The sequence below is a fragment of the Cibotium barometz genome, chromosome 41, assembly GCF_041138505.1.
Source record: "Cibotium barometz isolate CiBa-2024 chromosome 41, ASM4113850v1, whole genome shotgun sequence".
Lineage (NCBI taxonomy): Eukaryota > Viridiplantae > Streptophyta > Polypodiopsida > Cyatheales > Cibotiaceae > Cibotium > Cibotium barometz.
This window is the reverse complement of record NC_141086.1, coordinates 1,112,731-1,256,909: the sequence shown is the minus strand read 5'-3', so window position 1 is coordinate 1,256,909 and position 144,179 is coordinate 1,112,731. Positions and strand designations below refer to the sequence as shown.

Genomic DNA, 144,179 nt, shown 5'->3' with positions numbered 1-144,179 from the left:
ATGTGAAAAATGCATTTCTAAATGGTGATCTACAAGAAGAAGTTTATATGGCACAGCCAGAAGGATATATACACCCAAGATATCCCACTCATGTATGCAGATTAAAGAAAGCATTATATGGTTTGAAGTAAGCACCTCGTGCTTGGAGTGATAAGATGAGCCGATATCTTATCTCCCTTGGATTTCAGGTTTCTTCTTCACTCTTTGTGAAGAAAACAGATCATGGGATTGTCTTACTTGTCATCTATGTGGATGACTTGATTGTCACAGGAGATCATGCTACAAACATTATGCATGTGAAGAAGGCATTGAGTGGGCAGTTCGACATGAAAGACTTGGGTGGTTAGTGCAACGCCAATATGCATTGGATATGTTGGCAAAATATGGGATGACAGAGTGTAAGCCAATGAGTACACCTTTGGAGCAGAATGTAAAGCGCGGGCTGATTTTGGTGAAGAGTTGGATGATCCATCTATGTATAGAAAGATGGTTGGAAGCCTTATTTACATGACTATCACATGCCCGGATCTCAGTTATGCTGTGGGGCTAGTAAGCCAATTTATGCAAAGCCCCAGAAAACCTCATTTGGATGCAGTGAAACACATTATGCGATATGTAAAGACCACTGCACATTATGGTCTTCTTTATGAGCATGGTGAAGGCTTGGATATACATGGCTACACAGACGTAGATTGGGCAGGTAGCTCGTATGACAGGAGGTCTACTAGTGGTTATGCCTTTACACTTGGAAGTGCCGTGGTAGTGAGTTGGAGTAGCAAGAAGCAACCTACTGTTGCTTTATCTAGTACAACAGAGGCTGAATACAGGGGTGCAGCCATTGCTATATGTGAAGGAGTATGGTTAAAAAATCTCTTGGCTGATTTGGGTGAGCCTATTGATGGCAACGTTGTCATTCATTGTGACAACATGAGTAGCATACAGTTGGCCAAGAATCCAGTTTTTCATTTGCGGACCAAACATATAGAGGTCCACTATCACTTTGTCAGAGAGAAAGTGTTGGATGGTATAGTGGATCTGCAAAATGTGAAGACTGAAGAGCGGGTGGTTGACATCTTTACAAGGCCACTTAGCAGGGAGAAGTTTGAGTACTTCCGTACTATGTTGGGAGTATGTGGGATGAGATTGAGGGAGAGTGTTGAGAGCTTTGATAGCCCAAGCTCATCTACATCTTCATCTATGTGTCAGTACATCATGAGCTTGAGAGGGGCTGTTGAGATTGAAGCTGGATGTCAGCATGTGCCAGCTGTGCTATGTGCTGGCATGTTAGGTAGCAGCATGTGTGAGACATAAATGACCGCGTCCAGCTGGTCATATTGTGTGAGAAGGGAGATGACTTCCCTCTATGGTTAGGGTTTGCAATATACATTAGGATTTGCTCCTATGTGTGTGTCTCCTCTCCCTCTACCTGTTTTTCATCATCATCCATATCCACATCTATACATCTATACGTTCACATACACCTTCACATCTATTCTTTTACAAACACATCCACATTTATACATCCACATACACATCTACATCCATACATCCATTCACATCCGCGTACTTCCCATCTCACCCTTGCACATATCCTCTTATCTCTTTCTCATCTCATTATTCACATTTACATCTATTTCCATTACATCACATCTTATCCTATTTTCATCTTATCACATACATTCATTCACATCCTATCGCATCCCATACACACATCCCATTCTTTTACAAACACATCTACATCCATACATCCATTCACATCCGCGTACTTCCCATCTCACCCTTGCACATATCCTCTTATCTCTTTCTCATCTCATTATTCACATTTACATCTATTTCCATTACATCACATCTTATCCTATTTTCATCTTATCACATTCATTCACATCCTATCGCATCCCATACACACATCCAATCTCATCCTATTACATCCCATACACATCTTATCACATCCCATCACATCTCATACTCACCTTATCGCATCCGACATACATCTTATCACATCTTATTTTCTTCTTCTCACATCCATTCACATGCTATTACCATTTAATAGCTTTTTTCTAGATTGATACCGACAATAGGACTTTTTCTAAATTTCTGTCACATTTCATCTTGTAAACCCATTTGCAACCATGTTTTGTGGTAAGGCATCGAAATCCCATGTTTCATTATGAACCAATGCGTCCATCTCAACATCCATTGCCTTCTCCCATACATGCTTCTTTCCAATAGCTTCTGTATAGCATGTAGGTTCCACATGCTTTACCAAAGAGGTTATATATGCGTAATGCATAGCAAAATCACGATATGTCAACTTGTCAACTGGATATCTGACCCTTTGGGATCTCCGCAATGCATGCGGATCACTCTGAACACCTGTCACTCTAGCATGTGGAGGCACATATCTATCCTGCCTTGCACCAGGTGTGCGTAAAACGGGTATTCCAAGTTCCTCATCCAAACTCTCTGAACTTGACGACTCATAACCTGTAATGCCAATTCCTTTGACTTTCTTTTTCCCTTTATCCACATCACTACTCCCAGTGCTCACACTTTCATGCCCCAAGCGTCCTGACCATGGATGTATAGTGCTACTCTCAGACTCTGTTGGCCCAGACATAGAGATAGAACTTGCTTGTGGCAAGTTCACATGCACATCAGCATCAAGAGAATCAATGACACCCTCATCCTTTGCTTTGTACCAACTAGCAAGTTCATCAAACACCACATCTCGTGAGATAACCACTTGCCTAGTTTGTGGATTGTAACATTTATATGCCTTGCGATCCTGTGCATATCCAACAAACACACACTTTTCTGCCTTAGGATCCAACTTCCTCCTTCTCTCGTCAGGCACATGTACATAAGCTATGCAACCAAACACTTTGAGGTGTCCAATGTCTGGCCTAAAACCTGTAAGCTGCATCTGTGGCATACTTCCATGTATGGCTATTGTGGGTGTCTTATTAAGTATATACAGTGTGGTAGCACATGCTTCTGCCCCATAATAATCTGGCATGCTCTTTTCATTGAGCATTGCCCTGGCCACTTCACAAATGACTCTATTCTTCCTCTCAGCAGTAACACCATTTTGTTGAGGTGTATACCTGCAAGTTAATTGCCTTCTTATGCCATGCTTTCTCAAGAAATGCTCAAAAGCATGTGAGGTGTATTCACCACCTCCATCTGTCCTCAAACATTTTATCTAACAGCCATATTGCTTCTCTGCAAAAGCTTTGAAATCCAGAAACTTTCCCAACACTTCACTTTTCTCTCTGAGAAAGTAAATCCAAGTCATTCTCCTGAAATCATCAATGAATGTCACATAATATAAGCTGCCTTTAATGGATGGGTTTTGTGCAGGACCCCATACATCGCTATGAACTATTTCAAGCGGCTTGCTACTCATGTTGCCTTCTCTAGGAAATGGCAACCTTGCCTACTTTCCAAACTGACAGGCATCACAAACATGCATATTACCATCATACTTGAATCTAGGCAGCCCACTAACAATGCCTCTCGCTTGCATGTTCTTTAACCTTTGTATATTTACATGTCCAATCCTCTTATGCCACATGTCAATGTCCTGTACCACATTTCGGCTTTTAGAGAACATGGTTGATTTCAACTCAAGAATCCCAGCATCCAGCTTAAACAACCTGCCTTCTTTCATTGCCTTTGGCAATGACTCTATATCCATTTTTGAAATCCTCAACAAAGCAACCATGCTCGTTGAAATGAACCTGTAATCCCTGTTCCACCATTTGACCAACTGAGGCCAAACTTTTTGTAATAGAAGGCACATACAATATATCGGCCATATACTTTGTTTCACCATTATGCATAACCAATGGTACACTTCCAACATGTGCAATGGCATGTTGGGTATCATCTCCTGTCTCCACATAGCCTTTCACATCCATAGGCTTCATATGTTCAAACCATTCACCCATGACAAGTCATATGGTTTGATGCTCCAGAGTCATCACTTTCAGCATTTGTCATCATAGATCCCACAACACGTTTCATGGCAAACAAGTGATTTGCACTGCCATCATTGCTGCTTGATGCATAAATTGGACACCATGTTGTGCATAATGTCCACCATGTTGTGCTCTACCCCCTCTCAAATCATTTTGTTTGCGGAAACAATCACGTGCCATATGACCAAGTTTCCCACAGTAATGGCATTCCACATTTTGCATAGATGTTTGTTGGCCTTGCCAACGTCGTCTACCACGAGGATTACCTCTTCCTCTCTCTGAGGCGTATATCCACGACCACCTCTAGCACCATATGTAGGCTGAAAATTCTATTGTAGTGACCTGTCCTGCCATCCACGACCATTACCACGGCCACGTGATGCAAATCTCCCCCTGCCTCTAGATCCCCTTTGTGAATAGAAAGCCTGATTTCTGCCATTATCATCATGGCTAGTAGATGCATCATGAAAAGAATCACTGAGTTTGATTTCCTCAACCAGCAAGAGTGAAACCAACTCATCATCAAAGTCTGGTAAACCTGTACTCCAAACCGAGATGGATGTATCAAAAGACTTATACTCCTTGCCAAGACCACGCAAGGTAATGTCTACCAAATCATCATCAGGCATGGGGGCATTGATTGTTGCGAATGCATCTGCATACTTCTTTATCTCTTGTACATAATCATGGATGCTCCTTCCTTTCTGTTTCACATTATGAATCTGTTGTCGCAACAATTGAGACTTCCGAGCACTAGTGTCTGTATCAAACAACTTTACCAATGTATCCCATGAATCCTTGGGATTCTCAGCATCATGTATATGTATGAGTATAGCATCCAAGATACATATAGACAGGTAATGCAAAACTTTGTATGCTCTTTCTGACCATTGCACCTGTAATAAGATTCCAAAAACCTTTTCCCTTCAGAAAGCTTTTGATCCTGTACTTCCATGCCTGTAAGTTCTTCCTATCCAACTTTTCATCCACGATTTGTACTGGGTTGTTTGACATATTTGCTCAATGCAAATGCACCTTCCACACACGTCCAAATCTATAAACGAGCCTTCCTCAGCTCAACCACACTCTAATGAGTGTCCCAGATACTCCAAAGTACTCAACAAACTTCACTTTTGATGTAGAAAATCAAACTGATTGCATCCAAAATGAACTGGCATACGCAGTCCAAGGTAGCCCGTTCTGGCGTGCTTTCCAAGGCTTCAAATTGCAATGCAGTGGTTCAATCAAGTGTGGATAACTTGCATTGACACCTAAACAAGCTCAATGTTGCATATCAACACCAACCAAGGTGCGTACATACCAATTTTGTCAAACCCCCTTCTCTGTTTTGAGAAAAACCAGTAAAACTAGTAAAACCAATAAAACGAGTAGTAGAATTGCTCTAATTTCTTCAATGCTTGTCCAAATTGAGAGACCAGGCATTCATTAGCTTAGCAATGATGTCCACTAACTCCTTGTAAAAGGAATTAGACCAATTGTTTAAGATGAGAGAGTAATTAGTCGATTAATCACACTCTGTTTCACTAATGACAGTAGATAGCCTATTTAATCAGCTCATTTCCAGCTCCATAAGGCATAATTGCTCCAACCAATCATGTAGCTTCCTTCTAAAGTGTATGTACCACACAATTGCTAAGATAATTTTGGAATTTATCAAACACAACAGTTGATTTGAGTCCTCCACTTAGCAAAAATATGAGAAAATGCTCTGTTTCTGCTGTATGATCTGCGCCGCCTGCTCCTGAGGGGATTTGGGCTGATTGTATTGTCAATTGAGAGTATATATGATTGCCTAACACAGCAAGGCATGTGTACAACCCATCAATTGAGTAATTTTTACCAAAAACTTGCTCTAATTTCATCCACCAAGTGACTCTTTTTCTCTGTTTTGTGAGAGCTTCAAAAATAATAATTCTTAATCATTCAAATGCATCATACTTGCTCCAAATTCATTGTAGGGCTTGCACATGAGTTGCCAATACATTAATCCTTATCACATACATGTTTCTTTGCCAGATTTACATCTATTTTCATAATACATCACTGCTTCCAAGCTCCAAAAACTAGAATGTTCTTTTGCTTTGGGCAACCCTAATTTGCCTTCTTTGTGCTTGAATCACCTGCAATCCGCTCAAGGGTGTTTATAGTAGTCCTTACCCGGTAGGCCAAGCTCTCAGATCTGATAGAAATCGGTGTGCTCCAAGCTTCACATCATCAATGGCAAGCTTCACAGCTTTTCTTCATAGCTTCTTCTCCCTCTTCTCTCACTCACTCATAAACCCTAATAGAGAGCACCAGGCTTTGATACCATGATGAAAAACAAGTAGAGGGAGAGGAGATACACACACAGGAGCAAACCCTAATGTATATTGCAAACCCTAACCATAGAGGGAAGCCATCTCCCTTCTCACACAATATGACCAGCTGGATGTGGTCATTTATGTCTCACACATGCTGCTACCTAACATGCCAGCACATAGCACAGTTGGCACACGCTGACATCGAGCGTGAATCTCAATAGATGAATGGATGTAAATGTGGATGTGGATGTGGATGTGGATGTGGATGTATGAATGTGGATATGGATATGGATGTATGGATGTAGATATGGAATGTGGATGTGGATATGGATGTATGAATGTGGATGTGGAAATGGATGTATGAATGTGGATGTGGATGTGGATGTGGATGTATGGATGTGGATGTGGATGTATGACTATGGATATGGATGTGGATGTATGGATGTGGATATGGATGTGGATGTATGGATGTAGATGTGGATGTGGAAATGGATGTATGAATGTGGATGTGTGGATGTGGATGTATGAATGTGGATGTGAAAATGGATGTATGGATGTGGATGTATGAATGTGAATGTGGATGTGGATGTATGAATGTGGATGTGGAAATGGATGTATGAATGTGGATGTGGAAATGGATGTGTGGATGTGGATGTATGAATGTAGATATGGAATGTGGATGTGGATATGGATGTATGGATGTAGATGTGGATGTGGATGTATGAATGTGGATGTGGAAATGCATGTATGAATGTGGTGGATGTGGATGTGGATGTATGAATGTGGATGTGGATGTGGATATGGATGTATGGATGTAGATGTGGATGTGGATGTATGAATGTGGATATGGAAATGGATGTATGGATGTGGTAGTGGATGTGGATGTGGATGTATGAATGTGGATGTGGATGTGGATGTATGGATGTGGATATGGATGTGGATGTATGGATGTGGATGTACGAATGCGGATGTGGATATGGATGTGGATATGTATGGATGTGGATATGGATGTGGATGTACGAATGTGGATGTGGATGTGGATGTACGGATGTGGATATAGATGTGGATGTACGAATGTGTATGTGGAATAATGAATGCGAATGTGTATGTGAAAGGATGTGACGTCAATATGAGTGAATGGATGAGATGTGGTGATGACATGCAAATCATGATGTGAATGAATGAAATGGGATGTGAATGAATGATATGTGATGTGAATGAATTTGATGTGATGAGATGGAAAATGATGTGATTGGATGAGAATGGGTGAACATATGAATTAAATGTGGATGAATTTGATGTGATTGGATGAGAATGGGTGAACATATGAATTAAATGTGGAATAAATAATGTGGACTGATGAGGGATAATGTGGAAAGACGAGAGTTCATTATAGAAACTGTAATTGTTGTGACCTATTTGTAAATGACTATTTTATGTCAAGAATGCTAGGGAAGCATTTTGACTGTCTTGTGAATAAGGTCGTGGAGACCTAACTGATAAAGTTGCAACAGTTGACGAAGAGTCAACGGAGGACGTCTCGTGTAGCAAGGTCGGCCAAGGTCTTGACCAGCCTGGGTTCGATTTAAATGGTGAGCTTCCGGTAGTACGGTGGATGAGGGACCAAGGAAGCAGCCTATGAGTGAAGCGCTAGGTGACCTGTAAAGGATCCTAGAGGGTGCTGACCATACCGTACTTGGGCTCTGGGGTCGCCGAAGATACCCACAGGTGCGTCGTTGGAAGTATTGGAAAAAGGAGTAAGAGTTGTTTTCTGAAACCGGGCATGGATCTCGTTGATTGACCTTGCTGGTCCTCAACAACGGATGAGTCCATGGCTCTTTTATATGGATCTGTTGGTTGATCTTGCTGATCTTTAATGGAGATTCCATCTTGAATTTTTTTGTAAGTGAATATATTGCCGGGTACTATGAGCAAGGAACTATCGAAAAGGCCCCTGAAGTGGACATGTGGTGAGCGTTCTGGTTGCCAATGATGCCATAGATACTCCGATGAAGGAATGATTGGAAATTAAGATTCAACCGGATATTTTGGAGGATTGTGATCAGTGATACTATGGCTTCATTAAATGATTGTTTTAAAGATAGCTGGATCTATGAAGAAAGCAATTTTATATTGGGTGTGTAAGTGGTGTGACTAACTTTAAAAGTTTGCATGAACATCCGGCTAGGGGGCTTGGGAACTCTTTTCCCTGGTACCCAGGACAAAACCCAACCAAATTCTTAATTGGATTCTATCACTACAGTGGTTGGGCGGTTGGCTAACCCATGGGACTGGATGGGGTTAGGCTGGACTGATGGATCTTTAAAATGAGACTCAATTTCTGTTGTAGTACGCTAGATGAAGTAAATCCCAAATAGTAATTGTTCTATGGAAAAAGGAATAACGGCTGTGTCTCTTGATAGGGAAAAAAGCGTTGATCTCTATGATCCAAGTGCAAGTATATTCCTTGATCTGACCAAGTGACCTTAAGTTCAGTCGGATCAGTTTGGTCAGTAATGACCTTGACTACGTTAGAGTAAAATTATCCTCGAGAAATCGCCTGTGCTTTTCGGGTAAGGGAAGTTTTTTCGGGTTCGGTTTTGGAAGAACCAAGGGATTAGTCTCCTGTCCGGATATCCATGGGCAAGGCCCCGAGTGAGAGGACCGTGCACCACGCAAGGAGTGCTACTTCTGCTGCTAGAACCCCGAATCCGTTGCGCGGAGGGGTCAGGGATCTTTCAGTTGGTATCAGAGCGAATTGGCTAATGAGGATCAACTGAGAGGCCAAAAATGACAAAAATTTATGAAGTAATAGTAAAAGGTTAGAATTGTGTGATGAAATTCATACAAATTGGTATTCTGACTGAAAATCATAAGTTGGTAATTGGGTCTTCAGATGGAAGTACCGCAATTGTATGGAATCCCTGACTTGCTTGAGGCCTAGACATGATGGTATTTACCTTATAATTCCAAGGACCGTGACTACCCGTATATATCGAGGGTATAACTGCAGCTCTTTACTAGCAGTATATACGAGTAAATCTAAGACCTTGAAATTATAAACAAAAATGCTATCCAGATGATAAATTCGAATGTGGTTGATATGATTTTTAAACGCTGGTTGAGAATTGATGAGTTGATTTGGATTCTGATTGGAAAAAGATGATTCCTGAATTTTGGTTAAAAAGCGTTAATCTGAGCAAAAACCACAATGAGGATAAATAGGACAAATCCCTGTGATAATGTTTGTAACTGGAATGATGATAATGACTTCAGCAAATCACTATGAGATTAGTGGATTGTGCTGTCAGATTGCTACTGTTAACACTTGACCCCGTGGAACAAGTGAAGGGATGACAAATTGAGAACTTACTTGACTGAAATTCCCGTGGTGGAGGAATGTTCAGAAAGAAAATTTTTGGTCTAATGGACCATTATTGTGTTAAAGATATGAATGATATGATCTGAATGAATTGTTATTTAATGATGAGCTCTATAAAAGGGATATTTATCCCAGGATTCTGTTGGGTTGACCAAAATATAAGGAATCCCAGAATAAGTTGGATCTTAAGGGAAAGAGTTGTCCTCTACTTTGCGAGATGAGGACATCTCGCATTTTTTAAGTGGGGTAGGATGTAAGATTCCTCCCCTCAGCTTTTGAGGTATATCGGAGCAAGAACCTCCCTTTCTGATCTTATAATTATTCCCCTCTGAAATAAAAGAAAGATTTTATTTTACCCTGTTTTGACCTATAATTATTCCCCTCTGAAATAAAAGAAAGATTCTATTTTACCCTGTTTTGACCTATAATTATTCCCCTCTGAAATAAAAGAAAGATTCTATTTTACCCTGTTTTGACCTAGAGAGAGAAAATAACTAGAGAGAGATAGTCCAAAATTGAGATATTTTTGGATATAAAAATCCTCCTAGTGTTTAAAATGGGTTCCCCTGAAATAAAAATTCAAAAAGAACTTTCCAATGTGCAATTGGAATTAATTGGAAATAGGTATAAAGGACCTTAGCCTAAGGGTCTAGATTTTCAGAAATTTTTGGATTATGGTGCATTTAAGGTTCCTATGGGCCAATCAGATCAATCCATGTGTGGGAAGGAGATAAATCAAATTTGTAAAAAAAAGATACCCAAAAATGAGTAAATGCCCACATTAGATGAAGAGTTGACTATGTACAAGGTTTATTAGTAAAAAACTATGAGTATTACTAAAAAAATTGAGATATTTTGGGTATAATGATTCATTTTTGACACATGTGTAAGGAAAAGGGGTCCCTTCAAGGAGGCTCCTATTTCACATGTGTGGTGAAGTTTTAAACTCAAAAATATTGTGATATTTTTATCTCTCCTCTCTCTTGGATCAAACCAAATCAAAAGGGAACCAAACTAGGTCCAAATCTTGTCCAAATTCAACCAAACTGAACCTGGAAAATTCTAGAAATTAGTTGGACTTGGTTAGAGGCCTCCCTCACCTATAAATAGATCCTTAGCCTTTGTAAAAAAATATGAAAAATATACTATAACAGTATTATGTTAAAATAATAATACTATAACAGTATTATGTTGAAATAATGATAATTTTTACTATCCTCTCCAAATTGAAGAAATTGGAGCTTCCCTCTCTTCAATCTTCCTTGGTGACTCTATCAACATACCAAACCAATTGATTGGTTGGGGGCCTCTACCGTGATCAAAGAGTCAAGCAATTTGGAAGGTAAAGAGTGGATTATGATCTTTTTTTCATAATTTCTAAATGTTTCTCTCTTCTCAACCCCTCTCAAGCTTGAGAAGCTTAATTTGAATGGCTTTTGAATACTATTGAAGTTCTTTGATGTATTGTAATAAAGAAACTCATAAATTTTTATTTATGCTTAATTTTAATGGTTTTTAAGCATTTCTCTCTCTCTCTCTCCCCCAGAGAAAGGTCATTCCTATGACCTATTCTTAATCCAAATGAAGCTTCTCATGAAGCATTTCTCTAATCCAAAAGTAATTTTTATGCTTGTTTAATTGGAGGCCAAAATAATGGCTTTTTAATACTTTTATGATATTTATTTCATAGAGAAATTATGAATCAATCCATAATTGGATAATGATCTAATTAGTGGTCATTCTAATCATACTAATAATATTAAACTTCATTTCTTCAATTAAATTGAGAATTATCAGTAATAGCAGCGGAGCTATGGTAAAATTTTTGTAAAATAAACACATAAAATATTTTCATTCATAATATGAAAAGAGGACTTCCTACCATATTCCAGGAATTATCACCCTAGATTAATTGAATGATTCTCACTGAAATCATGGAGAAATTGATTTTTATGTTTATGCTTAATTAATAAATTAGAAAAAAGAGAATTCTAGTAATTTATTTTTATGTTAAAAGAGTTATCCCCATGATAATGGAAATCCATGTATTCCAAAGAATTAAGAGAAAAAATTGGAATACTAATATAATGTATATTTTATGTAAAAATTAAAGAAAGGTTTTGGTCAAATTTATCTTTTTGTATAGATAAATTTTTATGATGAAAGAGGAATTTCCACCATATTGAAATTCAAATATTTAAATAAGGAAAGTATAATTCCTAGTGCAAGGAAATTAATGAAGATTTTTATTTAATTTTTAAGAGAAAATTTAGTTAAATCTATCTTTTTGCATAGATATGTTTAAATGATAAAAGAGGAATTCCTATTACATTTGGAATTCCATCAATTGGATGGGAAAAGAGAAATTCCTAGTATATTGGAATTATTGGATAATTCATTTAAATTTGAAGATGAATTTCTTTTAGATAAATTTATTTATCTATGAAAATTATTTGAATGTCAAAAGAGAAATTCTTATGACAATTGAAATTCCATCATTTAGACGGACAAAGAGAAATTTCTAGCATATCGAAGTAATGGATGTTTTAATTTAGATAAATTTATTTTATGAGAAAAAATTGATGGAAAAAGAGGAATTCCCATGGAATTGGAATGAAAATAATTAAATGCAAAAAGAGGAATTCCCATGGTAATTGGGATCCAAGAAATTTAAATGAGAAGAAGAGAAATTTCTAGTCTAAATCAATTTATGATTATTTACTAAAAGTAGAAATATGGGTAGAATTGATTTCTACAAATCCCATGAATTATTTTATTCAAAAGAAGAGTATTGAATATAATTCAAATTGAGGAATTGAGAAGGAATACGAAAATAGTTGGAAAATTCTAGAAATTAGTTGGACTTGGTTAGAGGCCTCCCTCACCTATAAATAGATCCTTAGCCTTTGTAAAAAAATATGAGAAATATACTATGCTAGTATTATGTTGAAATAATGATAATTTTTACTATCCTCTAAAAATCCTCTCCAAATTGAAGAAATTGGAGCTTCCCTCTCTCTTCAATCTTCCTTGGTGACTTCATCAACATACCAAACCAATTGATTGGTTGGAGGCCTCTACCGTGATTGGTTGGAGGCCTCTACCGTGATCAAAGAATCAAGTAATTTGGAAGGTAAAGAGTGGATTATGATTTTTTGTCCATAAATTCTAAATGTTTCTCTCTTCTCAACCCCTCTCTCAAGCTTGAGAAGCTTAATTTGAATGGCTTTTGAATACTATTGAAGTTCTTTGATGTATTGAATAAATAAACTCATAAAGTTTCATTTATGCTTAATTTTAATGGTTTTTAAGCATTTCTCTCTCTCTCCCCAAAGAAAGGTCATTCCTATGACCTATTCTCAATCCAAATGAAGCTTCTCATGAAGCATTTCTCTAATCCAAAAGTAATTTCTATGCTTGTTTAATTGAAGGCCAAAATAATGGCTTTTTAATGCTTTTATGATATTTATTTCATAGAGAAATTATGAATCAATTAATACTTGGATAATGATCCAATTAGTGGTCATTCTAATCATACTAATAATATTAAACTTCATTCTTTCAATTAACTTGAGAATTATCAGTAATAGCCAGCAGAGCTATGGTAAAATTTTTGTAAAATAAACACATAAAATATTTTCATTCATAATATAAAAAGAGGACTTTCTACCATATTCTAGGAATTATCATCCTAGATTAATTGAATGATTCTCACTGAAATCATGGAGAAATTTTTTTTTATGTTTATGCTTTTTTAATCAATTAAGAAAAAGAGAATTCTAGTAATTTATTTTTATGTTAAAAGAGTAATCTCCATGATAATGGAAATCCATGTATTCCAAAGAATTAAGAGAAAAAATTGGAATACTAATATAATGTATATTTTATGTAAAAATTAAAGAAAGATTTTGGTTAAATTTATCTTTTTGTATAGATAAATTTTTATGATGAAAGAGGAATTCTCACCATATTGAAATTTAAATATTTAAATAAGAAAAGTATAATTCCTAGTGCAAGGAAATTAATGAAGATTTTTATTTAAATTTTAAGAGAAAATTTAGTTAAATTTATCTTTTTACATAGATAAGTTTAAATGATAAAAGAGGAATTCCTATTACATTTGGAATTCCATCAATTGGAAGGGAAAAGAGAAATTCCTAGTATATTAGAATTATTGGATAATTCATTTAAATTTAAAGATGAATTTCTTTTAGATAAATTTGTTTATCTATGAAAATATTTAAATGTCAAAAGAGAAATTCTTATGACAATTGGAATTCCATCATTTAGATGGGCAAAGAGAAATTTATAGCATATCGAAGTAATGGATATTTTAATTTAGATAAATTTATTTTATGAGAAATAATTGATGGAAAAAGAATTCCCATGGCATTGGAATGAAAATAATTAAATGCAAAAAGAGGAATTACCATGGTAATTGGGATCCAAGAAATTTAAATGAGAAGAAGAGGAATTTCTAGTATAAATCGATTTATGATTATTTACTAAAAGTAGAAATATGGGTAGAATTGATTTCTACAAATCCCATGAATTCTTTTATTCAAAAGAAGAATATTGAATATAATTCAATTGAGGAATTGAGAAGGAGTACAAAAATAGTTGTCAGAAAAAGAATCTTTAATTAGGCCAAGTAATTGTCAGAAATTTAGAAAAAGTCATATTCTCGGTATCAATCTAGAAAAAAGCTATTAAATGGTAATAGTATGTGAATGGATGTGAGAAGAAGAAAATAAGATGTGATAAGATGTATGTCGGATGCGATAAGGTGAGTATGAGATGTGATGGGATGTGATAAGATGTGTATGGGGCTGTGAGATAGGATAAGAATGGATGTGTGTATGGGATGCGATAGGATGTGAATGAATGTGATAAGATGAAAATAGGATAAGATGTGATGTAATGGTGGATGAGGGACCAAGGAAGTGGCCTATGAGTGAAGAGCTAGGTGACCTTCAAAGGATCCTAGAGGGTGCTGACCATACGGTGCTTGGGCTCTGGGTCGCGGAAGATACCCACAGGTGCCTCGTGGAAGATATTGGAACAAGGAGTAAGAGTTGTTTTCTGAAACCGGGCATGGATCTGGTTGATTGACCTTGCTGGTCCTCACAACGGATGAGTCCATGGCTCTTTTATATGGATCTGTTGGTTGATCTTGCTGATCTTCAACAGAGATTCCATCTTGAATTTTTTTATAAGTGAATATATTGCCAGGTACTATCACTACAAGACAATGCTGCCATACACGCGATAAATTACGAACGCGTGTATGGTTGCGCTTGTATTTGAATAGAATCGGGCGCGTGTATTTTAGCATTTAAGTTCGCGTGTATATTTTCATTTATCAACGCGTGTATAAACGCGTTTATATACACGCAGTAATACACGCATCTATACACGATAATATTCACGGGGTAATACTCGCTATTATACACGGATAAATACACGCTGCTATACATGGATTAATACACGCATGGCAGAGAAAAACTGAATTCCTTTACAAAATTAAAAACTATTTTCCTTAAACCATCTCATAGTACATTACAGTATATATCATTACACAATCCCACTACATGCATTTACAACAATGAAATATATTCAAAAATAAATCATGCATATGAGATGATAGAAATGTCATCAATTTAGAACATACAGTGACGGATTGGTTAGGGTTCGATCTCATCTTCAATAAGATCCATCCTTGCCAAACGATCAACATCAATATCCATTTGATCAATTGGTAAGGCTACGATTAAATTTATTCCACTATCGATATTCTGTACTCCATTGATAATGGTATCGATGTCCTGATCATCCTCATCAACATCACCATCATCCTCAATGGTAGGGTCATTCTCATGATCATGAGAAATGGCATGCTCATCCTCATTATCATGATCATCTCTTATTTCTTGATCATCGATCACAACATCTTCAATGGCATGTTCGACGTCATCTTCATTGCGGCTTGTTACATCCTCCATATGCTCCATATCAGTGAATGTATTATACATCACTTTGGAACGTGGTGCAATAGGGATGACGTACCACCATTTGATGTCATGCACCATTGGTAGATAGATAACCTACTCAAATACACACAGTACAGTAATTAATTAGCATATCAAAAGTCAAGGGGTACGCGAGCTTAGATATATATGTACATGAAACACATTAGTAAAAAAATGCATACCTGCTCACATTGTTGTGGCAATACGAGCCTATCTTTCTTTGTTTGCCAGAACTTTGTAGAGTCAATAGTTACATATCCACTTGCATGGCGTTTTATCGTTGCATCAGGCCCTTTTTCCACCACGTTCACTTGCCATTTGACATCCAAAACATACACAAAGAAGCGACGAAAGTCAAGCCTAAATATGTCTTGGATTATGCCACAATAATCATCCATTTTTCCATTAGCTCCCTCAAAGCTACTAATGACACCGCAATCTTGTGTATTTCTCTTTTCATCAATTCTTTGTGTTCGAAAATGCTTGCCTTCACACCATATAGCATTGAACATAGTGCACTGGACCAAAATAGAAGCAATATTTGTGTAAGCAATGTGAATAAATATTAAAAGCAAATCACTTACAACTAATGCAAAACATTAGTTCTATGTACCTTTGACATGCATCCTCGTGCATACTCCCATTCTTCCGCCGTGATATGCAGCCCCTCGTCGCTCTCTGCTCTCTCCATTTCCTCATGCAACCAATCAACATGGATATCATTCGGAAGTGTTGCTAGATGCTTAGGGTACGCCTTCCGAGAGCCATGTTGCCTCCGAAAGAGAGCTCTTTCTGCTTGCCTTTTTGTCTTTGCATCCTCATATCTTGTAACCCATCTGCTCATCACATCACTATTAAGGATACAAGTGAAATTGAGATCATCAATCAATGTTCTGTCAATTACTTTACTCTGTCCTTTTCCTTGAGGCACAATAGAGGTCATCCTCACGTCCTCTTCATTGCTCCATAGTCGTGGCAAAGAGCTGTCCACCTGACCAAGAAATTCTGAAATATATACAAGAGACTCTTGTATCAACCAACCCTCGGCCATGCTTCCTTCAGGCCTTGCACTTTGCCTCACAAAGTCTTTTAAGGTCTTCATGAAGCGCTCTAGGAAGAACATCCAACGTGCATGCACAGTACCACATAAAGCAATTTCGTTCACTAAATGCACAATGAGATGTAGTTGACTTGTGAGAATGGTTCGCGGAAAAGTCTCCTCTACCAAACAAACCACCTCCACTACCATAACACGCGCATCATCCAACGTGGCTGGATCAATTGCTTTGGAACTAACATATCTGAAAAATAAATAAATAGTACGTTATACCTCATGCACGTTCATTTTGCAAGGTATAATGAAGGGTGATCTGAGCATGGGTTTTACATACCTCACAAGCTCGCCCATCTTATAAATACATTTTTTCAAACTCTTATTTGCACAATGGTCGTCGATGCTAGTAGGTAGTATGAACTACGCACATAAGAGCACATTTATGGTTTATGGCATTACAAAATTTAATTTCAACGTACGTACAAGACTTGGAAAACACTTACTTGAAGCATCTTGTGCCAATCGTGGGACTTCAATCCATATAGTTGCTCAACGCCTCTTTTCTTAGTGGTTGTAAAGGCTCCCTTCAATGATCTCATGCATCCAGTGGGAGTACGCAAAGTGGTGATGGCCTGCTTTACCTGCTTCTCCTCTTTCTTTGATATAATCCATGGTGCAGGCGGAAGACGAACGTGCCCACCCACCTCTCGTGGCCAAGCTTGACGCATACGTCCTGCAACCCGCAAGTCCTCACGTACGCTAACATTGTCTTGTTTACCAATAATATGTTCCCAAATACTAGATCCCACATTCTTGAAGATGTGCATGGGATCAAGAAGATGGTTGATCTTAAGATGGGTCCAATATGGCAGCCGAAAAAAAATGGAGTACTTGCACAAGGGATTGCTCTATGTGACCTTTAATCCAATTAGAGACTACACAAAACAAGATTGAAAAAACATCACTATACCTGTTCATGCCATCTGGAGGAAGAATAGTTGTAGACTCCCAAATACGCTTCCAATCTTTTGCACGAAGTGTTTGTGGAGGAATGTTACTCTTACTAGCAACATATTTAGGATGATCTGAGGGGAGAAATCGATGATGATTATCGAATATAGTCTTACACAAACCATCAGCATACTCATGTACTAACGAAGGGCCACAAACAGGACATGCATGTTTACCCGATGTTTTCAAACCTGTTAAAATATAAATAAAAGTTAGAATAATAAAGTCAAACCATCTAATTAATATATATAGCCAATAGTAATAGAGTAGGGAGGTAATTAGAATTCTTACCAGAACAATCGCTGTATCCTGGAAAGTCATGCATTGTCCACATCAACACTGCTTTTAAGTCGAAGTGTCAAGAGGAGGGATGCCTACTAATGTCCACCACCGCAACACCTCTCCATAGTTCCTCCAACTCATCAATCAGTGGTTCAAGATAAACATCCATATGCTTGACTTTATGTTTCCCTGGAATTAGAAGGGATAACATAAGATGTCCCTTCTTGATCGCCATTGATGGTGGAAGGTTGTAATTCACCAACACAACTGGCCACACGCTGTATGCGGTGCTTTTGAAACCAAATGGATTCACTCCATCCATACCCAGGCCAAGTCTCAAGTTTCTGGGCTCTGTTTTAAAGCTGGGCCACTCATCTTCAATATGCTTCCAAGCAGGAGTGTCTGTGGGAATTCTCCACATGCCATCATCCGATCGATGTGAGGAATGCCATGACATTTGCACTTGAACATGTGTTTGATGCGAGGAATTATAGGAAAGTGTCGCAAGACTTTACGAGGTACATCAAAACTCTTCATATCTGTTCTGTACCTTGCTTCACCACAAGTGGGACAATGTAGAGCCTCCTTATGCGTCCCACGAAAGAGAATGCAATCATTGACGCATGCATGTATTTTATCATAATCCAGTCCTCCAAGAGATGTCACATAGCGCCTCGCTATGTCTCTTGAGGTGGGTAGTCTATTTTCCTTTGGAAGCATGTTTGATAATAGCCTGCATCCAATATCATCAATTATAATTAGTCTTAAATCCTAAACCTTAAACCACTAATTCAAATTTGTAAGTTAGAATGCTTACTTCAACAATGCGTCAAGACTTGCATTGCTCCATCCATAAACTGTTTGTATATTAAGTAGTTCAAGTGAAGCATGTAAAACTGAGAATGTGCACCCTTCAAACACCGGTGTCGATGAAGCCTTATAAAGATGCTCTTGTTCCATATCATCATCGTCCATACCTTTGGGATCATCCTTAAAAAGATTCCGCACCATATCATCAAGCACCTCCTCTTCCACAACTTCGTGGGGTGCAGGGCTATTGTCGTCCCTTTCCCACTCATCTCTGACAATAGATCCCGAAGCTCCAGCATCATCTTGTCGACGCTTTACGTGCTCTCGTCGCGCGTAGGGTACCATGTTAGGGTGTGGTACTGCATCCTGCTTCAATTTATCAAATTATATGTTACAACTCTATTAATTTAATTTGGATACCATGAGTCATTTGAATACCATCAATTTACATCTACTCACCTCTAAACCTGTTTGATTCCATTCTCCATACATGGAGATGTGATTCAAGGTAATTCGACGTGCTCGTACAATGCATCCTTGACATCGATTACACATACATTTGATCCGTTGTCCCAACCACACATCGCGATTACGATGACGCATTGTCTCATCTTCCCCAGAACTGCTTGAAGAGGTTGATGACATCCTGTGTACAAATCAGAAAACACAAAATCATTATATGTTTTTAATGAAAGCACAAAAATCGCGTGTATTAACGCGGCTATTTCCTAAAAATTACGTGTATTAACGCGGCTACCTCCTAAAAATTGCGTGTATTAACGCGGCTAATTTCTGCAAAACGCGTGTATACACGCAGCTAAAATAACATACACGCGAAAATACACGCATTTATAAACGGGAATATAAATGCGGCGGTATGTTTAAACTAAAAATAGCCCGCCTTCCCCAAATATAGATTTTGAACTAAGAAATCGACTGTGCATGCGTTTTTGCCTGTTTTCGCCTCTTCCAACAGCAAGGAGGGAGCAGAGAAAGGAGTACACACACGGGAGAAGGAGGAAGCAGAGAAGGAGCAGAGAAGACTCACTTTTTCAGAGGTGAGTCACTTTGTCCTGTGCCTTGTCTCTTTTGTCAGATTTGTTTACTTTGCTCTTTGCTCTTTGGGTTTGTCCTTTTGCACACGATTGGGTTACTGCATCCTGACAGGGGCGACAATGGCTGGTCCTTTTATAAGGACATTCTGTCTTTGTCGGGGGGTCGGTCTTTTCGAGAAAATTTTTTCGCAGGTCGCGTGTACGAACGCGTGTAGAAGCGCGTGTAACCTATCTGCATAGTATTCTCACGCGGATATACACGCATTTCTGGACGGGTGAATACACACGTTTTTTGACGGGTCTATACACGCGTTTCTGCAGACAGAAAACTGCGGCGTTTCAGATTTCATGATTTGCAGGCAACTGACTTGAATGATGATATTTGTGTGAGTCAAGAGACAGCCCATGATGTACATGAAGATGTTTGTTGCAGGTTCTTTATGGATATTCCAGGCTCTTCATCCGATCCATTTGCGTACAGCAATTGGCTGATGGAGATGCTGAATCACTTTGGGTGCCATCCTGGTCCGGTTGAGCTTACAGAGTATATGTATGCCCATCCCCCTCCTTCCGTGCCTGGTGTCTATACCCCTACCGCGAGTATCCAGGGCACTCCAATGCCGTCTATTCCTCCGAGTCCGACGAGACGGCATACAGCTTCTCCTCTTCCACGTCCACCGAGGAGACATACCTCGTCCCAGACACACTCACGTACACCCTCACAGCCACCATCACGTGCTCAGAGCCACCGTCACGTCAAGGCTCACAGCCACCGTCACGTAGACAATCCCCCAGTCGTGACTCCACCCGCTGATGGCACGGAAGCGGTAAAGCTGTCTACGCCCTTATAGCATGCCACACTTCCACACACGCATGCAAACACACCAGAACACCAGACCAAAGAGCATGAACAAGACTTATATTTCAGATCTGGCTGTCACAACTCGTACCCAAATGAACAAAGAAACAAAAAGAACTCTCTTGTATCACCTAACACCAGCCACAGCTAATCAAAGCAAATTTACAACTCTGGCCTGAGTCTCGAGAAGAGGTAGAGTTCCAGAAAAAACCACACACATACCCTCTCATTCTTTCTGCTCAGCCAACTCTGCACAGCTAGCAAAAGAAGCACACCACTCTGCCCAGAGGCGAAAACCTCGACAAGAAGCCTTCTCTGCTCTCTCAGATACCAGCTGGAGCAAACCCATTACCATCATCAGCACTCTCTTTGGAGGAGAGCAAAAGTTTTACAGCCCATCGACTCAACACAACCAGGATCATCCACTACTGGTGTGACCTTGTATCTGAGCTGCGATGGTCATGACCATCACCATAATAGAGCCGCCCAGTCACTGTTTTAGTTGCACTTCAACAAGGTAGCCATCTCTGCACTACCAGCCTTTACGCCATAAGCAAACAAAGCAACACCTAAAACTTCCGCTATCAAAGGCGGCCAACTCAAAAAGGAGCTCCCTCTCTCCGTCGTTACCAACCACTGCAGCAGTCCGCTTCTCTATCTCTTTGTTGCCTTTCACTGTGAGCTGGCGACTCCGCCAAACAAAAGGACCCACCTCTGCAGAGCGTGCTATCGCCAGCACCTCCTTGGCTCCCATTCTCTGTCAGCTGCACCAGTTGTCACCAGCCTGTCACCAAGTTGAACGGCAGCTTTCAGGCTTCCCTTCACTCGCCACGCCTTCACCTACACGAGCCCGTGCTGCAGCCAGTCATCAATCACCCTCTGCTCTGTTAACGCATGCTTCACAACCTGTTCGCCAACTGGGATCGCCGCCAGTAGCAATGAATCCCCCAAAACATTGATGTTTCCTTTTTTTATTCTCCAGCTGCGCCGCCTCCCCTCTCTGCTTATTGCACCCCCAGTCATTTAATCCGAGCTCCCCTCTCTGCTTATTGCACCCCCAGTCATTTAATCCGAGCTCCCCCTCAACACGGTCGCCTTTTTTCTTTCCTCTAGCTGCGCCCACCCTTCTCGATCCGTCAGCTTCTGGAACTGTGCGTTGGCGGCTACTCTTCCCTCCACGTAGTTTTTCAATAATTAGCTATATTGATTATTTTATTATTATTTTTTTGTAAGGCCTAATGGTGGATGGCCACCCCCCATACCTTCTATTTCACACCCAATGCCCACAATACTACCTTGGCCATTTCATCTTTATTTGCCCATGCTTTCTTCATACCTTCAAACAGCTTCGAATGCCCACTTTTTCCTTTGGGACACCCACACACTTCAAGACGACCGAGCAGCTTAAATCATCCCAGCAAACCGCTCACCGAACAGGCCTGCAACCAACCCAAAACCAAATCCATCCACACTAAACACCTGGCAACGCTCTCCTGAGCAAAATTTCACACATGCCATGTACACGTATGTACATATTATCAGCCTCTATTTTTGTCCACACATATTTAGCAACCCCCTACTTTTGCTGAGACATTCATGTCCAGCAGCTGTACAAACAGGGATGAAATATTCAGATTTTCCTCTGTACCTTCCACATCTTCCTGACATGCATCATAAGCCTCCTGATCTTCTTCTTTCACGACTAACATCAATCGAGCAAAATATTTCTTCAGTCGTAAACCATTCACTCTCCTTTTATGCTTCTTTCCATCCAAATCAGCAAGCTGATAACTCCCATTATCAAATTTTCTCTCAACTTTATACGGACCTTCCCACTTTGTCTGGAATGCAGTATGAAAAGTACTATCCAGCTTGCTATTATACCTGAGAACCAGATCACCCTCTTCAATTTCTTTCTGCTCCACCTTCTCATTCTCTCTTTCTTGTCTTTTCAATTGCATGGCTGCATAGTGAGCAAATGCTAGCTCTCTGTCCAGCTGAACTATTTGCAAAGCCAGTAATCTTTCTCTGTAACAATCAATAGGCTCATGCCCTTCTTCAATCAAAAACTTTAAAGCTGGAATTTCCACATCAATAGGCATGAGTGCTTCTTTCCCATAAACTAAATGAAAGGGTGAGAATTGTGTACCAGATTTTACAGCAACCCTGTATGCCCATAATACACGATTCATCTCTATATCCCAATTCTTGATATGGCCTTCTGTCATTTTGGTTATCATCAGCTTAAATTCACCATTGAACCTTTCATTCAAGCCATTGCATTGAGGGTGATAAGGAGTGGAGTACTTGTGGTTGATACTCAATCTTCTGCATAAATGGTCAACTACCTCTCCTCTAAATTCAGGTCCATTATCTGATAGTATCTCCAGAGGAATTCCAAACCTGCAGCATATATGTTCATACACAAAATCAGCCACCTCTTTACTATCCACTCTCTTTACTGCCTTCACTTCTGCCCATTTTGATAGGTAATCCACCGCAGTAAGCACATAACACTTTCCTCTGGCTGTCCTGGGAAATGGTCCAACTGCATCCACTCCCCATCTTTCAAAAATGTCATATACCAGCATGATATTTCTCGGCTCCATTTTTAAGATCCTCTTCCCCATTCTCTGGCACTTATGGCAAGACCTGCACCAGTGTTGAATATCCTTCTGGATGGAAGGCCATACATAACCCTCCAGTAAGATCTTCTGCAAGGTGATCTTGAATGCATAATGACCCCCACATGCTCCCTCATGATTTGAAGACAGAATATAATAAATCTCTTCCCTCCAGGGAATTCTCCTCAATACCTGATCAGCTCCCTGCATATATAATTCATCCCCAATCATGACATAATGCTTACTTTTCCTGATAAAATGATACTTTTGGCCTTTTTTGAGCTCCTCAGGCAAGCGACCTGAGAGTAGATAATCCACCACTCTGGACAGGTATTCCCTCCCTCTGTATAATGGCTCTTCGATTTTTGCAATTACTGGATCCTGATTAATTGCCTCCTGAGCCAACTCATGTGCCATATGATTTTCCTCCCGCCGCACATGTTGAATACTCCATGCTGTAAATTGATGTAGCAGCCTTCTAACATTAGCCAGACATTCTTTTAATCTCGGATTCTTTGCTCGCCAGCTACCCAAGACCTGCTTTACCACTAATAGAGAATCTCCCTTTATGATTAACTTTTGAATTTTCTGCTTTAAAGCAGCCTGCAACCCTTGAAACAATGCTGTGTACTCAGCCTCATTGTTACTTTCAGCTTCCAAATGTATTCCATTCTTTAGAATCAGCACACCTTCTGAATCCTAGATTATATATCCCCCGGTGGCCTGATGTATACTCCTTTTATACGAACCATCAAAGAATAAAACATGAGCTCCAGGAATGATAATCTGTTCTTCTTTTTCTACCTTTGAATCCACTTCCTTCACCAGTATCGGGCCATCTTTGTATGTTAGAAGATCTGCCAGAGTTGCCTTACAAGTATCCTCAATCAAAAATGAGAAATCATATTCTTGAAGCTCCACTAACCATCGCATCATACCTTTTGAGAGTGAAGTACCATTCACCAGCTGAGGGAGTAAAGTATAATTTGTCAGCACCACAAATGGTTTCATCAAGAGATATGACCTGAATTTCCTGCAAGCATACACCAGACTTGACAAAACCAATTCAGCCTCAGTATATCTCCTCTCTGCTTCTGTCTTCACTCTACTTGCAAAATACACAGGCTTCATATATCTAGATTCATCTCCTCTCTGCATTAAGATTGCTCCAACTACATCCGGACCAAAAGATGGATTCACATAAAAGACCTGAGAAAAATCCGGAGCTTTCACACTGGAAATACCTCCCAATACCTCCTTCACTTTCTCAAACACTTCCTCGCATTCTTCATTCCATTGCAATGGTTCCTTCTTCATAGCCTGCTGAAGAGGATAAAGCAGTTGAGACATTAAAGGAACAAATCTTGCCATATATTTTACCTTTTGGACAAAAGTCTGCACAGCTGCCTAGATGTTGATGGTGCAGATAATAAGACAAGAGCTTTTATCTTCTCTGGATCAGGTTCAATTCCATTCTGAGATATCATATGCCCCAACAGCTTCACCTTTGAATGTCCTAAATGACACTTCTTTGGATTCAGTTGTCCACCTGCATCATCCATTTTAGAAAATACTTGCTCCAATTTATTACCATGTTCTTTTTGAGAACTATATACACATATATCATCCAAAAAAGCTCTCACAAAATGATCTGTAAGAGGTGCAAGTACTCTATTGATACCACGAGGGTGCATTTTTCAAACCAAATGGTACTACTCGGTAACAGAAGCAACCCCACGGTGTAATGATGGTGGTTTTAGCCTGATCTTCCTCAGCAATTGAGATCTGAAAATATCCAGAGAAGCCATCGCATACACTATACCTCTCATATCCAGCTACCCTGTCCAAAATATCATCAATGAACGGCAGAGGATAGTGGTTGCTTTTTGTTGCAGCATTCAGAGGTTTGTAATCAATACAGACCCTCCACCCACCTGTATGCTTTGGAGTAAAGACCACTGGATTTGCCCAATCTGAGTGATCTACTGGATAAATTAACCCTGCTTTTAACAACTTATTCAGCTCCTCTCTTAATACAGGCAATAGCTCTCTATTTATTCTCCTCAGTTTCTGAAACACTGGCCTCACACCCTCTTTCAATACTATAGGCATTGACTCACATTTGAATCCTCGGATTTCTTCATATGAAGTAATAAACAAATGAGGGAATTTATGTATTACCTTCATATACTCTTCTTTCTCCACTGGCTGCAATTTAGGATTCAGCATGCCCTGTAACAGCTTCTCTTTCTCTGCACTGGGTGATGGAGGCTGCATCAGACTATCCATATCTTCAAGTCTGCCCTCTTCTTCCTTCTTTAACTCCTCTTCAGCTTGCATCACATGCTCATTTTCTTCCTTCATTATAAATGATACCTGGCTCTCATCATCAGAAGTAGAACTCTCTTCTTCAGTTTCACTATCTGTATACTCATCAGCACTGGTTTCTTCCAGCTCACTCTTCATTTCCCGCTTACTACTCATGTTGAATTTCCTGGCTCTCCCTCTCCTATTATGTACTGTTATGGTTCCCCTTTTCCAGTTTTGGATGGCACCCACCTGTCTGAGCCAAGGTCTACCCAAAATCAGTGGATAAGCTCCCAAACCAGCCGGCATAATATGGCAATTTATATTGCAAACCACACCAAAAGCAGTCACTGGCACTTTTGTGCATATACCCAGACACTTTACTTTTGCATGATTTGCCAGACGGAGTCTAAAGTCTGAACTAGCATTCAGCTTCAACCCCAATCTCTCCATACAGGACTGAGTCATCACACTGATTTGTGCACCGCCATCAACATATGCTTCTCCAACACTCACACTTCCACACCAGGCATCAACTGATGGACAAATATCAGGAAGGTCTTCCACAGACATCAGCTCCATTTCGCCTTGTGTGGGCTCCTGCTCATTTATTTTCCTTGGATTTGCTAACTTTTTCCACTCTCTCTTAAGCTTCGGCAAGTAATTGGGCAAATGTTATATTGGCTACCCTTCCCTTTAAATCTCCCATCAATGTATACTCCTCTTGGCCTTGACCAATATGCAAATCTGAAGTTTTATAATGTCTCCTTGGTTTCCTCTTCTTCTTCTTTGGTTGAGGGCTTATATCAAATTGGACATGTTTACCTTTTTTAGAAGATGGTTCAGGTTCTGCCATTGTACTCCTCGTCCTCTTTGCCACAGGCATAATCTCTGGAATGGTCTCCACTCCTATCAAGCTGAGAGCCGGTCCTTTCCCTTTATCTTCCCATTTGACTCCACTGGTAGAGGGTTGATTTGGATCTTTTACTTCAACACTATGGTCCCCCGATCTATCATTAGTCCTCTGCATCACAGGATATATTCCACCACCTGCTCTGGGCGGCTTATCACATTGAGGGCTGATATGTCCCCGCTCCCCACAGTTCCAGCATTGGACATTACTCAAATAGTAGCCCCTTCCTCTCCCTGTTCCTCCCATGTTCCCTTCACCTGTTGAGATACTGTCCCTTCTATTATTTGGTGCACCTCGGCTTCTTCCCTTTCCACCTGCTTCCATCCCCAATTCAAACTTAGAGACTTCATGAGCTCCACTGCATCATGTATGTCCCTCTTCAAAGTGTCTTCCTGTTCTGGAACAACAACAGCTTCCCTTTCAGGATGTATACTCTCAATCTCTGGCATCTTCACAAACTTCTTTGGCTCTTCCTGTATTCCCATCTGCCTCAGACGCTTCACCTTCCACTCCTTCTCTCGAGCTACTCTGACAGCCTCCTCAAAGCTATCCAGGTTCTTCAGCTCCACCTTCAGACGGAGGGTTGGCTCCAGACCAGCCACAAACCGGTCTCTCTTTATCATCTGCGGGGGTACTTCAGGAATTAGAGCCTCACACCATAGACTCCACAGTCTTCCAAACTCTATCAGGTACTGATCCACATCCTGACCATCCTTCTGCTGAATGTTACACAACTCCTTCCACACCTCATTTGGACTCCTCACTTGGGCAAACTGTGCCAAGAATGCAGCTTTGACTACACGGTACTCGGGATCCTGTTGATGAATGTTCCTGTGTGTAGTCACAAACATCTGTAACCATGTTTTTGCATCACCCTGCAAGCAATAAGCCAAAATCTGAGAAAGGATCTCCGGGGTTGCCCTATCTTTCATCAAGGCTGTAAATTCCATCTTCTCCAGAAACCTGACTGCACTTTCCTGCGGCAATCCCCAATACTCTGGAAAATCTTGAGCCATTTTTCCAAATCTTGCTTCTCACAGCCCCTATCTTCTTTCACAATCCAGAGGAAATCTATTCCTCTGTGGAGGCACCAAAAAGTGATGGCACGGAAGCGGTAAAGCTGTCTACGCCCTTATAGCATGCCACACTTCCACACACGCATGCAAACACACCAGAACACCAGACCAAAGAGCATGAACAAGACTTATATTTCAGATCTGGCTGTCACAACTCGTACCCAAATGAACAAAGAAACAAAAAGAACTCTCTTGTATCACCTAACACCAGCCACAGCTAATCAAAGCAAATTTACAACTCTGGCCTGAGTCTCCAGAAGAGGTAGAGTTCCACAAAAAACCACACACATACCCTCTCATTCTTTCTGCTCAGCCAACTCTGCACAGCTAGCAAAAGAAGCACACCACTCTGCCCAGAGGCGAAAACCTCGACAAGAAGCCTTCTCTGCTCTCTCAGATACCAGCTGGAGCAAACCCATTACCATCATCAGCACTCTCTTTGGAGGAGAGCAAAAGTTTTACAGCCCATCGACTCAACACAACCAGGATCATCCACTACTGGTGTGACCTTGTATCTGAGCTGCGATGGTCATGACCATCACCATAACAGAGCCGCCCAGTCACTGTTTTAGTTGCACTTCAACAAGGTAGCCATCTCTGCACTACCAGCCTTTATGCCATAAGCAAACAAAGCAACACCTAAAACTTCTGCTATCAAAGGCGGCCAACTCAAAAAGGAACTCCCTCTCTCCGTCGTTACCAACCACTGCAGCAGTCCGCTTCTCTATCTCTTTGTTGCCTTTCACTGTGAGCTGGCGACTCCGCCAAACAAAAGGACCCACCTCTGCAGAGCGTGCTATCGCCAGCACCTCCTTGGCTCCCGTTCTCTGTCAGCTGCACCAGTTGTCACCAGCCTGTCACCAAGTTGAACGGCAGCTTTCAGGCTTCCCTTCACTCGCCACGCCTTCACCTACACGAGCCCGTGCTGCAGTCAGTCACTCATCAATCACCCTCTGCTCTGTTAACGCATGCTTCACAACCTGTTCGCCAACTGGGATCGCCGCCAGCAGCAATGAATCCCCCAAAACATTGATGTTTCCTTTTTTTATTCTCCAGCTGCGCCGCCTCCCCTCTCTGCTTATTGCACCCCCAGTCATTTAATCCGAGCTCCCCCTCAACACGGTTGCCTTTTTTCTTTCCTCTAGCTGCGCCCACCCTTCTCGATCCGCCAGCTTCTGGAACTGTGCGTTGGCGGCTACTCTTCCCTCCACGTAGTTTTTCAATAATTAGCTATATTGATTATTTTATTATTATTTTTTTGTAAGGCCTAATGGTGGATGGCCACCCCCCATACCTTCTATTTCACACCCAATGCCCACAATACTACCTTGGCCATTTCATCTTTATTTTCCCATGCTTTCTTCATACCTTCAAACAGCTTCGAATGCCCACTTTTTCCTTTGGGACACCCACACACTTCAAGACGACCGAGCAGCTTAAATCATCCCAGCAAACCGCTCACCGACGAACAGGCCTGCAACCAACCCAAAACCAAATCCATCCACACTAAACACCTGGCAACGCTCTCCTGAGCAAAATTTCACACATGCCATGTACACGTATGTACATATTATCAGCCTCTATTTTTGTCCACACACCGCAGCAGTAGGAAGAGTGGGAGTGGAGGATGCGGCGGGTGCTTTGGTGGGGGAGGTGGGGGAAGTGGGGGAGGTAGTAGGGCACGCGGTGAGACAGGAGATAGAGAGAGAAGAGTTAGAGGAGACAGTTCGGAAGAGGAGGAGATGAGAGAGATAGAGAGAGTAGTCTGCTATGATGTGACGGATAGGGGCGGGATAGTGATGGATGCGAGGGGGAGGGAGGTAATGGAGTACATGCGTGGGGTAGTATCAAACTCATATAGAAATTGTTTTATTAAATTTAAAGATCAAAATAGCCGATTAGTTGGGGAGGTGATAGAGGCTGTACATAGTTGGTACCCCAATCCCCCACATGCTACATTCTCGGATGTATGGGGAAGGACGCGAATAAGGGAGATCTTAAGTAATAAAAGATCTCACCTTAAAAAACTCGCGTACGATGACCGGCTAAATGTAGTTGCGGGTGGCTATCCTGCCGAGAAACCTGCCACTGCGCACAAACGCAAGTGGAAGGAGGCAAAGAAACGAGCAGAGGGTGGCGTGAAGAGCAGGCAGCATGTGGAGGCACGACGGATCCAGATGGAGACCATTGGATCTTCGCATTTCGGATCTGGCGGCGTCGAGTCATGGGAGGCAGAGTTCGTAAGTATCCTGCCACTTTATTTCATTGTTTACTTAATTCATTGATTCTATGATTGTTTTAATCTTACAAATTGTGTTGATTATGATATAGCGACGGGTTACGGGGAGGAAGCCCACAACCCACGATACTGCGTATGCTCGCCGGCATAACAGACGTGACACGTGGGCCATCTTCAGAGCCGAGGGACGTATTACGGACGCGCAGTTTGAGATGGCCATGAGACCATACGGTCGACAGGTACTTGAAAATTCGTAACGAATGGTTTTGGTTTATTGAATTGCATATATATATACTTATATACTATATATTACTTGAACAGGCACAAGCTGCTGATGATCCACCGGCCGCCGCTCTGCAGAGGGTGGACGTGAGCACTACTCCTCGGACATTCCGACCGATGTGAGCTCATCTGAGCATGGAGGGAGCACCGAGTCATCATCTGGGTCTGAGTAGTACTCAGACTTATAGTATCACATTCCATATTGAGGATGTGATTGTATATATTTTTTTGTAAACTCAAGCCATGGGCTACTTTGAGATATGGACTCCCTTGTATACATGTATGAAATTTTGATAGTAATATTGAATTGATTGATCGATAGTATTACATTCATGTCTGTCTTGAATCGTGTAATGACAATGTATGCATTCATGTCGTTCTTGTCTTAATCTCCCTCGTGCATATGTTCTTCGTGGATGGTCTAATGGGATGGTCTAATGCACAAAAAAAAAAAACCAGAGAGTGCTATTGGGTGCTGGAATGCTGGAACAGTATTCAGGCACCAAATAGCACTCTCTGGATTTTTTTTTTGCTCTCTGTTCGCGTGTATAAACGCGTCAGAACTGCTAAAACTCGCGTGTATCTACGCGGATACCCTGGAAAATACGCGTGTATTAATGCGTATAAACTGGCAATTACGTGTGTATAAGCGCATCTAAATTAAAGAAACGCGTGTATAGACGCAGGTATAAACGCATCTGGGACATTGGAACTGAACAGGATGCGGCTATACACCCGTGTATAAGAGCGTCTAATATAAGAAAAAGCGTGTATAGCCGCGTGTATCAACGCGTCTGTGAAAAGAACGCGGCTACGCACCCGTGTATACGCGCGTCTGAATGGTACTATACACGCGGTTTTACACGCATGTCTCTGGCCGCGATGATACACGCGCTGATACACGGGCCCGCTACTTTTTTTCACAAGTCATTTTTAGCGGCTAAGAGCGCGGGTATGAGCCCGATCCCTTGTAGTGTATGAGCTAGGAACTATTGAAAAGGCCCCTGAGTGGACATGTGGTGAGTGTTTTGGTTGCCAATGATGCCATAGATACTTCGATGAAGAAATGATTGGAAATTAAGATTCAACTGGGTATTTTGGAGGATTATTATCAGTGATACTATGGCTTCTTTAAATGATTGTTTTAAAGATAGCTGAATCTGTGAAGAAAGCAATTTCATATTGGGTGTGTAAGTGGTGTGACTAACTTTAAGTTTGAATGAACATCCGGCTAGGGGGCCTGGGTAATTGAATAATGATCCAATTAGTGGTCGTTCTAATCATACTAATAATATTAAACTTCATTCTTTCAATTAAATTGAGAATTATCAGTAATAGCAGCGGAGCTATAGTAAAATTTTTGTGAAATAAACACATAAAACATTTTCATTCATAATATGAAAAGAGGACTTCCTACCATATTCTAGGAATTATCATCCTAGATTAATTGAATGATTCTCACTGAAATCATGGAGAAATTAATTTTTATATTTATGCTTTATTAATAAATTAAGAAAAAGAGAATTCTAGTAATTTATTTTTATGTTAAAAGAGTAATCCCCATGATAATGGAAATCCATGTATTCCAAAGAATTAAGAGAAAAAATTAGAATACTAATATAATGTATATTTTATGTAAAAATTAAAGAAAGATTTTGGTTAAATTTATATTTTTGTATAGATAAATTTTTATGATGAAAGAGGAATTCCCACATATTGAAATTCAAATATTTAAATAAGGAAAGTGTAATTCCTAGTGCAAGGAAAGTGTAATTCCTAGTGCAAGGAAATAAATGAAGATTTTTATTTAATTTTCAAGAGAAAATTTAGTTAAATTTATCTTTTTGCATAGATAAGTTTAAACGATAAAAGAGGAATTCCTATTACATTTGGAATTCCATCAATTGGATGGGAAAAGAGAAATTCCTAGTATATTGGAATTAATAGATAATTCATTTAAATTTAAAGATGAATTTCTTTTAGATAAATTTATTTATCTATGAAAAATATTTAAATGTCAAAAGAGGAATTCTTATAATAATTGGAATTCCATCATTTAGATGGGCAAAGAGAAATTTCTAGCATATCGAAGTAATGGATATTTTAATTTAGATAAATTTATTTTTATGAGAAATAATTGATGGAAAAAGAGGAATTCCCATGGCATTGGAATGAAAATAATTAAATGCAAAAAGAGGAATTCCCATGGTAATTGGGATCCAAGAAATTTAAATGAGAAGAAGAGGAATTTCTCGAATAAATCTATTTATGATTATTTACTAAAAGTAGAAATATGGATAGAATTGATTTCTACAAATCCCATGAATTGAATATAATTCAATTAAGGAATTGAGAAGGAATACATAAATAGTTGTCAGAAAAAGAATCTTTAATTAGGCCAAGTAATTGGTAGAAATTTAGAAAAAGTCCTATTGTCGGTATCAATCTAGAAAAAAGCTATTAAATGGTAATAGCATGTGAATGGATGTGAGAAGAAGAAAATAAGATGTGATAAGATGTATGTCGGATGCGATAAGGTGAGTAGAGATGTGTTGGGATGTGATATGATTGTATGGGCTGTTGATAGGATAAGAATGGATGTGTGTATGGGATGTGATAGGATGTGAATGAATGTGATAAGATGAAAATAGGATAAGATGTGATGTAATGGAAATAGATGTAAATGTGAATAATGAGATGAGAAAGAGATGAGAGGATATGTGCAACGGTGAGATGGGATGTACGCGGATGTGAATGGATGTATGGATGTGGATGTGTCTGTGGATATATAAATATGGATGTGTTTGTAAAAGAATAGATGTGAAGGTGTATGTGAACGTATAGATGTGGATATGGATGAATGGATGTAAATGTGGATGTGGATGTATGAATGTGGATGTGAATGTGGATGTATGAATGTGGATGTGGATGTATGAATGTGGATGTGGATGTGGATGTGGATGTGGATGTGGATGTGGATGTATGAATGTGGATGTGGATATGGATGTATGGATGTAGATATGAAATGTGGATGTGGATATGGATGTTTGAATGTGGATGTGGAAATGTATGTATGAATGTGGATGTGGATGTGGATGTGGATGTGGATGTGGATGTATGAATATGAATGTGGATGTGGATGTGGATGTATGGATGTGGATATATGAATGTGTATGTGGAAATGGATGTGGATGTATGAATGTGTATGTGGAAATGGATGTATGAATGTGGATGTGAAAATGAATGTGTGGATGTGGATGTATGAATGTGGATGTGGATGTGGATGTGGATGTATGAATGTGGATGTGAAAATGGATGTATGAATGTGAATGTGGATGTGGAAATGGATAAATGAATGTGGATGTGAAAATGGATGTGTGGATGTGGATGTATGAGTGTAGATATGAAATGTGGATGTGGATATGGATGTAGATGTGGATGTGGATGTATGAATGTGGATGTGAAAATGGATGTATGGATGTGGATGTGGATGTGGATATGGATGTATGGATGTAGATGTGGATGTGGATGTGGAAATGGATGTATGGATGTGGATGTATGAATGTGGATGTGGATGTGGATGTATGAATGCGGATGTGGATGTGGATGTATGGATGTGGAATAATGAATGCGAATGTGTATGAGTAAGGATATGATGTCGATATGAGTGAATGGATGAGATGTGATGACATGCGAATCATGACGTGAATGAATGAAATGGGATGTGAATGAATGATATGTGATGTGAATGAATTTGATGTGATGAGATGGAGAATGATGTGATTAGATGAGAATGGGTACACATATGAATTGAATGTGGAATAAGTAATGTGGACTGATGAGGGATAATGTGGAAAGACGAGAGTTCATTATAGAAACTGTAATTGTGACCTGTTTGTAAATGACAATTTTTTATTGTCTTGTGAATAAGGTCATGGAGACGTAACTGATAAAGTTGCAACAGCTTGACGGAGAGTGGTTGACTTGTCTCACGTAGTAGCAAGGTCGGCCGAGGTCTTGACCAGCCTTGGTTTGATTTAAATGGTGAGCTTCTGGTATGGTGGATGAGGGACCAAAGGAAGCGGCCTATGAGTGAAGCTCTAGGTCACCTGGGAAGGATCCTAGAGGGTGCTGACCATACGGTGCTCGGGCTCTGGGTCACCGAAGATACCTACACGTGCGTCTTGGAAGATATTGGAACAAGGAGTAAGAGTTGTTTTTTGAAACTGGGCATGGATCTGGTTGATTGACCTTGCTGGTCCTCAACGGCGGATGAGTCCATGGCTCTTTTATATGGATTTGTTGGTTGATCTTGCTGATCTTCAACGGAGATTCCATCTTGAATTTTTTTATAAGTGAATATATTGCCGGGTACTATGAGCTAGGAACTATCAAAAAGGCCCCTGAGTGGACAGGTGGTGAGTGTTCTGGTTGCCAATGATGACATAGATACTCCGATGAAGGAATGATTGGAAATTAAGATTCAACCGGATTGGAGGATTGTGATCAGTGATACTATGGCTTCATTAAATGATTGTTTTAAAGATAGCTGAATCTGTGAAGAAAGCAATTTCATATTGGGTGTGTAAGTGGTGTGACTAACTTTAAGTTTGCATGAACATCTGGCTAGGGGGCCTAGGAACTCTTTTCCCTGGTACCAGAGACAAAATATAACCAAATTCTTAATTGGATCCCATCACTACAGTGGCTGGGTCGTTGTCTAACCCATGGGATTGGATGAGGTTAGGCTAGACTGATGGATCCGTAAAATGAGACTCAATTTCAGTTGTAGTACGCTAGATGAAGTAAATCCCAGATAGTAATTGTTCTATGGAAAAAGGAATCAACGGATGTGCCTCTCGATGGGGAAAAAAGCGTTGATCTCTATGATGCACATGCAAGTATCTTCCTTGATCTGACCAAGTGACTTTAAGTTCGGTCGGATCAGTTTGGTCAGTAATGTCCTTGACTACATTCGAGTAAAATTATCCTGGAGGAATCGCCCATGCTTTCCGAGCAAGGGAAGTTTTTCCAGGTTCGGTTTTGGAGGAACCAAGAGATTAGTCTCCTATCCGGATATCCGTGGTGGGCAAGGCCCCGAGTGAGAGGACCTTGCACCGTGCAAGGAGTGCTACCTCCACTACTAGCAACCCCGAATCCATTGCGCGGAGGGGGCAAGGATCTTTCAAAGGTAGAGTTTGCGTACTAGTAGCTATTGGTGATTTTCGGGCCTAAATTCTTATAGAAAGTCACGATAGCCCGAGAGTTGGTCATCTTAGGATACAGAAGATCTATTCACTAGTCAAAAGACAATTTTATTAGCCTAGTTTGTTTAAGGATGTCTAGGACTTTGTGGGAGAAATGCAAGAAGTGTCAGGTCATTAAGCATGAGCACCTCAAGATTGGAGGTTTGCTTCATCCAACCATTGGATATTCCCAAACAAAAGAGAAATGGTAAGTATTTCCATGGATTTCATCACTAGTTTACCTAGAATGAATTGAGGTGATGATTCAGTTTGGGTAGTAGTTGACCAATTGACCAAGATAGTCAAGTATGTACCTACTAAAAAACGGTGAAAACTCCTGATTTAGCTAGTTGTTCATGAAACATCTCTACAAGCTATATGGCCTGCCTATAGATATAGTCTCTGGTATACATAGGAAGTTCGATAGTCACTTTTAAAGGAAAGTTTTCAAAAATACAATATGAGTACGGTTGATCATCCAAACAGGGTTGATGATAGTCAACCAAGTCTTAGAGAACATTCTTTGAGCGTATGTCAGTAAAAAGTAATCCAATTGGGAGGAGTACCTACCGCATTTGGAGTTTTCTTATAATAGTTTAAAACACTCCTTGACTAGATTTAGTCCATTTATGTTGATGTATGGCTTCCAGTCGAGATCTCCTATAGTCATAGGGCTACTAAAGGAGAGGTTACAGTCGGTTAAGGAGTTCCTTGAAGACATGCAAGATATTCTATATAGGTAGCAAAAGATAGCATATGTAACACACAAGATCGTGTGAAGACGTATGCAAACAAGGGTCATAGAGAAGTAGCCTTTGAAGATGGTGACTTTATATATTTAAAAGTCCCTGCAAAGTTAGATACTTTAAAGATGGGAAAGTGTGAAAAACTTCCACACCTAGATATTGCGGGTCCTTTAAGATCCTTGAGAAGGTTGGTGGATTAGCGTAAAAACTTTAGTTGCCGGAGAGATCTCGAGTTCTCATCCTATTTTTCATGTCAGTAGATTGCGAAAAACCATTGACCATAAGGAGAACATAGTTTCTCCAACGGTATTGGTGGAGTTAATAGAACCACCATCTATTCCACATGAGCTTGAGAGGATTCTCGGATTAAAAGATTGGAACATAAGGCACACTATGTACTGAGAGGTAAAGATAATGTGGGGGAGAGGGAGAGCTTCAAACCCTAGCAAAAGAATACACACACATAAGAGAGAGAAAGACACAAGAGAGAGATGGATAGCTGAATTTTCTTCTATCTTCTTCTTCTCTACTTAACCAACATAACATATAAATAAGAGTACACACTATATGGGTTAGTACTCAACTACTATAACATACAAGGGTCGGTCCATAATGTGAACCTGACCAAATGAGCTGGTGCTATAACTATGCTAGTCTCTAGTAATCCAAAATGGCTGTCACACAACTTGTCATCCCATTAGTCGCATATCACCCATAATCTCACCAACCATGCTAGTGGTGTAGATGCAGAAGCTATCGCCCAGGTGAGTCATCAATGTCTGCCCATAGAACTAGTTGATCTTGATATCTCAACACTCCCCCTCGAGCTCAACTCCACACAATGCACTCCAAGTAAGCTCCTAAACCTGTGGAGCTTCTCTGTGCCCAATGGCTTCATGAAGATGTCAGCTACTTGATCCTCTGTGTGCTGACATATACCAGATCTACATCTCCTGCTAGAACCTTCTCCCTCACAAAGTGATAATGCACCTCAATGTGCTTCGTTCTAGCATGATATACTGGGTTACTGTGGCCAACTGTAGGTTGCTCATGTTGTTACAATATATGACAACTGCCCTATCCATGGGCTCTCCCATGTCACCAAAGTAGCTTTTGAAACTAAGCTACCTCACAAGCTCCATAGCAGCACCCCTATACTATGCCTCTGTACTCGACAAGGTAATTGTTGGCTGCTTCTTACTGCTCCAACTCATAGCAACACTCCCAAATGAGAACATAAAACCACTGATATATCTCCTATCTGCAATACTGCCAGCCTAATTAGCATCATCTGTGTACCCATACAACTGTATCTCTATACTAGCCTCATAGAAAAGTCCATAATCAACTATGGATTTTATGTACCTGAGGATCCATCTAGCCGCATCCAAGTGTGGCTTCCTAGGGGCCTACATAAACTGACTCACAAGTCCAACAACATAGCTCAAGTCTGGCCTCGTAATGGTCATGTAGATCAAACTACCCAACTATGCACCTGTATGTAGTGGGGTCCTCCAACAACTCACCTGTATCTGCATATAAAGCTTTGTGTTCTGCTCCAATGGCATTGAAATAGGCTTACAGCCTATGATACCATACTTGGATAACATGTCCAAGCCATATTGCCTCTGCAATAGCAAAATTCCATGAGGTGGTCTCACCACCTCTATGCCCAAGAAATAGGACAACTCACCCAAATCCTTCATCTCAAATGTCTACTTCAAAAGAATCTTGACATCATGTATGTTTGCATCACTATCACCAGTGATAATCAAGTCATCCACATAGATGACTAATAGCATGATCCCTCTATCTACCTTTTTCACATATAGTGAAAAATCTGCATTGGATATCTGAAATCCAATGGTAATAAGATACTCCCTGATCTTGTTTGACCATGCTCTAGGTGCCTACTTCAAGCCATACAAGGCTTTGCATAACTTGCACACAAAATCTGGATGTGCATCACTCTCATAACCTAGTGGGGCTACATCATGTACACTTCTTCTTGCAAATCACCATGCAAGAAAGCATTCTTTACATCCATTTGATGTAAAGACCAACCCTTCGCTGTGCAGCCACATAGGAATGATAGCTCTCACGGTTGCCGTTCTTGCAACTAGGCTCAATGTCTCCTCATAGTCTATGCCATAAGTTTGCGCATAGCCCTTTTGGCAACCAATCTTGCCTTGTACATGCTCATTGAACCGTCAACATTGTGCTTGACTTTATACACCCACTTACATCCAATTACCTTCTTTTCCTTAGGCAAAGGCACTAAATCCCATGTTGCATTTGCATCTAATGCTACCATCTACTCATCCATGGCATCTTCCCATTTCTTATTTCCAAGTGCCTGATCAAAGCAAGTGGGCTCAACCTCATGTATTGCTTTTACCATGTAAGCATAATGATGGGTTGTATATCCATCCTATCTCAACCTATCAACAGGGTATCTAACCCTCGTAGACCTGCGTACACCTAGATCACTGCCAAGTGTCCTCAAAACAGCCCTAGTTCTCCTTACACCAGGAGTAACCACATACGGAATGCCAAGCTCCTCATCAAGGCTCTGATCAGAGCCACTAGAGTCACCAACCACATATGAGTGACCTGCTATACAGATCAGGCACAAAAGGTTGATCTACCTTTTTCTTCCCTTTCTGTGATGCATGTGTACCTGCATCATTCCTCAACCTGCCCGACCATGGGCTAACATTGGATCCACTACTCGAGGACTCCCCATGTCCACTGAGCACACCTGTGATTACTGCTCTACATGTGGTGCAACATCAGCACTTCTTACATCTGCATCTTCTATTGCCTTCACTACTGGAGCATACCAGCTACGCATCTCATCGAAGACATCTATGCTTACTCGCATCTCACGAGTGGTAGGGTTATAGCATCTATAACCTTTTTGCTCCATAGCATAACCAATGAAGATGCATTTCTCTAACTTTGGATCCAACTTTATTCTCACTTCATCATCAGGAACATGTACATATGCAATACACCCAAACACTTTTAAGGGAGACACATCCGGTCTTATGCCTATAAACTTCTGTTCAGGAGTCATAGCATGAACAACTGTAGTGGGTGTCTTGTTCATAATGTACATAGTAGCTCTACTGCTTCTACCCAAAAGTAGTGTGGTATATTATTTTCAGCCATCAAGGCACATGCCACTTCTACAATGTGCCTGTTTTTCCTTTCCGCAACACCATTCTATTGCGGAGTGGACCTACATGTAAAGTGCCACTTGATTCCTTACTTTCTTAGGAAATCACTGAACTCGCTGAACTCATTGGAGAAATATTCTCCCCCACCATCTGATCTTAGGCATTTTATTTGCATGCATTTTTCCTTCTTGACCACGGCTTTAGATATCTGAAAGTGAGCAAACACCTCACTTTTCTCCTTCATGAAATAAACCCACACTTTCCTAGTGTGGTCCATCAATGAATGTAACATAGTACTTGCAACCTGCAACCTGCAATTGTTGCAATCTTGGTCGGTCCCCATACATTTGAATGGAAATCCAATGGCCTTGCACCTGACATGCTTTTCATGTGGGAAAGTATGTTTGCCTTGCCTTGCTTACGAAGCTGGTATGCTTCACATACTTTATGCATACCATCAACCTTAAACTTTGGCAAACCTGCAACAATATTTTGGGCTTGCATAGACTTCAGTCCTTGTTCATTCACATGACCAATGCGCTTGTGCCATATGTCAATATCTGCAATGACACCTGTTACATGCGCAAACATGGATGCCTTTATCTCATACATGTTCACATCCAAAGTAAACATCCTGCCATTTCTGTTATTGTTTACAACAACAAGTGACACTTATTTTTGAAGTCTTCCACAAAAAATCCTTGAAGATTAAACCTCACTTACAAACCCTACTCAACCTTCTGTCCAACAGAAACCACGTTCTTTGTAATATTCAGAACATGAAGTACATCAACCAAGTACTTCATTTTGCCATCCTGCATAGACAATGGCACTTTACCAACATGCACAATGGGATGCGCATTATCATCACCTATTTCTACGTAACCTAGTTTTTCCATTTTTTGCATATCTCTAAACCACTCAGCATGATTGGTCATGTGGTTAGAGGTGCCGGAATCTACATACCATATATCTTGAGATCCCGACACATCCCCTGTATCACCTCCATGTTTGCTTGATGATGCATAGTTGCCTTGTTGCAACTTCCCACTTTTAATGTCATTCTGGTTTTGGAGCAGTCCTTTGCCATGTGTCCTGGTTTGCCACCACAGTAATAGCACTATGCTATTTGCATTCTGATTTCGTTGCCAACCACCTCGGCCTCTTTGTCTCCTCCTACCTCTAGACTGGCATCTTCCACCTGTGTATGATTGTTGATGTGAATCATTGGAATGTTGTTGTCCAGAATTTGATTTCCTTGTCGGCCACCACCTTGGCCTCAACCACGGCCTCTACATTTGTCTCTACCTGAATTAGAGTAGAAGGCCTATTCGGATGTGTTCTTGCTTTGTGAAGAAGAATCCTCACCTAAAGACTTTCCTTCTATGATCAGCATAGATATCAAGTCTCAAAAGTTGGGAATATTCTCCCTAATTGCAATGGAGGTCTTGAATGTCTTGTACTCTTTGCCAAGCCCATTCAGACAAACACTCACCAAATCATCATCCTCAATTGATACATTGATAGACCCAAGGGATTCAACAATGCCCTGATCTTTAAGGCATATCCATTGATGGAAAGGCTTTTCTTTTGCATAGTATGCAACTCTTGCTTTAACTGCAACGTCCTTGTCTTTTTGTTAATCGTCTGGAACATTTGAACTAGATTCTGCCATGCAACTATTGGAGTGTTTGCAACCTGTATGTGTCCTATCATAGTGTCTATGACACTAATTGAAAGCTAGTACATGACTTTTCTTGCACCTTGATTCCAATCCTTGAAATGAGCTGCCTTTAATACCTTATTAGCCTCTAAGAGAGACAACTAAAATACTTTTGTTTCACTTGAAGCATCACAGAGTGGCATTCTCCTCAGATAACTCTGGAGGCTCTTCATTGTCTCCTTCTACATAATCCCAAAATCCTTTATCCACCATTAGGAAATTGGTCATTCTAAACTTCCAGGTATGGAAGTTATTCTTATCCAGATTCTCACTAACAATCTGATTAATTTCGTCAGACATGTTTTCTTGCAACAATCAAATAACCTACAAACAAACAACTTCTGTATGCAACCTATAATACTGCAGTATCTCCTGTAACTGCAGTAGTAGAAAGTAGTGATACTTCAGCACATCCTATGTGTTACCAAATGTGACCAAAGTACATGTACATACACCTAGTATCAACAATACATGTGTAAACCCTATCTGCACTTCCAAAATGCACTATTGCAGGTGCAATAACCAGATTTTGACGAGAAACAGTTCTCTACCAGAACTTCCCCAAAAAACTACCGAAAATACACTAGAGTGACAAAACGAGGCCCGTAACATGCCCGAAACATGAATCTAGCTGAAAATTTTGGTCTGATAAGATAGTATACCTGTCTTATAGCTCTGCTCCCGTGAAGACAGCTGCTCATCAGAGATGTGTAGCTCCCAGAGCTACTGAGGGGGTGTTGTACCTAAACTAAGAAGAAGGGGAAAGAGATGATGGTGCTATTTCCCGTGTAGTACCACTTCCTTCCTTGCTTATTCTTTCCTCTTGCTTGACTCCTTAGCTCTCACACAAACCAGGCTATGATACCATAAAGAGAATCTGGGGAAGAGGGACAGTTTTAAACCCTAGCATCAAGCAAACACACACACAAGAGAGAGAAAGACACAAGATGGATAACTGAATTTTCTTCTATCTTCTTCTTCTCTACTCAACCGCCGACATAACATAAAGATAAGAGTACACATTATATGGGTTAGTACTCAACTACTACAACATACAAGGGTCGGTCCATAATGTGAACCCGACTAAATGAGCTGGCAATCCAAAATGGCTGTCACATAGCTTGTCATCCCACTGGCCGCATATCACCCATAATCTCACCAACCATGCCAGTGGTGTAGATGTAGAAGCTATCACCTAGGCGGGTCATCAATGTCCGCCGTAGCACTAGTTGAGCTCGATATCTCAATAAGAGGCACTTGTTAAGTGGAAAGAATGCGAGAATGAGGTGCTTGAGTATGCTAACCAAGAACTTTCTAGATTTTTTTTTTTGGATAAAAAATCTTCTTAAAGGGGGAGCAATGTTATGTAGCTTGTAGTAGCTAAAGGGGAGCTCGACCGGCCTCTGAGACCATCCACCGAAGTGTGGGTGAATATGCACTTCTTTGCCTTTGCCCGTCCAATTTTCTTCTCTTCTCATCCGACACATGTACATAAACAATACAATGTCCCCCAAAAACCTTGAGATGTCCAATGTTTGGTCTAAAACCTATCATCCTCATCTCAGAAATACTATCATGTATGACAGTTGTAGGTGTCTTATTCAAGATGTACACCACTGTAGCACATGCTTCTGCCCAATAATATAAAGGCATACTCTTCTCATTTATTAATGCTCTTACCAATTCACCTATCACTCGATTCTTTCTCTTAGCAACCTCATTTTGCTAACGAGTATACCTGCATGTAAACTGCTATCTAATACCATGGTCTCTCAAGAATACATCAAATGTATGTGAGGTGTACTTCACCACCACCACCATCTGTCCTCAAACATTTAATCCAATGACCATATTGATTTTCCACAAGTGCTTTTAATTCTTTGAACTTGCCTAATGCTTCACTCTTCTCTTTTAGAAAATAAATCCATGTCATTATGCTGAAATCATCAATATAATGTAATACTTGCTTCACTCTTCTCTTTTAGAAAATAAATCCATGTCATTATGCTAAAATCATCAAATAAATGTAATGTAATACCTGCTCCCATGTATTGATTGGGTTTTAGTGGAATCCCAAATGTCACTATGTACAACCTGAAGTGGTCTTCTACTTATTTGACTATCACTGAGAAATGGCTACCTTGGTTGCTTGTAATCCTTGTTCCACCATTTGTCCAATAGATGGCACATACAATGCCTCAGACATAGTTTTCACTCTACCAGCATGCATCCTCAATGGCACACTACCAATTCATGTAATAGGATACTAAGTATCATCACCACCTATAGCAACATAATCCTAATTTTGTGTAGGCATCATGTTATGAAACCACTCTCCATGGCATGTCATGTGGTTTGGTGCACCTAAATCCATATACCATTTTTCATCACTCTCTTTGCAAAAAAAAAGTTAGGGAAAACTAGCGAGTCTACATAGGACTCCCCAGTCTACTCCAGCTCTTTTTTTCCTAATGTAGACATAGTAAAACTAACACAACTTCACATCACTCACGAACAAGTGTAATGTAAAACTTGACAAATATTAAAAAAAAGACAATCGCAATTTGTGGTTTTAGGAATGTCAAAATTCAATTAAAATACTTAGTGGAATTACATAAGTGTATGATTCCAAAAAACTCATATACAAGATAAACCGTAATGAAAATCTATGGAGCTAGGGGCTATCTAGATCTCATGCTGTGTGGTTATTATTGTTCCTTGCAGCTCCACCCCCTTCACTTCTCACATTTCCATTGCTATCAGAGCATGGACATTTGCACCATCGTTTCTAGTTACATGATCCTAAAACACAATAAAACTTACACAAGTGAATCAGTTTTGTAAAAATAAAGAGGTTTAGGGTTAGGAATGTACTTACTTGCTATGCTTGCCAAGCATGTCCTCTAGTAATAACAATATATCCTTCGTCTTGCACCCTATCGACAAATAGTACTTGCAAAGCAGCCCATTGTAATGCAAAATTATATTCATCTTGCATAGGGGGCGGTCCGTTGCTTCAAGCTATAAACATACAATCAAATAAATATTTTATAAATTTGTTATTTAAGATAACCTTCTTTAATTAAAAGATAAGATACAATTTGAGTCTAATATATACTTACAAATATTGTTGGGATATCCACTCCTCGTTCACGTGTAACATTGCGCCTTAAGTTATTTGCCATCTATCCAAGAAAAAACATAAATACTTAAAAATCCTATGCATATGGTCTTATGCATATAGCCTTATGCATATGGCATAATGCACAAAGCTACCAGCATGTGTAGGTAGCTATTGGCATGCATAGGTAGCTACCGATATGCACTGGAAGGTACCGACATCATGTATTGGAAGGTATCGGCATGCATAGGTTGCTATTGGCATGTGTAGGAAGCTACCAGCATGCGTTGGAAGCTATCGGCATGCATTGGAAGCTATCGGCATGCATTGGAAACTATTGGCATGCGTAGGTTGCTACCGGCATGCATTGGAAGCTACCGGCATGTATACCGACATGTGTAGGAAGGTACTGTCATGCATATGTAGGTACTAGCATGCATGGAGCATGGAGCACGGGAAAATAAACAAACCCTATAACATGTAAAAGCATAACAGAAGAAACATACAAGAAAGAGTTCTCTTACCTTGTGAGGCTTGTATGTGTTGAAAACCTTAAAAATCAAACCAAAATAAGAAAAAAATGTATCAATAAAACAAACCCTAATCGTAAAAGCCCTAAAACTTACAAACCCTATAAACATGTAAAAGCATGAAAGAAGAAACATACAAGAAAGAGATCTCTTGTGAGGCTTGTATATGTTGAAAACCTACAAAATTAAACCAAGTTTAAAAAAAGTATTAAGATAAATCAAGATCTCTTACCATATGAAGCTTTAATGGAGATGTTTTAATTAGGGAAAAAGAAGAAGGAAAAAATAAGAAAAAAAAACTTAAAAGAGAGGAAAGAGAAAGGAAATACTCAAAAGATAGCTTTCATGGAAAGCTTGTTTGCATAGGAGATAAATGAAAATAGTATCTACATACCTTGCTTGAGCTTGAGGAGGATAGGGTAGGAGAGGTAAAAGTGAAAGATAAACAAACTCAGAGTAGAAGTTTATTGTATTCAAAAGATAAACCTACGTGAACAACAAAAGAAGCAGCAAAAAAACAAGATATTTTTTTAGTATATTAGCGTTTTTTCGGTGCTATGCAATGTTATTTCACTACTGGGCAGTGAAAAATCGCTACTGAGTAGTGATATTTTTCTCCTAAAAGCGCTCCTTTGTAGTGAAAAAGCGCTGCGGAGCAGCGATAGATCATTGCTGATGAGCATCGTAAAAACCCCCAATATTTTCCTTTCGAAAACGCTGTTGTGCTCCCAATGTGTTGTAGTGTAAGTTTGGGAAAGGAAGAGGTAATAAGAAATTTACTTTCTCTTTTTATTTAAATTTTGCTAATCTTTAAATGGTAAGTTTTGATTTTTTGCTTTATTGGTAATCTTGATAATGTAATAAATTGAAATATGTCTCTTTTCTCTTTGCAGGTTTTGATGACCCTTGTTCTGTGGAAGGGGATCAACGGATGTGCCTCGTTTAAAGGAGGAAAAAAGCGGTGATTCCATGGACCAAGTGCAAATCTCTTGTTGATCTGACCATCTCACTTCAGGTTTGGTCAGATCACTTTAACTAGTTAAGATTTTGACTCGTGGTTGGCTAACCCATGGGCACGTTGGATCGAAGGATTCCTGCGAAACAATTAAGATACGATTAGTTACATTAGTTAGATTAAGTCCTAAGAAGACCCTTGTTTTGTGGGAGGGGATCAGCAGATGTGCCTCGTTTAAAGGAGGAAAAAAGCGATGATTCCATGGACCAAGTGCAAATCTCTTCTTGATTTTACCATCTGACTTCAGGTTTGGTCAGATCACTTTAACTAGTTAAGATTTTGACTCGTTAGATTAATTCCCCCGCCGTTAGAAGATTTTCCCATGATGGAATTGCCTGTGCCTTTCGGGCGAGGGAAGTTTTCCTGGGCTCCGATTTCGGAGGAACCGCCGAGCTAGTCTCTCGTCCGGACATCCGCGGGCGAGGCCCTGAGTGTGGATCCCTGCCCCACGCAGGAGGCCGATGCTGCTCCTGCCAGCCAGTGCCCCGGAGAGGGGGGTTTCACAACTTTATCTAGAGACATAATCTTGGCATGGATTGTATGGCCACCGATTTCTAGCAATATGGCTGAGCCCAAGAGAGATCTCTCATTGGTTGAGGGAGTCAACTTGATGGGCTTGAAAGAGGTATATGAGCCATGATAATCAAATGAATGTAAATGACATGAAAAATGGAGGGCCACAGTGGTGTGTGTAAAGGCTAAGATAGTGGAGATAGGTGCAAAGTAGTAACAGCTTAGCAAGGAACACAAGTGAGTGTAAACATGAGCAAAGGTGCCCTTGTTCATTAGTGAAAGAATGTATGTTCATGGGGAAATGAACGTGAATTCCTATGCCAATTGACCATACCAACATGTGCCTATTTTATAAAATATTTTTTCCTAAAACTAGTCGACATAAAAAATGCATGAGTTCAGCCAAATGTGAGCTATGATCCATGAACCGTGACACATGAACATGAACTGTGAGATGTGAGACGTGAGCCACAAGGCATGAGTCCATGTGAGAATGAGGCCTACATGAGCCTTGCCAATCTAGCTCACAAAATCTGCATGATCCATTTCTAGAAAACTTCATGAGCTTAGCTAGCCACCATGACTCATCAGACTCACGTCCACATAATGCTTTAAAACCTAGTCCACCTAAAAAATCCATGAGTCCAACTAGACGTGAGCTAGAAGTTGTGAACTGTGAGACCAAAACCATGAAACATGAGTCCACAAGGCATGAGTCCACAAGACTTGAGAACATGAGATGTGAGCCCTAAGTCTAGGTCACTAGACTTACATGAGCCATTTCTTCATGATCCTTGCTAGCCGTGAGCCAGTTGGTTACATGAAACGTAAGATGTAAGACATGATATGTGAGATGTGAACCATGACCAAACGTAAGATGTGAAGAGATATGAGATGTGAGACATAAGTCATTTCTACCGCAAACCATGACACAACTCAAATAGCTATGATGTGAACCTAGAACTTTACATAAGCCAAGTTGCTTCAAATTTACTTGAGCCCACCAGATGTGAGACATGATTCAATTAGCTACATGTGAGATTTAGTCGATCCACCAAAAAAAAAACTTTCTTTTTTAATAATTGATGTAGTGTGTTGTCTCATTTTGTTGATACCTACTTGAGTGAAAAGCTGTAACATCTCCTTAACATATTTTTCCAAATAATGTTGTTACCAAACTCCTTATTCTAGCTAGCTAACCATCTAGTGCCACTCATTGATGAGAATTAAATATTGATTCACCTCAGAAAAACCCTTTGTGGCATGGCACCTATCCTTCCTATTTGAGGCCTAGATCTCTCCACCTTCATGAGATTAGTTTTTAATACCCTTTGAATGCATGCTATATGTAGGTCTTCCTAAAAGTACACCCCATGAGCAACCTCCCCCCACTGCTGCCTCATGCTAATTCCAAGGAAGAGTCTTGCATAGACTTCTTTGGGTTGTGCAAGGAATGGATTCAACCTCCCCACCAACACCTCACATTGATTCTCCTAGGAAGACTCTTATGTAGACTAATTAGAGAGTACCCTCATGGATGCTTCCCTTCCTCTTCACCCTAACTACCCCAAAATTAGTCCAAGATGAGAGCATAGATTTATCTAGTTTTTCTTTATGGGCCAAGTCTACACCATGGATGATGGCATCGACTATGACCACACGAACTTGCATGGCTATGCTATAGTTGTCCCATGTATACAAGAATCACTACGAGTTTAGTATATAGCTTCTACTAGCATGTAACCATCTAGTGCCACTCACTAATGAGAATTAAAGATTGATTCACCTCAGAAAAACCCTTTGTGGCATGGCACCTGTCCTTCCTATTTGAGGCCCAGATCTCTCCACCTTTATGAGATTATTTTTTAATACCCTTTGAACACATGTTATATGTGGATCTTCCTAAAAGTGCACCCCATGAGCAACCTCCCCCCATTGCTGCCTCATTCTAATTCTAAGGAAGAGCCTTGTGTAGACTTCTTTGGGTTGTGCAAGGAATGGATCCAACCTCCCCACAAACACCTCACATTGATTCTCCTAGGAAAAGTCTTATGTAGACTTATTAGAGAGTACCCTCATGGGTTGTGCAAGGAATGGATCCAACCTCCCCAAAAACACCTCACATTGATTCTCCTAGGAAAAGTCTTATGTAGACTTATTAGAGAGTACCCTCATGGATTCTCTCCTTGCTCTGCATCCTAACTACCCCAAAATTAGTCCAAGATGAGCTCAGATGGCCATGGAAGGTGGGACAACTGCATAAAATTATCTAGTTTTTCTTTATGGCCGAATCCACACCATGGACGATGGCATTGACTATGACCACGAACCTGCATGGTTATGCTATGGTGGTTGTCCCATGTATAAAAAAGGAACCCCTTCACATAATACATCACTCTACGAGTTTACTCTATAGCTTGTACTAGCATGTAATCTCCATCTTTATTAGTTCCAAAAAATTAGCCATCGTAGGAGTACATAAGTTTGGGGCTTTACCATCTATTGTACCACTTTAGTAATATAATAACTAATATAATTTGAAGTTTAATATCTATTATTTATTCTCACAATACAAATATGCTTGTTACTTCATGTCAACAAAGTAAATAATATGCTAGGTTTAAATTCTTTAAAGTGTGGTTAAGTTTTTACTGGATATTTGAGGGCACTGAGATTATAATCATGGAGAACAATAAAATTTATATAATGCATCCATACATATTAAAGTTTTTAATGCTTGAACGTTTGAAATGCATATCTACCTCCAAATATGTTTCTTCATAAATAATAGCATGAAAGACCATATATCAAAGATAAGTCAAAATTATTTTAGTGAATCTACTTGATTCAAAGTGGCCTACTTTTAGAAAGAAGAAAGAGATAATATGAAGAAAGGGAAAAGGAAGAAAGAGATAAGATGCAGCAAGGGAAAAAGAATAAAGGGGAGTCATTGATGTAAAGGAGATGGAGATGGGAAAAGGAATAAGGAGAGTTTGTCTAGGCACATTGTTGTAAAGGAGATGCCCATGAACCTATATACATTTTTAATTTTTGTTTGCATTTTTAGACTATGAGTTAGTTCACACACCTAAGTTTACATTGAGGAGGGTTGTTGAAATGTGCAATGTAAAATTGCAATGGATTTTGATGTGTAAATTTATGTTTGTGTGGGAACACACCTTATAGGTGAGATGAGATGTTATGTGGGATGTGGTTTATGAGAGTCACACAAGAAGATGTGGGATAGATATTGCCACATGGCATGATGATGTGTAAAGGAGATTGGGTAAATGGCTATTTATATTAATAGCCTTTTATTTGTATGGTTCATACATCACATGCAATAGAGTATTTCGTTGAGTGTGTTACTCTCTCTCTCTCTCTCTCTCTCTCTCTCTCTAACCATGGAGTTCACAAGAAGATGTGGGATAGATATTGCCACATGGCATGATGATGTGTAAAGGAGATTGGGTAAATGGTTATTTATATTAATAGCCTTTCATTTGTATGGTTCATACATCACATGCAATAGAGTATTATTGAGTGTGCTACTCTCTCTCTCTCTAACCATGGAGTTCTTAGTGTGGTATAACCCACCATAGTTTATGCATAATCTATGTTGCATAACACCATGATTAATCCCATATTAGGATTTTCAACATGGTATTAGAGCTAGGATGGGCTCTTGATTATGGTGGATATCTATGTATAGTACTTTTTGAGAGTTCATTTGATTAAGCATATATTATACATTATCATTATATTGAGAGAGTATGAGGTTTGCCAATGGAGTTGTAAGAAGAGAATCTAGCATTTGGTGATTTGAAGCTATATGAAAGCTGGAAATGAAGATTTTCAGCAATACAAAGACTTTGGAGGATGGTGGCATCATTAAAGAAGCTGTCAAAAATCACCAAGTAAGTAATTTTATAATTGTGCCTCAGATTTGGTGTTTGAGCAAGGAAGAGTGCCCAATGGTTTGAGAAGGGTTGCTATGTGGATCGGGATTTGTAGATCCCAAGGTTCGTTGCTTGCATGCAAAGAGCAATAAGGTGCATGCTTGTTAATATTGTGGCAAGAGAGTTTATGGGATATGGTTCTTCGCAAAAGAAAGGAAGAGTGCTCAATGGTTTGAGAAGGGTTGCTATGTGGATTGGGATTTGTAGATACCTAGGTTCTTTGCTTGCATGTAAAGAGCGATAAGGTGCGTGCTTGTCAATCTTGTGGCAAGATAGTTTATGGGATATGGCTCTTTGCAAAAGGGCAAAGAGCATTAGAAGGTGTAGCTTGTCTAAATGGGGAAAAGCAAATTTGGGCTAATGATAAAGCCCATAGTTCGACACATCAAAAGTGGTGTTACTTGTGATTTTGCTGAAGGAAGATGAGAAAATTTTTATGGAAGCTTTTATGGCATTTTGCACCTATGATTTCTTATGAGAGACCAATGAAGAGCACCCTTATGGCTTTCAACATGCAAAGAGGAGCTACAAGCAAGCATCTGACAAAGGCAAAAGTAGAATCTATGGTACCTTGTAAAGTTGTGGAGCTACAAGAAGCTCAAATCTTGCATTATAGGGCAAGCATTTGTCATAGCAGAGGAGCTCAAGGTTGAGCAGTATCCAATTGTAACAAAGGCTTGAGATGGCAAGAGGTCGTCTCGTTGATGTATTCATGAGAGATGATTATGTAGAGTCGAGAAGGTTAGCAAATTGAAGGAGAGGAGCTACTGCATAGATAGTAGCCCATGTCCTCAAGAGTCAACACAGAAACAACGCAGCATGAAGCTCCAATAATGAAAGCTCAGAGAAGGAGTCGTGCATGGTAGTAAGCAAAAGTGAAGAGCACTTTCAGAGAAACTAGTAGAAAATGGGCAAAGAGAGAGCACACTCCATGATGAGTAGAGTAGCATCATGCAATAGAGATAAGGGAGACACAAGCGACGTTCGCTTCAGATCTGTGTGCACACCAAGTGTCCACCCCAGGTTACACTACAAAAAGGGCAATATGGAAGGGCCTGAGACAGAGAAACTGCATGGGGCTAGTGCAAGAGAGATGCACCGGCCAAAATAGGTTTTAGAAAATGAAAAGATTCGGCATTAGTCTACAACAACAAAAAGAAGAGTGGGTAGCTCTCTCCTGTAGTAGTAGGCGATTTGTCTTAGTAAGCTACAAAAAAAAAAAGATAGGTCAACACTGTGGACTGCAAGAAAGATGAAGAAACGGCCACCATCGCCAAAAACAGCTGGCTCACGTTATTTTCCTACAAAATTGAAGATAGGGTTTGAAACCCTAAAACCTTATCAAGTTAAATCTTATTCACATACATCCAGTATATAGCCCTTGTTCACATGGTAGAAGGGAACTTGAAAACCATTGTAAATTCATCTCATATTTTTTGACATTGTCAAATGGAAATATTACACACACACAGGGTTCACTTGCCCAATGGTGACGGCCAAAATGAGTTGTAATTTTTTTCTCTCCCCAACTCCTTGAAATGTCAAGCAAATATGGGATTTGGAAAAAAAACCGTGGATGGTTCTTTATAACCACTCTTTTTTACAGGTACCCTACCCTTGCCTTGATGCATAAAAAGGATTGTATTTTTTCTCACCCAAATTATAAAGGTCCTTTTCCTGAGCCTACGGGTGCTCAAAATGGATGTAATGTGGTGTGCATTGAGTTGTGCACACATGGGCATCGCAATTTATGGGTTGGTTTCCTTTTTCTGGGCACATGGGTATCCAAAAAGTACTTGGGTGGTTCCGTCAAAGCAAAACGGTGCTCGAAACAGACTTGAGGTGTCTAGGTTGGCTAGGCACGCACATGCACACACACTTGTTGAACACTCCAATTTGCATTGAGGGGGAGTATGGAGATTGGCAATGCCAAATTGTTCAGGGGGTGAGAGGTGAGTTGGTTAAATTGGTTGGAGAGATGATTAGTTCACACACCTAACTTTACATTGAGGAGGCGTGTTGAAATGTGCAATGTAAATTGCAACGGGTTTGGATGTGTGAGTGTATCTTTGTGTGGGAACACATCTTATGGGTGAGATGAGATATTATGTAAGATGTGGTTTATGAGAGTCACACAAGAAGATGTGGGATAGAGATTGCCACATGGCATGATGATTTGTAAAGGAGATTGGGTCAATGGCTATTTATATTACTATTAGAAGCCTTTCATTTGTATGGAGTTCTAGATGTGGTATAACCCACCATAGTTTATGCTTAATTTATGTTGAACAACACCATGATCAATCCCATATTACCATGATCAATCCCATATTACCATTTTCAACACTAGATTCTCATATTTGTGACATTATTATTGTTTTACAATGATTCTTTTAATGCTACAATGGATTTTATGCACCCCACATGGGCAGGGCTTTTCCCCTTTATATTAGCATGGCCTACTCCTATCCCCTCCACACAATAAATCCTGCTCACGTCCACAATGTCATCTCCTTGACATGTGTTACAATGCTCGGGGGACGACATGGTGAATTTTTCTTTTAAGGACATGGTTTCAATGCTTTTGGAGAAGAAAAAAAAGAGCAAAGGAATAAAGGGGAATATAGCACGATAGGGTGGTGGTGTGGCGTGGAAGGATTTTGTGTCATTATATTCTTTGTTTGTTCTTAAAGTTGTACGAGGAATAAAATCAATTATGATAAGAAGGTGAATTTGCAAGGGGGAGAGATGAAGATGAAAGTGTAGTAATAAAGACCTTCTGGTCTCTAAACTTTGCAAAGCGTAGTGAGATAAAGACCTCATTTCTTTTTTTTTCAAAGTTAGGCGTTAGGAAGCAGGCTTAGTACCCATGGGACCCCCTTATCCCACAAAGCAGGGACAAGCTTCAATCGGTACACAAGGGTAAGGCATCAATCGGGGTAGCCAGCAGGGTTCGAACCCATGACCTGGGTTTTGACAACGAAACACCTTAACAACTTAGCTACAGCCCGATGATAAAAGACCTCATTTCTGTAAATTAACCTTGCAAGCGCAGTCAAGACCTTCACATTGATCAGGTCCGCGCACCATGGGCGGCTGGTTTTCCAAAAAGCCTAAGAAACCTGTGGACCTGAGGCCAGCCGTGGAGATTGTCAAAGTAAAAACGCCCGAGGAGCTTATAGCAGAAGCAAGGACGAAATTGGGCATGGACGTCACCAAAGACATCAACTTTGTAGTGGTCGGACAAAGCGGAGTTGGGAAGTCTAGTCTCATCAATGCATTCCGAGGGCTGAGAGACAAACATCCAGGTTAGTAGTGATCAATCCGAAGTCTACCTGCTTGGAAGGGGGGCACAATCCCTCTTGCTCTCGGAGGGGCTGTGGTCTTCCCTTCCCAAGGCGTTGTGGCCTTGTTCTGGGTTCTTCGTGATGATGGTGATCACAACCATTCTGTTTTTCCTTGTTGCGCAAGCTCAACTAGACAGCTTTCGTGCATGCATGCATGTTTCTCTTCTGCAGCTGATGCTGCAAGCTCATTTTGATTCTTTGTTGCGCAAGCTCAACTAGACAGCTTTCGTGCGTGCATGTATGTTTCTCTTCTGCAGATGCTGCACCCGTGGGGGAGACTGAGACAACAAGGCAAATCACGAAGTACGCCCATTCTGATTACCCTCACATCATACTATGGGACATCCCTGGCGCAGGAACATTGGGACAGCCAGAGTCCACCTACTTCGAGAACAACATGCTCTATGCTTTGGACTGCATCCTGGTGCTCTCCTCCGATCGTTTCATGAAAATCGACTACGAAATTGCAGGCAAGGCCATGCGCTTTTGTACGCACAAAAGCAGATCAGTCGCTAAAATCGATAGCACAAAGGAAGGCGGTGAGCATGAGAGATGCAAGCAAAGATTTGAGGCTCATCGTAGATCAGAGCTTTCAAAAGGGTTTGAGGGATGCTGGGTTTTCGGCAGAAAAGAATTTCCAGTTATTTATCGTGAGCGGGTGGTCGCTCACCAGGAAGACTGCATACTTCCTTTATGATGATGAGACAGGCGAGCTTGACAGAAGCTTGGACAAGATGGACGAGGATCAACTCGTTGTATTTATCACCCACTCCATAAAATCTCGTCTAGGGGACCGATGAAGGGCAACAAAAGCTTACATGATGATGATATTATTAAAGCTTTGCACATAATTGTAAAATTGAAGGTTAGTGAAACTTGAAGATGATATATTAAGATTGTTCTATAAAATTTATCACATATAATACCAAAGTGTTTACATGATACAAGTTGAGGGGGGGACATATAACAAGCTAGAAGATCTGTAGGCCTAAACACTCAAGTCATCGACTCCTATTAATAAAACAAGCTCGAGAATATCTATAGGCCTAAACACTCAAGTCACCGACTCAAGCTAGAAGATCTATAGGCCTAAACACTCAAGTCACCGACTCAAGTTCTCTAAGTAGACGTACTTGATCATTTTCCTCTTAACAAAATCTATAACCAATTACACATGCCATATGTCTATTTCGTCTCAACTAATGGTTGAAACAAAAGCATAATAATTGAACAAAGTAGTGGTTGAACGGTGAGAAGCAAACAATAGCTAAACCCGAGTAAAAGAAAAAGCCTCAACTCACCAATTTTGATAGAGCCTCAACTCACACCCAGTCTGAAAGAAGAAAGAGAAATAAAGCATTGGTTGAAGTTGAAAGGGACACCAAGAGGATCATGGGTCAAAAAGAAGAAGAAGATTATGATGAGTTACATCTAAGACCGTTTCCTAACCATTTCAAGTCATGCATGACAATTGTAGCTCGTCTTACAGCACACATCACAACACTCTAAAGAGGGGGAAAAGAATGCGTATCTTATGATGGGCCTATTGAAGTTAAGAGAATAACATTGTAGAACCTAGAGACTTGATAGCGGATGAAGAAAAGGAATTGGTTGAACTCCTAAAGGAATTCAAGGATTACTTTGCTTGGAAATACATGGATATATAAAGGAAATTCCACATGAAGTGGTGCAACACACCCGATCATAGAGGGTTCCTACTTGGAAAAGGCCTTATGTAAGATCCCTGTTCCCACCGAGCAATGGATTCGGGGTACTGACAGCGGAAGTAGCGCTTCTCGCGCGGGACAGGGGTCCCACACTCGGGGCCTCGCCCACGGATATCCGGATAAGAGACTAATCCGTCGGTTGTTCCAAAACCAAACCCGAAAAAAACTTCCTTAACCGGAAAGCACGGGCGATTCCACCAGGATAACTTTTTACTCTAACGTAGTCAAGATCATTTCTGATCGAGATGATCCAATTACATCTATAAGATACTTAGTCAGTTCAAGGAAGAAACTTGCACTTGGATCATTGGGATCAACGCTTTTTTCCCCATTCAAGAGGCACAGCCGTTGATTCCTATCCATAGAACAGTTACTGTCCGAGATTTATTTATTTTTTCTATCGTAAAAACAAAAGTTTGAGTCTCGATTTACGGATCCATCAGTCCAGCCTAACCCCATCCGATCCCATGGGTTAGCCAACCGCCCAACCACTGTAGTGATGGGATCCAATTAAAAATTTGGTTAGGTTTTGTCCCGGGTACCAAGGAAAAGAGTTCCAAGGCCCCCTAGCCGGATGTTCATGCAAAATAAAACTAGTCACACCACTCACACACCCAATATGAAATTGCCTTTTTCAACCAGATTCAACCAGTTTAAAACAATCCTTTAATAAAACCCTAGTATCATTGATCACCATCTTCCAATTTATCCAATTGATTCTTAATTTCCCATCATTCCTTCATCAGAGTATCTATGGCATCATTGGCAACTAGAACGCTCAGGAGCCGTTTCGATAGTTCCTAGCCCATAATACTTGGCAATATAATCACTTAACAAGATGGACTCTCGTTGAAGATCAGCAAGATCAACCAACAGATCCATATAAGGAGCCATGGACTCATCCATTGAAGACCAGCAAGGTCAATCAACCAGATCCATGCTCGATTTCAGAAAACAACTCCAACTCTGTTCCAATATCTTCCTCGACGCACGCGTGGGTATCCTAGGCGACCCAGAGCCCGAGCACCGTATGGTCAGCACCCTCTAGGATCCTTCGCAGGTGACCTAGCGCTTCACGCATAGGCCGCTTCCTTGGCCCCTCATCCACCGTACCGGAAGCTCACCATTTTAATCGCACCGAGGCTGGTCAAGACCTCGGCCGACCTTGCTACGCGAGACGTCCTTCATTGACTCCCCGTCAGCAGTTGCAACTTTACCATCACGACTTTAATCACAAGACGGTCAAAATGCTCTCCCCAGCATTCTTGACATAAAACAATCATTTACAAACAGCATTTACAACCAGCATTTACAAACAGTTTACAATACAATTTCTATTTTAACTTTCATTTTTCCACATTATCCCTCATCAATCTACATTACTTATTCCATATTCCATTTATATGTATACTCATCCCATCACATCATTTCTATCTCATCACTTCAGATTCCCTCACATCACATATCGTATATTCACATCTACATGCATATATCTACATCTCTATGCATACATCTACATCCACATTCACATTCACCTCCATACATCTACATCTATATGCATACATCTACCTCCACATTCACATCCACATCTATACATCTACATCTACATGCATACATCCACCTCTACATCCACATCTACATCTATACACCTACATCTACATGCATACATCCACATCTCCATTCGTATCTACATCTACATCTATACATCTACATCTACATGCATCCATCCACCTCCACATCCACATTGACATCTATATATCTACATCTATATGCATACATCCATATCTCCATTCCCATCTACATCTATACATCTACATCTACATGCATCCATCCACCTCCACATCCACATCTACATCTATACATCTACATCTACATGTATACATCCACATCTCCATTCACATCTACATCTATACATCTACATCTACATGCATCCATCCACATCTCCATTTACATCCTCATCTACACATCTATTTCTACATGCATACATCCACATCCCATGCATACATCCACCTCCACATTCACACTCACATCCATACATCTACATCTACATGCAGCATCCACATCTCCATGCATAATAAAATTCTTTTAATTAATCTAGGATGATAGTTCCTAGAATATGGTAGGAAGTCCTCTTTTTATGCTTTGAATGAATTTATTTTATGCGTAATTTCTATAAAAATTTTGCCATAGCTCCGCTACTATGACTGATAAATCTCAATTTTTTTTCTAAGGGATAAAGCTCATTATTAAAGAAATAATTAGAATGGTCTCTAATTGGATCAGCAATCCATAATGGTCTCTAATTGGATCATTAAGAAAACAATTAGAATGGTCTCTAATTGGATCATCAATCTATAATGGTCTCTAATTGGATCATTAAGAAAACAATTAGAATGGTCTCTAATTGGGTCATCAATCCATAATGGATTGAATCATCAATGTGCATAAACTAAAAGCATAGCAAAAAGCCATTAATTTGGCCTCAAGCATAGCTTAATCTTGGATTAAGGAAAGGCTTTATGAAAAGCTTCATTTGGATTGAGAATGGGTCATGAGTATGACCATTTCTTGAGTGAGAGAGAGAAATTACATAAAAACCATTAGAATTTAAACATAAATGGAAATTAACTTCGATAGCATTTATTAAATTATGTAACTCTTCACTACTATTCACCAATTAACTTCAATAGCATTTAAAAAACCATACCAATTAAACTTCTCAAGCTTGAGAGGGGTTGAGAAGAGAGAATCATTGAGAAATTATAGAAAAGATCAAAATTCAATATACTTACCTTATGATTTGCTTGATTCTTTATTCACGGTAGAGGCCCCCAACCAATCAATTGGTTTAGTATGTTGATGGAGCCACCAATGGGGATTGAAGAAAGAGAGAAGTATCAAAAACTAGTGAATTATTAAAGAATTCACAGTTCTTGGCTTAGGTAGAGTAGAGTAACCATGCCTAAGACACTCTATATTTTGGCTTAGGTGGAGTAGAGTAATAAAGCATAAGACACTATCTATTTTGGCTTAGGAGGAGTAGAGTAACAAAGCATAAGACACTATCTATTTTGGCTTAGGAGGAGTAGAGTAACAAAGCATAAGACACTATCTATTTTGGCTTAGGAGGAGTAGAGTAACAAAGCATAAGACACTATCTATTTTGGCTTAGGAGGAGTAGAGTAACAAAGCATAAGACACTATCTATTTTGGCTTAGGAGGACACTATGTTTTTTTCAACAAGGGGAGGCTTCTATTTATAGGAAAATTTGAGCTCCTAACCAAACAAACTGATTCTAGAATTTTCCAAGTCAGTTTGGTCACTTTTTGACCATTTTTAGGTCAATTAAGCTAACTTTTTGGAACTAGACTTGAATGAGGAGAGAGGAGAGATGAAATATCTTAATTTTTATGAGTTTAAAACTCATTCAAGCATGTGAAATATGCACCTCCTTTAAAGAATTTCCCTTCCTTACATATGTGTCATAATGGAATCATTTTAATATTGCTCATAGTTTTTTACTAATAAGCCTTGTACATTTTCAACTCTTCATCTTATGTGAGCATTTAAGGGACTCCCCTTCCTTACATATGTGTCATAATAAAATCATTATTCCCAAAATATCTCATATTTTTAATATTGCTCATAGTTTTTTATTAATAACCCTTGTACATTTTCAACTCTTCATCTTATGTGAAATATGCACCTCCTTTAAAGAACTCTCCTTCCTTACATATGTGTCATAATGGAATCATTTTAATATTGCTCATAGTTTTTTACTAATAAACCTTGTACATTTTCAACTCTTCATCTTATGTGAGCATTTAAGGGACTCCCCTTCCTTACATATGTGTCATAATAAAATCATTATTCCCAAAATATCTCATATTTTTAATATTGCTCATAGTTTTTTACTAATAAACCTTGTACATTTTCAACTCTTCACCTCATGTGAGCATTTACTCATTTTTGGGTATTTTCTTTTTACAATTTGGATTTATCTCCTCCCTACACATGGATTGATGCTATTGGCCCATAGAAACCTTAATTGGACCATAGTCTAAAGATTTTTGAAAATCTAGACCCTTAGGCTAAGGTTCTTTATACCTATTTCCAATTAATTCCAATTGCACATTGGAAAATTCTTTTTAAATTTCTGTTTCAGGGAAACTCATCTGAATTATAAGAGATATTTTTCTATCCAAAAATATTCAAAATCTGAATATTCTCTCTCTAGAATATTTTTCTCTCTCTAAGCTAAAACAGTTAGAAACAAGGTCTTTATATTTCTGAAGAGGGATTGATTACAGGGGAAGATACTAGACATCAAAAAGGGGTTGGGAGAGGAATCTTACACCTTATTAAATGAACACAAAGCACTCTTAGTGCTAAGGACTTGACCCCTCCTGAATGAATTTAAGGATTGCTTTACTTTTGGAAATGAAAAGGGAATTCCATGAGTGGTGCAACATACCATACTTATCATAGAAGGATCCTAACCCACTTGCTAACAAAGTCCTTATCAAATAAACCCTAAGTACTCAACAATTATAAGAGAGGAACTTGATAAACTCATTTGTTACACAACTCATTTATGAGATCATGCATGTCATGACAACAAAATGAGGAGTTAATGACAGTGCTTATTTACTGATGTTTTGGAGCAATTTATGTTTTGCTACTATAAGCACCGTTGAGTGACATTTGTAAACATTGCTATAAGCCTCACCAGGAAGCACGAGAAAAAAAACAAAATACTCCAAATGTAGTCCATAAAAAACATCTAGTAAAAACTTATTACATAAATTTGTCAAGCATAAAGTAGAAAGGTACATAGTGATTTATATCTTTGCATAGTACTTATCAATGCCATCTTATAATAAGTCCATACATGTCAATTGGTCTATCTCTGATCCATCATTTCTACGGCTCTTATAGCAAGGTAAATTCATATTCCACTACTTAAAGAACAAGTAGTAGATGCATTATCATCATCATTATCGCATATTGGCTCATTTATTTCATTTGATGAAATGAAAGATAGAAGATCTTCATTTGTGTTGCATTCTTCAAATGCCATAGCTTCTATCACCTATAAACTCCTATAAGCACTCGCTGGATAAGTTTGCAAAGAGACAATTACTCGTCGAAGTCAAAGAACACAATAACAAACACACTCTCGCTCGTTCTCACTCCCTCTTAATATAATCAAGATGTGGTCAATAAGGTTTGCCATTATATTCATGACTAAAGCCATTGTACAACAAAAATACTTGTATTATATTAATTTACGAGGGTAATTTTCCAATAAGGCTAGAGCTAAGATTAGATGGTATAGACTCACACAAACTGGGAGTGATTTGAACTATTGGAACCCTTTTTACAAAGTTTTTGGGGTTTTTATACCCATCTAGGATCTTGGCTACCATGTGTCATTCTAAGATTGGTTACATTTATCAAACATGCAGGATCCTATTATGGATTCTCATGTCAGCTTATGCCCAAGTTTGTGCTTCTTTTGTTACGGATTGTTGTGTTTCTTCTTGGTCTTCTTGCTCGCCTTCCTAGTCTTCATATGTGCTTCTTTTGTTACGGATTGTTGTGTTTCTTCTTGGTCTTCTTGCTCGCCTTCCTAGTCTTCATATCCTCAGTTCCACCCCTACCTGCTCTGCTGCTGCAGATTGTGCAAATAGACTTGGCTTGGTGGTTTTGATCTTCTAACTTACTATGGCCACTCATAATAAACAAGCTCTCACTCATGTACCCAGCTAACCTACTCACTCATCGGCTTATTGTTTCGCACTCGGGCTTGTTCAACTTCCCGAGTAAGACTTTCAGAAATCTTTAACCACATCATCTTTGTATCATTGTGTCTCTTTTGAAAAACTTACCAAGCATTGGAAATCATCACCATACACCTCCTTTTAAGCACTTTCACCACTCACACAGTAAGGAGATTCTTGTAAAGGTCCCAAATTAGGGAACTTTTCAATATAGAAGAGCTGTGGGGAGGGAAACCACTAGAGGGACTTAAGTAGAGTAGACTCCTACAAGTTGGTTTTGATTATTTTAGGCTAGAAATCTTGCAGTCCTTAAGTCCCTTCACACACACACCCTTCTCTTCCCCTTTTACATAACCTTAGTCTCTTAATACGTGAGAGAAGAATTGATTTAGAGTAGAGGTTGTCCAAAGGAGACAAAGAATTGGCTAGGAGTTGTGTCTCTTAGGTTCTTTGTAGATAGCTCTATTAGATACTTTTCTAAGTGCAATTCTTGTTCAATTGTGCTACTGATTGCCAAGCTGACTGATATGTTTGAGTTTGAGAAAGATATGCCACTTGTGGCAGTGAGTTTTGTGAAGTTGTGACTGAAGACAAAGTTTTTGAAGAGTTTTCGTTGGGTCTACTTGTGGAGGACCCTGGCACTTTTCTATGTTTTCTTCTATTTACTTTGCACCCCAGGTCTCATGGACATTAAGACCATCTGTTTTTGTTTCTACGAAGAATAGTACACCTGGAGCTTGATTTCTATGTGAGTTGTTAAGTTTTTGTGTTATGGTGCTATACTCATGCTGTTTGGATTGAGAATATGGGAAAGGAACTCTTCTGAGTGAGATTGCTAAGTCAATACTGACTCGGTCAGCATCAGCCACCACAGAGGTTACAGAGTCGAGAGATCAGCCCTCAGGACCAGATATGGTTAGCAGGTGAGAACTTATCATTTTGGGTTGAGAGGAACTTACTTGGGGTTCAGTCTAAAAATATGAGGATTGTCATCACTTAGCTGATCTGTTTTAGCCGCAGGTCACAATTAAGTTGTAGGGTGGTTCAAGTGTCAGCAAACACAATTGCGGGTCTTTTAAGTTAAATCCTTTTAGGATCTATTGAGCTTGAGGTCTTGTGTGTCTCAGATGACACTGTGGTGGAGTTACCTGATTCAGCTATAAGCTATTAATGGGTTGGAATTAGTAGGGTTAGCTAGGCTAGAGCTGATTGAGTCCGCTGTGAGTTAGCAAGGTTAGCTAGGTTAGAGCTGAGTCAGCTATATGAGTCAACAAGATGTCAACAGAGAGTAGTTAACAGGTCCAAAGAGGTTCTAAGAGTTAGATCTTGAGGTTAGATGGTGTTGTAGGACGGTTGAGGAGCCCGAAGGGTGTTTAGCTTACTTGGGACAAGAGGAGGAAGGCTTCTAATTCAAATAGTAGTCAGCAGAAGGCCAGCTGTGTTAGAGCAAGTGGTCAATAAGACATCAAGAAAGTGCCCAATAAGGTGTTGGGATTTAGGGCTTGATGTTACCTGATCTTAGAGGACTTTTTTCAAGCTTAGAGGGTAGTTTAGGGGTCATGAAGATGGGTTGCTAACTAGAATCAACTGCTACAGCTTTCGAATCGAAATATAGTCAGCTTTGTGTCAACTCAGTGTCAGCTCTGGGAGTTCTTTTGGTCAAGTGAGGTCAAATGAGGCTTATAGGTGAAAGATAAGAGGCTCTGGAGGTCTGTGTTGATTGGGGAGGACAACATGAATAGTCAGCTGGTTGAATGGGAGGGTGTTGAAGGGTGAATAAGTGTCTAGAGGAGTTAGCTAGAGGACAGAGGATACGTGCAGAGTTGATTGGTGACTTGGAGCCGGGATTTTGGTGTCCCCTAGTTCTTATCCCATTAGATTTTCTTCTTGTGTTCCTATTGGTGGTGTAGTAGAGGAACCACCACACAACGTAGTTTTTGCAGGACCCCATACATTTGAATGCACAACATCTAGTGCATTCCTACTCACATTTCTATCATGTAGAAATACATGCTTTTTTTGCTTTCCAAATTGACATGCTTCACATACTTTCTACACACCATCAATATTAAACTTAGGCAGACTTGTCACAATTTCTTAGTTTGTATAGACTTCATTCTTTGCACATTTCTCTTATGCCAAATGTCTGTGTATGTAACAATTCTTGATCCTTGTGTGCAAACATTGTAGCTTTCACTTCAAGCATATTTACATTTAGTGTAAACATTTTGCCCACTCTATTACCTTTTTCAATCAACCCGCACTTATCTCTAAAGTCTTTGATATAAAAACCATCAGGGTTAAAGAGCACCTGCAAACCCAACTCAATCATCTCGTCAACAGAAACTAGATTCTTTGTAATATTTGAAATGTGACGTACATCTGACACGTACTTCACCTTACCATCTTGCATAGACAATGACACATTTTCAACATGGGCCATTGGATGAGCAGTATCATCCCATGTTTCAACAAAACCTGGCTTTTCAAGTTTTTTCATATCCTTGAACCACTCGCTATGACCGGTCATGTGGTTCAAAGCACTTGAATCCACATACCATACATCATCATTGCATATGGATACACCATTTCTCTACACAGCATTAAGCACATGCTACATAAAAAATAATCTTTCATTGTCCTCATTACTTCTGCTAGAGTATGCATAGTTATTTTGCTACACTTTTCCATTTCTCATGTCATTTTACTTCTTATAGCAATCTGCCTGCTGCAAATGCCAAGCTTTGCCACAATAAAAACAACCTTGTGTATCATTTTTCTACCTTCACTAATTTCCACAACCTCTTTGACTCCAGCTACCTCTCTGAACTAGCATCTTCCACCTATGTGTTGTTGTTATTGTGATTCATGGGACTGTTGCTAAGCATAGTTTTGATTACCTATTCAGCCCACCACCTTGGCCACAACCTCAACCTTTTCCTTGTCCTCTACCTGCACTTGTGTAAAAGGCATGTTTCTCCAAATTACCTTTATTTTGTGAAGACTGGTCTTTACCTAAACTCTTTTTTTCAATGATCAGCATTGACACCAAATCTATAAAGTTGGGAATGTTCTCTCAAGTCTAAATAGACGTCTTGAATGCCTTGTATTATGGCTCAAGACCACGTAGACATGAGTCCACCTTATTATCATCATTAGCAATAGGAACACCAGTAAGAGATTCCACAATGCCCTTTTTTTTCAAGGCATAATCATTTACAGACATGTTTTTCTTCTCCATAGTATAAAGCTCATTCTTCAACTGAATCTTTTGTGCCTTGGTGTTAGTTTCACACAACTTCACCAAGGTGTCCCATGCCTCCTTGGCTGACTTGGCATCCTATACATGCCCAATCAAGGTGTCTTATATGCTAATAGAAAGCCAATGCATGACTTTCCTTGCTTCTTGATTCTAATCCTTGTATTCTTTTACATCTGTAGCAATTGGATTAATCTTTTGTATCTCTGGAGCCTCTTCATGTTCACCTTGAATGTAGTCCCAATACCCTTTTCCCATCAGAAAATTTGTTAACCTAATCCTCCAAGCATGGAAGTTATTGTTATTAAGCTTCTCTATGATAATCTGGTTAATTCCATCATTTGACATCTTGTCTACAACACAAATTCACCAAAAATAGCACTCGTTTGACCTACACAAATTGTTATATACTGCACCAAAACTGTCACAACCAATGACCTCAATTTGCATACATACACCCAATAACACCTGCAAGACCTCTTTGTTGTAAATATAGTGTCTGCACAATCAAATTCCCTTACTACAATTCCAAAGATAGAAACTTACCAGCAGTGCTCGCGAACACCTGTTAACTAAAAAACAGATTATTGCTTGACATCTCAACAATTTGAAGATGTACTAGATCTTTAGAAGATTGCTATGGTCAAGGAAGCTTCATCTTGTAGTAGTGATGTTAAAGAGTTTGAGGAGGACATTAAAGTGTCCTTGGATAATATTGAAGAAGATGGCTATGATGCAGATTTATCCTTAGTTGTATGATGATAAGGAAGTGTTGGTGAAGTATATGCAATCCATGAAGACAACTAGGATGTGGGCTTATTTGATATTCCCAGTTGTGATGCAAATATTGAGGATTTGCATTAGGATAAAAATTTGATTGAGGGTGATATTGTTGAAGACTTGGATAATGCCCTAGATGAATATTGTGGTCACGTTGCTTGGACTTATCCTGTTATTTGTGTAAGATCCCTGTCCCCACCGTGCAACAAATTCAGGGGTGCTAGTAGCGGAAGTAGCACTTCTTGCGCGGGGGGCACGGTCCCACACTCGGGGCCTCGTCTCCACAGATATCCGGACAAGAGACTAATCCATTGGTTCTTCCAAAACCGAGCCCAAAAAAACTTCCCTTGCCTGGAAAGCTGAGGCGATTCCTCCAGGATAAATTTTTCTCTAATGTAGTCAGAAGCCTTAACTAACTGAATTGATCTAATCGAACCCGTAAGTCCCATAGTCAGATCAGGGAAAGATTGCACTTGGATCATAGAGACCAACGCTTTTTTCCTCATTGGGAGGAACAACCGTTGATTCTTTTCCATAGAACAATTTTTGTCCGGGATTTACTTCATCTAGCGTACCATAACAGAAATGAGTCTCAATTTAGGGATCCATCAGTCCAGGCCCCATCCAATCCCATGGGTTAGCCAACCACCCAAACCATTGTAGTGATGGGATCCAATTAGGAATTTGGTTAGGTTTTGTCTCGGGATGCATAAATTCAATTTTAATGAGAATGACACTTTTGAAATAAAAATAAGTCTTTTATGCATCTTCCTATGCATAAATTCAATTTTAATGAGAATGACACTTTTGAAATAAAAATAATTCTTTTATGCATCTTCCTATGCATAAATTCAATTTTAATGAAAATAGACATTTTGATATAAAAATAAATCTTTTAGAATGCACAAACAGAGGAAATTACTATTTTAGAATAACCTAATGATAAACTTTAGTTCTACAAAATTTAAGAAAATTTTGCCATAACCTCCTTTGTATGGCTGGCCATTTCTCAATTTTATCATTCAATTTATGACTTGAATTAATCTAATTTGAATTCTAATATCTCTAATCTACTCTATTTTCCAAAAATCAAGAGAGTAAACAATGAAAAGAGTTTAATCAATCTTTTAATTAAACTTTCTAGGATTGAGAAGGGCTGAATTGTAAAGAAGAGAAGGGGGTGGCCTTTCCATCAAGGCATAGCATCAGATTTTAATTCAACATTTACAAAGCATAAAATTTGAGAAAACCATAGATTTAAAAATTCACAATAAGTAAGAATTAAGCTTACATGGAGCTTGTAAGCTTTCCTTTGGCTTTAGGGTTGAGAGTTCTACTTTGCAGCAAGGGTGGCCACCAAATTCACTTGGAGAGGATTAGGCCAAAAAACAATTGAATTATCAAGAAGTTCAATGTTAAATGGCCGAGGACAGAAGTAGAGTAACAGTGCATAAACACCATTAAGCTTTTACAAAGGGGGAGGCTTCTATTTATAGGAAAAAGTGAGCCTCTAACCAAGCAAATTGATTCTAGAATTTTTCAAATTAGTTTGGTCACTTTTCGACCATTTTTAGGTTAGTTTAGCTTACTTTTTGGATCTAGTTGAAACAGGAGAGAGGAGAGATGAAAATATCTCATTATTTGCGAGTTTAAAACTCATCCACACATGTGAAATAGGCACCTCCTTCATGAGGGGAATTCCCCACACTAAGGTATCAAAAATGCATCATTTTCTCTAAACATCTCTTCTTTTTTAACTAATAAACCTTGTCCCTAGTCAACTCTTCATCTTATGTGAGTATTTAGTCGTTTTGGGGGCATTTTCTTTTATTCTTCAATTTATCTCCTCCCTACATTTGGATTAATCTTATTGGTCCATAGGAACCTTAATCCAAAATTTTTAAAAAATTTAGACCCTCAGGATAAGGTCCTTTTTACCTATTTTCAATCAATTCCAATTGCACATTGGAAAGTTCTTTTTGAATTTATGTTTGAGGGGAATTTAGTTTAATAAGAAAGGATATTTTTTCATCCAAAGATATCTAAAAATTGAGTTATCTCTCTCTAGAATATTTTCTCTCTCTAGGCCAAAACAAGCAAAAACAAGATCTTTTATTATTCTGAAAAGGGAATTGATTACAAGGGAAGAAACTGGACATCTTGAGGGGCTGGGGAGGAATCTTGAGGGGCTGGACATCTTGAGGGGCTGGGGAGGAATCTTACAATTTGTGTGGTTCCTAGATATGGTATCATGTATGCTTGGCGCTATATTTGGTGGCTGAGAGATCTTTATGGAGTTTTGGATATTTATATCTATGCTTTGGACATGTTTTCTTAACATGCCAATTAGCTACATGGCTTGGGGAGGTGTTTTCTTTTTTTAGATGGACCATATATGAGAAGGAGTTTTCTTCTTTTAGATGGATCATATGAGAGCAAGTGGTTTGTTCTTATAAGGAATGTGATGAGAAATATGAAAACAAGGGGAAGGGCTATGTGCTATCCTTCGACGAAGATGAAGTTTGCGGTTTGAGAGAGACCACAACCCAAGAGTTGGACTTTCACATGGACATGGATGCTTCCAGATGCGATCATGATGATCAATACCTACCTATTGGTGGGTGTATTGTAGACTTCTTGGATCTTCTTCAAGAATTTGTGCAAGTGTAGATCTTCATTGAGCTTGTTGTGGATTATCCTCTTGACAATCTATAAAGGCTTTAAGTTTTGACAATGCAAAGAGTGAGTGCTTAATCTGGGGCAACTTCCCGATTGGCATGTGACATGTCATATTCACAAGTTTTTGGCTATGCTTACAAAAAGGACACACATAGAGGATTAAGGTCATGGTACAAAGTCTTTGGTTGATGCTAATATAAGGCATGAATGCCTCACTCTTTTGGGGAAGGATTGAGATGAGAATGATTTTTTTGCCCTCCATGCACTATCTCGCCATCTTAGAATAGGGGGAACAAACTTTTCTTGGAACCACAAGTATTTTTTTCTCTCTAAAGACTTTTTCTCTGGGGTTTTTGGTTGCAATGAGAGAAGGCCTTGAAAGCCCCTTTATCCCACATGGGTGGAAAATGCTTTAAGAGGCCCTCGTGGCCCCTATCATTAAGAGCCTCTTGTGGGGCTCTTGGCTCTTGCTCTCCTTGGGTTGGGGCTCATGGAATTTGCAACCCGTGTAGAATGGCCGACATTGTGTGGACATATTGTGGTCCTCTTGGCCTTGGCCCCTTGGGCGCCTTCTATTGGCCCATTAGGTTTCCCATTTTCCCACCCATTTGATTTTCTCGCATGTTGGGGGTCTTTGTTCATAGTGCCTACTTGACCACCTCCCATGAGTGAAGCCCAAAAAAATAATCTCCCACCCACCTAAAAAAAGTATCAATTTGGATAATTTCACGTGCGGCTACAACTTAAAAAGCAAAAAAGAAAAAAAATCATAAAGCTAGAGGAGAGGAAAAAACTAGTTTTTTGATAAAGCCAAGGGAAATCTAGGTTTCTTTGTTTGAATTTTGAAAGGTCGTAAATTTTTGGAGGAGTCTATAAAAAGGGAGCTATGTGTGCTAGTGCATGCAAGAGAAGCAGTGTGTAAGCAAGAGCAAGAGAAGTGATGGAGTAGCAAATGCAAGATCAAGGCGAGGCAGGTAAGTAGAAAAAAAGTGTGGAGAAGAATCAAGTGACAACCACATGTGCGGTGCCAACTTAAGCAGAGTGTGTGGTGGAAGCCAAGTGCTTGCAAGCTATGAAGGGGATAGATCTTCTTTTGTAAGGGATTATCATCAACATTAGAATCAGAACACTCACGGGAACACGGATTATGGAAGGAGGCCGGAAGCAATTAATGCGAGAGAGCGGGATTGTAGCCATGGGAACATAAAGACGCACATAATTTTTCCATCTTTTTGTGCCGAAGTGCAATGTAAATCATTTTAGGCCAATGTGGGTTCTAAATGAGAGTTCTAAGTGTATTAAGCAAGGCTCACTTATGGGGTTGTCCGCCCATGTGTGAAAGAGGCCTAGGGTTAGGGTTAGTGACATCTCTACAAAAGAGATGTTAGCTAAAGAAAGTGGACGTTTTTGGCCATTCTCATAAGCTATTGAGTGAAGCTCTTGAGCTCTCAAGCTATGGCAACTCTCTAACTCTCTCTCTATTGTACTCTAATGAGCATCAAGCTCCAATGAGTATAGCTCCACTTCTTTCTCTTAATCTATTTTAGCATCATTGAAGTAGATTAATCTATGATTAGTTGAATGCTTCTTTCTTTCTCTTGTGTATGTTCTCGGGGGGGTCACTTATATAAATATGTAAGTATCACGTGGGTTCAACAGAAGGACATTTTAAATATTTAAAACTTACAGAAATATATTTACAGAGGGGATTTATTTATTGTATTTTTTAAAAAATTTACAGATTTGAATAGGAAAGGATACATTATATTCACTAAAAAATTCACAGCTAAGGGACTTTTTAAATAGGCCTTGAACGCACGTGATATAGAGGATTTACATATAGTGACCCCCCCGAGTGTATGTTGCATGCTTGTAGAGTGTGTGTGTGTAGTCTCCATTGATGCAAGCTCTTGCCCACTTCATTGGCAATGAGTTATTCATGGATAGACTCTCTCTATGAGCTTGTGTGGGTTTGTGAATGTTACATTCTATGCTTGCTTAAGCTTGTGGGTTAGTAGATGCACGCTTATGGGTTTGCAGGCATTAGGGAAAGCTAAGATTTAATCAATGTTTGAATGGGATTAAGAGATTGCCATGCATTGCTTGTTCTCTTGATTAGTGTAGTGGATTTAAGGGATTGAGAGATTGATTGAGGTGTTGAATGGTTGAATCGTCAAGTGGTGGTTTGTGTATGTGAGCTCTCCCTCATGGGATAAGCCTTCATGCACTAATCGGGTCGAGTCCTCGGATTGACATTGTGTTTCTTAACACATTTGTTGATCGGTAGTACTCTATGAGCACTACATTGCACACGGTAGAGAGAACCGCTCTACAATGGTGCGCGGCTGTGCCGGGGAGCGAGTGCCTACATTAGTTGAGTACCATACACACACTACCACTCCTTGTTAAGCTCCAATCGGTTGCAAAACTGTTGGATAGGAGAGCAGGCTTTGGGACTAATTTTGGTATTTATTTAAGACTAATCTATTGTTAAATTCTCTTTATTTGTCTTGCAATTTGAGTGCGATTGGCTGCTACGCTTCTCCCTTGAGGTCAGGACAATGATTCAACACACGGGAAGGATTGGAGGTAGGCGCTAAACCTGCAAATTTCAATTTGTGTGCGAAAGAGAGAGGCCTGTTTTTGCATTTCTATCATTCTGTTTGAGGATAATTTTTGCTGTCTGAGGTTAATTTTTACAGTTTCAATTTTCTGCATGTTCGTTTTATTTTCTGTTCTTAACTTAGTTTAGTTTTCTGCATCTTTAATTTTGTGCATTTTAGTTCTCTGTTAAACCTGTAGCTATAGAGAAACTGAAATCTGTACACACACATGAAGATTAAACATACACACCATGTACACACACACACAACAAATACACACTAACACATACACACAATCAAGACACTTGCACAACACATGCACGCGTGAAGACATCACACATACGTGTGTATGTGCACACACAATCACATACATATGTATGTAAAAGAGAAGACAAAAGACATTATATATAAGATACACTTATTTAAGAGTGAACACGCCTCATCATGCATCCCCACGTGTTATAATTTAATATTAATTAAAAATATATGTGTATATGTGTTTACTTATTTTATGAATGCACATGTATATACAGGTATATGTCTCTAAATATAATAAAATATAATATTATAGATAATATATATTTACATGTGTGTGTGTGTGTGTGTGTGTGAGAGAGAGAGAGAGAGAGAGAGAGAGAGAGTGTGTGTGTGTGTCTGCACGTGTGCATGAGTTAATTTTGATTTTATGCATAGAAAGATGCATAAAGAAATTTATTTTTATTCCAAAAGTGTTATTCTCATTAAAATTGAATTTATGCATAGAAAGATGCATAAAATATTTATTTTTATTTCGAAAGTGTTATTCTCCTTAAAATTGAATTTATGCATAAATAGATGCATAAACGGATTTTTATAAAAATGTTATTTCCCAACTGAAGTTGTTCTTATGCATAAATAGATGCGTAAAGAATCTTTATATCAAAAATAAGAATTCTCTTACATTCTATATAAATAGATGTGATAAGATGTGATATGAATCAGATAGATGAGAATGAATAGAGAATGGATGTGATGAGAATAGAAGTGATGAGAATGAGAGGTAAATAGAAGTGATGAGAATGAGAGGTAAATAGATGTGATGAGATGTGATGTGAATCAGATAAATGTGAATGAATAGTTGAGATGTGATGTCATGTGAATCAGGATGTAAATGAATGATATAGGATGTGAACGAATGTGTTAGCATGTGAATCGGGATGTAAATGAATGATATAGGATGTGAATGAATGTGTTAGCGAATGAATGTGTTAGCATGTGAATCGGGATGTGATGAATGATATAGGATGTGAATGAATGTGATAGCATGTGAATCGAGATGTGAATGAATGATAAGGGATGTGAATGGATGTGATGTCATGTGAATCAGGATGTAAATAAATGATATAGGATGTGAATGAATGTGTTAGCATGTGAATCGAGATGTGAATGAATGATATAGGATGTGAATGAATGTGTTAGCATGTGAATCGAGATGTGAATGAATGTGTTAGCATGTGAATCGGGATGTGAATGAATGATATAGGATGTGAATGAATGTGATAGCATGTGAATCGGGATGTGAATGAATGATAAGGGATGTGAATGGATGTGATATGATGTGAATCGAGATGTGAATGAATAATAAGGGACGTGAATGAATGTGTTAGCATGTGAATCGGGATGTGAATGAATGAGATGTGCTGTAAAATGGATGTGATAAGATGCGATGTAAATTGGATAGATGTTAATGTATGTGAAGTGATGAGATGTATGGGTAGATGCAAGTGAATGAGATCTGATGAGGATAAATGAGGAAATAAGGGATGAGATAGAAAAAGATGATGTGATTAGATGAGAATGGGAATACTTATGAAATGAATGTGGATTGATGTGGATGGATGAGTGGATAATGTGGATTGAAGTGGATGATGTGGATGGATGTATGGATGATGTGGATTGATGTGTGGGTAATGTGGATTGGCATGGATGGATGGATGGATGATGTGGATTGATGTGTGGATAATGTGAATTGACGTGAATGGATGTATGGATGATGTGGATTGATGTGTGGATAATGTGGATTGATGTGTGGGTAATGTGGATTGACGTGAATGGATGTATGGATGATGTGGGTTGATGTGTGGATAATGTGGATTGACGTGAATGGATGTATGGATGATGTGGATTGATGTGTGGATAATATGGATTGCCGTGAATGGATGTATGGATGATGTGGATTGATTTGTGGATAATGTGGATTGATGTGGATAGATGTATGGATGATGTGGATTGACGTGTGGATGGATGTGGATGGATGTATGGAAGATGTGGATGGATGTGTGGATAATGTGGATTGATGTGGATGGATGTATGGATGATGTGGATTGATGTGTGGATGATGTGGATTGATGTGTGGATGATGTGGATTGATGTATGGATGATGTGGATGATGTGGATGAATGTATGGATGATGTGGATTGATGTGTGGATGATGCGATTAATTGTGATTCGATGTGGGAATGATGTGATGTGATAGGGATCGATGAAGAAAAAAAATTATGGGAAGATGAGAAAAGATGGGGTCTAATGTGAAAGGATGTGGAGTGATGAGAAAAGATGGAAATATTGTTGGAACTGTATTTGTATGTGAAATCTGTTTTTAAATGACGGTTTTATGTCAAGAATGCTGGGGAAGCATTTTGACCGTCTTGTGAATGAGGTCGTGGAGACCTATCTGTTAAAGTTGCAACTGCTGACGGAGAGTCAACAGAGGACGTCTCGCCCGCGTAGCAAGGTCGGGGCTGAGGTCTTGACCAGCCTCAGTTTGATTTAAATGGTGAGCTTCCGGTACATTGGATGAGGGACCAAGGAAGCAGCCTCTGAGTGAAGCGCTAGGTGACCTGCGAAGGATCCTAGAGGGTGCTGACCATACGGTGCTCGGGCTCTCGATCTCACCGAAGATACCCACACATACGTCGGGGAAGATATTTGGAACAAGGAGTAAGAGTTGTTTTTTGAATTCAGGCATGGATCTGGTTGATTGACCATGCTGGTCCTCAAGGGATGAGTCCATGGCTCTTTTATATGGATCCGTTGGTTGATCTTGCTGATCTTCAACGGAGACTCCATTTTTGTGAAAGTGAATACTTGCTGGTTACTATGAGCTAGGAACTATCGAAAAGGCCCCTAAGTGCACATGGGGGTGAGCGTTCTGGTTGCCAATGATGCCATAGGTACACCGATGAAGGGATGTTTGGAAATAAGGATTCAACTGGATAATTAGAGGATTATGATCAGTGACGCTATGGTTTCATTAAATGATTGTTTTAAAGACTGTTGAATCTGTGAAAAAGGCAATTTCATATTGGGTGTGTAAGTAATGTGACTAGTTTTAAGTTTGCATGAATATCTGACTAGGGGGCCTGGGAACTCTTTTCCCTGGTACCCAGGACAACCTAACCAAATTCTTAATTGGATCCCATCACTACAGTGGTTGGGTGGTTAGCTAGCCCATGGGACTAGATAGGGTTAGGCTGGACGGATGGATCCCTAAATTGAGACTCAATTCTATTCTGGTTCGATAGATGAAGTAAATCTCGGACAAAAATTGTTCTATGAAAAGAATCAACGGTTATGCCTCTCAATAAGGAAAAAAGCGTTGGTCTCTATGATCCAAGTACAATCTTTTCCCTGATCTGACTATGGGACTAACGGGTCAGTCAAATCAGTTCAGTTAGTTAAGGATTTTAACTACGTAAGAGAAAAGTTATCGTGGAGGAATCGCATGTGCTTTCCGGGAAAGGAAAGTTTTTTCGGGTTCGGTTTTGAAAGAACGGATGGATTAGTCTCTTGTCCGGATATCCGTGGGCGAGGCCCCGAGTGTGGGACCCTGCCCCATGCAAGAAGTGCTACTTCCGCTGCTAGCACCCCTGAATTCATTGCATGGTGGGGATAGGGACCTCACAAGTTTTGTGCTAGTCCTTTAGATTGATCAGCACCTGATTGTAACCAAAGAATCCATCAAGGAAGCTATAGGCTTCCTTTCTAGCTACTCATTCTAGTACATGTTCCGTGAATGGTACGGGATAGTGGTCCCTTATGGCAGTGGCAGTGACCTTTTTAAGGTCAACACACTCTGGCTTTTTCATTCTTTTTGGGCACTATCATGATAGGTGATACCCACTTTGTATGTTTGATTTCATAGATGAATCCAATATCAATAAGTCTCTCGATCTCTTCTTGGACCATCTTGGAGTACTTAGGGTTCATTGGGTAAGCCCCAACCTGACTCCATCAACCATAGGAATGGTGTGTTGACCAAATCTAGAGGTACACCCTTCATATCCATGTACTTCCAAGTAAAGAAATCCTGGAATTCAGTTAGTAGAGCAATAATCTCGGTCTCCTCTTCTTTAGATAGGTCTTCTCTAATAAATACCGGCCTCGGTCATACTAAGTTTATTTCCTTGACCTTATCTGGTGGGCCATCATATGAGGTCCTAGGTTGCCCACTATTAGACCTCTGAGCCAAATCATATTGGACAAATTGGTATGTGTGTTCTACCAGAGCTTGTACTCCATGATGTCTTTGCTCTAATATCCTATTCAAGCTCTTGGAAGGCAACGTCGGGAAAGTATGCTAGACTAAGCATGTATAGAGATGTGATCTCCTACCCGTCTGCCGGCAAACCTTGTACCGATTCTTCTAGGTTAGATGTCTAGGGTAGCAAGGATATGCATCCGATTCTTAGAGTCTTCCGGCTCTTGAAGAGGTACACACCCCTCACTCTCCTTTTCATCTTTGAGTGTTTTATGGCATGTTTGGCACAGATAGACCTCAGTGGTTCGAGTAGTTGTGAGGAGTCCTTTGCGAATGGTCTACCACTCATGGGATGTACTTTCCACGTGCATAGATTGATCTTGAATGTAAGATCTTTTCTCCAAATGTAGATGTGGTCAGTATACCAATCATGAATCATTTTCAATGAAATCATAAGAAACTGGCTAACATCCAAAATTCATCACCACAAAGGTGTGACAGTAAGTAGTTCCTAGGATCTTAACCTTAAGATCCTGTAGTAGACCCATGGGTCTACTACACCTAGCTGTGGCTCCATTAGCAAGTTTAACTAGTAAGGTGGTGTCATCCAAGTCAGGTGCTCCCCATTTCTCCCAGCAATGCTTTTTGTAACAATGCTCACACCCTCTCTTCCATCCAATTTCTATAACTTGGTGGCCATTGAAGGTTATTGGAAAAACAACACTGAGTTCATCACCTTCGAAGTACTGCTCGAGCTTGTTTACTGTAGGAGTCCTAGTTACCTTATGAGGTATATGAAATTCTTCTTCCTCAAAATCATTAGAGCTGTGAGGCTCCATGGCTTCATACATGCCTGTCTCAGTGGGGCGACCTTCCATCCAATCCTTCAGATCATTCCATAAGCTTGGGCTACTTTGGAGAAAAAGTGCCGATAGGGATTTGGACCTGAGAAGAGAGGAACAAGAAGGACCTGAAATGTCTCTTGAAACTAGGGATGTCTCCTAATAAGGAAGGCTGGATTGGCTTAATTGTAAGATCTTTTGTGTGTCTCTTGAAACTAGGGATGTCTCCTAAGGAAGGCTGGATTGGCTTAATTGTAAGATCTTTTGTGTGTATGGGATGGGAACAGGTATTTCCACATTCGTTCCTCTAAAATGGTCATCTCCTAGGTCTCTAAGATATTCGGCTACCCTGTCTCCTCCCTGTTGGGGGGTAGCTTCTACTTTTCTTAACCCTTGTGGGAGTGGTTGGTCTAGAAGCTCTCCACGATATACCTGAGCATCATCCGTAGGTCTCTGGTTTGAGACCGATAGGCATGGTTCAAGGTAGGCAGTGGGAGGGTCAGCTTCCAATTGCACTTGGGCTGCCAGGAGTCGTCTCTCATTCTCCTTATTGGTTGCCAATCTCCATTCTTCACACAAGTCAATATGGTGTTGTCGACTTTCTGCCTTCACGCATTGTTTAGCATGCTTCATCAAACTTTGTTTCCAATGGAATAAGCACGTTCACTCCCTGTCCTCCATAATGTTGTGCGGACCCCCATTGAAAACGGTCCTAACTGCACACCAATTAGACCCTGCTTCATCAGCCATAAACCCATAGAAGTGTGCGGGTGCATAACCGCATTGCTCCATTGTGCTATTCAGCATTTCCCAAAATAGTACTTGGCTTTTTGTATCCTCCTCCTTCATTTCGCATGTGGCAATTGTCAACAGCTCTTGAACACTATAAGATTTTGGAGATAATTTTTTCAGTCAGCTATCATTCAAGGTTAATGAAAGAAATGAAAAAATTGGAGTACGTAGTCTCACCTTGGGTCGTACACATGACAAGCCATTGTTGACCAACCAAAAACTCGATGAGTGTGATCAAACAAAACCCAGGATTTTGACAAGTCACCTCCACTGTCACACCGCATGCGATTCACCAGGTCCACGCCTGATGCTGGTCCTCGCAAAGACATCTTAAAGACATAACATTTGTCATCAGGGCCACCTTGTCCTTGGAAACGGCTACCTTGTATAAATGAATAGCGAGATCTTCTCTGTATAAGAAGGATGCTATCAAAGCCCTCTCCTGCTGGCATCAATTTTCTTTTCTCCTGGGATATAATGCGTCTAAACCTAAAAAACATAATTTCACAATAAAGAGAGGACCGAATGTAGAAAAATACTTCCAAATATAATTAAGTTATAGAGTGAATACTCACCTCTGGTTTTCCACAAGAGGACGCAACTCCTCCAAAAAATTGCAGAGCTCATGATCCCCAATACTTGTAGGTAGCTCATCATTTTGATTCATCATGGAGGAAAATAGCATATCCTTCACAATATCCATCTGTATTTTTCGAGGACCAGCACTTCTTTGGGTTTTTAGCACTTGAGAAACAAACATTTTCACGCGCTCCAACATTGACCTTGAAGTTCCTGGCTGAACTGGATGTTCATGCAGCCTAGTGTGGAGCATCATTCTTGTAATAGTTGTGTCACGAGGCATTACGTAATACACAATACATCTACACACTTGCACACAATGTGCAGTTTTGCGACAAAAGTGACAAACTATTTTAGATTTCTCATCCTCTGTCAAAAGTCCAATTGCAATCTTTTTTGTCAGATGTCCATGAAAGAAGGTGTTGTTATACCTTTTATTGTTCAAGTAAAAAGGACAGCTGAGTCTATGGCACTCCAAAGTACCAACACAATAGCTAATACGCACGGTACAACTTACAGACATGTTTGATGTTACTGGACGTGTCCATAGGTGACCATCATATTTTTGCTCCATTCCATCCATATTTCCTATTTTGCCATATGTTGGTGGAAACTCTAGGATGGAATCACCATCATAATGTCTTGGCACCTCCTGGACTTGGATGACTCGAGTAACTTTTTCCAACAATGAATGCAGAAGAGAAGGTTGCTCCTTCTTACGAAGAACCGAAAGTATACTCTCTGAAGCAATACATTCATCTTCAGAGATCTTGTGCTTTGAACCTTTTGGATTGCTTGTGCCTTCACCTGGTTGCAAAATAGTTGCTGAGCCATTCAAGTCACTCTCAGAGGAGGAGCTCGAGATATGAACATGGGTGTTTTGTATCCCTAATTCTTTAACCACTGAACTCTCCAAATGTCGGACATCTTGGGCAATGTCGTCAGCAGTAGAATCAAGACTACCAGCAGCACAAAGAGGACTACATTGTAGCATATATGTTTTACTTCGAGAAATATCTATGAGATAGTTTTTATTGCCCTGCATATCATAATGAGCGATGATTTCCTGTAGGCTTCCATCGCTCCTAGTAGCTTTCACTCCAGAAAGGGCGTGTGAAGAAGGCAAAAACCCTTGTAGATATCCGTGGTGACTGACAAGCGTGGTCTGGTGGAGACGTATTAAAGTTTGAGATTTTTTGCTATAGCCATCAAGCTCCCACTCAAAGGTAACAGTGTGCTCCATAGGGAAGGCAATATGAAGATGCAGAAAGGACAGGAGAGACGAAAATGTGAAACAGAAAGGACAGGAGAGACGAAAATGTGGAATGAAAATATAAAAACGAAGGAACAGGTGGAGCAATCACGATTGAGAATGAAGGAGGTTGAAATGATAAAACAAGGTGGAGCAATCACAGTTGAGAATGTAGGTGGTTGAAATGATAAAACAAGGTGGAGCAATCACGATTGAGAATGACCACGATAAAGAATGACCACGATTGAGAATGACCACGATAAATTTTTTTAATAAAAAATATACAAATGTATATGTATCTACAAATATATAAAAAATACAAAAATATAAATATTTATTGATTCTAAGTGTTATTTTAATAAAAGGCTTATCTCTTTGTAAATACACACACACACATGTTTATATTTATATTATTATATTGTATATATTCTAGGCTAAGAACCCCGGATGGGGATATATGTAAATACACATACACACACGTTTATATTTATATTAATATATTGTATATATTCTAGGCTAAGAATCCCCCGACGAGGATATATGTATTTTAGTGTGTGTGTGTGTATTTACAAAGAGACTAGTCTTTTACTTATTTTAGGATATACAAATATATTAGATTATATATCTAGTAGGCTACACACACACCACACACATTTATTAACATCAATATATATATACATATTTAAATAGCCTAAACTATAAAATGTACGTGTGTACAATAAAACACATAGAGCCTAATACATTTTTAGACATTTATTAACATCAATATATATATACATATTTAAATAGCCTAAACTATAAAATGTACGTGTGTACAATAAAACACATAGAGCTTAATACATTTTGACAAATATATATGTGTGTGTATATGTATCTATTTTTAGGCTAAGTATGTTTTAGGCCACACACACATATGTGGTGCTTAGTTTAAAGGGTACACGAAGAAATTTAGGGTACATGAAGGATTCTTTCAAAACTCAGCAAGCAGGCAGACGAATGCGCCGGGCAAAAGCAGATAGAAGAGGTAAGTTTTTTTTTCTTTGTTCTCGATTTTTCTCTGTTTTTCTTTTCTCTGCGCCGGCAGCGGCTTCGTTGGAGGTTTAGGGTGTAGCTTTCGTAACCACCGGGGCTCCACCTCCATGGCCTCCTCTCTAGCTAGTCCACTCCCCCGTGGGGATGGTCTGCGCTAGCGCAGACCATCCCTAGGCTCTGCTGGGGGAGTGGACTTGCTGGAGTAGAGGCCATGGGGAGGTGGAGCCGGTGGCGTTCCTTATGTGGTAGCTTTCGCTGCGTTGGCGGAGACGAGGTGTACGTGGTAGCTGACGGTGGTGAAGACGAGGTGTACGAGGTGTACGAGGCGCTGACGGTGCTGAAGACATCGAGATTGTGGCGTTGCATAGGTCATCGAGATTGTAAGTGTTAGGAGACACCGGCTCCACCTCCATGGCCTCTCTTCCAGCAAGTCCACTCCCCTGGCAGAGCCTGGGGATGGTCTGCGCTAGTGCAGACCATCCCCAGGCTCTGCCGGGGGAGTGGACTTGCTAGAAGAGAGGCCATGGGTTCCTTACGTGGTAGCTTTCACTGCGTTGGCGGAGACGAGGTGTACGTGGTAGCTGACGGTGCTGAAGACGAGGTGTACGAGGTGTACAAGGCGCTGACGGTGCTGAAGACATCGAGATTGTGGCGTTGCGTAGGTCAAGTGTTAAGTGTTAGGAGACACCGGCTCCACCTCCATGGCCTCTCTTCCAGCAAGTCCACTCCCCCGGCAGAGCTTGGGGATGGTCTGCGCTAGCGCAGACCATTCCCAGGCTCTGCCGGGGGAGGGGACTTGCTGGAAGAGAGGCCATGGAGGTGGCGTTTGAAGAGGTGGAGCCGGTGGCGTTCAACTTTCCAAATTTACCATCTCTGCCGTCTCATTGCCAAGTGAAGCCATCATTGAACAATGCATGCTTGAAGTGATAAGCATGTTCATGGGTGAGCATAAGGAATTTGAAGATCTACATTTACAAAATATTCCACACATTGGCTACTTTCCTCGAAGGTTTCAATGAAGTAAAGAGCTCATGGGGGTGGCACATCTATCTTCAAAATGACTTTCGGAGATTAGCATTCGATTTTGCCATCGACCTGACTCAGGAAAATCTATGACTACTATAAGCATCTCTCCATACCTTCCACCCCATCATCAAAGGACATTCAAGGAGTGTTTCATGGTCGAATTTTTCCAGTGCAGCATGTCAATTTTTTTTTGTAAATCCTCCACTTCAACATGAGGCCATCCAAAACTTCTTGCACTCACACTGCTCATCGTGTATAGTAACGCTTCCGAGTGAGAAATCTAGACAATTGTAATCTCCACCCACCCTAGCTTAGATATTTCATGTTGTATATGGCCAAAGGCCCATTGTTGTAATGAAAGTCGGCCATGTAAGTCTTGTATATGTAAAGAGGACACGTGTGCAGCATGTCAATTTTTTTTAGTAAATCCTCCACTTCAACATGAGGCCATCCAAAACTTCTTGCACTCACACTACTCGTGTATAGTAACGCTTCCGAGTGAGAAATCTAGACAATTGTAATCTCCACCCACCCTAGCTTAGATATTTCATGTTGTATATGGCCAAAGGCCCATTGTTGTAATGAAAGTCGGCCATGTAAGTCTTGTATATGTAAAGAGGACACGTGTGGGTGGATAAACAAAGCCCAGTTGTATATAACTGACTTATGAGGGTGTCTAAGGTCACTTCTCATAATACAATCTCCTATTGAGCTCAAGCTTTGGAGATCCTTCCTTCTTGATTGTCTAGTTCTCTTCTTAATTCTTGCATGATTCTATGTTTATGTTTATCTTTGGCTATGGAATCTTGCTGAGTTACTTTCTTGCATATGTGAGTGCTTGAGTGTGGTGTTTTCTTGAGGTCAACTTGCTTGATTCTTGCTTGAGATCAACAGGATAAGGAGAGAGAGAGAGAGAGAGAGAGATGGAGTGAGTAGAGAGGAAGCTTGTTAGCTTCTCCCTCACGTGCGATTAGATTATGGATGTCCAAGCATTGGTTTGGTAGAGTCGTGTAAGTCCCATTTGAATGGTGCATTTCTTGTACGCATTTATCATTGCTTGAACATATGGCACAATGAATTTGAGCTCACATTTGGCTATGGATCATCGTAATGATGATGACGAAGAAATGGGCAGACGAGTTCGGGTGCATTTCTCAGTAGTAAGGCTTGCATAATGGTTCTTGCACCTGCACGTCCTTCTACGCTTATATCATGGTCCTCTCAGACGAAACACCAGTCCTCTCAGACGAAACACTGCAATGGGTTTGCATCACTGCCACCATGAATAGCCAATATATATTAGCTCCTTCAATGGCTCTTGTATTAAGCTAGGAAGCTCAGGTTTATTGGTTTCTCCTCAAATGTGCACTCTAACCAGAAGAGCCCATTGCAACTCTAGCTCTTCAATATAATCCGTGGCTTCACTTCATGTCTATGCTATTCTCTCTCTCCCCACACACACACACACTAGTAGGAGATGTTTGTGTGTGAGGTTGATGTTTTCCTATGTACATGAAGTAGGGTTTATGTGTGATTCAGCTCAAACTTTTTGCTACTCATATTCAGGGCAAAAGAAAGGAAGATGGCTCCAAGAAAAGCAGGAAAACAACAGGCAAAGACTAAGAAAGGTATATGATGTGAATAGCCAAGATTCTATTGAGATTATGTTTTATTGTTTTAGATATGCTTACTTGGGCTTGGTGTGTGTTTCTTACAGACAACAGGGGATACTCACTAAGATCTGGGCGTGTTTGTTTGACTCTTAGCGAGGAAGCTCAATCACGGACACCTTTGTCCTCACATGTATCTCCTGTTAGAGAGGAAACAGAAGCGCATAATTCTCTCGGTCATGAGGAAGAAGTGTGTGTTGGAGAACGAAATGAGCTCACCTCCTCCAACTCACACGGAGATTCCTGAATCTAGTACTGGTCAAGGGGGGACCCATAGAAGGCTTCTTGGAAAATCTATTGAATTGGGATTGCTTGGTGATGTATTCACTAAGTTTTTTGTGCAACGCAATTCCTCTACCCCATTGGTCCCTTTATGCAGGCTGATTCCAAATGAATCCATCCGTACAGTTTCTACCCAGCTTGAGGTGTTTTGTGATTCTTTTGACTACCATGGTTATGTCGAAGCATCTCCTCCTTTTTTAGTTTCACTTACACGTCCAGAAAGCTCTATGTATTTCGCGGTCACACAAATAGACTTGCAAGAATGGGGACCAAACTGGGTGGTACAACATGACATATTTGAGGATGAAATCAGAGGAACTGAGTGGGAGGATCTCAGTGGTAAGAAGTTTCTTGTATGGGATGGCAATCATCGTGTGAAGGCATGTATGTCTCGAGTGCGCGAAGGTATGTTCTTTTGAATGTCATAGAGTGATTTTATGCAACATTAAAAGTAATATATTGTAATATCTTTATTTTGCTTTCTCTAGCTTGGTCTCATAGCCCCTCACGCCATGTCCGGGTCAAATGTCAATTTTTGGTTGTGGACAAGAAGCAAGAAGGAGAATTGCTATTGGCTTTGCAATCTCAAAATGAGTAAGTGATCTCTCTCTACTTAATTATGGACATTGTGAAGTCATAGTTAAGTTCTTAGCTCATTGTGACTCTTTACAACACAGATTGGTGCGCACTAGTGTGACACCCACATTGTCACATGAGATCTTCATGTTTCAACGATTTGGAATGGCGGACAAATCATCCATATTGGACTACCTAGGTGAAGACGTAAGGAGGTGGGCTTTAATGGAGCTTAGTTTGGAGCGACAAAGTGGAGAGCAATGGTACAATGCTCCAGCTACAATCTTGGCACAGCTTGTGTGGAAGGTAGTGTTTGCATTTCCCAATATCATTAATAAACGGATTATCAATGTTTTTTAATCGTGTGAGTGATAATGAGTCCTTTTCGTTATACGTAGACACCGTTTGAAAATGCGGTGAAGCAAGCTATATCATGCATTGATAGACATGCCATGGGGTTGCAAGAATATGAGACAAAATGTGAGAAAGCCAGACGTGGTGTAGAGCAAACATTTCGAGATAGAGCGTACAAGATGCTCATAATTGCAAACCCATCCAATGGTGATGCATTCTTTCAACTCGTATATAACTATGATTGGTCCAAGAAGGGATTGGTTGCTCTGACCAAAGAAAAGCTCTACACAGTCGCCATATCTCGGATTTCAACTCAAAGGTATGTCACATGTCAATAAACCTCCCTTAACATAAACTAACCTTAATATCTAATCTCTTATGGGTTTGGTATGATGCTGAAATAGGAAGACGGAATTGCTTCAAATGCTTATGATCGGGAGGGCAAAGGACAAGGTAATTTCAGAGATGTTTGGGGATAACAAAAAGACGTTGCTGCATATGAAGAAAGAGTTGTATTGGGAAGAGCTAATAGGGGAGACAGACTCTATTTTGGAGGGTTTATTGGTATATGATGATGTTATCTACATCCCACCATTTATGCAATGGGTGCAAGAGGAGCGATTGAAACACATACCATGGGCCTTCCATGAGGTGTGGGCAAAGATTGGAAAAGTAAAGGAAGGCCAAAAGCAACCTGAGGTGGAGAATGCCGCAAAGAGGGTTGTCTATAGGTATATATCTTCCAATGCCATTACATTTTTGTAGAAAATACATATACGCTTTTAAAAAAATATTTTAGTACTGTTTGTTTTATTTTGGACATGTAGGTGGGTGCAGCTACTCATTGGCCAAGGTCTAATGGACGAAGAGACGGAAGCAATCAAAGAATGGGTAGATCCAAATTCCTCGGAAACAATGTATCCGAAGGAATGGGTTGAGAGAGGGGTTTCTGATTGGGAATTTAAGAGATGTCCTTGGTGGTTGGACTATCCTCTAAATCATGTGCCTCCAAGTGAGGAGCTCCTAGAAAAAGGTACTTTTTTGCTTTCTACTAAACTATATGCATGTAAATGTAAATGTATATGTTTATGTAAACCTTCCTACCTATACATATGTAAACTATCCATATGCATATACATATTAGATACATATATATACATATACAAATACATATGTATATACATATGTATATATACATATGCATACATAAATACATACCTACATACATACACTAAATTCCTACATACATACAAAGTTCATGTTACATTTAAGAATTGGCATGTTAGATTTTAAAGAAACATTGTTAAGTTTTGATATATACATACCTACATACATATACATATAAATAGATACATATACCTACATATAAATAGATACATATACCTACATACATATACATACACATACATATACATACACACATGCCTACATACATATACATAGATACATACCTACATACATATACATATACATATGCATATACACATACACATACATGTACATATACATATACATAGATACATATACATCTACATACATATACATATACAAAAAGGTATGGGGATTTATACCTTTTTACTAATTATCTTGATCTATTTCTTGAAGAATTTAAGAATTGCCAATCTGAGCTTGAAAGAGAGCCCCCAACTCAAGAAGACTCTAGAATACCTTCCCCACAGCCAATAATCTTGACCCAGTCTCCAGTAGTTGGATCCTCACGCGTGGCCCCAAAACCATCCACACCACTGTCACGAGTGCCACAATCACACCAAGAGTATACATCTACATCATCTCAAGTGCAACGTGAGAGGCGAACAAAGAGACGTCTTGACATTATGCATGATGTTCAAGAGGGAGACCCCACAAATGAAAATCAAGAGAGAGACCCTCCAGAGCATCTTCAAGAGGGGGAGGTGTCAGGACAACATGACATCATGGACATGACTAGTAAGAGTACTTTCCATTGCAAATTTATTTTGAGAAGTGTGTGCTTTCAAAATGCATCTCATTTTTTGTCTTGTTTACTTGCAGGTGAGAGATGTTTTTCACACATATTGCTGGTAGACATCCACACTCTTTCGGAGGGCTCAGATAGGTAAAAAGAATAATTTCACCATATAATTAGTTTTCCAAGTTGTACTTACCAAAACCAAACATCATAAATCTTTTATGTAGTGTGGAAGAATTCTTGATGAATATTCCCAAGGCTCTATCTCATAGAGGTGCTCCCTCAGATACAGTGGCTCGCCTCGTATGGGCTGACTTTCCTACAGGTTTACAAGTTGTTGATGTAGATACAGATGGGTGTCCCTCATGGAATCAAGTTTCTTCATCATTGATACGTGCCACACTCAGTTTTGTTGGTTTGTTTGTGGCTGATGAGGGTTGGTTTGTGTGTTTGAGTCTAATGGATCAACTTCCTAAAATATATTCCATGGGAAAGAAAGTTGGATTGGTCATGCATCGAACAATGTCTGTTCATGTGGAATCAAGTTATTTGTATGACAATGGAGAATGGGTAAGTCATAATCTCTAAAATATTTCCCTTTGTGTATACATGTTATGTGGTATGGATATCCAAACATAATGTTTTCTCGTTATGGTAGGTGGATACATTGGCGCTTAGTATGTTCTATCGAGTAAATTGCCATGTCTCTATTATTGATCGTGAGGCTGGGCAAAATGTTTCAAAGAAGTTATTCAACGCTCAACGAAATTTCATTTTTGAGAAGAATAAGAAGCATCCATTCCAACGCACAATGGTCTTGGAGCGCTACATTCGAGGTGGTGCAGAAAGATCTCCTATGTTCTTTAGGTGAGACAATTTTCATTCTGGTCATTTTCATAGCTACTTTTTCAAAATACTTAGATGCACGTTTATGATTGTATTTCATTGTAGGTGGCTAGTGGAGACCTTCTCAAGTGAAGGAGATAGTGTCTTGGACGTTTTTGCGGGATTTGGAGGCTTGGGACGTGCATGCCAAGAGTTAAAAAGGCACTATATGGGGATAGAGAATGACATGGAGGTAGCCAAAGCATGTCTGGGAGATTTCTCATTAGGTCGGAATGACATGTAGAAGAATGCTATAATTAGAATGCTATAATTTGTGGATCAAAAGACTTTGTATTCGAGATTGTCATGGTTTGGAAGTTTAAAGATCGATATATACATTTTTGATCTTTAAAAGATTGTGTTTTATATTTAAGTAAGTAAGAAAGTATGTATGTATGGAATGTATGTATATATGTTAGTGCTGCGTAGGTGGCTCTTGTATATATGTATGTATATGTATATGTATGAGGTGTATGAATTTAGGTAGATATATGTATATATATAATTATATCAATAAGTATGATGTGGATCAAAGACTTTGTAATCGAGATTTTCATGGTTTGGAACTTTACAGAACGATATATATATTTTTTATCTTTAAAGGATTGTTTTTTTTCCTTTAAGTAAGTAAGAAAGTATGTATGTATGTATGTATGTATATATGTTAGTATGTATGTAGGTAGCTCTTGCATGTATGTATGTATATGTATATTTTGTATGTGTATATGTATGAGGTGCATGAATTTAGTTACATATATGAATATATGTAATTATATCAATAAGTATGATGTGGATCAAAAGATTGAAATTTATATTGTTGATCTTTCAAAGCTTGTTATTTATATGTAAGTAAGTTCTTGGACCTTTACAAAGCTCATAGTAAGTTCATGGTCCTTTGCAAAGCTCGGACTCCTTGTTCATTGCTCCAAAAAGCTCGGCAAAAAAAGCTCGCAAAAAAAATCCCCCCAAGAGTTGAATCTAGAGGTTAGCACTTGGCCAACCCTGTGAGGGTTAACTCATCAATGTAAAGCAGAGGGGCTCACTCCACACTCTCCTTGTGTCACCCAAGAAGAGATCTAATGCTAGGTGGAGAGAAAGAGTGAAGGAGCTATGGAAATCTTAACCTCTACCTCATGCCAAGAGTATGCAAATGGGACATGGTAGATAGCAAAGAGAAGGTAGAGAAAGTAAGAGAGGAGAGCATTACCATTCCTACTCATATACACCAACAATCTAAGCAAGCAACCATAAGCTCAAATGAGAGAGAAAGAGAGAAGAAAAAACTCAATTGAGGTAAATGGTATTGTTCGTTTCATATTTCATTAAATGTCTTATATACATGAGCTCATATTTACAATGTTCGTCGACTGCCCAATGACAAGTGGAGGCCCAAAACTAGACTTCCTAGTCTTACTAGCTCTATGTACATCAATTCTTCATGACTGTCGTTACACATGTCGTAAGCTTGATCATTCCATGTCTCATATACAATCAGTGCATTGCGCGGTTACAAAAAGATAAGTTACAAAAGGGGGCATAGTAGCCGTGCAAAAGATCATGTTAACCGGAGTGGTTAATACACATTAAGACAAAGCTCACAGAAGCTTTGGTGGTCGAGCACCTGAAGATGCCACGCTCGATGGCTTGATAGACATCGCTCTAGCCAAGCATGAATATATGGTCAGGCACTTTGGCAAGACTAGTGTTGGTGGCAAACATAAGCTAGGCAACCATAACAATGCCACCACCATTCTCTATTATAGGATATTCCTAGAAACCCTTTGGCTATAGAAAAAGATGTAGCACATCTCGAGAGCATCCATGGCATGGATCTGTAAGGTTGAGAAAGGAGAGGATATCAACTGAAAGAAAGCCACCCGCATGGAAAATAACAACACCAACACCAAGTTGGGCTAGCTACTCACACTATTGTTTCTGTTCACCACTGCGCAAAAATCGCCCTCGGCCGTCGCCCTCGGCCGATGAAGTGCAAAACCCTCCAGAACCACAGTTGGATGTACAAAATACACCAAACCCCATCGAGGTGGTCATCTTGGAGGACAACTTCAACCTCAACACCGAGATACGATGCCATCCAACCAGGGTAAAAAATAAAGCACCTTCAAGAATGGGTTGCCAAATATATATTCTATATACACCTAAGCATTTTGAAATTTGGTTTAAATCTTTTAGATTTTTAAAAAAATGATTATAATACCTAATGTATTTTTGGTGAATCTTTGTAAAAAAATCTCAATATTTTGTAGAAGTTGGGTGAATTTTTAAAAAAGTGGATCTCTAAAATAGCCCAAAAAAAATGGAGACCATTGAAAAATAGCCAATTAGCTATAAATAGCCCTAATTGTTTCCCTACATGAAACTTTGATTATTGGATAACAACATTGTCACTCCCTTTTGAGCAACACCCATGTCTCCTAATATCCTTCTCAACTAGTCTGCTTCAAACAAAGTAAAGCATGTTGCCTTATACTACTCGGACTCCTTTGTAGAAGAAAGTGCCTTTTTACGCTGCTTCTTGCTAATCTAGGATGTAATTCTAGATCCAATAAGAAAATAGTAACTATTTCTTGCACTCATAATCTTCTACCCAATCTAAGTCACAAAAACAAATTAAGTAATTGCCCAATTTGTAAGTAATGCCATACCCAATGGTACCGTTGATGTATTTCAACACTCACATCCTTACCTTCCACCAGCAGTTCTCTTGGGGCTGATTTAATAATCTACTAAGGACATCAACTATAAAGTTGATATCTGACCATGTATTTCATATAAAGGTCAAACTCCCCACGCCAACTTCTTATGCTCCTTCATATCCACCAATGGAGAAGCATCTTCAACATAAAGCTTCACATCAACCTCCGTGGGTGTGCTCACTAACTTGCACTAAACCAAGATTCCATCTCACTCTTGGTAGACCTCTATTCCATCTCACTCTTGGTAGACCTCTATTCCTAAAAAAGAAATTCATAAGCCCAAGATCTGTCATATCAAACCCTAAACTCAACATCCCATGTGTAATGCCATACCCAATGGTAACGTTGATGTATTTCAACACTCGCATCCTCACCTTCCTTCGGGCTGATTTAAGAATCTTCTAAGGACATCAACTCTAAAGTTGATATTTGACCATGTATTTCATAGGAAGATCAAACTCCCCACCATCAACTTCTTATGCTCCTTCATATCCACCAATGGAGAAGCATCTTCAACAGAAAGCTTCACATCAACCTCCACGGGTGTGATCACTAACCTGCACTCAACCAAGATTCCATTTGACTCTTGGTGGCAAACCTCTATTCCTAAAAAAGAAATGCATAAGCCCAAGATCTCTCATATCAAACCCTAAACTCAACATCTCATGTGTCTCAAATCTTCTTTTCATGGTTCTTTATCATAATAAGGTCGTCCACATATAGAATAATAATTATATACCTACCCTACTTAGAGAAAAAGAAAAGATGCGAGTACACATGTATCACACAAACAAAAGGAAAAGGTAGATCAAACGTTTGTGCCTAATATGTCAATAGGTCCATCAAGATTACGGAGTATTTTGTTACCCTTGGATTTCATATATCCAATGTAGATTTTTTGCTTTATGTGAAAAAGACAAATAGAGGGATCATGCTATTAGTCATTTATGTGGATGACATAATTATCACTGGTGATAGTGATGCTGACATACATGATGTCAGGAGGCTTTTGAAGTAGAAATTTGAGGTGAGGCTCATATATTTAAGTTCACACTATGGACTAGCCATTGTATGTTATTGTAGGAGAGTGCTTTCCCCCCTTATATTATTTACTCTTATCTTTCAAATATATGTTTATAGAGAAGAGAAAAAGATAGAAGAAAATTTAGCCATCGATCTTTCTCTTGTGTCTTTCTCTCTTGAGTGTGTGTATTTGCTTGTAAGGATCTCTAGCTCTCCCTCTCCCCCACATTCTCTTAAACTAGCCTATGCCCAAAGCCTATATGCATCAACACCAATGTGCACATGTGCTAGTGGAAAATAGATTTATTACACTCTATTTTGTTTTTTGCTCCAGATTCCCCTTTGGTGCATTTTGGACAATCTTTCTCGTAGCTCTTTAACTTTAGTTAATTCTTGAGATCCGAGTAGCAGCTCCACACTCCTCCTGACTGATCTAAAATTTATTGTGGTTGCACATTCCAGAGGGAGCATTATCATCTTCTTCTACTAGTAGGTATACCAATTTTGAATCCAAAAATTAAGAGCTGCTACATTAATGATGGTATATACAGAGCACATTCAAACATTGTTTAGATATAGAACATAGTGTTTTTTTTAAGATTGGCGGTGTGCTAGTTGTACTAATTAGTTTGGTTTCATGCCTTGTATTTGAGTATTGGATCATATTTATTTTTAAGTTCTTGAAAGCAAGTGTGCTTTGCACACTAAGCTTTTTTTTTCTAGAAGTAAAGAGCATTTGCCTTAGTGTTTGATGCTAGCATGTATAAGTCAATTTACCCCATGGGGTAAATTTCTATTACCATTAGCTTTTCTTAAATGTTATTCTTTGGCTCTTCCCTTCCTTCTACTCAAACCTTGGTGTCCTAACTTCTCTACTCCAATTTAGTAAAGTTTATAACCGAGACTCATTGCCATTGTATTCTTATCTAATTCTTATCCGAGTCATGTAGCACCTTTACTATTCTAAGACACAACTAAATAGCATTGGGAAATAAGTTCCTACATCTAATACTATGAACGTTATGTTAAATTGCATGCCATTGATGATTAGTGCTTCTGCTTTAATACCAAAGAAGCAATAGACATTAACTATCATTGGGTACTTACTAATGCTCCAAGCTCACGTCCCTTGAGGCTCCCCAAGCTCGCTTTTAGAAGCTCCACTTCTCCAATCTCCACCTCCATGCTATCACCGCGGAGTCGCTCTCACCAAAATGCAAGGAAATCTACCTCTCACTCTTTGAAATATCCCTGCCCCCTCCGCACACAACGAATTCAGGGATGCTAGCAACGGAAGTAGCACTTCTTGGTGTAGGGCGGTAGAGCCTCTCACTCGGAGCCTCGCCCACCACCACCACCCACGGATATCCAGACAAGAGACTAATCTCTCGGTTTGTTCCAAAACCAAACCCAAAAAAAAAAATTTCCTTGCCCAAAAAGCAGGGGCAATTCCTCCATGATATTTTTATTCTAACGTAGTCAAGAGCGTTAACTAACCAAACTGATCCGACCGAACCAGTAAGTCACACGGTCATATCAAGGAAGAGACTTGCACTTGGATCATAGAGACCAATGCTTTTTTCCTCGTCAAGAGGCACAGCCGTTGATTCTTTTCCATAGAACAAGACTATCCGGGATTTACTTCATCTATTGTACCATAACAGAATTGAGTCTCATTTTAGGGATCCATCAGTCTAGCCTAGCCCCATCCAGTCCCATGGGTTAGCCAACCACCCAACCACTATAGTGATAGGATCCATTCAAAAATTTGGTTATGTTCTGTCTCGAGTACCACGGAAAAGAGTTCCCAGGCCCCCTAGCCGGCACTTCATGCAAATTTCAAGATAGTCATACCACTTACACACCCAATATGAAATTGCCAGTTTCACGTATTCAGCTGTCTTTAAAACAATCTTTTAATGAAACCATAATATCACCGATCATAATCCTCCAAAATATCTGGTTGAATTCTAATTTCCAATCATTCTTTCATTGGTGTACCTATGGCATCATTGGGGCAACAACTAGAACGTTCACCACCTGTCCACTCACGGGCCTTTTCAATAGTTCCTAGCTTATAGTACCTGGAAATATATTCACTTATAAAAATCCAGATTGAAGATCAACAAGATCAACCAATAGATCCGTATAAAAGAGCCATGGACTCATCTGTAGAGGACTAGCAAGGTCAATCAACCAGATCCATGCCCTAGTTCAGAAAACAACTCTTAACACCTTGTTCCATTTTCTTCCTCGATGCACGTGTGGGTATCTTCGGGGCGAGCTGCCAGAGCCCGAGCACCGTATGGTCAGCACCCTCTAGGATCCATCGCAGGTCACCTAGCGCTTCATTCATAGATTGCTTCCTTGGTCCCTCATTTAAATCGAACTGAGGCTAGTCAAGACCTTGGCCGGCCTTGCTACACGAGACGTCCTCCGTTGACTCTCCGTCAGCTGTTGCAACTTTATCACTTAGGTCTCTACGACCTTATTCACAAGATGGTCAAAATGCTTCCCCAGCATTCTTGACATAAAACAGTCATTTAAAAACAAGTTATAAATACAGTTTCTAATGAACTCTCATCTTTCCACATTGTTCCACATCATTTCTCGTTATTCCACTTTCTTCTACATCAATTCACATTGCTTAATCCACATCCCCAATCATATGTATTTCCATGGTCCTTCATCCGTTCTCATCCAATCACATTATTACATCCCATCACATCTCATCCATTCTCATCTACCCATATCCACATCACATCCATTCACATCACATCTCATCCATTCACAAGACCACCCTGATCCACATCACATCACATCTATCTTGATTCACATCACATCACATCCATTCACATCACATCTCATTCATTCACATCACATCTCATTCATTCACATCCATTCACATCACATCCATTCACATCACATCACATCTCATTCATTCACATCCATTCACATTCATTCACATCACATCTCATTCATTCACATCCATCACAATTATTGTATACCCATCCCATCATATACATTCTATCCACATTACATCATCCATATCTCATCACATATATACACATTCCATCTCCTTGATCCACATCCATCCATTCATTCACATGCATGTCTATCCACATCCATCCATTCATTCACATCACATATATTCACATCACATCACATTTCATCCACATCCACATCCACATCACATCACATCTTATTACATCCACATTCATTTGCATCACACCACATCTTATCACATCCATTTACATCACATCCATATCCACATCCATTTACATCACATCACATCCTATCACATATCCTCACATCTCATTCTCACCTCTTTATTCAAATCCACATCCATTTACATCACCTCGCATCCTATCACATATCCTCACATCTCATTCTCATCTCTTTATTCACATCTATTCACATTTAGTAACATTTTCTATTTTCGATACCGATGGGACTTTTCTAAATTTCTGCCAATTGCTTGGCCTAGTTAAAGCTACTTTTTCTCGATGGGATATTTTCATATTCTTTCTCAAATTTCTCAAGTGAATTATATTCAATATTCTTCTTTTGAGTAAAAGATTCATAGTATTTACAAAAATCAATTCTACCCATATTTCTCAATAATTCTCAATATTCCACTTTTGATAAATACTCATAATTTAAATTATCCTAAAAATTCCTCTTTTTTTCATTTAATTTCTTGGATCTCAAATATCATGGGAGTTCCTCTTTTTACAAATGATTGAATTCCAAATGTCATGGGAATTCCTCTTTTATTATAAAATAAATTTATCTAAAATTTCTCTTTTCTTTAATAAAATATACATTATCTCAATTTTACCGAGAATTCCACTTTTACCATTTAAATGATTGAATTCCAAATGTCATGGGAATTCCTCTTTTATCATTTAAATTTTCTCACGCATAAATTAAATTTATATAAACTTCCTCTTTAAATTTAAATAAAAATATCCATTAATTCAAATATGCCAAGAATTCCACTTTTACTATCTACATGATTGAATTCCAAATGTCATGGAATTCCTCTTTTATCATTTAAATTTTCTCATGCATAAAATAAATTTATCTAAAATTTCTCTTTAAATTTAAATAAAAATATCCATTAATTCAAATATGCCAAGAATTTCACTTTTACTATTTAAATGATTGAATTCCAAATGTCATGGGAATTTCTCTATCATTTAAATTTTCTCGTTTATAAAATAAGACCGTATTAGGTACTATGGGAAAAATCTCGCATTATGGGAATTTTGAAATTGAGAGGTTTCATGTATTATGGGAATTTCCCACTTAATGTGGGAATAGTTATTGTGGAATTTCTTAATATAGAACGGAGGAAGGTAGTGTTGAGATAATCACGGTTCGAACCAAAAAAGTGGTACTATAATTAGTAATTGTGCATGATTATATTTTGAAAGTTGTTTGATAATCATGTAGGAAGGTGGTGTTGATAAACACCATTAATAAGAAAGTGGTATTTGTTTCTTTGCAACAAGGACCTGCACCAATTGAGTTGTACACTGCACAAAATTTATGAAACAATTGAACAAATAAGATAGAAACATTATTATATCAAAAAAATGTAGGAGGCACAAAGAAAAATTTCATTCAATAAGTGAAAATAAAAAATAATTTAAAAGAAGATAGTACAAAAGTACATCTCTTTTGGATATTAGAGTTATAACCTAAAAATCCACATTGTCAATATTGCATCTACAAATGCTACTCCGCATTGAAGGAACCATCAATATGAGCTTCATCCTCACAGGCCAAGCCTAAGCATGCTTTTGCTTTACGGGCTTCCTTTTCTGGTATCTTGATTCTTTTGTATGGTGGTGGATTCCTTGGTCTCCACGACCAAAGAATTGCATCAGCATTTTCCCATACTTGTTGTTCTGCCTCATTAATTTGCCAATATCCCTTCCAACAATCAGCATAAGCTTGAGTATCTGTCAAACCTTTCTTCCTTGCACAAGGTCCCCAATATTGAATCAAGAGTTTCTTGTAATTTGGTGATGTAGGCTCATCATCAATATCCGATTCAGCCATAGCAAGCCAAACTAGATAGATGTTTGTGTCATCTGGGTGCAACATAACAAAGTGTCCTTGCTGAACATGTAGCATAGGGTTAAATGCCTCCCTTGGTTTATCCCGTGCAAGCCCACAATAATGATCATTATGTTCTTCAATACCTAAGAATCTTTGTGCCTGCAATTGTTCAACATTCATATCATCTAATTGATGGGACCCTTCAGATTTTGGCCAAAAATCTGTGTACTTTCTTACCTCTGATTGTATTGGTTTTCCAAGCTCTTCGATTACATTACTCCAATAATCTATGACGGGCCTATAATATCTTGGCACAAATGAACCATTACTTAGATTCTGCCAAAATTTTATGTAACCCTTCAATCCTGATATTACTTCTGCATGCATCTTTATATGCTCGGCCATTGGTAGTAGAGGTGGATCTCCTTTTGGTAACCTTGGTTTACCTTCATTGTCTGTCTTCCAAAGACGGATACTTCCACTCCAATTACGAATAGCTACATGTGCCTTAAATTGCATTACCGGTGTGTCTCCTTCCATGAAGAACCTGAATAGAAGTGGTTTGGAGTGACCTATAAGTGCTTCTTGCCCATCACAAATGTAGCCATCACAATATGCCTTGAAGTCTGTAAGCAAGAAGGGAGCTGGAGAAGAAGTTGAGCTGGTTCTTAAAGTATCCATCAAATGTGGTAAAGTAAAGATTTGCCCCACTCTTAATTTCTCTGAAAACCTGCTAAACATGGCATCTATATCCTCATGTGTATGTTCGACCATTAGAAATCCCAACTGTATAGTTTTGAAAGCACCCCGTGCAACAAGCAATGACAAATAGGCAAATAAGTACCAATTTTTATTTTCTCCAGCACAATTATCTAGTTGTAGCAACAAGTTTTCTGGCAACTTGCAAAACGAGGAAACCCAATTCATTGTGTCTCCCTGATTTATACATGGTTCAACAATGGGATCTTTACCATCACTCATATTGTGGTTGTCTAAAGCTGTCCTTGAATTTAAAGCATGTAGAAGTGAAACATTGCTCCTTGGAAGCCCATTTGTTACTAGATCACCAAGAGGATGCTTATCCATCCTCTATAAGTTATGTAAACAACTTGCAATTGAGCCAATTGTTAGATTGGGATCAGATGGCCGTAAACCATTCAAAATAAAGTGTCCATAATGACCTTCTGCATGGCCATGAGTGATCATACCAATCAATGCAATTGGTAAATTATATCCCGAATCCACACCCTTGGGAAGGACCCGTAGTCTGGGAATGGTTGTTTTCTTTTGATCCATCTTGTCATGGATGATGCATACATACTTTTGTGGTTGGGTTTCCAAAAATATGCGCCATGCATAGTATAAGCTCCTGCAACTTTGTTGTTGTCGCATGTGAATATCTCTTTCACTGAGGAGCCTTGCTCTTTCTTCTAGACTAGGTTTGGCTTCTAGTTTTGCCTTGAGACCACTACACAAGGTGCACTTGGAGAACTCACTTGCCTTTGTTAGGGACACTTGTGGGTACTCTTTATTCCAAATTCTACTAAACGATGACTTTGATAGCCTCTTCTCATGTCCCAACTGCTCAAGTGTTGCTTTGATTTCATTTAAAATGTCAACTTGCTTGAATATTGATGGAATCGACAACCTGGTTTCCCTTGAGCCATCTAGCATTGTTCTACTTTTGTGTGGCGCAGGCTCGGAGTTCATGTTCACAAATTCATCAAGTAGTGCTCTTGCCTCACTAGCATGTTGTAGGCCTCTCCTCAACACCCCTGTGTTTCCATGCAGATATTGACACACACCGAACTCAAACTTTTCCCTGTAACGGTAAAAGGATGTCTTTGGTATACCATGCATCTCATACCATGCTCTGCAACAAACAATCACCCCATTTAACCTAAATTCATATTTAATTTTTTGAGCTGAATCACGATGCCAAGCTGTAGAAAGCACATCATATACATAATTTGTACGAGACTCCTGAGATTGTCCCCAAAAGTCTTGTCGTATCCTCATAAGTACATCACGATCAATTAGCTGACAACATTTTTTTGCACAACAATCAATGGATGAAATCCTTTGAACTGATTCACGTGACATATATAATGCAGAAGCTGGTTGTGGTCTCTGCTTTGGAATCCTGTTTATGAAAGTGTAGCATCTTTTTGCAGAGGTTTGGGCAACAATAACCTCATTAGTTACATCTCCATCATTATCCTCATTACATACATCAGCATGTTCAACATGCATGCCATTAAGCGGAACATAGCGTTGTAATGGGCTCCCATCCAGCATTGTCAGCTGTTTAATAGGCCATTTAACTAGGGTGATACTATCCACTTGCGGCATAGTTTGAAATAAATTTGCACTTTCAATAGCCACACCCACACAATCATCACCAAGTTGTTGAAAGTTGACACATTCAAATGGAAACACATATAAGATAGTCCCTTGATTGATAGTTTGCATCATGCTCTCATCCTTTAAAAGAACCATCTCATTCTTCCAAGATTGTCGGATTTGCATGTCAAGTTCTGGAGATGTTATCGGTATTGCATCTATAATTGGAGGTTCCACAGACTCTTCTTAATCTGCATCACTACATCTTTCACTCCACTCTCCAAATTCTAGCTTCCTTGTGAAAGGCCTTAAAAGCATTTTTGGCCAACGAACATTACTCCATAATGCATTTTTTAGATAAATGGTATCCATTGTAGGGAATGGTAGTTCCACATCCTTCAAGCATTCCTCCACAAGTAATGACACATTTCCTTGACCAATCTTTGTTCCACTACAATTGGAATTTGGATCAATTCTACACACGCAGCCAATACCAACAGAATCATTGTTCAACATCATGTAGACCCTCCCTCCAGATTGGAAATCCATCCTGCACATAATCATGTTGGACTTGTTAAACTAGTAATCAAATCTAGCAAGCATTTTTTTTTAGATTGAAACCTACATCAGACTCTACCATGAAGTATAGCTCTACCATGTGGCCGAGCTAGAACTAGAGCTAGAACTAGCTCTATCATATGGTAGAGATAGAACCCATTGAAGACTATCTCTACTATGTGGTGGAGTTAGACTTCAAAGCATTCTAGCGATACCATGGTGTCTAGATAGATTATTTTGATATAGCTCTACCACATGGTAGAGCTAGATCAATGAACTCTAGCTCCGTTATATGATATAGTTACATTGATGCATTCTACCTCCACCACATGATATAGTTACCAGATAGTATAGCTAGTTTAATGTATTCTAGCTCCCACATGGTAGAGCTAGACCTCTAGGCATTCTAGGTCTACAACGTGGTTTATGGTACAACTAGAATGATGCAGTCTAGCTCTACCACATGGTAGAGCTAGACCTTAAAGTTCTACGATGTGGTCTAGGTAGAATACAGCTCTACCACGTGGTAGAGCTAGATCAAATACTTTGAGGTCTAGCTCTACCATGTGGTGGAGCTAGAATTGCATTTAAGGTCTAGCTCTACCATGTGGTGGAGCTAGAATGCATCGATCTAACTGTGTACCATGTAGATTAACAAAACCAATTACTCCAAGAAGAGACCTACTTCACATGACAAGAACCAAGGAGCTAGAATTGCATTTGATCTTGCTCTACCACGTGGTAGAGCTGTATTCTACCTAGACCACATCATAGAGCTGGAATTATTTAAGGTCTAGCTCTACCATGTGGTGGAGCTAATGCAGATTAATAAAACTAATTACTCCAAGAAGAGACCTACTTCACATGATGAGAACCAAGGATCTAGAAAAAAGGGGCTATTCCCACGTGCCACTTCCACAAACACTAGGGTCTTTTCACATTACAATTAAAAAAAGACCTAACGAGGCTTGAAAAAGGTAAGTTGAAGAAGTTATAAATATCTATACCAAATAATGATCAAAACTAGGGCAATGTTCAGTCTCAATACCTGTTAACCTGAGGCTCTTGATCATCAATTAATACACACATAAGCATAAATTTGTTGGTGGTTCTAGATTTAGAAGGTGAGATGGGGCCACGTATCAACTTGACCCATGCCCAACACATGACCTCAAAAACATCATATTCGACACAAGCCTCACCTTATTGTTATAATTATTCCTATGCTTTACAAGGGTTATCACAACCCTTTTTTGCAACCCGTGAGTTGGAATAAGTGCCTATAGGCACGGTGAGTTGGAATAAGTGCCTACGAACATAAATCCCAAAAAAAAAACTTAACCCTCGCCTTCTTAAACTTATCTAGTTTCAATCGGAGCTCGAGGTTCACTAAATCAATTATAGAAATCTTATATGCCCCCAAATACACTTGTAGTGCAAGCATAATTGTGTTTGCTAGGTCACCCATGCCAAACAATCGAGCACCCTTAATGCAACCACATGAGACATGGTAATTTTCCACCCATATATAACACCTCTCGGGGATTACACTGAAGGTATGCTTCAAATATTAAACCCGTAGGAAGGGGTTGGGCATGTAGGTAGTCCACATAATTAGAAACCCACATGCACAACTAACACATATTGCCACATGCATGAACAAATTTGATGGAACAAGAAACAAATTTCAACATTTAGAGTTGTTTGATAACTTTTAGAAACCCCCTTTACATTGACACTTAAGGCAAGGTGATCCAATGGTTTGGATCACCTTTTAGAAACTCTAATTAACAAAATTAAAGTTTCAATTTTAAACCTAATTGCTGCAACCTTATCACAGTAGACATTTGGTAACCACCTTGGAACCAAACGACTAAAAAGTTACAAATTGTAATCTAATTTAGATTGATGATTACCATTTGGTAACTTTGCACTAGTAAAAAATTACAAATGATAACTCACCTTTTAAGAAAAATTACCATTACGATTTTTCTATAAGCCTATATGATGCATGCTTAACAAGGCTCAAATTGATAACTTGCAAGTAGAAATCACTATAATATCTTGCTCTTTTTTCCAAGTTCTCTCAGTTCTCTCAATAACTGATAGAAATAGCTTTAATTTTTTGTAACTCATACAACATCTAGTCCTGAGCTATGTCGGTCCGCTATGCGCGCACACGTGTGTATGGATGCATAAGGAGCATAGATGAGTCTAGTAGGGAACTATGGATTAGGCGTCAAGAGCTGGGGACCTCAATATTGATTTTGCACAAGTGCACACAGCCATTGCATGTTCAGAAGATAAAACAAGGTGATTTGTCAAGATAAATTCGTAATAATTGATCTTCATAATTTAAGTAAATCCAAGAGCAAAAAAAGAATTATATGAAATTATCTTTGCTCTTGATTTTATATTTCAAAATTGTGTACAAGATGGGATGGCCTAATCCCAAATGTATGGAGAAATGAAGAGATCTTTGGAAACTTTAAGATCTAGAAAATTACCAAATTGTAAGTTAAAATTTGGTATATGTTACCAATGCTAATTTTAGGTTACCATTGCTAATTTTATGAAAATCTCAAATCCTTATCCTCAACCTTATCCGGCGCACGTTCTGGGCAGCTTTCTCTCTCTCTCTCTCTCTCTCTGCGTGGCGAACGTTTCTGGGCGGCTCTCTCTCTCTGCGTGGCGAACGTATCCGTCTCTCTCTCTCTGCGTATCCGTCTCTCTCTGCACACAGAACTGCTGAGGAGAAAACAAAGCAACAGACGCTCGCACGTTCTGGGCGGCTCTAGCACACAGAATTGCTGAGGAGAAAACAAAGCAACAGATGCTCTCTCTCTCTGTGGGGCGCACGTTCTGGGCGGCTCTAGCACACAGAACTGCTGAGGAGAAAACAAAGCAACAGACGCTCTCTCTCTGCGGGGCTCACGTTCGTGGGCGCTCCTGGACGACTACTACCCGACCGCTTGGAAGTGGATCCGGACTGTGGAGGACACTATCATCGTCGATCCCTGTGTGCGCCTCCACCAGCGGTGGCCACCGAATCGTACCTCGCCCTCCAGACCAGGGTCTGGATCGACGCCGGCAGCCGTTTCGAGACCGCCACCATGTGACCTAAGATATCTCCATCATTCAAGGTTGGATTAGAATAGACAACGAAACCTTAATATTTGTAAGTTTCGGATCTTCTAAGCACGTTTGCGTTCTCTCTGGGCGGCTCTCTCTCTGCAGCCCCCCTTATGCGCATCTTCTAGCCCCTTCAGCAGCTCTATCCGCTGGATGATTATATGTACAACAAGGATTATTTAACTAAGCTTATCCGTTCCTCCACAGCAATGCAAGCCATGCAATCTGGATTCTAGCAGGTATATGGGCGTCTCAAACTCTAATTTTCTGATTTTCTCTTCTGAATCAGACAATAAAAAAGATAAAGGGCAGCCATAAATCTCTCATGCTTGGTTTTCTTTAGGCGTCTCTTATTGCTGTGAGCAGGCCCACTCTCCTATGCAGCATATACAAGACATTGCATAGTTGCAGGCCACATCTTCTACAGCAACGCAGACAGCCAGCATAAACTTGTCTACGCAGGTCCATTCCTGATTTTCTTTTCAGGTTTTTCTCTTTAACCATTCCTAAGTTTTTGAATTCTTGCATGCTTTTATTTTCTACTCTATGTCAATGTGGTCAAAACTTTAAATCTAATCATAGATAATGATTTAATATGAGACAAAAATATGTGTACCTTGTTGTATCGTTGAATTTGATAATGGATGCGGTGATGTCCAAGTGCTAGTTGTCAATGACAAGATGGGAAAGTAGGTTTGTATTACATAAGCGACATGGACGTCAAGGAAAACTTGAAAAATAGCAAGACCATTTTAAATTCTTTAAGGGCGGGATAATTTGAATTTAAAATTGGGCAGGATAATTTGAATACTCTACCACATGCTAGAGCTGAAAAAATGCATTCTAGCTCTACCACATGGTAGAGCTGGAGTTGAAATGACTTAAACTAGTGCAAGATTACTTGAAATGAAAAACCATCCATCTAGTATCGTACCTCTATTCATAGCATAGCTTCTCCCCTCTCTCCTTGCTTGAAATTGTACTTTCCTGCTCTTACACTCTAAGCATGAGATCTATGCAAGAGAGCTCTCATAATAATGCAAGATGTAGCTCCTAATGCTCTTACTCTCTAAGCATGAGACTATGCATGAGAACTCTTTTACTTTTTACATGAGATCTATACATGGGAGCTCTTATAATAATGCAAGATATAGCTCTATGTATGAGAGCTCTTATAATAATTAATGCAAGATCTAACTCTATGCATGCGATCTCTATGTATGAGAGCTCTTAATGCAAGACTTAGCTCTATGCATGAGAGCTCTTTCACTCTATACATGAGATCTATCCATGGGAGCTCTTATAATAATGCAAGATATTATAGCTCTATGCATGAGATGTATGTAAGAGATCTCTCATAATAATGCAAGATCTAACTCTATGCATGTGAGATCAATGTATGAGAGCTTTGAATGAAAGACCTAGCTCTATGCATGAGAGCTCTTTCACTCTATACATGAGATCTATCCATGGGAACTCTTATAATAATGCAAGATATAGCTCTATGCATGCGAGCTCTATGTATGAGAGATCTTAATGTAATACCTATCTCTATGAATGAGCGCTCTAATGCAAGACCATGCTCTATGCATGGGAGCTTTATGTGTGAGAGCTCTTAATGTAAGACCTAGCTCTTTGCATGAGAGCTCTAGTGCAAGACCAAAATCTCTATAGCTCTCATGCATGATATGAGAGATCTATGTATATGAGAGCTATTAATGCATGAGAGCTCTTACAATGCAAGAGGGATCTCATGCATGAGACCTCTTAGAATACAAGAGAGCTCGATGCATAAGATCTCATGTATGATAACTCTATATGCACCACATGGTAGAGCTACTCCTCGAAGCATTCTATCTCCACATTGTGGTTTAGGTAGAATACAGCTCTACCAATGTCACATTCAACCTCAGCCGGTTACATTCATTGAAGTCTAGCTCTACCACATGGTAGAGCTAGAAGAATGCATTCTAGCTCCACCACATGGTAGAGCTAGATTTCAAAGTATTCTGGTCAATACATTTATTAATCTTGTTCTGCCACCTGGTAGAGATAATATCCATTGAAAAACCAACACTAGAATACTTTGAAGTCCAGCTAGAATGCATTTATCTAGCTCTACCATGTGGTAGAGCAAGACTAATATATGTAATGAGAGCTCCAAGATGGAGTAATTGAGAAAGAATGCTTTGAGGTCTAGCTTTACCATGTGGTGGAGCTAGAATTGCATTTGAGGTCTAGCTCTACCATGTGGTGGAGCTAGAATCGTAGAGGTAGAAAGCTTTGAGGTCTAGCTCTACCATAGTTACATTCAACCTCAGCCGATTACATTCATTGAAGTCTAGCTCTACCACATGGTAGAGCTAGAAGAATGCATTCTAGCTCCACCACATGGTAGAGCTAGATTTCATAGCATTTTGGTCAATACATTCATTAATCTTGCTCTGCCACACCTGGTAGAGATAATATCCATTGAAAAACCAGCACTAGAATACTTTGAGGTAGTCCAGCTAGAATGCATTTATCAAGCTCTACCATGTGGTAGAGCAAGACTAATAAATGTATTGAGTGCTCCAAGATGGAGTAATTGAGATAGAATGCTTTGAGTTCTAGCTCTACCATGTGGTGGAGCTAGAATTGCACTTGAGGTCTAGCTCTACCATGTGGTGGAGCTAGAATCGTAGAGGTAGAAAGCTTTATGGTCTAGCTCTACCATAGTTACATTCAACCTCAACCGGTTACATTCTTTGAAGTCTAGCTCTACCACATGGTAGAGCTAGAAGAATGCATTCTAGCTCCACCACATGGTAGAGCTCGACCTCAAAGCATTCTAGCTCTACGATGTAGTCTAGATAGAATACAGTTATACCACATGGTAGAGCTAGACCTCAAATGCAATTCTAGAACCACCACATGGTAGAGCTGGATCTCAAAGCATTCAGTTCTACGAAGTGGTCTTGGTAGAATACAGCTCTACCACATGGTAGAGCTAGATCAAATGCAATGCTAGCTCCTTGGTTATTGTCATGTGAAGTATGTCTCTTCTTGGAGTAATTGGTTTTGTTGATGTGTATGGAACACAGCTAGATCGATGCACTCTTGTTCTACCACATGGTAGAGCTAGACCTCAAAGCTTTCTACCTCTACGATTCTAGCTCCACCACATGGTAGAGCTAGACCTCAATTGCAATTCTAGCTCCACCACATGGTAGAGCTAGACCTCAATTGCAATTCTAGCTCCACCACATGGTAGAGCTAGACCTCAAAGCATTCTATCTCTACAATGAGGTTTAAGTAGAATACAGCTCTACCAATGTCACATTCAACCTCATCCAGTTACATTCATTGAAGTCTAGCTCTACCACATGGTAGAGATAGAAGAATGCATTCTAGCTCCACCACATGGTAGAGCTAGATTTCAAAGCATTCTGGTCAATACATTTATTAATCTTGCTCTGCCACCTGGTAGAGATAATATCCATTGAAAAACCAGCACTAGAATACTTTGAAGTCCAGCTAGAATACATTTATCTAGCTCTACCATGTGGTAGAGCAAGACTAATAAATGTATTGAGAGCTCCAAGATGGAGTAATTGAGATAGAATGCTTTGAGGTCTAGCTTTACCATGTGGTGGAGCTAGAATTGCATTTGAGGTCTAGCTCTACCATGTGGTGGAGCTAGAATTGTAGAGGTAGAAAGCTTTGAGGTCTAGCTCTACCACAGTTACATTCAACCTCAGCCAGTTACATTCATTGAAGTCTAGCTCTACCACATGGTAGAGCTAGAAGAATGCATTCTAGCTCCACCACATGGTGGAGCTCGACCTCAAAGCATTCTAGCTCTACGATGTAGTCTAGATAGAATACAGTTCTACCACATGGTAGAGCTATCTGACCTCAAATGCAATTCTAGAACCACCACATGATAGAGCTGGACCTCAAAGCATTCAGTTCTACGAAGTAGTCTAGGTAGAATATAGCTCTACCACGTGGTAGAGCTAGATCAAATGCAATTCTAGCTCCTTGGTTCTTGTCATGTGAAGTATGTCTCTTCTTGGATTAATTGGTTTTGTTGATATGTATGGAACACAGCTAGATCGATGCATTCTTGCTCTACCACATGGTAGAGCTAGACCTCGAAGTTTTCTACCTCAACGATTCTAGCTCCACCACATGGTAGAGCTAGACCTAAATTGCAATTCTAGCTCCACCACATGGTAGAGCTAGATCTCAAATTACTCTATCTCTACAATGTGGTTTAGGTAGAATACAGCTCTACCAATGTCACATTCAACCTCAGCCGGTTACATTTATTAAAGTCTAGCTCTACCATGTGGTAGAGGTAGAAGAATGCATTCTACCTCCACCACATGGTGGAGCTGGACCTCAAAGCATTCTAGCTCTACGATGTGGTCTAGGTAGAATACAGCTCTACCACATGGTAGAGCTAGATCAAATGCAATTCTAGCTCCTTGGTTCTTGTCATGTGAAGTAGGTCTCTTTTTGGAGTAATTGGTTTTGTTGATGTTGACATCCTCTCTGATGAAGGTGGCGATGGAACTGCCTCTACAAAGTTGAGTGAGACCTTTGGTTGAGAGGTGCCTTCCTCATGTGGTTTCAGCAAACAATCCTTTGGAAAGTGTTCTATGCAACACCCTAGACAATATCTTTCAATTGGTGGAAACTGTGGTATTGTGTATTGGATCGAGCTGCTTGCCTTTGGCGATGTGGACAATCACGAGCCCAATGGGGTTCTCCGCACTCATAATAGGGGCCCATTAGTTTGGCTTCTACTTTCCTTTGCTGCCATTGACCTGAGGGGCCTGGAGTCCTAGGTTGGTAGCCGCCTAGCAACATCAAAGAATTTTGTTCCCCCGGTTGAGGCTCTAGTGCTTGGCTTGGATATGCGGGACTTTCAAAGAGATTTTCCTTGGATGAATATGATGCATATTCCTCCTCCACATAGCTTGGGTTTACCAAGTTTCTACACATATTTGAATTGTCATAGTCAAAAAACCTCACAGGAGCAGTACCAGGAGCAGGAGGTTGAGCTCCAAGTACAGGTCGTGCTTGCTCTTGTGCCATCGATGGCTTACGTTCAAAACTAGTATACTTTTGATGCATTTGTGGAGCCACTGCACCCCTTTGCTACTCACGCTCTTGTCTCATTCTTGCAATGCGAGTACATTCTTGTGTGGTGTGGGTATAATTCCAAGCACAGGCCTGGGACCACTTCTTTGTGGGTTGGTTTGTGACTAGAGGAGAAAAGGTATTACATTCTTTGGTTTTATGGTTACCGCCACATGCTCCACAAAGATGAGGACCTGTAGGTAGTACACTCCTCATTCTCACTGCTGCTGTTGTTGTGGCTGAATGGGTGGGTGATAGGTTTTTCCTAATCTCCTTAGTACTAGGTTAGCTATCTGGTCTAGATTTACTAGTGCGCTAGACCCTGAACTTTGGTCATCACCCCACTGATCTCTAGGTTGCACCTCAGGGCCAGTACCATCTTGGAATTTGAAGTTATCTGTGAAATCCATAGCATCATGGCAACACTCATTGAAATTTGTAAGCTTCTTTGCATAGAGATGTGTGTGTTGAATTTTTGAGTCCTTTTAAGAAGAGAGAAATTAATCGACTCTGGGTGGGCTTCTCATCTTCTGGGCAATGATTAATGTACTGCTTCATCCTATTTACACAGTCTCTAACACTCTCAGTCTCGCCTTGCTTGAAAGAGTAGATGTTTGCTACTGTGTCATGCTAAATCCCCATCAAGGAAAAAGTAGCAACAAATCTCTCTTCCAAAACTCATAAAGAAGATTTGTCTGAAGCCTCTAGTGCTTGAAACCAAGCAAGGGCCTTTCCCTCAAGAGTGAGCCCAAATCCTTCAATTTGCGTATGCTTGTCAGTCACTTGCTCAGCTCAAACTGCTTGCCTAAATGCTGCTACATGGTCATATGGATCTCCCGACCCTTCATACTTCTTTACCAGTTTCTGAAGAGTTGATGGCTTTACTTGTCTTGAATAGGCCACTTGGCTACAGAGTGTCCTACTGTATCTCGAGTCATACCTGATCAACCACGAATCTTGTTTTGTACTTATTGCTTGAAAAACAATCATACAGAGGAAAATTACTTCATTAAGCAAGCACATGAGAGAAGGCAAGCGCAGGGGATGAACACTAATTTTAATTGCATGGATAAGAATAATATTACTTATGAAATTGGACCTCCACCTCGACCTTTCATGCAAAGAGGAATCCCAGAACCCTATAAGCAACAATTGCAGCAAGGATTACCCACACAAGCCCGACCTCCATTTCCATGAGCGAGGGCGAGGGCAAGGTGGAATGAGGGGACAAAGGCCAGGGTCACCCTATCACCCTCCATTTCCACGAGGGCGAGGGCAAGGTGGAATGAGGGGACAAAGGCCAGGGTCACCCTATCGGCCATATTTTGGCCGGGGTTATCAAGGATATGGAAGTTCTAATACAATTTCCCAAGGAACAGTGATTTGTTGGAACTGCCACCAAGAAGGCCACATTGCTGCATATTGCCCGAATGCAAGGGCACACCAAGATTATGTTCCTTTATGCAAGCAATGCAGTGAGGAGGGCCATGAGGAGAAAGATTGCCCTAAAAGTAATGCAAAATTAATAGGGGACAAAGGGAAGCAAATTGTAGATGAGGGTCCAAGTACTTCAGCAAATTTAGTGGAAGTAGTCCCTATAGTAGGTGCTAGGAAAGAATCGGCAGACAGAAAATCTAGAAAGGTGACATTTTCTCGGGTATGTACAATAACCGAGCCAAAACCTCTGAGCTAAAACATCCGAGCTGATCCATTTAAGTCTTGTTTATTCATGTATTTATTCAAGAAAGTATCAAAATTGGCAATATCAAAATTACTCTGAAACATGTGACAAAATGGTGCCTGTTGTCTATTACCTAATGACATTCAAACACACAGCTCTCCAAATTTGTATCGCCATTGACATGATAAAACTTGATAACACACCGACAACTACCAAACACTTGCTTGCCACACACAAACTTGGTACACAAAGAATCAAAATGGCAGATATGCTTGTCACCTCCATCCACAACAAAGCTGAGCTGATCCCCAGAAGCTGTAATATCTCAAACAGAAACCAAACTATCAGGCAAATCCACAGAAGGACAAGGTTTGTAGGTAAAATGCAACCAATCAAAAAGCCTCTCTCTACAGAATTTGATCAAGGGCATCAAAAAAGGTTCTGTTTGGTACGATTGACGTGTAAAATTCTCACATAGTAAGTGTCATTGGCAAGTAAAAATTCTAGACCAAACCACATGCAACACCATGCATGCAACAAGCCAGACAAAAGACACAACCTTCCAAATGTTCCCAAAAGTCTAGGGATAGTCAAGGAGACAACTAAAGCACACTTTATTAAGAGTAGCAAGTACAAACAGCTAAAAAAATAGTTCAATAAACTAAAAAACGTACAGCTCCTAAATGGTCCTTCAAACGTACAGCTCCTAAATGGACGATTGTTGTAGAGAGCATGAAGAAATAGCTCACTCAAAAGAATCCCAAACACAAGACGCGAACACAACCATGAAAATGAGGAAGATTGCAATTAGCATATCAATAGCACAATGTGGAGGTGCACTTTTGGATTCAACCCTTTAAATTTGAAATTTTCATGACAAAATTTTGACATTAACTTTCAACAACTGCCCGTTTTCTCCAACTTCTTCGTAAAAAATTACAAATCTGAAGACCTTTCTGAAAAGGTAAAGGACAGAGCAAAGGAACCTCTTTAAATTTCTTAAACTGACTATATTGTATCTGAATCCATTGGCCTAATCAACATCCAGCACAAAAAAGATCATGTTCTTGCCATTAAAAACAGAGAGAAAACATATTCAGCCTACCTTTACTCATCAACTTCACAAAGGGACTGCAGGACTGATACAAAATTAGAAAAGACTCTGTTAGGGTCCATGCACTGATACTTATGGGCTCACTGGCCTGAGGTCAATGTGACACTCGTGCCCTCCTCAACAACCCAAAATGCATAAAGAAGCAAAAGCTTAAATATACCATATTCAAGTGTCAACCATTTGGTGCAACACACTCCAGATGTAGCCTTGAGTCAAAACATATGCAAAGCACAAGTAAACAAAGTAAAAGGGATCTCTCCTTCAATACACTAACATGCAGCACTACCGGTCTGCTAGCTGATCATCCTTCAACTATTGATGTTCATAAGCTCAATCAAAAATATGCGTAACCTTATCTCATTACTATGCTCGCCAGCAAGGACACAATTTCGTAAACACTGACAATAAAACTCCAGTCACTCCAGCCATTAAAAGTTAATTGCAGGCAACAAGGTTGCCGCAAAGCTCACCACAACACAAAAACCTTCAGAAAGCTTGCTTAAGAACTGGCATAGATTAATATTGAAGTAGACAAACTTCAGTCAGCATTGATAACAAGCTTCTTTCAAAAAAGAAGAGGCTAAAGTTAGACTTAAAGAGAGGTCCATGGAAAGACATGATTAAGAACCACGACACCTTCCTAACTCTTTTTGTAACGACTGGTATCTAGAGTCTAACAGAGTCTAACAACAAACACAGACCCAAAATAGAAAGTTAACGTCAGATGCATCAGACGACACCACAAAGCGATAACATATCAAAAGCAAGGAGACCACAAAGTTTGACATAGGGACATATTGAATTTGTCAAGATAGAAAATGTCTAGAAAAATGTTCAACAACCCACTAAATATCTTCTTCAGCAGCATCATCCACATAACAAGACCTCACTCGTCGTGCCTCTTGCAAAGGACAATCAAAAATGTCATCTCGTGTAGCCATGAAGTTTGCCGCATCTGCAGCATAACATGGCAAAGACCTTCAACTTAGTAATATAAAAAAATGCAATGTCAAGACCTATTTGCAAGTCACAAATATCAAAATTTAGATCACTCACCAATCCACAGGAGCACTGAACTCCAAAATCATATCTGCATCATCATCTATAACATGAGGAATGGATGGCCCAGCATCATGTGTGTAAGATTTGACAAAAGGTGTCAAAATATTATCACATAGCTCCTTATCATTATCTATCACCAAGCATCTCCTCCCTGTATGTATTGCTGCTCGCATAAGAGGTCTTGTGCCAGCTCCAAGCTCCAATAGAGTAGCAGAACTCGAAGAAAGAAAGTCAAGGAACATCAAAATAAATGTTGGACTCTTTTCCATAAAACCTCTCCATGATCCCAACTTTCCTACAATCTTTGATCTACTGGATGATGGAAGATAGTGAGTCAACATGTAGGACTCCAATGATTGCTTCAACTCATAAGCAATGGCTTGATCTTGGGACTCATGCACAGGGGGTTTATAACCAAGCTTGCGAAAAGCCATTACATGGAAGGCATTCTCCTGTCCATTTCCAAGGAGTTTGAATAACAAGAAAAAAGAATTTAATGATGACGAAACTAAAATCTCACAATGTAGAACACCAAGAAAAAAGTTTAAAGTTCTACCTTTACTTTGAAGCCATATTTTTCATTGATGGAGCAAGGATCTGGAGTAATTGCAACCCACCTAAAGCATATCTCCAGGTCATGAAGACCTAACTGTTAAAGTTGCAACTGCTGACGGAGAGGACGTCTCGCGTAGCAAGGTCGACCGAGGTCTTGACCAGTCTCGGTTCGATTTAAATGGTGAGCTTCCGGTACGGTGGATGAGGGACCAAGGAAGCGACCTATGAGTGAAGCGCTAGGTCACCTGCGAAGGATCCTAGAGGGTGCTGACCATACGGTGCTCGGACTCTGGGTCGCCGAAGATACCCACACGTGCATCATGGAAGATATTGGAATAAAGAATAAGAATTGTTTTCTGAAACCGGGCATGGATCTGGTTGATTGACCTTGCTGGTTCTCAACGGATGAGTCCATGGCTCTTTTATATGGATCTGTGGGTTGATCTTGCTGATCTTCCACGGAGATTCCATTCTATTATATGAATATATTGCCGGTTACTATGAGCTAGGAACTATGGAAAAGGCCCCTGTGATGAGTGAACAGGTACTAGCATTCTGGTTGCCAATGATGCCATAAGTATACCGATGAATGAATGACTGGAAATAAGGATTCAACCAGAGACTATGAGGATTGTCATCAGTGACATAATGGTTTCATTAAAGGATTGTTTTAAAGTTAGCTGATGCTAAGAAAAAGGCAATTTCATATTGGGTGTGTAAGTGGTGTGACTAGTTTTATGTTTGCGGGGCCTTGGAACTCTTTTCCTTGGTACCCGAGACAAAACCTAACCAAATTCTTAATTGGATCCCATCACAACAGTGGTTGGGCGGTTGGCTAACCCATGGACTGGATGGGGTTAGGCTGGACTGATGGATCCGTAAATCGAGATTTAATTTCTATTATTATGATAGATGAAATAAATCCCGGATAGTAATTGTTCTATGGATAGGAATCAACGGCTGTGCCTCTTGATGGGGAAAAAAGCGTTGATCCCAATGATCCAAGTGTAAGTTTCTTCCTTGATCTGACCAAGTACCGTTAGAGGTGCAGTCAGATCAGTTTGATTAGTAATGATCTTGACTACGTTAGAGTAAAGAGTTATCCTGGTGGAATCGCCCGTATTTTTCGGGTAAAGGAAATTTTTTCGGTTTCGGTTTTGGACAAACCGACGGATTAGTCTCTTGTCCGGATATCCGTGGGCGAGGCCTCGAGTGGGAGACCCCTAACTGTGCACGATGTGCTACTTCCGCTGCTAGTACCCCGAATCCATTGCGCGGTGGAAACAGGGATCTCACAGTTGGTATCAGAGCGAAATTGAAAGCTAATAAAGATAATTAAATTCTTATCTGAAATTGGTAATATGAATTCAGAAACAGCATTTTCATAATGTATTTTCATTCCGTAAGCTTCTTTAATGAAGAAATTTTAATCAAAGAAATTATTTTTATAGATGGAAGTTCCCCATTTATCTGGTATTCCCGACCTCACCCAGTCTCAAGATATGATTGCATTTGCCTTCGAGCATCTCATCTCTTCTGCTTCAACACGAACAAGCCGAGCAAGACTCGCACGCCATTTCGAGGAATTATATTTTCCTAACCTAGTGGAGAGACAACAGCATAAGTGGTTTGCAGGGCTATATATCCACGCCTCTTGCAACCGGCGTGCAATGCTGAGGACAGAACCTCTCATTGGCCATGATTTTGATAAAGCTGAAAATGACGCATGGTGTCATTCTATATCTTTCAACGCCTTAAAATTTTAGACTTGCTTGCCGAGTTTATAGACTCTTCGGTCGATTTATCCCTAAGGAGAAAATAATAGCTCCCTTCGCAATTAGAGAAATTATGTAACAGGGCATGACTATGGCCCAGTACCGTCGTCTTATGCGTCTCTCAAGGAGATTTTGAATTTTGGAGCCAAGCCACTCTATGTATTTATTGCAATGTATATAAATATACAAATGTTTTTCCTGTTATTTAAGTGATTGTTTACGGACGATCGGATAAAGAAAAATCTGTTTATCAGACTTATGTCATAGATCTCCAATAAGATCAACTGAGGAGCCAATTATGTCAAAAATTTATCAAGACGCACAAAAAGGTTGTAATTGTGTGATATAATTCATACAATTTGTTATTCAAACTGAAATTTGTAAATTAGTAATTAGGACTTCAATTGGAAGTACCGCAATTGTATAGAATCCTGACTTGCTTGAGACCTAGACATGATGGTATTTACCTTATAGTTTCGAGTATCATGATTATCCGTATGGTATAACTGCAGCTCTTTACCGGCAGTATATACGAGTAAATCTAAGACTTGAAATTATAAGCATTAATGCTATCTAGTTGATGAATTCGAATGTGGTTGATATGATTTTTAATTCTATTTGGAAATTGATGAATTGATTTGGATTCTGATTAAAAAATGATGATCCTTGAAAATGGGTTGAAATGTAATAAGCTGAGCGAAACCACAATGTGGATGATTGGGAGGACGAGTTCCTATGATGATATTCATAACTAGTATGATGATAATGATTTCAGCAAATCACTATGAGATTAGTGGATTGTGCTGTCAAATTGCTACTGTTAACACTTGACACGGTAGATCAAGTTAAGGGATGACAAATTGAGAACTTACTTGTCTGAAAATTTCCCGTGGAGGAATGTTCATAAAGAAATTTTTCGGTTTAATGGACCATTATCGTGTTAAAGAGATGAATGATATGATTTGAATGAATTGTTATTTAATGATGAGTTCTATTTAAGGGATAATTATCCCCGTATTTTGTTGGGTTGACCAGAATATAAGGAACCCTAGAATAAATTGGATCTTAAGAAAAAGAGTTGTCCTCTACTTTGCAAGATGAGGACATCTCGTACTTTTTAAGTGGGGTAGAATGTAAGATTCCTTCCCCAGCCTTCGAGGTATGCAGGAGTAAGAATCTCCCTTCCCTCTCTAAAATAAAAGAAAGATTCTGTTTAAAAAGGGAAGACACTTCCCCAGAATACTTCTCAAGAGCCCACCTGTTTTAAGGATTCAGAACGATGAGTTCAGAAGTGAGAACCGGTGTTTTGGATGCCAAGGTTTTGACCATCAGTTAAAAGATTGCCCGACTCCTACCATGAAAAGGGCACAGGGAAGTCTAGAACCCAAATTCAGAGACCAATTCCTTCATACCAATCTAATCAGGGTCCATCTCGAACAAGATTGCTTAACTCCATTAACTAGGTCCGACCCATTGATTAGGGGGGGCGACTTAGAGCAACAGATGCAGGCAATTCATAAAGATATAAATGCTGCCCAGGATCGACAGAGACAATATACAGATGAGAAGAGGACAGTCAGAGAATTCAAAGAAGCAGTTATAGTCTTCATTTAAATACGGACCAAAAGAATTTCTTTATCTCTAGGAGAGTATAAGTAGTTATCCCCCAGATATTGCTGACCAAAGAAAGTAGGTGACTTAGCCTACGAACTTCTTTTATCTCTTCATCTCAAAGTTCTTAATGCCTTCTATAGAAAAATGTGCCAAACTCAAATCAGGGAAAGACGGTAAAACTTCAGTGGTGGCAAGATACCGTTGGCTTCTAAGTTACGCTAGCTCCTTCCTTTATATAAGTCGTAACTTTTACTTGTCGCTCACAGTAATCTTACTTCCATCGATCTCCCTTCTTCTTAATCTCCTTCATGGCTTGGCAACAAGAATTAGTTTTATCCATGATGATTTCTCACCTTCAAGACGCAAGTGAGTTTGTGAAGAAAGATTTTATAGAACAGTATGAGCGCTCACTTTTTCCTCACTTAGGAACTTCTGTAGCTCAAACTAAATGGCGGACCTATCAAGATATAACTAGGGTAACACCTTGGGGTCAGCAGCACTTTCGTAACAATGTCCGCTTGGCCATGGTTATTGAAGCCTTAGGTTTGGGCCCCCGATACTACTACGTCATGAGATCAAGACATCTTGGGTTTTCTGAGCGGGTCTTCTTACTGGCGTGTTTCTTCCTCATCAGAAGATATGCCTTTACCTGTTTTATGCTTGCCACTTAGAGGTCCTTTTGTTAGATCACCTCATACCACTGAGATAGGTGCGGCAATAACCAACAGAATTATTCCCATAGATGAGTTACCTTATACGTGCGCAGCTTGTGAGTGCTGCTTTTTTTCATTAATAATTCACTAGTTTTTGGAGTTTCCCTCTTTCTTCAATCCCCATTGGTGGCTCCATCAACATACTTAACCAATTGATTGGTTGGGGGCCTCTACCGTGAACAAAGAATCAAGAAATTTGTAAGGTAATTAGTGAATTTTGATCATTTTCTATAATTTCTCAATGTTTCTCTCTTCTCAACCCCTCTCAAGCTTGAAAAGCTTAATTGGAATGGTTTTTGAATGCTATCGAAGTTAATTGATGAATGGTAGTGAAGAGTTACATAATTTGATGAATGCTATTGAAGTTAATTGATTAATGATAGTTAAGAATTACATAAATTTCCATTTATGCTTAATTCTAATGGTTTTTATGTAATTTCTCTTTCTCACTCAAGAAATGGTCATACTCATGACCCATTCTCAATCCAAATGAAGCTTTTCATAAAGCTTTTCCTTAATCCAAGATTAATCTATGCTTGAGGCCAAATTAATGGCTTTTTTTTCTATGCTTTAAGTTTATGTATTTCATGAATATTGATGATTCAATCCATTATGGATTAATGATCCAATTAGGGATCATTCTATTTATTTCCTTAATGATAAGCTTTATCCCTTAGAAAATTTGAGATTTATCAGTCATAGTAACGGAGCTATGGCAAAATTTTTATAAAAATTACGCATAAAATAATTTCATTCAAAGCATGAAAAGAGGGCTTCCTACCATATTCTAGGAATTATCATCCTAGATTAATTGTAAGATATTCTTTGTAATCATAGAGAAAATGATTTTTATATTATACATAATTGATTTTCATGCATAAAGGTATGCATAAAAGATTATTATTTTAACATAAAAGTGTTACTTTTATCATAATTAGATTTTATGCATAGAGGTATGCATAAAAGATTATTATTTTAATGTAAAAGTCTTACTTTTATCATATTTGAATTTCATGCATAGAGGTATGCATAAAAGATGATTATTTTATTACAAAAGTGTTACTTTTAGCATGATTGAATTTCATGCATAGAGGTATGCATAAAGATGATTATTTTATTACAAAAGTGTTACTTTTAGCATAATTGGATTTCATGCATAGAGGTATGCATAAAAGATGATTATTTTATTGTAAAAGTGTTACTTTTATCATAATTAGATTTCATGCATAAAGGTATGCATAAAAGTTGATTATTTTATTATAAAAGTGTTACTTTTATCATATTTGGATTTCATGCATAGAGGTATGCATAAAAGTTGATTATTTTATTATCAAAGTGTTACTTTTATCATATTTGGATTTCATGCATAGAGGTATGCATAAAAGTTGATTATTTTATTATAAAAGTGTTACTTTTATATTTGAATTTCATGCATAGAGGTATGCATAAAAGTTGATTATTTTATTGTAAAAGTGTTACTTTTATCATATTGGATTTCATGCATAGAGGTATGCATAAAAGATATTCTTTTTATACTAAAAGTGTGATTTTCATCATAAATGGATTTTATGCATAACTTAGATGCATAAGAGAAATTATTTTATTCTAAAAGTGTAATTCCTACAAAATTGAATTTATGCATAAGAAGATGCATAAAAGATTGATTTTAAATTTAAAAGTGTCATTCTCATCTAAATTGAATTTATGCATAGGAAAATGCATAAAAGATTGAAATTTAATTCAAAAGTGTCATTTTCATTTAAAATGAATTCATGCATAGGAAGATTCATAAAAGATTGATTTTTACTTAGAAAGTATTAATCTCCTCAAATAGAATTTATGCATAAATAAATGTGTAAAGAAATCTTATATCAAATATAAGAATTCTCTTGTATTCTATAAATAGATATGAGATGTAATAGGATGTGATAAGAGGTGTATAAGATGTGATAAGAGGTGTATAAGATGTGATAAGAGGTGATAAGATGCTTATGAAATAAGTTAGGAGGTGATAAGAGGTTATAAGATGCTTATGAAATAAGTTAGGAGGTGATAAGGTGAATTAAGATGTGATAAGATGTGTATGGGATGAGGTAAGGAGTGTATGTGATAGGATAAGGATGTATATGGGTTGTGATAGGGCGAGAATGGATGTGATGTAAAAGATTAGATGTGAAGGCATATGGGGCTATATGAATGGGAATGTGGAAATGGATGTATGTATGTGGATGTGTGGATGTGGAGATGGGAGTGTGGATGTATGAATGTGGAGATGGGAGTGCTCCATCAACATACTTAACCAATTGATTGGTTGGGGGCCTCTACCGTGAACAAAGAATCAAGCAAATTGTAAGGTAAATGATGAATTTTGATCTTTTCTATAATTTCTCAATGCTTCTCTCTTCTCAACCCCTCTCAAGCTTGAGAAGCTTAATTGGAATGGTTTTTTGAATGCTATTGAAGTTAATTGACGAATGGTAGTGAAGAGTTACATAATTAGATGAATGCTATTGAAATTAATTGATTAATGATAGTTAAGAATTACATAAATTTTCATTTATGCTTAATTCAAATGGTTTTTATGTAAATTCTCTCTCTCACTCAAGAAATGGTCTTACTCATGACCCATTCTCAATCCAAATGAAGCTTTTCATAAAGCTTTTCCTTAATCCAAGATTAATCTATGCTTGAGGCCAAATTAATGGCTTTTTTCTATGCTTTTATATTGATGATTCAATCCAAAATGGATTAATGATCCAATTAGGGATCATTCTAATTATTTTCTTAATGAAAAGCTTTATCCCTTAGAAAAATTGAGATTTATCACTCATAGCAGTAGAGCTATGGTAAATTTTTAAAAAAAATTACGCATAAAATAATTTCATTCAAAGTATAAAAAGAGGACTTCCTACCATATTCTAAGAATTATCATCCCAGATTAATGGAAAGATATTCATTGTAATCCTAGAGAAATTGATTTTTATATTATGCATAATTGATTTTCATGCATAGAGGTATGCATAAAAGATTATTATTTTAACATAAAAGTGTTACTTTTATCATAATTAGATTTCATGCATAGAGGTATGCATAAAAGATTATTATTTTATTATAAAAATGTTACTTTTAGCATAATTGAATTTCATGCATAGAGGTATGCATAGAAGATGAATATTTTATTATAAAAGAGTTACTTTTAGCATAATTGAATTTCATGCATAGAGGTATGCATAAGAGATGAATATTTTATTATAAAAGAGTTACTTTTAGCATAATTGAAATTCATGCAGAGGTATGCATAAGAGATGAATATTTTATTATAAAAATATTACTTTTAGTATAATTGAATTTCATGCATAGAGGTATGCATAGAAGATGATTATTTTATTATAAAAGAGTTACTTTTAGCATAATTGAATTTCATGCATAGAGGTATGCATAAGAGATGAATATTTTATTATAAAAGAGTTACTTTTAGCATAATTGAATTTCATGCATAGAGGTATGCATAAGAGATGAATATTTTATTATAAAAGAGTTACTTTTAGCATAATTAAATTTCATGCATAGAGGTATGCATAAGAGATGAATATTTTATTATAAAAGAGTTACTTTTAGCATAATTGAATTTCTTGCATAGAGGTATGCATAAGAGATGAATATTATATTATAAAAGTGTTACTTTTAGCATAATTGAAATTCATGCATAGAGGCATGCATAAAAGATGAATATTTTATTATAAAAGTGTTACTTTTAGCATAATTGAATTTCATGCATAGAGGTATGCATAAGAGATGAATATTTTATTACAAAAGAGTTACTTCTAGCATAATTGAATTTCATGCATAGAGGTATGCATAAGAGAAGAATATTTTATTACAAAAGTGTTACTTTTAGCAGAATTGAATTTCATGCATAGAGGTATGCATAAAAGATGATTATTTTATTATAAAAGTGTTACTTTTAGCATTATTGAATTTCATGCATAGAGCTATGCATAAAAGATATGGGAAGTGATAATATGTGATAAGATGCATATGAGATGAGTTAGGATGTGATAAGATGAGTTAAGAAGTGATAGGATGTGTATGGGATGAGGTAAGAAGTGTATGTGATGGGATAAGATGTATATGGGTTGTGATAGGGTGAGAATATGGATGTGAATGTGGATGGGTATGTATGGATGTATACATGTAGATGTGGATGCATGAATGTGGATGTACGGATGTGAATGCGGATGTGGATGTGGATGCATGGATGTAAATGTGGATGTGTATGTATGGATGTATGCATGTAGATGTGGATGTGAATGTGAATGTGGATGTAAATGTGAATGTGGATGTAAATGAGGATGTGGATGTAGATGCATGGATGGGATGTGGATGTATGTATGTAGATGTGAATGTACGCATACAGATGTGGATGTATGGATGTGAATGTGCATGTAGATGTGGATGTATGGATGAGGATGCATGAATGTGCATGTAGATGTGGATGTGAAAATAGATGCATGGATGTAGATGTGGATGTATGGATGTGAATGTGGATGTGGATGTGGATATATGTATGGATGTGAATATATGATGTGGATGTGGATGTGGATGTGAAAATAGATGCATGGATGTAGATGTGGATGTATGGATGTGAATGTGGATGTGGATGTGGATATATGTATGGATGTGAATATATGATATGTGATGTGAAGGAATCTGAAGTGATGAGATGGAAAATGATGTGATGGGATGAGTACACATATAAATGGAATGTGGAATAAGTAATGTGGATTGATGAGGGATAATGTGGAAAAATGAGAGTTAATATAGAAACTGTATTTGTAAACTGTTTGTAAATGCTGTTTGTAAATGCTGTTTGTAAATGGTTGTTTTATGTCAAGAATGCTGGGGAAGCATTTTGATCGTCTTGTGATTAAGGTCGTGGAGACCTAACTGATAAATTTGCAACAACTGATGGAGAGTCAATGGTGTACTACATGGGGGCTTATTAGATATTTGGTAGTACTACACTGTGAGGACATGCACTTATGCCATGGGCAGTTTTATCCCACTACGGTTTTTCCCATGGCCATCCAAGTGTGAATAGGTTAGCCAATATATAAACAACCTCATCCACACTTTAGGACTGCTTTCTCATTTGCACTTTCTTCATTGTTCAGCTCTTCATTTTGTGTGAGCTAACAATGATGGAATGGGGAAGAGTAGGATTTTTCAAGGTCTCTTAAGAACTTGGAGACTCTAGAAATAGGCACTAGGTTCCACTTGGCCATTTGAACATCATTTGGTTTGGTGATGAAACTTTGTAAGCATGTGGGCGAGAAGACCCTCTCCCCTCCTCTCCCACACATGCTTGCAAAGTTTCATCACTAACATATAATGTTTGGATATGATGGCATGGAGAAGAGCAGGATTTTTCAAGCCCTCTCAAGAACTAGGAGACCTAAAAAATAGGCACTAAGTGACATCTGAATATTTAAACATTGTTTATTTGGTGATGAAACTTTGCAAGCATGTAGATTTGGACCTCCTCCCTCCCGACGTGCTTGCAAATTTTCTTCACCAAAACTGATGATGTTTGGGTATAATAACATGGAGAAGAGATTTTTCAAGGCCTATTGAGAACTAGGAGACTTGAAAAATAGGCACTAGGTGACACTTCACCATTTGGACGTGATTTGTTGGAGTGACCAAACTTTGTAAGTGTGTACTGCGCACCACTCTCCACCCACTTGCAAAGTTTGGTCATATCGATGAGTGTGGTTCATGTGAGATATGGTGATCCATCCCATGTTTTCTATGTATGTTTTCCCAAGAAGGTCCAAACCACCAAAATGTGGGTTTTTTCAACCCCATCATTCTCAAACAGCATCTCAAACAACATCTGCTAGGATTGAAATTTGAAAATCTGTGGGGGGCACCCTCTCCACCTACTTGCAAAGTTTGGTTATCATTATAAGTCGTTCATGTGAGATATGGTGATCCATCTCGTGTTTTCTATATGGGTTTCCCCAAGAGAGACCAAACCACCAAAATGTGGATTTCTTCAACTCCGTTGTGCCCAAACAACATCCAATGGTGACTAACACTTGCCCCCCACACACTTGTAAGTGTGTGGGGGGCACCCCTCTCCATCTAGTTAAAAAGTTTGGTTACCATCACATGTCATTTATGTTTCCAAGTTGTCAGAAAGTTACCTTTCCAATCTTGTCACTGTACTTTCTAGTCAATTCATCCATTTCCTTAATCTCTATCTTTCTAAAATGTTCCTTAGACAAAGAAGACCTCATTGGTTCCAGCTTCTTATGTAAATCTTTGAAGAACTGAACCTATGGAAACCACATTATGCTATCACCAACACAAAATATCCAATTCATAGACACTTGATGCTTGTTGCTTATGCCCTTGTCTTATTGTATATGAAAACGTCTTAAATGGTAAAGTTACACATGTGAAAACGTATTATAACAGTAAATAACTTACATTATATACCAATATGCCTAAGTATCTCCGTGCCAATAGAAATCAAGGCTCGGCTCCCTTGGTGTACTTCTTTTGAAGTTTTGCAATGAGCTTGACATCCTTTTCAAAAAACTCTTTCAAATAATCTTCTGGGTTTTTCGAACAAATGTTGGTTGCGTTCTCCAATTCATCCCTCAAAGAGGTGGTGAACAATGCATACATGTTAAGGCTACATCAATCCAAAAACACCAACACTTTTTATCAACACTTCAATCAATACTTTAATCAACAAATAAGAGGAAGGACTCTCAATTTTAAACAATAAAGGACTAACAAGTTCATTCTTTGTAAGCATGAGAGAAGCACAATCTCGCTAACTCGTGAAGGATCAATAATGGTGGACAACACTCGGACACGCTTGTCTCTTTTGTCAACAAATCTTTCTTGTATTTCCTCCATCCATGCCATTGTTTAGTGGTTTCCCTCCCATACATAAAGCATACGCCCTGTAAGCATGTGAAGATTAGGTTGGGTTGCTATCTCTTCCTCAAAGTACCTATTCATGTCATGCCATATCGGATCTCAGCTTGCAATAATTTCCTCACTAACTAAAGCTTCACCTCTATCACATGTCAACACTAAAACAATGAAGACACCTTTCTCTAGCACATAACCCTCTCTCCCAAAAGCGATCTTCAAACTAGAAAAATCATCTCTCAAACCTTTGACTTTAGCATATATAATCGGGTGGTTGCAAGTTGAGGGTACTCACTTTCCTTCACTCTCTCCAAAATTGGGACATCCACGCATCTCGCACGGAGTACCTTGATCATGATACCACCATCAATTAAATCACGACACATGCCTCCCAAGCCTGAAGCGACATATCTCGAATGAGATACCAACTAATGCCATGCTAGCAAGTCCGAGTGTCCAGTCATCATCCATGTCACCAATACTGGTCATTACCACCACCACACTATCTCGATCGAGATATTCATGCCACTTGGATCCACATCAATGCCACAGTGTATTCCCCTAGACACACCGCTCAAATGTACATTCATCAGCATATTTGACCAGCCCATCTCCACCGTCCACATATCTCAAACGAGATATTGAAATAAAATCTCGACCATTGAAATACCTCGTAGAGATGCAATCTCATCCATCCACATATCTCATTCAAGGTATAGAGATGCGATCCCAACCGTTTAAATATCTAGATCATGGTATTAAATGAATCTCGACCATCAAACATACCTCGATCGTGGTAATGACTTAAAATCTAAGCCGTCCATGTACCTCGAATATACTAAATTCAAATCTCAGTCGTTGATCCTTCACCAATCCTAAAATTAAGCATATTGCAAACCCTAAAGTGCATGATGCCACCGAACCTCGTTCAAGGTTATAAAACTAGAAAAGTTTTTTTTTTGCCTCATTGTCAGAAGTCGTTTTCACTCTCCTTAGTCTCTTGATTTGGATTAGCATTAGTGGACCTATTAGCATTGTTTTATAGCTTCATTAGTGCTACTTAGCACTAAAAGCACTGGACCTTTGTGTTAGGCTTAGGTTTTAGCATGGAGTCACGCAAGGAGGGCCGCTCGTCTATTGTGGACCTCATCGCGAAGATAGACCGCGAGTTAGCGACTATCCGTAGGAGTGCTAGTCACTGTCTACATTACATATCATGGTGGCAAACTTGGAGGCGATGCTTTTGTCCCTTTGTAGCCTTCACGATATTGTTTATGTAGATGAGTGGATAGCCCACCATCGCACTGCTCCTGTGTCACATGGCCTGACATATCATGGGACAGTACTTTGAAGGTGACGAATCTAATGCAACCCTCCCCATTACTACCAAGGGATTAACTCTAAAGGGAATCCTTGATGGTGGTGCTGGAGTGAGCATTGTGACTAAAAACTATTGGGAATCTATGGGGAGACCTCACCTTGAAGTCACAAACATAGTGGTTAAGATGGCAAACGGAACTATTGCTAAACCTATTGGAATGTTAAGGGACCTTAAGATCAAGGTTCTAGGATACAAGGTAAGACATACCTTCATTGTAATGGATTTCTCCAAGCATCCTATGTCATATCAAATGATCTTAGGATGTCCTTTCATGAGGGAAGCACAAATGGTGCATGATTGGTCGAAAAACCATGTCTATCTACAATTCCAGGACTCTGTCATTCGAGTTGATCTTGAGAATGGTCATGCACATCCTTTAGGAGGCAAGGTTATCATTGATAATTGATCGGATACCACTATTCACTCCGCCCCATTAAGGTATTGCTATACATGCAAAAAAGAGACTGATGATGGGAAAGATTCTCCTTTCTGGGTTAAACACGGAGTTATCTTAGGGCATATAGTGTCCAAAAATGGGATTTCCACTGACGAGAGTAAAATCAAGGTCATTCTGGAATTGCCCCCACCCACCAACTATAAGGGAGTCCAACGCTTTATGGGCCATGTTGGTTATTATCGAAGATTTATTCTATTCTTCGCCAAGATAGCTCGATCATTGTATAAGCTTCTCATCGAGTTTATTTGGACCGAAGAATGTGACCGTGCCTATGAGCTATTAAAGAAGGCCTTGGCGAGTGCTCCAATCTTAAGAATGTGACTGTGCCTATGAGCTATTAAAGAAGGCCTTGGCGAGTGCTCCAATCTTAAGAATGCCTAACTGGGATTTAATCTTCCATGTGCATATTGATGCATCAAACTTTGCTATTGGGTGTGTGTTAACTCAACCTGGAGAACACAAGCTAGACTACCCCATTAGCTTTGCCAGTCGCCAGTTGAACGATGCTGAGGTGAACTACACCACTACGGAGCGAGAAGGGTTAGCAATGATATATGCAGTAAGGAAATTTCGTTATTACCTCCTTGCCACCAAGTTTGTTTTCTATGTGGATCATCAAGCATTGTTGTATCTGGTAAACAAACCATGCTCCACAGGAAGAATCACACGATGGCTATTGATTCTTCTTGAGTTTGATTTCACTGTTGTTGTGAGACTTGGCAAAAAACATGTTATGGCTGATCATTTGTCTCGCATACCTAATGGTGAGGCTCCTACGGGGCGCATACCTAATGGTGAGGCTCCTACGGGAGTTGATGATGACCTACCTGACACTTCCCTGTTCATGGTGGAGACAATGCCTGAATGGAGTGAGAAGATTGTTAACTTTTTGGTTAATGGCTTTCCACCCAAGGAGCTTCGTAAAGATCTAGCTCGAAAGCTGATCAAAGAATGCGAACCCTATTGCCTGATAGCTGGGACTCTTTATAAAAGAGGAAAGGATGACGTTCTTAGGCGTTGTGCCCGAGAGGATAAGTATCTATACATTTTGCAAGAGGCACATATGGGCGTAGCCGGTGGTCACTTCTCAGGAGACTTAACTGCGCGAAAGATCTTACAATCAGGGTATTGGTGGCCCACTATGTTCCAAGATGCATCACTCTTTGTGAAGGGTTGCGATGAATGCCAACGATACAAGAAACCCCAACAGAAAGATCAGATGTCCCTACATCCAATCAAAGTAAACCAACCATTTGAAAAGTGGGGTTTAGACTTTGTAGGTCCAATTAGCCCAGCAGTCCGATACACACAATCTCGCTATATTATTGTGGCCCCACTGACTATATGACCAAATGGGCTGAAGCGAAAGCGACACGTAAGGCAGATGCGAGGACAACAGCCAAGTTCCTCTTTGAAAATATAATCACACGCTTCGGTTGTCCTTTTGAACTTGTGAGCGACAATGGGACGCATTTTATAAATGACGTGATTAAGGAGCTCACAATAAATTTCATGATATCCCATCATAAATCTACTCCTTACTATCCGCAAGCGAATGGCCAAGCCGAGAGTACCAACAAGACCTTAATCTCTGTTTTGACAAAGACAGTTGAAGCTCATCGCACGGATTGAGATCTAAAGCTTACAACAGCTTTATGGGCCTATCGTACTGCGTACAAAGTGGCTATTGATTGCACACCATTCAAGATGGTATATGGCCAAGAAGCAGTCATGCCGTGGGAATTCGTCATTCCTAGTCTTCGTGTTGCTACTCAAGAAGGTTGGGATGGTAATCCCCTAGTAGAGCGTCTATATATCCTTGAGCGGCTAAACGAAGAAAGACAATTGGCTATGTACAATGCCCTTGTGGAGAAGGATAGAAGGAAAAAATGGTTTGATCGCCACCTAAAGGACAAGGACATCAAGGTTGGGGATAAAGTCCTGATGTATGGAGTGCGAAACGAAAAGAAAAAGCTCAAATATGCTGGTAAGGGACCGTATAGAGTATGTGAAATTACCCCGCAAGGTACCATCAGAGTGGAGACTCTCGATGGAGTTGAAACCATTGGATTCCTTAACGGGAGTAAATTCAAAAGGTACTATGACCCCCTGAGCCAAGAGGAGTTACATGCAATCCATCAAAAGAAGGCAGCTAAAGAACAAGCTGAGCTTAAGAAGATATAAGCGAGAGTCGAAGCCAAAGAACGTCAACAGCATGCTAGGCGCCACGAGAAGCCAACTTGGGGATTACGCAAGTATTTTTCTAGGAGACAGAGGAGGATTCATTGGAATCTGACCCACCTCTAAGATACCCAATGGAGTTACAGAGCCCTTACGGTGAGGTGTTGTATAATGCATTATTGGATACAGGAGCTCAACACAAATTGCTATCATATGGCGTGTGGTGTCAACTTGGAAAACCACCTTTATCTAAGAGTGCTATCCAAGTTCAAGGAATCAACAAGAAAAAAACCCCTGTCTCAAGATTTCTGCACACTCCGGTTGCCTATGACAAGGGGACCGTAATTCAAAGCTTTTTGGTTATGCCTGCGGGGCGGCGGGTACCATGGAAAGGACTGTAAACTTAGGGCGCAAATGGATGATGGCCACCAAGTGCAATATCGATTGGGTCACTAGACGAGTCACAATGCAAGAACCAACACTAGGTCTGACCGCTCAAAATCCCGCACCTAAGTCATCCACTCAAATGCTAGATAATGAAAAATCACAAAGTCCAATGGCAAAACCATCTTTGATTGTTTGCCACCCCTCTAACGCTTCAACGCCAAGAGTGGAAACATGCAGGGTGGTCTCTAAAGCTCCGCTTACTATGCCAAAAAACACATACAAATGGGTCCCAAAAGCTTCGTTAATAGCTACTTCCCCTGCTCAATCTCATTCAACCACCAAGAAGCCTCGTAAAAGGAAAGCAGCTACCCACCCGAGAAAGGGCAATGTAACATTGCAATGGATCCCTAAAAATTATTAGTAGCCCAAGGGTACTTCGAGGGGGATGACCAGATTTGGGTCCCTAAACATATTAAGCTGAATCCCTCTACATCACCTGTAAAACCTTGTAAACCAATTGCCACCCCAATGACAATTCAAGACCGTGGTAAGGGAAAGGTAACAGAGTGCTCCGCACCACTTCTTCTAGAGTTAGTTTGGATTCCTAAACGATATTGATCATTACCATCTAGATCAGGAAGGGGGGAGCCACATGAAGCTTCTAGCTCCTCATGCCAGGCACACACTCATATAGAAGTTTCTACATGCTCTACACCTACTCTTGTCAACACCCAACAAAAAATCAACGAGTCTAACGTCTCCCCTTGTAATAGTATCATCGGAAACCATTTCCTCCATTCATCAATGGGAGCATACACTACCATCTCTGCAATTGGATGTGGCCAAAGCTATCTGCCCACATCACAACCTGGACAAATTGGTTCCAAGAGGTTGCAACATCATTGCAAATAATATGATCTACCCAAGGAAAGGGGGAGCATGTACTCACGCTCGACATTCTAATGCTTCCTCCTTAACCTTCTCCCTGACCATTTAATTGCCAAATTCAAGGGGATGTATATATATAGCTTCATACATAAAAAAAAATAAAGAAAAGAAAAATAAAAAATAGTAAAAAGAGCAAGAGCACAAAAAGAGGACAAATATCCGTATACAATCAAGAACTAGATTGACCGGTGATAAACCTACTGATGCTATATCTGTGTTTGCAGATATGGCAGATGCACGATCATCATACACTTCATCCACTCCCACCTTTGGTGAGAGGTATTATCTGTACCTTTCTCAGATATTTCACATGTGCTATCCTATAATTGAAACTTAATGGGATCATATAGATGTACTAGCCAGAGAGGAAAATATTGAGGAATTAGAATGGCTAATTCGCCTATTGATCATGACTGACCCCTACTCCGTAGAGGAAATATCCCCGATAGCCCAATGCTTTTCTTTTCCACAAGATGACTATCCTCGCATGGTTACATTCTTGATGAGTTTATGTGGATGGGAAAATGAAAAGGAAATATCTGACAATGATGAATGGACGGATGAAACTCATGGCACTACTGAGGTTGACTTTATTTATTTGGATGATGCGGATAGAGGCTTAGCCTTAGGGCTAGAGCCAGGACTCTACAACATCCTCTTACCATATCCTCAGTAGTAGTGTGGTACTGGTAGGTAGGTTAGTGTTTTCAAGTTTTTTCTAGTTTGGATTCCTTAAACGAGTCTTTAATTTTTCACACTGATGTGCCTCTCGAGGTATAGTGCTTGTTAGTTGATTGTACAGGTTGAAAAGTTTGAGGTGGGTTTGCTTTCAAGTCCTGAGATAGCCACAACGCTCATACATAAATATCTCATCAAATTGCGGGCATTTCTCTCATCGAATCAAGGAGATCTCCAAAATACAGGTGTAATTCTTCCATACCCACTCTCTTTTGTTTTTTCTATTCAATTAATTTCATGAACTATAATGCATGACCACATGGAAATTGTCAATGTACTACTTAGTTTTTGAAGTTGCTTGACGTGCTAGTGTAAATCATTAATGAGCTTAACCTTATTGGATATATTCCTGAGAATGCATGACGTCTTTAGTTAACCTTGGAATACGGTTGTCTTAGGTCTAGGGTCAAACCATCTTAATGTTTGACACCTGGCCATGTGTGTGTTGACCTCTAGGACATAGCTTTTACCCCTTTGTCGAAAGGATGCAAGACAAATTATAGTTCAGGAGCGAAGATCAAAAGAAATTATTTTTAAAAAAAAGAGCCTACAACAAATGGCAATACAAGTCTATGATGTGCTTTAATGTTGGCCTATCGCCTTATTGATACTTGGTAGGCGAGGAGTAATCTACTCCACACCGATGCCGTGGTTGGTAGGGGGTAGCCTTGCCTAAAGTGAGCTAATAGATTCCTGGATAATGCCTTGTGTTAAACATTGTACCAGGATCGATGTTAGTTTTGCCTTAGGAAGGTCGCCATTGTGTATAAAAATTGTCACGTGCATAAAGAAATAAAGACAAAAGGCTCCTGTAACTCTGATGTTTCTTGTGTCCCTAGGCTCGTGGTATTAACTTGTTCTTAGAGTAGACACAGTGTGGTCATCTGTTTATTTATTAAGCTTGGTTATTTTCCTTGACTTAGGCCAGTTATAAACATTGATTAACCTTTGACACCTTGCTAACTCTTGATTTACTTTCAATAATTTTAAACTCTTGTTAATTTACTACACTAGCTCATTCATGTGACCCTTAAACTAAGTTCTCATAGCAACATCCATTGTAGTCTAACATGCTTGAATTTATACACTTTATATCTTTTGAATTCCAGCATACTTTCACTCTACTTCCCTATTTTGCAGACGGTCCACCACAACAACCCTATCGAGCTTACCATACCATAGCTTCCGAGGACGAAATCTACATCAGGAAGGGGGGCATGTTAAGCTATGAGGGACATTGAGACGTACTAGGTTTTACGTCATTAATTTAAATATTATGAGTCATGGGCCGGGCTTGTTGGCACCATATGTTAAGGATAAAGAGATTGGGTGATCGCCGATGAGCGGCGCACCTTGAATATCAATAGGGTAAGGGTTAGGATCGGCCGACCATGTATGGGCGCCCATGTGTGAACGACCAAGTCACCTATAAGAGTCAAATGTAACCCTAAAACCCTCATTCTCATGTGTTGAATATAAGAGTGCTCTTGCCTTATCTCCTTGGTTTCCTTCTCCTGCGTGTGTGTGAGAGAAAGAGAGAGAGTGAGAGAGCGATCGAGCACTATGTAGCAGCACGGCAGCGGCGAGGCGGTAGAGCGGCGACGGTGGTTCCTCCTTCACTACTGTGACACGGGAATTCTTCACGGCGGCGGTTAGAGCGGTGAGTGACACACCTTTGCATTCTGTTTGAGCTTGCTTTCCTGGTTGTATGCTTGCAGCCATTCGTGGCTCGCATACGGTGTTTGTGGCAAGTCCCCAGCTACGACCTGTGCGGCAAAAGCGCACAGTTAGCTCACATTCTGATGTACTTATTTGATGTTTATATCATTATGCGTTTTTTCATTATTGAGTATCATTATATTTTAGTTGATGTTCTTGGTTTTTTTAATTTTTTAACACTTTGGCTATCATATTTTTTGTTGAAAATCCCCATGCCATCATACCCAAACATGCTCCACTTTGCAAGCATGTGGGGACTCAACACACCCCCACATGCTTGCAAAGTTTGGTCATGATCGGAGCATGTTTGGGTTAGTAATTAGCGCCCAGTGTGGATTTTTCAAGTCTCTTGGTGCTTAAGAGGCCATGGAAAATCCATGCCTTCCCCATACCATCGCACCCAAACATGCTACGATGGGAACCAAACTTTGCAAGGATGTGGGGGGGGCCACCCCCACATGTATGCAAAGTTTGGTCATAATAATCAGAGCATGTTTGGATTGGTAATTAGCGCCCAGTGCGGATTTTTCAAGTATCTTGGTGCTTAAGAGGCTATGGAAAATCCGGGCCTTCCCCATACCATCATACCCAAACATGCTCCGATGGGGACCAAACTTTGCAAGCATGTGGCGGGGACCCACCCCCACATTCTTGCAAAGCTTGGTCACAATCCGAGCATGTTTGAGTTAGTAATTAGCACCCAGTGCGGTGTTTTCAAGTCTCTTGGTGCTTAAGAGGCCATGGAAAATCTGGGCCTTCCCCATACCATCATACCCAAACATGCTTCGATGGGAACCAAACTTTGCACGCATGTGGGAGGAGCTCACCCCCACATGCATGCAAAGTTTGGTCACAATCGGAGTATGTTTTGATTAGTAATTAGCGCCCAATGCAGAGTTTTCAAGTCTCTTGGTGCTTAAGAGGCCATGGAAAATCCGGGCCTTCCCCATACCATCATACCCAAACATGCTCTAATGGGGACCAAACTTTTCAAGCATGTGGGGGGGGGTGCCGCCACATGCTTGCAAAGTTTGGTCATGATCGGAGCATGTTCGGGTTAGTAATTAGCGCCTCTTGTGCTTGCAAAGTTTGGTGATTTTCAACAAACAATATGGTGATGGTGATTTTCAACAAGCAATATGATAGCCAAAGTGTTAAAAAAACAAAAAACCATGAACATCAACTAAAATGCAATGATCCTCAATAATGAGAAAACTCATAATGATATAAACATCAACTAAGTACATCAAAATGTGAGCTAACACAGCCACTCTGGGTTTAGCCACTAACTCAAAAGATCAAGGTATAATGAAAATGAGCTACCTGAGCTATTCTGAGATTAGTCACTCCCAAAAAATCTAAGTACAATGTAAGTGAGCTAACCCAGCTAGTTTGAGTTTAGTCACTATCAAGATAGAGATCTAGTCAATAGCACCCTCTCTAGCTCCCAACTACTCTAGAATGCTCTCATGGTCATCCACTCGAAGCCAAAAACGAGGGCGAGAACTGTGTTTTCGGCTCTGTACTCGATCAAGAGTGAGCCTGGTAGCAACCACTAGATGAGAGAACTGAAATGCCTCTAAATCCCACTTCCAATGCTGGAACTCAAGACTCCCCTGATGAAGTCAAATTTGCTGGTAGAATCGGCCTGCCACAATCATGCTATGGGCATCAAAAGAAAACCCATGATCATCCACTATATCTTGGTCAAGGATCCACTTTGGCCTAGTGCAACTCGTCAGATAGTAGTCTACTCCCTCGCTATTTCCCTCACCAGCAATAACAGCAAATACATCACCCTCTTGTAGCAAATCTGTCAGGTCATCATAGCTGGCCACCATGAACGCAGGACATGTGCATCGGACAACACTGGATGTGAAGGATGCTTGGGGAGAGGAATATCTGTATTCATGCATTTGCCCATCCTCTCGAGGAACAATGTGACCAATCGCCATCCATACATGCTCCATAGAAGCATGCAAACCGTCGTGTGAATTGTGGGAGACGCCATGCACGTGCTCCATGTAAGCCCAAGGTGCCAGGTATTGTGTCACAATCATGGAAGGCTCTAGGGTCGATCATGCCACCATCCACATGCCAAAAAATCTCCTGACAATCCGAGCATCACATTTGGGATACGATGATGCTGCACTCCCACACAAATTTTGGGAGCACCACTCTATGTGGCCCACATCTCTGAACTGCTCAGCATCCTGCCGCAGTTGATGATGCCTCAGAGCACGTTTCACACACATTGTCAGGCGTTTTTTTGAAAGGTGTTTTGGGCTTGTGTACATACGTGTGCATGGCAGGTGGAAGAGCTTTGCCCGGGAATGCCTTGGCAGATGTACAGGGTGGACGGTTTGGCTATAAGCTTTTGCAGGCCTGTCCGAAGCATGATCCGCTAGAGGTGATATCAGCTGCTCGGCCGCTTGAAATGTGTGCGCGTCCAAAAAATGGAACTGGGCACTGGCAGGTTGTATTTCAAGGTGTGTGAAAGCAATTGGGCAATTAATGGTTGGACAGCCAATTTAATGAGTGCATGAGTTAGATCTTTTTGGTGTGAAATGGAAGGCTCTAAAGCATAGTGGCCATTTTCTAAAATAAAAAAAAAAGAATAATAAATACCATCCACGTGGCCAACAATGAAAAAGCCACATGGAGGCAAGATTTGTTGCCAACACAACTGCCAGCGTGAACATCTGGAAGGTTGGCGAGTCGGTTTTTGAAGATGGCCACCTCGTAGATGAAGAGATCGCCTGGCGGGTATTGTTGCAGCCACACAGGTGAGGAAAGTGTTGCCGCCTTGTGCAGGGGGCTCGGGTCATTCTGCAGAGACAAATGCGAAGGGAGCTGCCACCTTTGAAGCTGGTGTGGAGGCGCAAGGGTGAGCATGGCTAGGCGCAGTCGCATACGAACAGGGCTGCTGAAGGGTGGCGACTAGGGGAGCCGCCTTTGGTTGTTTACTATGGCTGTCTAGTGTGGAAGGTGCCCGCCTTGTATCAAGAGGCTTCTTCGGTGATGTGTGCAGAGGCTGCCGTCATCAAGAGAAGCTACCGTCATCAGGAGAAGCTGTCTGGCGAAGGGGGACCAGCGTGCAAGAGCAAAAGGCTGGAGGGAGCAGCCTTTGGAGCGACTGCTGGACGTGATGGAAAGTGCTGCTGAAGGGTAGGCGACTGGTGGAAGCCGCCTTTGGCTTTCGACAAGTGAGAGAGGCTAGATGCGTGGAGAGCTCACGACTGCGGGACGTTGAGAGCAGGGCTGCTGGCGAGCACAGAGGGACTGGAGAGCTACTGGGGAGCCGCCAAAGAGAGGGCTGGTGCTGAGTGAAGTAGAGAAGAGGCGACAGGGTAGCTGGATGCTGACCAGAGAAAGTGTTTTGGGTGTTGTGTGTTGGTGACAGATGGTGCCAACATGAAGGACCATCTGAAGAGAGAGAGATCATGGCAGTGTACTGACGCAAGCAAAGGCAAGAGAGGTAGCCGGTTCAAAGAGTGCTGGTGACACACACAGAAGTGATGGGCTGCAGAGAGAGTTGAGGGTTGCTGGTGGGGCACCCTCTGAAGAGTGAGAGTGGCCGGGTTCTTTCTAGTGTGGTTGGCACAGCAAAGGAGTGCAAAGAGAAGAGGGAGCATGAAAAGATGCAGGGGGGAAGAGAGCTTGAGCTCTTGCAAGCACACACACACACACTCACAAAACCCTAATAGAGAACACACAAGGTGAGAGGCTGAAAATCTTCTTCTTCTCTACTCAACACTCAACACACCATATACAAGAAAAAGAGTACACACAATATGAAAGGTACTCAACCAATACATACACGGGTTCTCTATAGTGTGAACCCGACTAAATGAGCTGGCGCTATAACTATGCCAGTCTCTAGAATGGCTGTCACACAGCCTGTCATCCCACTGGCCGCATATCTCCCATGATCTCACCAACCATGCCAGTGGTGTAAGTGTGGGGCCTATCCCCCAGGTGTAAGTGTGGGGCCTATCCCCCAGGTGGGTCAGTGGTGGCCACCGCCTCACTAGATGAGCTCGATATCTCAACACTCCCCCTCGAGCTCAACTCCATCTCATGTACACCAAGCGAATCCCTGAATCTGCAGAGCTTCTCTGTACCCAATGCTTTGGTGAAGATGTCAGCTACCTGATCCTCTGTGCTGACATAAACAAGGTCAAGGTCTCCTGCTAAGACCTTCTCTATGACGAAGTGGTAGTGGACCTCTATGTGCTTCGTACGAGCATGAAAGACTGGGTTCCTGGCCAACTCTATACTGCTAATGTTGTCACAGAAAATGACAACTTGTCTATCCATAGACCCAAATCTGCAAGCAGCTTTCTCAACCAAGCTACCTCACATGCTGCCATAGCAGCTCCTCTGTACTCGGCCTCTGTACTCGATAGAGCAACCGTAGGCTGCTTCTTGCTGCTCCAAGTCACAGCAGCACTCCCCAAAGAAAACATGAATCCACTGGTAGATCTTCTATCTGAGATACTACCAGCCCAATCAGCATCTGTGTACCCATGTACACATATCTCTGTCCCAGTCTCATAGAATAGTCCACAATGCAAAGTAGACCTCACATACCTCAGTATGCGTCGCACTGCATCCAAATGCGGTTTCCATGGAACCTGCATAAACTGACTCACCAACCCAACAGCATAGCTCAAATCTGGTCTGGTGATCGTCATGTAGATCAAACTTCTTACTATGTGCCTATACATAGTAGGATCCTCCAAGATCTCTCTTGAATCTGCACTCAACTTGCCATTCTGATCCAATGGCACAGAAATAGGCTTACAGCCTGTCATACCATACTTGGACAACATGTCCAAGCCATACTGTCTCTGCAGTAATCCAATACCATGTGACCTAATCACCTCAATGCCCAAGAAATATCTGAGCTCCCCCAGATCCTTCATCTCAAACTTCTGTCTAAGCAAGATCTTTACATCAAAGATCTCTGCATCATGGTAATGATCAAGTCATCTACATAGATGACAACAAGCACAACCCCTCTATCACCATGTCGCACATACAGCAACAAATCTGCATTGGCTACATGAAAGCCAATAGTGATAAGATATTCAGAAATGTTGTTAGACCATGCTCTTGGTGCTTGCTTTAAGCCATACAAGGCTTTCTTCAACCTGCAAACATGCTCGGGGTGACCCACATCCTCATAACCAGGTGGCTGCAACATATACACCTCTTCTTGCAAATCCCCATGCAAGAATGCATTCTTTACATCCATCTGATGTAAAGACCATTGCTTTGACGCAGCCACTGCTATCACAACCCTCACTGTTGCCATCTTGGCAACTGGGCTGAAAGTTTCCTCATAATCAATGCCATATGTCTGCGCATATCCTTTGGCTACCAATCTAGCCTTGTACCTGTTTATGCTTCCATCACTGTTATGTTTTACTTTGTACACCCACTTGCATCCAATGGCTTTCTTGCCTTCAGGCAATTGCACTAAATCCCAAGTTTCATTTCCATATAGTGCATCCATCTCCTCATCCATAGCTTTCTCCCAACACACATTTCCAATAGCCTCATCAATGCATGTGGGCTCTACAACCTGCACAACCTTTGCCATATATGCATAGTGATGTGCCACATAACCATCATATGTAAATCTCTACACAGGGTTCTTCACTCTCCCTGATCTTCGCAGTTTTTCATTCATGGCTTCCATAGCCTTCTTTACACCAGGTGTTCTCATAGCTGGGATCCCAAGCTCCTCATTAAGGCTCATATTTGAGCCACTAGACTCTCCATCAACATGAGAATGCCCTGCAGAAATGTCAAGCATACCAAGGGGCTCAACCACTTTCTCATTTCCTTTACGTGATGTACTAATCACATTTGCTGGACTGGTATTATGACGCAGCCTGCCACTCCATGGTCTATCAATAGACCCACTAGATGAGGACTCTCCTGGTCCACTCAAAGACTGTGATTGCTGACCTGCATTCTGTGCAACCACACTTCCACTCACATCAGCCCCAACAGCTTCTTTTTCAGCAGCATACCAACTGCTCATCTCATCAAAGACAACATCCCTGCTTACCCTCAACTCACGTGTAGCAGGGTTATAACACCTGTATCCCTTTTGCTCAAGGGAGTATCCAATAAACACACATTTTTCAGCTTTTGGATCCAGCTTAGTTCTTAGCTCATCTGGCACATGCACATATGCAATGCATCCAAAGACTTTTAGATGAGACAAATCTGGTTTTCTGCCACACTATGAATTTGATACAAAAGAATTATTACAAAAAATACTCACAATCTTTGGCTATGTAGTATTGTCCCAATACAAGTGGGTATTATGGCTCTTAAAATAAACTAATCTACATTGAGCAATGCACAATACCATTGGCCACCATTTATATATATTCCATAGGTACACTTCATACATATGCACAATACCACTAGACACCGTTTATATATATTCCATATGTACACTCCTTGAATATGCAAGCAATGACTAGTCATGCATATGCACAATACCATTAGCCACTATTTACACATATTTCATATGTACACTCCATGCATATGAAATGACTAGTCATGAATATGCACAACACCATTAGCCACCGTTTACATATACTCCATATGTGCACTCCATACATAGGCAATGACTAGTCATGCATATGCACAATACCATTAGCCATTGTTTATATATATTCCATATGTATACTCCATACATATGCAATGAGTAGTCATACCATTTCTATTTTTTCCTCCCAAATAATTATCTTGGCATTGAAAGTCTAGGCCCCTCTTGCTCCTCATCTCTCGAGATGTCCTTGCCATTTTCACTTGCCATCTTTGCTTTGATGTCAAGGCATGTTCAGGAGGAGATGAGATTTTCTCTGTTGTGTCTGTAGGATTTTGTGGTGGCACACTATCTCCTTGTGCTTCATCCTGATCTTCTTGATAGTTCTCAAAATCTTCACTTGAACATAATGATGCCAAGAGATGACATTTTCTCTGCTGTGTTTTTAGGATTCTATGGTGGCACATTATCTCCTTGTGCTTCATCGTGCTCTTCTTGATACTTCTCAAAATCTTCACTTGAACATAATGATGCCAAAATGAGTGCTATGAAATTTTAAGTTACCAATGAAACCCATTCTATAAACAAATTATAAGGGCTAGAAATTGTACCTGTTCAAATACTATGCTTTCATGAACTTGACCGAGCGGGTAGTCAAGCCACCATGGGCAATTAGTCAATTCCCATTGACTCTGATATATTTATCCTTATTCCATCCCTTTGGGTAGATGGAGTCTTCACTTTCAAAGTCTGGTCATGATTGCATAGGGAGGGGTATCTCCTCCAAAGAATCTTCCCTACATAAAGATCTCATCCATGTACAAATACACCATTTAGATTGCATATGTTAACTCAAGGGATTAGTATATAACAAGCAACTTTTAACTGAAGGGATTAGCAAATCATAAGAAGCTTTGAAATGTACCCATACACTATGTGCTTTGAAGAGTCCTCAATTCAAGGCTGTTTCTCTGGCAAAAAAAATAAAAAATAGATTAAGCAAAAACAAGCAAATAGACTATCCAAAATAAGAAAAAAAGGGGGCTCCCCACCCCCCCATGGATTGACACAAACCACGGGAGGTTGGGGAGCCCCCCCTTTCCCCCTTAGTAAAGAGGAGGAGATAGTAGAGGATAGAAATGGAGGAATACCTTGCCTATGGAAGCGTTCTGATTCGAGGATGAGATGGAGAAGGTAGAGGATAGATATGATACTATTAGTAATATATATTAGCACTATTAGAAATAGTACTATTAGTAATATTAATATAATAATATTTATTAGTATGCTAATATTAATATAATAGTAATGTTAGTAATATATATTAGTACTAAGATCTTTAATAGGAGTTATCAACAATAATGATACCAAATATTAAGGGCGGCTTGCATTTAATAGGAGCTATCGGCAATAATTACACCAAAATTCCATTGCAAGGACCTCCACTTTTAAGCCATACACATTGGCCACTATACTAACTACCTTTAGTATAAAAATTGGCCCAGTTACCCATAACATGTAATAAATGCACATGGTAAATATGCCCATGACCTAATGGGAGCATCATATGAATATGGCCATGACCTCTCTTTCATAACCACCTTGCAAAATGTTTTCTAGCTCAATAGCATTGTTTCTATAGTGGTCTTATTTTCCACCATCTTATTGCTTGCTCAGCAGCTTCCAGTAATATTAGGACTCTCTTTGCTCATTAGCCTCATTGTGCTCATCTCGGATTTCCTCAAATGCACAATGGCTTCTAAAGAGGAGGCCACAATAGACTAGACAGTCAATGGTGTTCAGTTGAGCTACTCTATCCCACTGAGAGCTGGGAGCAGTATTGTAAGTTCACATTTGCTAGAAATTCAATTTCCTCCTAGGCATCAATTTGGGAGCCTCAAAGTAGTTATAGAAGGATTCCCACTAATGGAGATGAAGGTATCCTCACATTGGGATATAGAAGGCAATGAGCATTATCTTCTTCATTTCACATTGTCAAAGAGGTTTATTCTTCTTCATGATGCATTAATGGCAGCTGAACGAAATGATAGTTGGGATGATCTTGAAGAGACATGGCTGTCAATAGGGGTAAGTGCTAATGTTGTACCTAAAGAAGAGGGGGGTGTTGATGTAGATAGGGATTGTGTCTAATTAACAACTATTATTATCAGAAGTGAGGATGAGGTGGAGTGCATTGGAAGATGAGGATTCAGCTAGCATCAGATAAGAAGTCTCAAAATCTTGCTATGTCAACCTTGATGACATATTTGGAGCTTCATAAGCAGCACCTCACAACTTTGGAGCATCACTGTGGCAGATCCATCAACTATTATGAGGGAAAAGACAATGCATGTAGCCATTGGAGACAGTGGAGATGATGATTCGAAACCATTAAAAGACAATGAGGATTGTGAATTTTAGGCTAAAGTATTTCACCATGGCTCATGGAGAGCAAGAAAAATAATATCTTGAAAACCAAGATTATGAACATAAAAAAGAGGATCCATATGAAGGAGATACCAATGGAGTACAATAGAAATATTATTTTGGAACTCGTCCCACCTTTGGAAAAACTAATGGAATGGATGACATGGAGCAGGAAAATGATGGGCATATATGGACAAGGCCTCCAACAACTAATATATCTATCTAGTGCATTGTCAAACTCAGCTACTATTGTGTAGGAGAATCGAACGGTCATAGGGTGAATTGTCCTTATTATATTAATAATAAGAAATACAACACATCCTTCTTTAGAGGAAGTTTGCAAAAGAAAATTACACTTGGCCTTCAAGCTGAAGAAGGAAATCACAAAATAATATGCCACTATTAACATGCACGTATCCACGAACACTGCCCACCAACACCTGCGATCCACGATTGCCATGCCGATCAACCCTCTAGGATCCCTGACCCCACTGTGCAACAAAATTGGGGGTGCTAGCAGAGCGGAAGTAGCACTTCTTGCACGGGGCAGGGTCCCACACTCGGGGCCTCTTCCACGGATATCCAGACAAGAGACTAATCCATCGGTTCTTCCAAAACCGAACTCAGAAAAACTTCCCTTGCCCAAAAAGCACGGGCGATTCCTCCAGGATAACTTTTCTCTAACGTAGTCAAAAGCCTGAACTAACTGAACTGATCTCACCGAACCTCTCAGTCCCATAATCAGATCAGGGAAAATATTGTACTTCGATCATAGAGACCAACGCTTTTTTTCTCACTGAGAGGCACAACCGTTGATTCTTTTCCATAAAACAATTTTTATCCAGGCTTTACCTAATCTATCGTACTATACAAAAATTGAGTCTCAATTTACAGATCCATCAGTCCAGCCTAACCCCATCCAGTCCCATGGGTTAGCCAACCGCCCACAACCACTGTAGTGATGGGATCCAATTAGGAATTTGGTTAGGTTTTGTCCTGGGTACCAGGGAAAAGAGTTCCCAGGCCCCCCAGCCAGATATTTATGCAAACATAAAACCGGTCACACACTCACACACCCAATATGAACTTGCCTTTTTCACAGATTCAACAATCTTTAAAATAATCATTTCATGAAACCATAGTGTTACTGATCATAATCCTCTAATTATCCAGTTGAATCCTAATTTTCAATTCATTCCTTCATCAGTGTACCTATGGTATCATTGGCAACCAGAATGCTCACCACCTGTTCACTCAAGGACCCAAATTTGTTGCGCAGTGGAGTCAGGGATCTTACAGCTGGTATCAGAGCAAATTGGTTAATGAGGATCAACCGAGAAGCCAGAAATGTCAAAAATTTATGAAGAAGCAGTAAAGGGTTGTAATTGTGTGATAAAATTCATACAAATTGATATTCAAACTGAAATTCGTAAATTGGTAATTGGGTCTCAAGATCAAAGTACCACAATTGTATGGAATCCTTGACTTGCTTGAGGCCTAGACATGATGGTATTTACCTTATACTTCCAAGAGGACAGTGACTACCCGTATATACCGAGGGTATAATGGCATCTCTTTTACTGGCAGTATATACGAGTAAATCTAAGATCTTGAAATTATAAGCTAAAATGCTGTCCACATGATGAATTCGAATGTGGTTGATATGATTTTAAAATTCTGTTTGAGAACTGATGAGTTGAATTGGATTCTGATTGAAAAATAATGATTCCTGAATTTTGATTGAAATGTTTTAAACTGAGCAAAACCACAATGAGGATGAATGGGACGAGTCCTTGTGATGATGTTCGTAGCTAGAATGACGTTAATGACTTCAGCAAATCACTATGAGATTACTGGATTGTGCTGGCAGATTGCTGCTGTTAACACTTAACCCAGTGGATTGTGCTGGCAGATTGCTGCTGTTAACACTTAACCCAGTGGATCAAGTTAAGAGGTGTCAAATTAAAAATCTGTAAAATTGAAAATTTTGATGGACCGTTCAGATAGAAATTTCGGTCTAATGGACCATTATTGTGATAAGGGTTTGAATGATACGACCTGAGTGAATTATTATCTAATGATGAGTTTTATATAAGGGATCTTTATCCTAAGATTCTGTTGGGTTCTCCAGACTATAAGGAACCCTAGAACCAGTTGGATCTTAAGGAAATGAATTGTCCTCTAATGTTGCAAGATGAGGACATGTCGCATTTTTTAAGTATGGTAGGATGTAAGATTCCTCCCCCCGGCTTTTGAGGTGTGCAGGTGTAAGAACCTCCCCTTCTGATCTTATATTTATTCCCCTCTCTTAAATAAAAGAAAGATCCTATTTTACCATGTTTTGGCCTAGAGAGAGAAAATATTCTAGAGAGAGGTTATTCAATTTTTAGATATTTTTAGATGGAAAAATATCTCTTCTTATTAAAATAAATTCCCCTGAACAGAAGTTCAAAAAGATTTTCAAAAGGTGCATTAGAAATCAATTATAATCTGCTCAAAAGGCCTTATCCTAAGGGTCCAGATTTTCGAGAAAAAATTAGATTAAGGTTTTGAGGGGCCAGTTAGATTAATCCAAATGTAGGGAGGAGATAAATTTAAGAAATAAAGAAAACCCCCAGAAATGAGTAAATACTCACATAAGATGAATAGTTGACTAAGGAGAAGGATATTAGTTAAAAAAGAAAAAATATTTAAAAAAATGATGCATTTTGACACCTCAGTGTGTGGGAATTCCCCTCATGAAGGAGGCGCCTATTTCACATGTGTGGCTGACTTTAAAACTCACAAATAATGAGATATTTTCATCTCTCCTCTCTCCTGCTTCAACTAGATCCAAAAAGTAAGCTAAACTGACCTAAAAATGGGTAAAATTTGACCAAACTGATCTAGAAAATTCTAGAATCAGTTTGCTTGGTTAGAGGCTCACTTTTTCCTATCAATGAAGCCTCCCCCTTTGTAAATGGATAATAGTGTTTTATGCACTGTTACTCTACTTAAAACTCTGAATTTATTAATAATTCATTAGTTTTTTATCATTCCCTCTTCTAAAGAATTGGTGGCCACTCTTGTTGCAAACAAGAGTAGATCCCTCAAACCATCAAGCCAAAGGAAGGCTCCCAGAAATTCATGTAAGTTAGAAATCCTACTTTTTCTTATTCCTTTTAATGGTTTTCTAATTTTTTGTTTTGTTTTAAAATGTAAAACGATGCTATGCCTTGTTGGAAAGGCTTTCCCCCTCTCTTCTTCTTAAATTCAGCCTTTCTTTATCCTAGATAAGTAATCTAATTGTTGGAATTAAATTTTTCATATTGTTTCTCTTTTAAAAGTGGAATTTGATTAGTTTAGAATGTTTTAAATCATTTGGGGATAATTTTTAAGTAACTTAAGAATAGCAAAAATTAAAAAATGGTCAGCCATACAAAGGAGGTTATGGCAAAATTTTCTTAAATTTTGTGAAAAAAGTTTTATCTTTTATTATTCAAAAAGAGTAATCCCCATCGTTTGTGTATTCTAAAAGTGCTATTTTCATTCTATGCATAGAAAAATTCATAGTAGAAATATTTTTATTATAAAAGTGTTATTTCTATTAAAATTAAATTCTATGCATGAAAGATGCATATTGATTTTTTTTAATTATAAAAGTGTTACTTTCATAAATTTTGATTTTATGCATAGAAAGATGCAGAAAGAATTTATTTTTATTTCAAAAGAGTTAATCTCATCAATTTTGATTTATGCATAGAAAGATGCATAAAGAATTTATTTTTATTTCAAAAGAGTTATTCTCATCAATTTTGATTTCACGCATAGAAAGATGCATAAAGAATTTATTTTTATTTCAAAAGAGTTATTCTCATCAATTTTGATTTTACGCATAGAAAGATGCATAAAGAATTTATTTTTATTTCAAAAGAGTTATTCTCATCAATTTTGATTTTACGCATAGAAAGATGCATAAAGAAATTTATTTTTATTTTATTTCAAAAGTATTATTTTCCTTAAAATTGAATTTATGCATAAATAGATGTATAAAGGGATTTTTATAAAAGTGTTATTCCCACTGAAGTTGATTTTTATAAAAGAATGAATGGATGGATAGATGTGATGTGAATCAGATAAATGTGAATGAATAGATGGATAGATGTGATGTGAATCAGATAAATGTGAATGAATGGATGGATAGATGTGATGTGAATCAGATAAATGTGAATGAATGGATGCATAGATACGATGTGAATCAGATAAATGTGAATGAATAGATGGATAGATGTGATGTGAATTAGATAAATGTGAATGAATGGATGGATAGATATGATGTGAATCAAATATATGTGAATGAATAGATGGATAGGTGTGATGTGAATCAGATAAATGTTAATGAATGGATGGATAGATGTGACGTGAATCAGATAAATGTGAATGAATGGATGGATAGATGTGACGTGAATCAGATAAATGTGAATGAATGGATGGATGGATGTGGATGTATATGAAGAATAGAAGTGGATGTATGTGAAAGAATGGATGTGGATGTGTGTATGTGAAAGAATGGATGTAGATGTATGTGAAGAATAGAAGTGGATGTATGTGAAGAATAGAAGTGGATGTGTGTATGTGAAAGGATGGATGTGGATGTATGTGAAGAATAGAAGTGGATGTATGTGAAGAGTAGAAGTGGATGTATGTGAAAGAATGGATGTGGATGTATGTGAAAGGATAGATGTGGATGTGGATGTGGATGTGTATGTGATAAGTATGGATGTGGATGTATGTGAAAGGATAGATGTGGATGTGTATGTGATAAGTATGGATGTGGATGTATGTGGGAGAATACATGAGGATGTAAATGTGATGGATATGAACGAGAATTGAGGTGATGAGATGTGATGTAAATTGGATAGATATGAATGATAAGGGATGTGATGGGGTTAGTAGGCTAGACTGATGGATCCGTAAATCGAGACTCAATTTCTGTATAGTACGATAGATGAGGTAAATCTTAGATAAAAATTATTCTATGGAAAAGAATCAACGACTGTGTCTCTCAATGAGGAAAAAAGCGTTGGTCTCTATGATCCAAATACAATCTTTTCCCTGATCTGACTATGGGACTTACAGGTTTAGTCAGATCAGTTCAGTTTGTTTAGGCTTTTGACTCCGTTAGAGAAAAGTTATCCTGGAGGAATCACCCGTGCGTTCCGAGCAAGGGAAGTTTTTCTGAGTTCGGTTTTGGAATAACCGATGGATTAGTCTCTTGTCTGGATATCCATGGACGAGGCCCCGAGTGTGGGACCCTGCCCCGCGCAAGAAGTGCTATGGCTGCGACACCACCTAATTGCAAATTAACCCATTTCAGGGTAAACTTAAGCCTAAAGTTAGGCAACCACTTAAAGTAGCCGCTATGGCTGCGACACCACCTAGTCCCAAGGTATGGGCTGTGACACCACCTAATTGCAAATTAACCCATTTCAAGGTAAACTTAAGCCTAAAGTTAGGCAACCACCTAAAGTAGCCGCTATGGCTGCGACACCACCTAGTCCCAAGGTATGGGCTGTGACACCACCTAATTGCAAATTAACCCATTTCAGGGTAAACTTAAGCCTAAAGTTAGGCAACCACTTAAAGTAGCCGCTATGGCTGTGACACCACCTAGTCCCAAGGTATGGGTTGCCAAATTTAGGGCAAAGTCCAGGGAGGATCTAGACTGTCACATGGCTCAATTTGAGACCCAATC

At 39.6% G+C, this 144,179-nt stretch overlaps 2 protein-coding genes across 2 annotated transcripts; both read left to right on the top strand.

The window, feature by feature from the left end:
• Window positions 1-53,266: 53,266 nt before the first annotated feature.
• On the top strand, window positions 53,267-54,500 carry LOC147614589 (uncharacterized). Its single transcript, XM_086779862.1, has 2 exons — window positions 53,267-53,567; window positions 53,864-54,500. The coding sequence occupies exons 1-2, from the start codon at window positions 53,348-53,350 to the stop codon at window positions 54,301-54,303; spliced, it is 660 nt and encodes a 219-aa protein (XP_086635988.1). The 5' UTR covers window positions 53,267-53,347; the 3' UTR covers window positions 54,304-54,500.
• A 28,673-nt stretch (window positions 54,501-83,173) lies between these two features.
• LOC147614588 (uncharacterized) lies at window positions 83,174-131,852 on the top strand. Its single transcript, XM_086779751.1, has 6 exons — window positions 83,174-83,314; window positions 83,407-83,681; window positions 83,767-84,093; window positions 84,190-84,395; window positions 84,968-85,065; window positions 131,757-131,852. Exons 1-6 carry the CDS (start codon window positions 83,174-83,176, stop codon window positions 131,850-131,852), a joined length of 1,143 nt encoding a protein of 380 aa, XP_086635877.1.
• Window positions 131,853-144,179: the final 12,327 nt, after the last annotated feature.

What these genes read in the sequence shown, in the direction of transcription:
- LOC147614588 (XM_086779751.1), top strand. Translation starts at nt 83,174, where the DNA reads ATGGCGGACAAATCATCCATATTGGACTACCTAGGTGAAGACGTAAGG. An exon ending in TGGCACAGCTTGTGTGGAAG is followed by an intron (nt 83,315 to 83,406) that starts GTAGTGTTTGCA and finishes CGTTATACGTAG; the next exon opens with ACACCGTTTGAAAATGCGGT. An exon ending in TCTCGGATTTCAACTCAAAG is followed by an intron (nt 83,682 to 83,766) that starts GTATGTCACATG and finishes ATGCTGAAATAG; the next exon opens with GAAGACGGAATTGCTTCAAA.
- LOC147614589 (XM_086779862.1), top strand. Translation starts at nt 53,348, where the DNA reads ATGGGCGGCTGGTTTTCCAAAAAGCCTAAGAAACCTGTGGACCTGAGG. An exon ending in GCTGAGAGACAAACATCCAG is followed by an intron (nt 53,568 to 53,863) that starts GTTAGTAGTGAT and finishes TCTCTTCTGCAG; the next exon opens with ATGCTGCACCCGTGGGGGAG.